The 144,179-nt window shown below is 41.0% G+C and overlaps 3 protein-coding genes across 4 annotated transcripts; all 3 read right to left on the bottom strand.

Moving 5' to 3' along the window:
- Nucleotides 1-287: 287 nt before the first annotated feature.
- On the bottom strand, nucleotides 288-48,311 carry LOC134539649 (histidine decarboxylase). The gene is made up of 15 exons (XM_063381836.1): nucleotides 48,284-48,311; nucleotides 41,913-42,085; nucleotides 33,385-33,498; nucleotides 30,638-30,760; nucleotides 27,465-27,596; nucleotides 24,723-24,866; nucleotides 17,932-17,998; nucleotides 15,466-15,628; nucleotides 13,479-13,549; nucleotides 13,370-13,389; nucleotides 11,001-11,099; nucleotides 7,293-7,617; nucleotides 4,420-4,590; nucleotides 1,500-1,643; nucleotides 288-463 (listed from the first exon to the last, which is right to left on the bottom strand). Exons 1-15 carry the CDS (start codon nucleotides 48,309-48,311, stop codon nucleotides 288-290), a joined length of 1,950 nt encoding a protein of 649 aa, XP_063237906.1.
- Nucleotides 48,312-57,293: 8,982 nt separating this feature from the next.
- Nucleotides 57,294-98,374, bottom strand: LOC134539761 (methionine--tRNA ligase, cytoplasmic). Of its 2 annotated transcripts, XM_063382040.1 has the most exons (20): nucleotides 98,025-98,374; nucleotides 97,124-97,284; nucleotides 95,653-95,772; nucleotides 93,996-94,139; nucleotides 92,706-92,840; nucleotides 87,725-87,757; nucleotides 85,589-85,701; nucleotides 85,290-85,406; nucleotides 81,864-82,067; nucleotides 80,589-80,678; nucleotides 79,086-79,272; nucleotides 78,301-78,465; nucleotides 77,291-77,510; nucleotides 75,245-75,458; nucleotides 73,808-74,044; nucleotides 71,634-71,817; nucleotides 64,864-65,025; nucleotides 63,089-63,289; nucleotides 62,219-62,410; nucleotides 57,294-59,462 (listed from the first exon to the last, which is right to left on the bottom strand). In XM_063382040.1, exons 1-20 carry the CDS (start codon nucleotides 98,257-98,259, stop codon nucleotides 59,325-59,327), a joined length of 3,252 nt encoding a protein of 1,083 aa, XP_063238110.1. In that variant the 5' UTR covers nucleotides 98,260-98,374; the 3' UTR covers nucleotides 57,294-59,324. The 2 variants fall into 2 exon arrangements, with proteins under 2 accessions (XP_063238110.1, XP_063238111.1); XM_063382041.1 differs by lacking the exon at nucleotides 87,725-87,757 and having other exon boundaries at nucleotides 98,025-98,229.
- A 19,049-nt stretch (nucleotides 98,375-117,423) lies between these two features.
- LOC134539650 (uncharacterized) lies at nucleotides 117,424-125,253 on the bottom strand. Its single transcript, XM_063381837.1, has 4 exons — nucleotides 124,956-125,253; nucleotides 121,782-121,999; nucleotides 120,409-120,674; nucleotides 117,424-117,643 (listed from the first exon to the last, which is right to left on the bottom strand). Exons 1-4 carry the CDS (start codon nucleotides 125,251-125,253, stop codon nucleotides 117,424-117,426), a joined length of 1,002 nt encoding a protein of 333 aa, XP_063237907.1.
- Between the last annotated feature and the right edge of the window lie 18,926 nt (nucleotides 125,254-144,179).

The raw sequence follows: 144,179 nt of genomic DNA on the forward strand, positions 1-144,179 counted from the left end.
TTTTTTACAGAAAAAAAAATTCAGTGAAGTAATTTTTACATGCAAGCTTGAAATACTTACTGTTCTTTTACAGGATATAGAATGTTTAATTTTTTTTATTAACGTCGTTTTTTGAGAGTAGTGATAATGATCTGACAGGTGTAGAGAAGGGTTTTAAGTATGGAATGAAAACAGCTCGTCACCGGAAAAGCCCCTACAGTTTATTTCTGACTAAAGGTGTTGTTGGCGGAGGTAGGGTAGGGGAAGGGGAGGTGAGGAGAAGAGAAGTACAGCGCAGGCGCGGCGGCCTAGTCTCGCTCGCAGGCGCAGCCGAGGCGCGGCCGGGCCGCCGCCATCTTGTCGAGCGGCGCCGCCATCTTGTCGAGCGGCGCCGCCGAGTGGTCCACGGACCTGGAGCGGCTGTGGCGGTCCGCGGACGCCCCGCCTGCCCCCGGCTGCTCGCCGCCGGCCTGGGGCGGGTTGTCTGCGAGAACACAACAACACGCCCTGGAGTGCGCGCAAGTTCATAAGTTCCAGCTCCACCGCGTGACGGGTCCAGAAGGACGCTTCGTGAAGGGCTATCGTGCAAAACAAAATGCATGCTCGATATTTAACTTGGAATATTTACAAAATTATAGTCTCAAATACTGAACTTCGATAATTTTATACAACTTTTGATAAAAGAAAAGATTAAACTGTGAATTTAAGTAAACTTTACATACCCTCAAAAATAAAATAAGTATAGGTAATAATATTGGGGTATTCCCCCTCCCCTTTTCAAGATCCGCGCTTGATTAGGCCCCGTATTCTTGGATTTTCGATCTTTTTGCTGTATTTCAAAATTTGAACTATTAAGCCGTATGTATCGGGTTTTTCAAGGTACCTATAAATAATATCTCCCAGGCCTTCTATACCTTGTTGCAACCAGTGGCGGATCCAAGGGGGAGGAGGGGGGGGGGGGCCACCAGGGGCAAGTACCCCCCTCCCCCTCCCGGAAAACCAGTTGTTTGCTACATTAATATTGCCGACAAAAATGATTTTTTTTTTCTGAAACCAATTAAATATTTTAATATAATTATAATGAATTTTCTTGTAGAATCATAAAATCTGGTGGTTGGATGTTATGTGTAGTAATGTGAGTAGATTAAATACAAATTTAGTAAATTTAAGACATTTTTTTCTGCTCTGGTTAGGTACTCTGAAATCCTAGAGTGCACCCCCTCCCTCCGAGGTGAACCTCTGTATTCGCCACTGGTTGCAACCGCGTGTCTACGACGGCGGGGCGCGTGAGACGCAAGCAGTAGCGGATCCAGAGAGGGGGGAGGGGGGGCTAAGGGGCTCAAGCCCCCCCCAAAAGCATCTGGGTCCACTATTGTTTTAGTGTTTGCCTTGATAAAGCCTAGCCTCAGCTGGGTCAAGCCCCTCCCAAACCAAAAGGCGCCTGGATCCGCCACTGGACGCCAGCACTCCCGGGGACCGTGTGACAATGGCCACTCCCGCGAGATGGGCGCCGTGTATACCTTCGTCCTCGGGCGTCTCCTCCAGGTGGCCGCAGCTCGGGCCGGCGGCGGCGCCAGACGCCAGCGACGTCACCAGGTCCATCCTGGAGTCCAGGGAGAGCTGCTTCCCCGACACCAGCATCCCTCGCACGCGCCGCCGGATCGCTTAAAGGAAGAACCCGTGACTGTCGCGTGGCGTCGACCATGGGCGTCGCAACCGGGGGACGGGGGGGGGGGGGGGGGGGGGCGTCTTCAATTTCGTCCCCTCCAATAATGTATTTAGTTTCGTAGTTATATTGAAAATATGATTTCTGTGATATAACCCAATTGTTGCGCACTGTGCATTTAGTCCAATCGTGGTAATGTGAGCACTTTTTAAATTAGATTTTTGCGTAAAATAAAAAAAACAGGTCCGATACCGAATACAGATATGTTAACCGTGTTTTTTTTTACAAATTTTGTTCTCTGAAAATATTTTTTTTATATAAAAAAATAAATTATATATTGCAACCAACTATAATTAGAATATTTAGGAAAGAAAAATGTCTAAAAACCACATTTTTTGCTCCTTCAAACCCCAAATTTTCCCGGGGGAGGACCCCTGGACCCCCCGCTTTTTTCCAGGGGATGGATATTCCTCAACACTAAATATATCTTTGCGACGTCCATGCGTCGACGGTCTTCCAACGACTCACTCGAGACCTTCCCGCGGCGAGAACCATTGCTGGTTTTCACCGTGTGCCACAGAGGACACACACGAGAATGGACTACAAAGATGAACACACAAACACAAAAAAAAAAAAAATCAGCAGATATGTTGAACGCATACATTGCCATTTTTTTTCTGTAAATGAAACTGAAATAATTATTTTTTAAAAATTTGTACATTTAAATGAAAGCAACTGCGGTTAAAAAAAAAAAAAAAAAAAAAAAAACGTTTCGCATTCTTGCCTAAGGTATTTATTTATCCTTATTTGTAAACCGTTCTCTGAATAACTTTCCAGTATTAACTACACACGTTAAGAAGTATAATTATACAAAATTATAAGCGATTGTTGAATATGATTATCCTTTCTATTGTTAAAAAAATTTATGATTGTGTAAAATATATAGAAAATTTAAAATCATGCGCCAATTTTTGTGATTGCGACAATAATAAATATTCCGTACTGTTTCCAAAAAAACGTATTTCATATTTAATGTATGCAAGTATAACGATAGCAATGTATTGTGCGAATTTAAAGTATTGTTCGTGTAGTGTTACAAAGTATTCCCTTATAACTGTTTTCCAAAAGAATATTATGTAAAAATACGTGGTACATGTTTTTCTTCGTAGACAGCAAAGAGAATCGCGTGATCGTTTTTGGTTGGAAGAAGTGTCCAAATAACTCTAAAATATTCGGAGTACTCCGAATGTCATCGAAGAAACCACGAGAGTCTCGTAATCTACAGAACTTCATCGGAGGTTCTCGAATGTCACTGGAGGTCCCTGAAAGTCATCGGAGGTCCAAACTTCTTCCTAAACAGTTTTATTATTTTTTAAAATTTATTTTCTACTTTTTACAACTTGTACAATAATTCCCTAAATTAAACAGGAAATTTAGCACTCACAAAAGCATGCCTGTGTGTGAGTGCATTTCGTCACTTTAACCTACTAACGGTTTTTTTTTTGACATTTAAACTTTTTAATAATTGTAATAATTAACAAATATAAATTGAAAAACTTAAGGAAACTAACATTTTTTTCATAAAATTGAAAGTTAAAAAGAGTAACTAATTTAAGTACAAGATAAAGTATAATATTTTTTTTTTTCAGAAAAAAAGAAACATTACATAAAATGTAAAAAAAAATATATTTAAAGGAAAAGTAAAATTACATAAGTTACAACAATATAGAAAACTTTATTTAAATATACACTTTTATAAAACTGTATCTGTCTGTTTGTTCGAGCATCACGCAAAAAAAACTACTACACCGATGTTTATGAAAGTTTTTTTTGTTTTTAAAAGCCCACAATTAGACTGAAAAAAAAAAGTACACATTTTATCTCTCTAGGAACACGAGATCAGCTTGAAAGAAATTAAAGATTAGGTTGTGTTGAAACAAACATGGCGTCAAAGATATTAAAATTTTTAGGTTCTATAAAGAATTACGAACGAGGCGATATCTTTATAATACACTTTAATTAGCTTCACTTGTAACTAACAATGTAATCAAATCTTGAAAGTCGATTTTAACCTACTTCTAATCGTCGTATCGATTTGAAACTTTGCAAGTATTGCACACACTCCCACGCCTTCACGGACTTATCGCTAAATAAATCCTTTAATCTTAAGTTCCCTTACAATCATGTAATGTTTTTTTTTTTTTTTTGTGAAATAATCTGATCGCTCATCAGACTGCAACGGCGCTAGCAATCGCTTCCTTGCAAATGGCGGCCGTCTGAAAATCAGGACACGTTTGCTTCCGCGCGTAATGTCTAAGATTGGTGTGCTGAAAGGGAGAAATGGGGCCTGAGAATAACCCAACCAACCACGATGACAATACTGAGAGAGAGTGTGGAGGGGTTGTAGGGGCAGAAAACATTTACGTTCGAGCTATATCCTCACTCGTCCTTTCAGTACCGACGCTGTCCGAATGAACTCTGTAAAGAGTCGCCACCCACGCGTCAGACGCTAAATAGGTGCCTACAACTCACATAGTTTCGGTTCCCTGCAAGAATTTCCGGAAGATTTCAGAAGTTTTGCGTTTTGGTATTAACGCCACTTCAGCCGCTAAATCAGAAGTTTCTTCCAATGAAAACAAGCATGTTGTGACTGACCGAACCTAACCTAACCCTTCGATTTTTTTTTTAATTTCAATGTTTTGAGAGAAATCCGAAGTTGCACGAACGTGGTAGGGAACCGAAACTATGTGAGTTGCAGGCTACCGGAGTCCCACCTGGGCTGTCCTGGTCGAAGCGAAGCCGGCCGAAGCTGGACGCCAGCTGGCGCGCCAGGTTGTCGCCGTGGTCGAAGATGGCGGCGAAGCTGCCGTTCACGATCTTGGGCGACATGGGCGAGTTGGCCAGCAGCAGGCTGGAGCCGAAGTTCTCGTTCAGCTCGCGCGTCTCTGCGGGCATGCCGGCGTGACCCGTGTTCACTGACCTCCAGGCTAGCTACCGCCATCTCACTCTAACTCTGGAAACTTGCGAGACGTTTCAAACAGGTGCTTCTTTGGTTGATGGTCTCTCATTGGCCCTGAGTCCTACAGACGAACCGTGAGCCAATAATAAAACCATCTCAAAATTTTAAATATTTACTCATTTTTACACACATGATATCATAAATTTTGGAAATATTTATTGGCAGAACAACAAATGCAACGGTGTTATTGAGTTAAAATTTTAGAAAGAGGCCTTATATTAAATTAATGCCGAAAAAAATCAAAATGGCTTGTGATACCGAACCTTAATTTTTTTTTTTAAATTTTTTGTTCATATATTATCAAAGTATTTCGTATTTATAGTTAAATAGGATTTATAATACAACTTGTCGTAAACAAGAAAACAGTGAGCTTGGGACAACGCAAATCTTTTTTTCGTGCATTTACCCAAACGAATTAAAAACTATTTTCACGTGTAATACTTAGCTTTAGAAATGTTAAACAATGTTGTTATGGAGTTTTTCATCACTAAGGCATCAATGAACGCGATACATTGGAAAAAAATGTGGGCTTGTGGCATTGCCTACGATTGGTGTTTTTAAGAAACACATATTTTTGCATCTTCAACATGAGTTTTATAACTGTAGTAGGTACATGCATACAGTAGTAAACGTAGTAAACAAACGTAAACGTTGGAAACAAAGCAGGTATTGTGGAAAAGGGTATACTTGAGGTGCCAAGGGGGAAAAAACGAAGTCGTTTTTAGGTGTACCCTCCATGATATGGAAAAGAAAATGAAGCTAGAATATGAGCGTTCTTATTCTACAGTGGGAGAGAATGAAGTTTAAGAGGGCTAAAACCAACAATATTAATGTTAATGAGTATGCTGATTGCACAACCACAACGAGGAAAAATCACAAAGTAGGTGGTATATGCGTGTCACCTCTGTGACATGGAGAAAAAAAACGAAGTAGGCATATGGTCCGTGTGTTAATAGCGTGGCTACTTCATGGACCAGTGGAGAGACCAGACTATAGTCTGTTTCACGCTTGGATTGCAGTACAGAGTAAATTGGTTAACACTGTTGCCAGATTTATACTATCCGGGTTGTTGAAATTAAAAGTATTATTTTGAATATCAACTTTATAATAAGTTTTAATATATATTTCTATAAGACCATAAAATAGAGTATTCTGGTAGAAAAGAAAATTAAATGCTAAACACCAATTACTATATCACAGGAACAAATATTGGTAAAAGTCGATCATAATTAATAATATGGCATTCCATTAAAGTATGTGCAAATGCTAGAAAAGAGCAAAACTTCTCAAAATTAAATGATACAAACAAATGTACCAAAAATGGTTGAAACCAAAATGGCGACATTTAATTATACATCCTATGAAACAAACAAGAAAATGGAAATTATAACATGAAATACGTCAGGAAAATGTATTTCCACAATCCTCCCAAATGTTTCCGATTCATTAAAATATTTTCATGACATTAAGTGTTCTGTCTGCAAGTTTTGCGCTCCAAGACGTGTATCTGGCAACAGAGCACACCGCTACAAGTGCAGCTCTAGTAGCATTGGATAGAGAGAGTAAATGCACGTTGCAATCAAGGATAAGACAATAGATAAGGGTAGGATACAGATGGAGCATTAGCCTTCAGACGAGAAGCCGTTTTATTTTTCATTGTTTGTCTAATTTTGACATACTAATATGACGGACGTTAGTTTTATATTTATATAAGCTATTATAGTTTGCTTTTATTAACGACTGTGGTTATGCTGTTCGGAAGAAATAATATAAAAATTGTACTGGTTGATATCTTTATATATATTGTTACGAGCGCGGGAGACAAGGCCACGACGCGCGCCAGTTACCAGAGCGGCCACTGACGTCATGCACGCATACCTTCGGTGATTATAGCGGCCCAGCATCTCCCTCCACCCTTGCCAACGCGCCCTCATTTCTTCGGCGCTGTTATCCATCCCTTAGTGGCCAGGGAATTCCGCGGGCTTACAAATCCCGCCGCGTGGAGTGGCGTGAACGAGCGCATACATTCTGGACGCTTCGAGCGTCGGATCGGCCCCGGGACGACGCGACACGTCACAACCACTCCAGTCGGTTCCAGAAAGACGGCCACGGGTATAAAAGCGGCGACGATGGCCTCCGCGAGGGGGGTCGAGTTCCAACAGGCGAATTGAGTGAATATTGCGAGTTGGGTGAGCGGCGCGACCGAGTGGCTCGAGACAGGTGCGGAGTAAGAAGCGAACCACTGTTGAGCCTAGCTCCAACTGAGGAGTGCGAATTGTGGACTTTTACAGATGCTTAGTGATTTGTGAACAGACGTTAAGTGTAGTGATTCAGTACATGATTTAAATAAATATTGGGAGCAAACAAAACTGTTTAAAAAAATACGAACCCGTTTTTTCTTGCTCGTAACAATATAGTACATTAAAATTTCAAAACGAATCTTCATAACCTAAATGCAATGATATGAGTTGACATTTTCCTCCAATTTAACCTCCAATACAGTTCCAGCTGATGTACATTTGTGAACACGTTGGCACTGAAATTCCCCTCCCTTTCGTCCTATGCTCCATCTGTATATGCACGTGTGTGACGTGTGTGACGTGTGTGTGACGTGTGTGGGAGCGGCACCTGCCAGCGGCACCCGGGCGCGCGCCCCGCGGGCCTGCTCCAGCACCGCCGCCGCCGTGTCCTCGACCTCCTGCCAGTCGCGCGCGATGTCCCGCGCCGTGGTGCGCGCCGACGTCACCACGAAGCGCACCACGTAGCGGCCCTTGAGCGAGGCGGGCACGCAGTGCACCCGGCCGCGCGAGTTGAGCCTCTTGAGCAGGCGCTCCGTCAGCTCGTCGGCGCCGCGCAGCCGGAACACGACCAGCCCCAGGTGGCGCGGCGCCGGCACCTCGAAGCGCGCGTCGGCCCGCACCAGCGCCTCCATGCGCTGCGCCAGTCGCACCCCCTGCCGGACACGCCCGCGACCCGCCCTCTCAGCGCCTTCTCCTCCGTCCCCACCGGGTATCCCGCAGGTCCGCAAGAAGTGGCGTAACTAGGACGCCACTGTTCTGGCAGCTTCGAGACTCCGTAACTAGGACGCCACTGTTCTGACAGCTTCGAGACTTATCCCACGGGTCGATCCCCAGGGGCGTAGGAACCGGGGGGTGCGGGGGTTACAGGGGGGACGTGTCCCCCTGAACATTTTGGGCGGAGGGGACTGTCCCCCCTCCCCAACTTTCTAGACCGTGATATTTTATTTTATTTTATAATATTATTCTGTCCAACTTTATTTGTAATTTATTCACTCTCAATTTTTATCTTAAGGAAACAATAATAATTTTAACATCGATGTATCCAATTGCACTTTTAAAATAAAAAATTTCCGGTGGAGGACCCCCCCCCCCCCTTCGTCTTAGTAAGAGGGGAATGGTTGTACATGACATCAAAATCATTATTTGTCCCCCCCCCCCCAACTTTATGAACACAGCTACGCCAGTGCCGATCCCACCGCGAAGAGGGTGAGCAGTGAGTAGCGACCGAGGATCGCGGTAAGAGAGCCGAGCCGAGCTCCGGTGGGGGGAGTAAATAGTGGATTTGTGAATGGGGATTTGATTTTTGGATATACATTAAAATTATGCAATTTAATTTAATCATTTACACAATAAGGCTTTATTGAATCAAGAAAGTTCCGTTCTTGTACGTAAAATAAAGTAAAATTTTATTTTACAATAGCTAAATATTATTAATATTTTTATTTCAAAATGCGGTGGCTAAATACTTGGTTGGACAATTTTGGGGTGGCAACTACCACCCCTTGCCACCCTCGAATTACGTCTATATATATACATACACACAGTAGAACCTCTGTAAGTCGAACTCGAAAGGAGACGCCAAAAAATTCGAGTTATAGAGTTTTCGACTTAAGCGGATTTTGATTCGACATAAAGAGGTTGAGATTCATTCTTATACATTTTGAGTTAGAGAGGTAAAATAAATAAAAATTTCAGTTGCAGAGGTGACAAACATATTTTTATTTATTATAAATTAACATTATTTCAAACATCCCTAAAAATAAAATAAAAATATGGCATTAAACAGTCAGTATTTTTTTCTTTTATTTTTTTTAGATGATTCGGTTGTTCTCTATCTATAGCATTGTCTAAGGTATAAAGAATAGAAAATTCTTGCTCTTCAGAGTTGCTGGTTTGCTCTATAAAATTCCGTAAAGTATTCAATGCGGTTATTGCCTCTTTGATGGAAACTCATGGAGCGCATGTAGTATTATTCGAGTCTTCTATGTCATCTAAATCATGAGTATCGGTTTTCTGAGCTACCAAATCGATAATTACGTCATCAGATAAAGTCCCAGCAGTCATAACTCCATCATCGCACTTAACAAAGTCCTCAAAGGATATTCCTGAATCCAATTTTTCAGCGAGGCTCAAAGTTTTCAGTTTACGTTTCACAGCACTCATGTTTTAACAATTTTATTTGTAAAATGTTGTATAAATTCATGTGTAGCAGTCGTAACAGTCGACAACAAATGACTTGCTTCGCTAAAATTCAAATGAAATCAAAAATAATAAAATTAAACACTTGACACCAAGCAAGCAAACACGTGAGTCGTGGTAATCCTATTTATTGCATATACTCCTAAATTGATTTCTAAGAAACAATGGTGTACTCACATTGTCGACAAATTCTTAAAGTCGGTAACTTATTTTTCTTCGAACTATAGAGGTAATAATTTTCAAATAATCGAGTAGTAAAGGTTGTAAAATAAAACATTGCTATGTTCGAGATACAGAGGTCCAATTTAATTTTTCGAATACGGAGGGAAAATCTGTACCAAAATGGCTTGTAGGGACTCACTGATTATTTTGACTAATAGAGGGTTGAGATTTCGAGCTACGGAGGTTTTGGGGCTTGAATGGAAGGGAACACAACATTTTTTTTGAGTTTGGGAGGTTTTCGACTTATCGATATTCGACTTAAAGATGTTCTACTGTATATACACACACCACACCTCTTCCATAACCCTTAAAACCCTTTCAGTGCCACAGGGTTAATTTCGAGTTTCATCCCTGTAGTCACCGGTAGTTTTAATTTATTAATAAAAATATGAAAACTTTTGTGTTTGTATTACTCAACAAAAGTAAAAGAAAAGTAAGAAAAAATTATTTCAACAGCAGAATAAAATTGCTGTCTTCCTGAGATTTCGGGGTGGGGGGGGGGGGGGGGGGGGGAGAGAGAGAGAGAGAGAGAGGAACTACCTCCACTCCCCTTAAATGAAGCCTCGTCATTCTGCGGAAAGTCCGGGCTGCGGCGTGCACTTAAGTCAGTAACTAATCAAGTAGATATTCGTTCAGCTGTAAGGCCCCTGGTTTTTTTTTGCCATGTTTGTTTCAATTATGAATCACCTCTGTGAACCCCCTTTGTGTACTTTATTGTTAGGATTTATCGATCAAGTGAACGATTTAATATTTATTTTTATCGTTCTAGTGAATTAATGCAGTGCGATGTTTCACTTCTGACGCACGTGGTGGCCACGCCCCTTCAGGCCCCCCTAAAAAAAAAAAAACACACACAGATCGGTCATAATTAGGGTTAAGCCATTTTTTGTTGTGTACTTACTGTCCGCAACAAAACCCATTAAATCGTTACGTTTATATAGTCTGTAAGTAGCGGATGGAAAAAGAAAAATGACATGAACATACTTAGTTAAATAAAATGTATAAATCCCTACGAAATAGTCCTTTGCCCCCCCTTTTTTTATTCTTCCATGGCAATAGCTTCCATGTTGTTATGGGGAACGCACCACAACGCCGAAATACCACAACGCCGAAATGCCAAATTGACCACAACTCCGACAGCTAGAAAACTTCTGTGTATCACAACGCCGAATTACCACAACGCCGAAATACACTAACGCCAAAAAATGTCATTGCAGGACTGCCACAAAGGTTAGGTTAGGTTAAGTTAGACTAGGTTAGATTAGATTAGGTTAGGTTAGGCTAGGTTAGGTTAGGTTAGGTTAGACTAGGTTATGATAGGCTGGGTTAAGTTAGGTTAGGTTATATTACGCTAGGTTAGGTTAGATAAGGTTAGGTTTGATTGTGGTATTTCGGCGTTAAGGTACATTTAAGAAACACACACACACAAATTCATTCAGTTGTTATTTCGGCGTTGTGGTGCACAGCAGTTTTCTAGCTGTCGGCGTTGTGGTCAATTTTTGACGTTCGGCGTCATGGTATTTCGGCGTTGTGGTGACGACCCTCGTTATGTCGCACTGGCTCTGTGCCTGTTGTTTGTCCCTGCCCAGAGGTCAGAAGGAGGGTGGGACCTCACCTCTCGCACGTGACGCTGCAGTCCCTTGATGCCGTAGCTCCTGATGACGAACCACAGCTTGAGCGCGCGGAACCTCTTGCTCAGCGGGATCTGCCAGTGCTGCAGCAAACACTCACAACTACAACAACCCCGTCATCCAGATGTTCTTCACGTGAACCTGCAACTGACGAGACCGGCCTGTGAGGCCGCAATTACACCTGCTACTTTATTAGGTCGTAATATTACCAATGAAAAAAAAAAGTCTACAATTTAGGTTCAATATGAGTTGGTAGGGGCGGATACACGATTAACTGGGGGGGGGGGGGGGATAAGTCCGGCCACCAGAAGTATGAATAGACCCCCCCCCCTTATATAAATCGGGGGGAACGGGACTTAATATCTGGATCACTAACAACTTAGTCTAGGTATTAGATCCATGGGAAGTTATTAATAGCTATACATCCGTCTTTAATGTGTCTCTAATATAAAAATAGCCTAAAATTTATTTATACAGTTTTTTGGTTAGTTTCATCTTTTACCATTCTTAATTGGGGGGAGTGTTGGTTTCTCATTGCCCCGCTCTGGATCTGCCTTTGTGAGTGGGGGTATCTGAGGTTTTGGCAGAGGTGTCCTAATGTGTAATATTCTATTAATGAATAAGTATATTAATATAACTATAGTAATAAATTCTGCAATGTCTTAAAAAGAAAAGCATATATGAAAAATGGGCTAGTCTGAAGTGAACATTTCTGGGAGCCGTACTCAAGAATATATCCATTCAATTGTGCGTTCCCTTTCTCTGCGTGCGTTGGAATCTCCGGGCGATATTGGTGCAATCGCCGGACGTTGGACTCGCATCCTGGGTCCAACCGCCCTTTTTTTTATTTCCCCAGGCAAGTTCTCAGGTTGGTTCCATTCCAGACACGATGGACGATCACTTTATCAAGTTTATTGATTAATTTAGTGAGTGTACGTGTCTAACTAACTCACTGCCGTTATGACGTAAAGCTAAGTACATTCGGAATGAACGTTAGATATGGCTTTCTTTAAACGATTCTTGCAGAGAGGAAGATTGATTTAAAACGTTTTCTGCACAGAAAATTTTTTTTAATACAAATAGTTTGTAATTTTGTAATTTGTACAAAAAATGGCTATGGTTATTTTTGCATATATGAAATACGTTTTTCGAGATAATACTGAGTATTTTTCTGAAAATTAACGAATCATTTTGTATTTTAGTTGATGTATCATTCAATCATATTTTAAAAAGAAAACAAGTTAAAGGTAATAGAATATTGAACAATTAGACTTTATTTTGTTGTATCTGCTTATAATTTACGCAGTTAATACTGGAAAGCTATTCAGGGAACAGTTTACAAATAACTTAAACTATTGAAGGTATTTGGACAACACAATGCAAAAATACCCGGGTAAGAATCCGAACCTAGTATGACTGCGAACATTATTTTGTAGCGAAACAGTTTTTTTTTTCATGTAAATGTACAAATTTACAAATATTTGTATTTTTACATGAATATTTTTTTTCCATTTACCAAAAAAAATTAAATTAAAATAAAAGCGTAGACATACGCCATTGTTGGTTTGCACTGCATATGTCCCTAAAATGTTTTAAATCATTCCTTTTCATTGCAATAATCATTCAAATAACGTATCGGAATCTGTGTTGCGTGATTGGTCGTGCTCCTTATTGCGGTAAAGTCGGCGCTCGATTTTCTTCTTCACGAAAAATAATTGCCGTTACAGAGTTGTAATAGACCTATTCCTGTTAAAGAGACAGACATTGAAATTTGCTTTTGGGCGTTTAGTGAAACAAACTATATACAATATTTTTGATGTGTAACATCTAAACTCTCGGTGTACGGAATTTGGAAGCAGTAATTTCGTTAATGGAACGGAAGTTATTCCAAACGGAAATGTGTAACCACGGTGCTGCCAACTGTAGCGGATGGTGGTGCAAACTAAAGTTCAGAAATAACGAATGTAAACTTTATAGTATGAAATGTTTAAAGCATTTTAACAAGATGGGCGGTATTATAATAAAATTCCTTTTCGAAAATCAGTTCAAAATCCGGGGTTTAGTAAATTTTTTATATAGTCGACGTAGCTGCTTCGGCAGCGAAATCTAGCGACGGGTGCGGAAACTATGTGTGATTCGCATTCAGAAATTTAGCTGAAAATACAATTTGCGTATATTTATCACGCTCGTCATTATTTTAATTAATTATAAATTAAATTTCGTGTCGTATTTCCGTACTATAAAAATATTTGTAACGTGAGAACACATGAATTTGCTCGTCAGCGAGGTTAGATGGTTACACATCTCTAGCGATTACTGAAATACACATTCATGCTTAATTTAATTTACTTACCATGTAGTCAATAGCAAGGCCTGCAAAATGAAGAATATAATATTTTCACATACTGTGGTGTAGTTACGTGTTGTTTAAGTATCGTTACCGCAAGCGCACTGGACATTACCCGAGTTCTCGTGCTTCAAGTACAGCGGTTCCACGTTGAACGTCCTGTGAAGAGCGCTGCTGTCTTTCACCCTGCAAGAGAATAACATGCCGACAGAGTCTTGTCAGAAACATGCCCCACCTCTGCACAGTTAGGAATTACAGTCATTCAGGGACTTCAAAACAAAAAAGAAAACCTCAAATAAACGAAGAGCTCTCCGCAATCTCTACAGACAGGAAAAATTCGCGGGTTCATTGACCTTCAGGATAGACTCCAATATCCTCTGCACACTCGGGCAAATGCCAACTGTTCATTGGCTGCTGACTTGTGAGTCGTCTCGACTGGGTGGCCTGTGATTCGACACTTCTATGAGTGAGGGTCTCTAATTGGCTCTCAGTCCTCCAGATTTACAGTGAACCAATGGCAGAAGCAGCACTTAGGTAAAATTATTTGAATTTTAGCATAACACGAAATGAATCCGCGAATTGTTCAGGTCTCTGGTAATCTCAGATAGTTGAATCGTCATTACACCAGGTTCCCACTTAAATGTGTGTTTCTTTGTATAAAAAAAAAAAAAAGATAAACCCACGTGAAAAAAAAAACCTTTTTCTTTTGATGTAAACTATAACAAGTTTTTAAAAGTTTCATTAGCATAATGAGATTACTTATTATAGCCACTCGTGTTCAATGTAAGATAGCTCAAAGTAAGCTTAACTGTAGATTTGAGTAGATCCCTGGATAATTTGTAATCAGCGTTCTTCGTAAATTTAAGTTGAAAAAATTTGAACTGTGTAATTTCTAACAGTGTACAGGGTGAATACTCTTAGGCAGGCCCGTTACACAATGACACGGAAACAGGACGGATCTAGCGGAAGTCTTTCTACAGAAGCACGTAGACGGAGACAGACTGGTGCGGTGGTAGCCATGTTCGTTTGTGTTCTAAATGCTTTAAAAATGGTTTCAAGTTAAAAGAATATCTCGCGATCTATCATCACCTACGTTGTGGTTTATTATTTATCATATCTGAAAATTCTGCCCCATGCTATGATCCAGAAGCATAATATATATTAATCGGTTGTATTAATGGGGGGAAAATAAGACCAAATCTCTTATTTACAGTTACAATAAATTAAATAAAATGAAAATTAATTAATTTTGACAAAAACTTAATACAATGATTTGTAATGTACCGAAGAAAAAACGAATAGCACCGATGGTTTCCCGACTCTCGAGCACGCAACGTTGTCATGGAGACGAAGTACTCGCTGTTTCCCGGGCTTAAACACCAATCAACATTGATAATCAGTTTATTATTAATTATAAATTATTAAGACCATTAATCGAAATAAAAACTATCCTATCGCTCAAGTTGGAAAAAAATTACACATAAATGCCCATTTTCATCGAAATCGGTTGACTTGGTGAAGAGTTCACTGGAAACAAACATCAGGACACTGGATTTATATATATATTAAGATTAGATCAATATTTTGTAACCTTGAAAGGCACTCTGATTGGTCGCCGTTTGCCACGTTTCCGCGCAATCGTGGAAGCAGCTGGTGGAATGTCCCGTGAGGATCCGTCCCCGACCCGCAGCCACGCGAGGATCTAGGGAATCGCGGGGATCGCGGGGATCGCGGAGATCTAGGGGCTCGCGGGGATAGCGAAGATCTAGGGGATCGCGGGGATCACGGGGATCTAGGGGCTCGCGGGGATAGCGAAGATCTAGGGGATCGCGGGGATCACGGGGATCTAGGGGCTCGCGGGGACCGCGAGGATCTAGGGGACCACGGGGATCGCGGGGATCTAGGGGCTCGCGGTGATCACGGGGATCGCGGAGATCTAGGGGCTCGCGGGGATAGCGAAGATCTAGGGGATCGCGGGGATCGCGGGGATTGCGGGGTTCGCGGGTAGCGCGGGGATCACGGGGAGTGTGGGGAGCGTGGGGAGTGTGGGGAGCGTGGGGAGTGTGGGGATAGCGGGGTTCGCGGGGATCGCGGGCACGCACCACATGGCCGTGCAGTCGAAGTGCACGAGCATCCACTTGGAGGGGTTGAAGGCGAAGGAGCTGGCGAACTGCACGCCGTTGAGCCAGTGCCGGAACTCGGGGCAGATGAAGGCCGTCCCTGCGTAGGCCGCGTCCACGTGCAGCCACAGCTGGTGCTTCTCGCCTGCGCACAGCCACACCTGGCAGTCGCCTCGCAACCTGCCATCTTCAACCAGGCTTCACACAGCCCGGGGGAGACTTCACAGTTTCAACTGATCCATCAACTCCAAAAATATGAGGCAGCATGTTAATAACTAAAAAAATTGGGGCGTGTACTTAGGTACGCGAGTGAAAAGTTATACTTCATTGGCATCATTAAAAAATAGTTTTTAATTGCATGCAAAAATTCTCCGTGGTAGCGTTATTCTCCATGGTAGCGTTAAACGTTTAACGCAACCTTGTTGGAAGTCGCATTAGAAGTATAACTTCAATAAAACTCCTTGATCCAAAGCCCCGGTTTTACCTCCTTTTTGAAGTTATACTTCTAATGCGACTTCCAACAAGGTTGCGTTAAACTTTTAACGCTACCATGGAGAATAACGCTACCATGAAGAATTATTTGCATGCAATTAAAAACTATTTTTTAATGATGCCAAAGAAGTATAACTTCTCAAGCGCGTACCTAAGTACACGCACCCATTTTTTTTGTAAGTCTTTTTCGAAATTTTTTTTTTTTTTTACTCATTTCATTGTATAGTTTACAATTTCGCTCTGCAAATCTATAGTTGACGTAGCTGCTCCAGCAAAGAATTATAGTGGCGGGTGCGGAAACTGTACGTGATTCGCGTCCGCCCACCAAAGTTCACATAATCAAAGGAAATATGTTATAGTATTGATTGTTTAACGAATTTTTAACAAGATGCACAGTATTTTAATAAAATTCCTTGTCGAAAATTGGGTTGAAAACTTGGGGTTAGTATTTTTTTTTTAAAAAGGTATTTCTTATAATTTAAATCGGCATCTCCCTTGTATTTGCTGCTCATTCACAAAAAATTTTCAACATAGATTCACTCAGTGTGATACCATGGGTGTTGAAAGGTCCCGCAAGTGATGATTTCGAAAATTTGTGCGACTTTTTACAACCATTACATCACGCAAAGTGAGTAGGTATCGGTTGAAATGTATTTGTAGGATAACAACCAATGCAAAGGAGAGCTGAAATCCTAGAAATAGCCCTTAAATAAAAAGTTTGGACGAAAAAAGAAAAACGGAAAAAAAAGGTCAACATGACGTGACGAGACTGATCCTTAAACATCGAGCTCATTAGTTGACGCTGCGGTGCGACGACATGAGACTGTAGTGTTCGTGGGGTGAATGGGCAGAGCTGAAAATCCACTGGTTCAAAGCAGCGTCCATCACATTTCCCACTCGCGGAAGAAAAAAAAAAAAAAAAAAAAAAAAAAACTGTATGTCATGACGGACTCTTACCCAATTTTTCATTATTGATCTCGTCGTGCCTTTTGTAAAATTTTACCATACGAGGGCTGTTAGTAAAGTAAGGTGTCCGTTGGGTCATTTAAATAAAATAATAAAACTCGCTAGAGAAAAAACAAGTTATTTATAGACAGTTTTTAGTTTACTATGTAGGTATCTACTTCACATTTTCACATAATCGCCATTCAGTTTCAAGCACTTTTCGTAACGCTGCACCGGTTCGCATAAAGGTTCTCCCCCCTCCCTCACACACATGCGCGCTACGAAACTCTCCTCGGAGCATAGTAGGCTCGGTGCGCTACACGCCACACCCGAGTTTAACCAGGTCACTTGAAAGTACAGCACACCGACAAGCCTCTATTGCACACCGACACGACACTACATCACGCCAGTTGGCCGGATCTAACTGGTGGGGAGCTTCACTCCCCCCCGCCGAATTAGGTAGGTACACGTAACTTTTATAGCATTACACAACCTATACCAGCGCACACACAGGCCCGTGTGCCAGACCTGTCCCACAAGACACGCACCCCCACCGTCGATTCAAATGATTCTTCACCGGTGTGGGGTGCTCCTGAATTACTATGCACTTGGTGAGTTATAGGAACTTCGGTTTCTGGCCTCGCCCACGCTCAGGGGCGTAGCCAGGAGGTGTTCAACCCCCCCCCCCCCCTCTTAGCACCAAATCTTTAATTAATTTCTTATTCATCACTCAAACAAATTTCATATTAAAATTTATAAAAATTTTACCATTACAATATTTAAATTTAAGTACCGAAAACTGCTAAAATAGCACTATTTTACACCTTAAAATCCAAATTTTCCTGGGGGAGGACCCCCGGACCCCCCGCTTTAATACGGTGGGGGGGGGGGGGGGCCATGCTTCTTAACATCCCCTATACACAAATCCTGGCTACGCCACTGCCCACGCTTACTGCCCCGGCGGCGGCGGCGGCGGCGGCTCGGTGTGTGTCGCTGGACGGGTGTACTCACATATGGGCCCCAGCTCCATCAGGTTGTCGAAGGCGCACGCCCCAGTCGTCCCCAGAGTGGCGCACAGCTGAAACACACGGCCCCGATGTGCTCCGGTGAGAGGCACAGTGACACAACCACCTTTACTTCTTTATTTCCCCTGCTAAAGTACAAATCCACATATAATGGTTTGTATGAAACTTGAAGGCTCAGCATATACTGAAAGCGTTGATCCAACTGGTATACAGTTTTGGATTAACCAGCTTGTATGTAGCGTTCATCTTAAAATTCTTTTTTTTTTTACGTACATCATTTATAAATCAAAGGGAATTAAGTTTTCACAAAACTATTAAAAAAAACGGACTTTTTCAAAGCTTTGGAAAAGCAAATTAATTATTATTAAATAAAGAACTGTGAGACGAAGGATATACAAAAACTGTTTCTCCAAAACTGTACACAACATAAAAATGGCATAAAAATTTACCTTTCAGTTCATGCAAACATTAAATATGGCTTTGATTAGTAGAAAAAAACTTTAAACAATTAAATGTGATTGTATTATTAAATTATTTAATTTTTGCTACAAAAAACACGACACAATACAAAAAATAATAATTTAGGTTACTTCCCACTTAAATGAATGTCCTAGAGAGACTGGCCGGAACAGACGTATGATTGTCGTCAGGAAAATCGAGACAAAGTGTCTGTCTGTGATTTTCGAATCATTACATAGTATTTTTATTTTTTTTACAATTTTTTTTTTTTTTTCAACAGCAAACACTAAATCTCTTCCTTTCACCCTCCTTAATTTTGTATCTTGTATTTGAAATCACTACTCTAATCTGGTAAAAAAAATTGTCAAGTAGATTGCAGGCAGCCGCGATTGCGATCTGATAAACGCTATTGACGTTAGAAGCTGAACCGTGTCGCGTTGGTAGTTCTCGACCCTGAAGATGCCCGTCGCAGTGCAGAGCGAAACGCCGGCGGAGACTATCACCGCGACGCGCCTCAACCTCGGAAGCCAAGAAGATTTAAAATTTAAAAATTTGAGAATTTGGCAGTAATGTGTACACTGTAAGTTTTTTTTTGTATATGGCAGAGGAATATTCATGTAAAATTACAGATATTTGTAAATTGGTATATTTACATGGAAAAACTGTAGGTATATAGTGTTCGCAGTAATACTGGGTTCAGATTCTTACCAGGGCATTTGTGCTTAGTGTTGTCCCAGTAACTCCAATAGTTAATGTTATTTGTAAACTGTCTCCTGAATAGCTTTCCGGCATTAAATGTGGATATGTTATAAGTATAATAAAACCAAATGAAATTTAATTACCTATTAATGTTCGATTATCATTCCCACGGTTTAAAAAATAATTATGCTTGAATAAAACATAAATTAAAATGTAAAATATCATGCGCCAATTTTCATAAGAAATACCTACTCAGTATTATCTCGAGAAAAAAAATCGCACTTCATATATATGCAAAAAATAACCGTAGTCATGTGTTGTGGTATTACAAGCTATTTCTTGGCAACTGGTTTCTGAAGGAATCTTTTGTAAAAAGTACAAAAAATATTTTTGGCGTGACAACGTCTAATAAATCGATGAACGCCGGCTGCACGCACGAAAAAGTGTCCCGTTACGCACATTGTCCCGTTACGCTGTGTCCCGTTACGCTGTGTCCTGTTACGCTCATTGTACGCTTGCGCCGCATCTCTCTCTCTTCCACTCGATTGAAACAACCATCGATTTGACTTTTTCGAGGCACATTAAACTTGAAACACTCCCATTCGTTTCTTACTTTTCCTATCATCGTCCCATCCTTAACAGAACAACACAGATTGGAAGAAGTTAAATAGCAAACACGTATAAAAGTTATAGTTAAAATAATCTCTTCGTTAAAGTAATAAACATATTTTAATTAATGAGTGCAAATAAAAGTAAATTTATCAATTAAATTGTAGATTTAATTTCACTCCTTCTTTGTATCCATACAAAATAGTGATAATTCAATAAAAAATGATTCAATTTTATTCATAAAAGTATGCAAGCATTTCATCAATGTTTTGTTATGACGTTATCATGTTAAACTATCGTCCGTAAACCGACTTTACAGACAACCAATTTTTTTGTCTTTGATATTTCATCCGGAAGTGCGTTACCGACGAGAAGACTGCACGCCAGTTCGGTGCGTGGCGCGTATGTAGGGGCGAAGAGGTGTGCGATGCGCGGGCCAGTGTCGCCCTTAGCGCCCGACTATAGGCGGAGGGAGTGCCTTTTACTGCCCGAAATCCCGGAACGCGCCGGTGGTTTTATCGTCCGCAGGTTTTCAACGCCTCCCGGGAGACGAGATGTCGCGGCGGTTAAGAAGCGCGCCGGGGGGTGGTTCATTTGCGGGCAGCACCTGCGCTTCTCGACGAGGCTCGCTTTTAATTGCCACCCCCTCCAGGGCAGCTAGCAGAGGGGTGGTTTGCCCCTTTCGGCGCGCCAAACAATTCTTCCTGCTTCACCGCTCGCGAGGGGCCTTCCACGCAAACCGTCACCCCGAATCCCCATTCAAGCAGTTTCGCATTTTTGAAGTGAAAACTTCTATGGGAAGGTTTGGATAGGGAGTAAAAATTCATGTAAGTCGTCATCGACATGGTCACGTGACGTGTTTAACGATAACACTATATCTGTTTCTATCAGTATAACTTATTGCGCTTTTAAATCTTAAGTATAAGTACGATTACTGTGCAGTAAAAGGTGAGTATAAATATCATATAAATATATAGTTTGAATAACGATGAAAACGGCGTCTTTGTAGCAACATAACCTAAAAATTAAGAACATCATTATTTAATTTTTTAAATACCTACAATTACTATGCAAGGCGAATTTTATAGTAATTTATGAGTTATTTTACTAACGTGATAAAACAAATTTGTTGTGTGATAATATTGTTTCGTAAAAATCGCGAAAACGTTTTCACTTCTGTCGGCAGTCCTCATGACTGCTTTGAAATTTTTTTTAAATTGAAACTTCTTTACAGCCGGTACACTATCAGAAATTACAGTAAATTTACGGGCTTTTCAGGCCCCTAAGGTAATACATACGAAAAGTTGTTCAAACTTCTAGAAGACGGAATCTTCGTAAAAATAACGGCCGAAGCACGGTTCAGTACATTCTACGCATGCGCCGTATTAACTTGTGTACCGTCGCATGTTTTGCTCTCGCTTGTTACTTCCGAGTTCCGTTTTAATAAGCACGTGCCCGGCACGTGTACAATTCGCATATTCCGCACGGAACTTTATTCGCTTAAAGTTCCTAGAGATTAGGTTAGACTTTTATTGTGGATCTTTAGTGTTTATTATACTTTAAAAAAAAAATTGTGTGCGAGACATTCAGTACTCCCCCACGTAAATTTCGCACCCGCCACTAGAATTTGCTACCAGAGCCGCTACGTCGACTATAGAAGCATTTGATTCCCAGAGTGAAATTTTAACTAGGGCCTATACAATGAAACGGCTCCAATAAAAGCAAAAAAAAAAGTACTAAACCTCGGTTTCAAACCTGATTTTAGACAATAAATTTTAGTTAAAATACTTCCCATATTGTTAAAATTAATTTAACAGTTAATACTATAAAGGTTCCTTTTGTATTTGTAACCTTTGGTTAGCGCCATCCACCACAGATGGCAGCACCGTGATTGCACATTTTCGTTTCATACAACTTCCGTTCCATTCACGAATTTACTCCAACCAAACGCCGTGTACCGAGAGCTAAGATGTTACGCATAAAAAAAACTGGAATATTAAAATAAAAAAAACATTTCCTTAAGAAAACCATGGTGGTGGCATCACTCGCTCTCCCAGACGTATCGTCAAGGAGACGTGTTGTCAGATAAACAACAATTCTGTACGTCTGCTGTGACAGATGAGGGCATTCGTCGTCGTCTTGGTCGTTGCAGACAGCCAGACACCGGGTTGGTTGGGAGGGGGGGGGGGGGGGTAAATAACGAGAAACGCGCATCAGCGGAAAGAGAGGAAGGTTTCATCCCCGGCAGAAGATCCTTAATTGGTCTCCGTGGGACCGGAAGTAAGAGGCTTTCCTTGATATTGCGCCAGAATGCGCGACCGCCAATTAGTGACGTCACGCTTGCCCCACCACTCCGGAGGATTGCCCTTCGAGCCACCAGCCGGCCGAGCTCATGTCGGACAGGACATACCCGTCCCCGATTTCTTGCACGGACAATTTCAAGGAAAAAAAATTAAACGGGAAGAGAAATTCGTTATTGTTAGGGGCATGCATATTTCGCGAAAAGATTCCAAGACTAGCTTAAAGTCAAAACAATGTAGCACTGTCTGTGTTCCGTGGTTGGGTGAGTTTCTTTAAGGTATTACATGTCGATTGTTACAGCACCAATCACATGAAGTCAGTGCGGAATCAAACGCGTCCTGAGTGGCTCGGTAAAACAAGGCGACGACTTCTCTCGCAGACGGCCGCCAATCAGAAGGAAGAAACAGCTGGTGCGGGTATACCTTGTTGCAGTCTAGTAGACGTTCAGGTTTTTTCGGGAAAAATGCCTGCCCCTTGTTATTGTATAGCCGACGAAAACAATCATTTTGTTGGTAGTTAAGATGGACTCGCAATGAGCCGTCTCATCCGTCCGTAAATCACGGGACCAGCAGCCAATCAGATGGCCCGGAAAATTCCACCTGTCCGTCCGTCCGTCAAAACCTTACCAAGCTTTAACTTCCGACAGACGGATTTTACCAAGTTACCTATTGTCGACAACCTTTACTATCCTAAAATGTTTTTTTTTACTTACATAAAAACAATATTTTTACGAATTATATTTGAATAAATATCACAGTGAAATAAAAGTACTTTAATGATATATTAAGTGCTTAACGTTCATGATCGTCAGTCAAATATACCTTAAAAAAAAAAAAAAAAAATCACCATTTAAGTATTTCAGTAAGTTGGCAGCATCAAAATTGAAAAGTATTCGACGGACACCCGTATCATTGTGAATCATTCAGCTTGTCGACTGAGGTCGGATGGTGGACGGACGCAAAGGAATATTGCGAGTCCAAGGATCATTGCGAGTACAATTTCACTGTAACTATAGCTGTTTTGATTAGCGCAGGAACAATTTTCTCTCGTTGACTCTGGTACATGATGGATTGCATCAACACGGTTTTTTTTAATTGGTTAAAATTGTTCTAACCGAATTAAATAACCAAATTATAAGTATCAGAGTTTATTCGTCGATGAACGTGTAGAGAATCCCTGAGGCGCGCACTTCAAACAAGCACGTGTGTACATCTACCGACAGATTGATCAAATCTTACCTTGACGTTACTTTTCATTTCTTCACAGCCGGTGGGGTGAGTCGAGCCGACCAAGTCGTCAAAGCGTAACGAAAAGAAGCTTTACGCACATGAGGGTTACAAAGCGCAACGCGTATTATATGTGTCGTATTTTAGCTATTATATGACTTGCCGGACACACTGAAGGCGGCAGCAGCGTTAGCATTGTAACACACTCGCATACTTGCACTACAGCATACTTGCTCACTCGCATAATTTCTCATACACTCGCATATCCGAACCGTCAGTTTGTGTGCCAGCGTGTCTGTCAGTCAGTTCGTGTGTCAGGGTGTCTTGTCAGTTCGTGTGTCGGGGTGTCTTGTCAGTTTGGCCGAGTGTCAGTTTGTTATAGTGGCCGAGTGTCCGAGTGCCCGAGCGTCAGAGTGCCCGAGTGTCCGAGTGCCCGAGTGCCCGAGTGCCCGAGTGCCCGAGTGTCCGAGTGTCCGAGTGTCCGAGTGCCCGAGTGTCCGAGTGTCCGAGTGTCCGAGTGCCCGAGTGCCCGAGTGTCCGAGTGTCCGAGTGTCCGAGTGCCCGAGTGTCCGAGTGTCCGAGTGTCCGAGTGCCCGAGTGCCCGAGTGTCCGAGTGTCCGAGTGCCCGAGTGCCCGAGTGTCCGAGTGCCCGAGTGCCCGAGTGCCCGAGTGCCCGAGTGTCCGAGTGTCCGAGTGTCCGAGTGCCCGAGTGTCCGAGTGTCCGAGTGTCCGAGTGCCCGAGTGCCCGAGTGTCCGAGTGTCCGAGTGTCCGAGTGTCCGAGTGCCCGAGCGTCAGAGTGCCCGAGCGTCAGAGTGGCCGAGTGTCAGAGTGGCCGAGTGCCCGAGCGTCAGAGTGGCCGAGTGTCAGAGTGGCCGAGTGTCAGAGTGGCCGAGTGTCAGAGTGCCCGAGTGTCAGAGTGCCCGAGTGTCCGAGTGCCCGAGCGTCAGAGTGGCCGAGTGTCAGAGTGCCCGAGTGTCAGAGTGCCCGAGTGTCCGAGTGCCCGAGTGTCCGAGTGCCCGAGTGTCCGAGTGCCCGAGTGTCCGAGTGCCCGAGTGTCAGAGTGCCCGAGCGTCAGAGTGCCCGAGTGGCCGAGTGCCCGAGTGCCCGAGTGTCCGAGTGCCCGAGTGTCCGAGTGGCCGAGTGTCAGAGTGCCCGAGCGTCAGAGTGGCCGAGTGTCAGAGTGCCCGAGTGTCAGAGTGCCCGAGTGTCAGAGTGCCCGAGTGTCAGAGTGCCCGAGCGTCCGAGTGGCCGAGTGTCACAGTGCCTTAGTGTCCGAGTGCCCGAGTGTCCGAGTGCCCGAGTGTCCGAGTGCCCGAGTGTCCGAGTGCCCGAGTGTCCGAGTGCCCGAGTGTCCGAGTGCCCGAGTGTCCGAGTGCCCGAGTGTCCGAGTGCCCGAGTGTCCGAGTGCCCGAGTGTCCGAGTGCCCGAGTGTCCGAGTGCCCGAGTGTCGCGAGTGTCCGAGTGTCGCGAGGTCGCACTCACCCAGAAGGGGATGAGGCCTCTCTCCTGGTCCTTCCTGATGGCCTCCAGCAGCCGGTCGCCCCTCAGACTGAGGTTGTCGTCGCTCTCCAGGTACCGCATCTTCACCAGCCCGATCAGCCCCGACTTCTCCACCGACGAATGCGCCTGCGACACGAACACACGCCACCTTCACACTACAAAGAACACTGGTGACCAATTATCCAGCGATCTTCGTCAATTCACGGGTATCTTACAAAGTAGGGCACGACTTGGGACATTCACTTCGGGACGAGACTCGGTGTATTAGCAGTACAACTTTAGGGTGTCAAACCCTCAATACAATTAAGCGCGCCGATCAGCCAATTCCGAGAAAAAAAGCCTTTTAAAATTTAAGAACCATCTATATGCTTGTTAAGTTTCACTCTGGCCAACGGCGCATTGGCCTGGGTGGTAATGCCCTTGCTTGCCACCCAGACGAGCCGAATGGCTCACATAAACAAAACAAAAGGTTTTTGAAATTTTCCTTTTTATTTAAACTATGTTTTATTTATTGTAAAAAAGAAAAAAATAATGTAAATTGTATGTAAAACGTGGCAAAAGAGCACTTGAGTGTAGGAATGTCTCTGCAATCAAAAACAAAACTTGTAAAGTGTATACACATGTCAATAAAAATCTATTGAAAGGAAAGGAATGCCACCCAGACGATCGGGTTTCGATTCTCACTGGTCACATTAAAAAATTATTAATTTAAATTTAAATTATTATATTTTGAAGTTAATCTTTCGTAGGCACGTTATGAAAAAAATAATGAGAGTAAATTTTAACGAAATATATTTTTACCATGTAAAGAAATTTTTAAGGATAAAAAATAAAGGCTACATACAGAATAAAAAAGCTACATACAAAAACAAATGCTATTAAATCTCATACTTTAGTTATTTATATTGAATACTGGTCCATATAATTAAAAACATTTATTTATTGTGAATATTAGTGATATAAATGGTGTTTATAAACTTTCTCAATTGTAAAATTTAGGTAGCATAATTATTTAATAAATAATTAAAATTGATAAATTATAATTATTCAGCATATTTATTGATTTATGTTATTAATTAAAATACATCTCGATTATTTTACTAAATTAAATGATTAATTTTAAACACTTGTTATTCAATACTGGGTATTTACTTTACCAACCGTATTTATAATATCACAGCCACTCCTTTTATTTTTTTCGTGCCAAAATTAAAGTTAGTTTTTCATCACGCCAAATAACGAGCGTACATTAAAGTACACGCACCCATTTATTTTGTATTTGTGAGAGATGAATCGTACAATGTTGCAGTATATATATTTTTGGCAACTGTGTTGAGAAAGTGAAGTAGCTTGGCTTGTGGGTTGTAACCGCGTCCTTGGCGAATAATTTCACCGAAGGTTTCGGTCGACATTGCAGTCCGCCATCATCAGGGAGCAGTTTACCTACTGACTACAGTTACTACAGTATGTAACTGCTCCCTGATGATGGAATACTGCAATGTCGACCGAAACGTCGGTGAAATTATTCGCCAAGGACGCGGCTACAACCCAGAAGCCGAGCTACTTCAGACAATGGCCGTGAATGCCTTGCGAACATTATTAACTGTGTTGAAAGGACGGGGGGAATGGTTTGTAAAAGCACTGGGACGCAGGTTTTGGAGCTGGAGGGACGGCGAAGACCTGTGCTCGGGGTGAGGTGGTGAAGGGGTGAGGGGGTGAGGGGGTGAGGGGTGGCCAATACCGTATTTACCATAAGGGCACACGGGGCCCATCCAAAGGGGGCCCCGAAGGACCGACAATTTCTCTTGCTCTTACTCTTAAAACATTTTTGTCGAGCACAGTACCTAACAGCGCCACCGTCAAAAAAAAAATTTTTTTTTAGCGTTGCACTAATTAATAATATTTCAGAACGCATCCTAATTTACTAAGTACCTACACCATCTAGCGATCAAACATGTAAACCACTCCAATTCCAAAATCAAGCTGCACAGTCTGAACGAGCGCCTGAAATAGATGTTGACATTGTCTACAGAAGATTTTGCTCAACAGAAATCCCGAAAGAAACCATTATCTTAATCGTAACAAAAAAAACCAGGAGAGTACTAAGTAATATCATTAATACCATATTATATCTTTAATTGATTACCCGTAATAAATATAAATTAATATTAGGAAAAAAATGTTAGTAGGCCTATAGTTCGCTATCTTTACTCGGGTCGTTACCACAACGCCGGAATACCATAACGCCGAATGTCAAAATTGACCACAACGCCGACAGCTATAAAACTGCTGTGTACCACAACGCCGAAATAACAACTGAATGAATTTGTGTGTGTGTGTTTCTTAAAATGTACCTTAACGCCGAAATACCACAATCAAACCTAACCTAACCTAACCTAACCTAACCTAACCTATCCTAGCGTAATATAACCTAACCTAACTTATCCTAGCCTATCCTAACCTAACCTAGCATAACCTAACCTAGTCTAACCTAACCTAGTCTAACCTAACCTAGTCTAAACTAACCTAGTCTAACCTAACCTAACCTAACCTTTGTGGTAGTCCTGCAATGACAATTTTCGGCGTTGTGCTACACAGCAGTTTTCTAGCTGTCGGCGTTGTGGTCAATTTGGCATTTCGGCGTTGCGGTGCGTCCCCTGTTTACTCTCCAAGGGCCCCAGCATAGTTTAAGACGGCCTCGGGGAGCGAGGGTGGCGGCCCCACCTGGTCGGAGCAGTAGGCCACGAGGCGGCCGTGCACCTCGGCGGGCTCCTGGTCCAGCAGCGCCAGCTGGCGGCGGATGGCCTCGCTGCGTCCCGCCAGCAGGCTCACCAGCGTCGCCTCGCAGGCCGTCGTCTGCGCCCACCGAGTACCACACAGTGTCACCCGCGAGCGCTGCTTCGAGGGAAGCCTAACACGTACATCAAGTTCTGTCCCTGCCCGAACACGCCCGAACAATTCACCTTCGGCCAACCTCGGGTTCATTTATATCTATTTATATTTCTCTGCTTATTTTAATGTAGCTATACTAACCTAACTAACCGTCCATAGTGTTTAAAAATGTTTTAATGTAGCTAACCTAACCGACCACTTTTAATATTTGAATTCATTTTTTCCTGCGCAAAAAATAAAAAAACAAATCCCGAGGTTGGCCGAAGGTGAATATTCGGGCGTGTTCGGGCAGGGACGGAAGTTGATGTACATCTTAGGCTTCTCGTTGCTTCAAGGTCACAGTTAAATACTACAGGATGGAGCCCCTCCCCGTAGGAATCTCTTTGCACGATAGTGGTCGAAACGTCGAAGTCCCCGACCGTTATAAGATTGGTCGTAATGGTCGAGACCAACACAGCTCTCCTTCGCTGGCCCTCCACGTTCACCTGACATAACGCCATTCGATTTTTTTTTTAAAAGATCGTGTCTACGTTCCGCCGCTACCTAATGATTTGCCAGAGTTGAGACACGGAATTTAAGAGGCTATTGCTTTCGTTACTCCGGACTTGTTAACCAAAGTGTGGGAAGAATTTGACATTAGGCTGGATGTGCGCCGTATAACTACAGGTGCACGTATTGAACATTTCTAAGAACAAAAACTAGGTATGATTTGTTGCAAATAGTCTAAATTAGACTGTAATAATATACCATTGAAACTGGGACATTATTTTATTAACACACTGTATTTAAAGGTTTACGCAGCAACTTTGAACGGATTTCATAAAGCGCCTGAAATGTTTACCTACAATTTACGAAGAACTCTATTTACAAATTAACCAAGGGATCTTCGTATATTTACAGTTATCTTCATAAGTTTTCGGGTGGTGAGTTCACTCACTTTGAGCATGAATCAACAATATTGATCTTATTGTATTGACAAATCATTCGAACACCTTTTGAGAGTACATCAAAATCATTATTTATATTACGAAGAACTATTAGTTTATTTTAAGTAAGTTCTTCGTTAAAAGTCCGTATAATTTACAGTAATTTATAACCGCGCACCAAGAGAGCTGACAATTTTTTGAAGATATGTTTTTTATTTTTTATCTTATTTTTTAGCCAGTAGAGTATTATCAGAATCTCAGGTTAGCAGAAGATAGCGCGGAGTTTTAAGAAAATGTTTTTAATTGAAACATCTTTTCAGCCGGTTACAGACGGCAGCAGCAATGTGATTTCGTACACTTTCGCAACTCTAAACTCTAAACTCTGATGTTGGATTCGATGTAAGCATTATATAATTGTGAAAATCTGCATAGAAATTTCCTGTATGCATTTATATAATATTTTAGCTATTATAGACATATTAATTCATTCTTAGAGTCCATTGAAGACATGGACAGACACTAGAAAATTAATATATCTTTTCTACACATGATTACGCGTGTTTCAAATCTTTGATTGTACTAAAAATTTCCTATCCCAGTTATCTGTGAAGTTTAACTTCCAACGCACCCATGTCTCAGTTTTAATTAAAACTTTATATAGCCGTAGGGTAAGTCATGGCTATGACATACTCAGAGCGTAACGGAAAGCGTGGTAAGGTGTGGTACTGCAGGCATCACCGCCCAGCTGATAGTCTGTGCCATGTTCGCCCGAGAAGCCTCAAAACATCGGGCGAAGCATAGTGGAAACAGTTTGAAACGATGGTCTTTTGCGGCAGTGACTGTGTTCGGTGACGGGAATTTCAACTCATGAGTATACTTATCAAACCGTCGACTAACTTATTTCCGCAACGTTTTGGGTGCTGCAATATGGCGATGGTGAGGGAGAAACCAACTTCATCTTTGTCATAACATGCCTATCACTTGACAATTTCAAGACACCTGTCACATTGCCAAACTTTCGATTCCAACGCGTATATATTTTGAAGAAATTGTATGTTAAATTTCGTGTCATGGGTTTTGTATTACATACAAGAGTGTATTTGCAACATGAGAACACACGTCGAGGTTAGATATCACGCATTTGTTGTGACTTAAGAAGCCACTCCAGTGTTTCAGGGGCACTACGCAACCCGCGTTAACCTCATAAGATTCAATGCTATTTTCATTTTGCTTATAAATAATTAACTAAAATATATTTCGAAATGATGCTTGCTTGATATGTAAGACCACAATGCTCTTATCAAAGCCCCTTTCTTCGAAAACGTGCATAAATTATGGTTTTAAAATTTTTTTACTAATATGCATAAGTGTATTGTCTAGATTTGAACAATAATTTATGCACGTTTTTTTTAAGAAAGGGGCTTTGGTAAGAGCATCGTTGTCTTACATATCAAGCAAGCATAATTCCGAAATATATATTAGTTAATAAGGTACAAGCAAAATGAAAATAGCATTGAATGTTATGATGTTAACGCGGGTTGCGTAGTGCCCCTGAAACACTGGCCCGCCTACCTGGTCACACACACGGTGTGCAGAGCTTCAGGAAAAACAACGCGATTTCAAAACTACTCAAGATATCCGAGTGGGGTGTGTTTACGAAAAACATTTAAGAGTTTGCTGAGGCCCGAAAAGTACTTTTAATTTTGGATCATGTTTTTAAACTTTATTTCTAGAAGAGTTAAAATGGCTGAAACGCATGTTTTCAGAGTAATTTTTAGGTGTAAAACAAGTGGTACAGATTCTTGAAAGCACTTAAGGGGCTTGCTTTACACCTTTATCTTCATTTCCCCGTAATATAAAAATACGGTCACCGCACAAATTTCACAGTTATCCTGTGACGACGAGAAGACTGCGCGCCAGCTCAGAGGAGACACCGCGCTAGAAGCACCAGTGAGCGTCGCGCTTATCATCCCGCCTCACTAACACACATACACCCCTGACGAGGCGGGCCCCTTAAGGGTCGCTGGTTCCGTATGGTACCGGGGGTGGAGGAGGGGGTAGGAGGGGGGAGAGACTCGCCTGTATGACGCCGCCGCCCCTGCTGTCGCTGCGCGAGTGCAGGAAGTCGTCGGGCAGGCCGATCATCTTGCCGAGCCAGTCCATGACGGCGGTCTCCAGCTCCGTGCAGGCGGGACTCGCCGCCTGCGCCGAGCACAGCAACACTCCCCCAACACACGGCGAGACACGACAACCCACAGGCCAACAGACTTTTAGGTCAAGTGATGTTTAGGAGATATGACTTTTAGGGCAAATGACTTTTAGGTCAAATGACTTTTAGGTCAAATGATTGAAGGTCAAATGAATGAAGGATTATTTTTTAATTTGAGGTCAAGTGACGTTTAGGAGATATGACTTTTAGGTCAAATGACGCGCACCGCGCCTAGATACTCCAGGCGCGTAGCTCTACGGTCACACAGCAGCTTGTATCAAGTCTGCTCAAATCCAAAAACCGATTGTCCTCTGTCATTGTTGCACGAAGAGATGTGGACTGAAATAATAAGCGGATAGCAACATTCGCAAGCAACTATAGGTAGTTCGATTGAAAACGAGTCGCGATAGTAACCAACGTCCACTCACCACCATGTTGATTATCAGACTGTCCCAACGAACTAGAGATATATAGACTGCTAGTAGGAGGCCATCTTTGATTCCAATTGAATTTGACAGAATGGTGGGCAAACAGTGCTTTGTTAGCTGTGAGCCGACCCGAGAGCCGGTTCACATACAAGTTCCCGCTTATCTCCGCTCAGCATCACAACACAATGGTTCTACACAATGGTGCAGCACCACAACGGTGGTCAAACGATGGTCAAACCAACTTATGACGAGATCACACCTGAACTCTAATGGTGCAACTGGCCAATTAAAGAATTACCGTCAGCATAATTTTTTTTTAAAACAATAAAATATTAATTTACCTGTTAATCACTTTTTTTTGTTGCAGTCTGTAAAATATTACAAGAACTTGTGCCAGGAACATTTTCCGTCTTGCGTTTTCCGTAAAAGAATGTTTATACTTTCAACACTCAACAGCCAATCAGAGGATTATAAAGAAGAAATATCATTCTGGACTACTTTGCCGACCTGTTTAAGTTGAACGAGAAATGGCCTCAAACGAAGCATGTTCAGACTGTGTGTAACCGCATGCAAAAGTTGAGCATGCCTACCTGAAGTAGTTCAGAGTCCAGTGTAATCGCGCCCCTACTTCATTGTGGCCACTATTTAAAGGGCCCCTTACTCGCTCGTTTTAGTTTGGTTAGGAAAACTCTTTATTGATCATTGGAGCAATGTTTGATGTGTAAACATCTTAGCTCTCGGCATACAACACTCGGTAGGAGTAATTTCATGACTGCGACGAAAGTCGATGAAAGGAAAAACAAAGATATCGGACTCACGTATAGCAACATCAACCCGTATGCATTCACTTTCCTAAACATTAGGATACTTACCAACTGTATTGGTGTGTCAAATCTAATACTTTCATCGAGAAATTCTTGCATGCATATATTTATACATTGGAAACTCGGAAACGGCTTTAACGATTTGATAACGTATATGCAACGTTACAAATTGACGTTGCTACAATGTGCCTGGCACCTCTTTGTGCTGCATGGGTTTAAAAGTCTCATCGACGTTATTAGTAGGGTAAAAGGGTACAGGGTGGGGTGCAGGTCAATGACCAACCGCCATCTTGGATTTGTAGAAAATAAAATTCACAAAATTCCTCAAAAAATAAAACACTATTTCGAGAGAAAATTTTCGGAAATTTTTGGTCAAAAATCAAACTATTTTCAATTTTAAGTTTCAAGGTCAAGTTCATGCATGACCTCTGATGGAGCTCCTGAAGAAAATATACCAGCCTTTCTAATTTTTTCAAGTATTTTTTGAAGTTACGATTATTTCTTGTTCTGACCGTTAAAGTGTACGGAATGTATATTCCCAGGATAGTTTCGCTATCATGCAGTTTCATTTGGCACACCAAAACACTTGGTACGTCCTCCGGCTCAGACCAGTTGCTAGTGCTGACAGCACAGTCGGCGACCAGTGCGTCGCGGAACTGACACTTGTCATCACTGCCCGGTCCGCCTGCCTGTCTGTGCCTGTCTGTGCCTGTCTGTGCCTGTCTGTGGCATCGATCCAGGGGGCTCGCGGGGTGCCACATTTGTGTTTGCGTGTTCGTTTATGGTCTGTTTTAGGTTAAAATTTTTCTGGTCTCTGTGGTAGAGGGTGGCTATTGTACGTGCCCCGATGATCACAAAAGTGACTACACACGAGTGTGTGAGTAGAGGCAGATAGGTGTCCCTTTCAACGTCCTAAAAAATCTCACCTGAGTAGGCCCTAGTAAGCGAGAAAAAGCTCTTTAAAGATTTTAAAGTAGAGTTTGAAGGATTTTTTTTTCATGAATTGTGAAGTGTGCATTGTGGTGCTGTGTTCAAGTGCAGTGTCTGGTACCATTTTTATTTTCTTCTTTTTTATTCTCGCAATATTGAACTATTAAGGGCTCGGTTCAAGGTCACGGTTGTGATTCTGTCCCGCTGGAGAGCGCTAGTAGTCACGATCAGTTGAACACTCGTTATCACAGACATATATTCTTCCCGGGCGCCGCTGTCATCCGGGTAGAAGCAGGGGGGACACCTGGACGAAATCAAGGAAAAAAGATAGCTCTGCGCATGCGCGGAATTCGGGGCAACAAGGATGATCGGCAAGGGATACGTTCCCCTGGAAACAAGGGACTGGCCGTGGTATGGGTACAGGGCGCTACTCACCCAGGTGAAGCCGAGGCAGTTGATGGCGTCGGCCAGCATGTCGCCCAGCAGCGAGGGGAAGGAGCTGAGTAGCGGGTAGTAGGCGTGCATGTGCGGGCTCTGCCAGTGCGTCACCTGCGCACAGCGCGACGTCATCGACCGCGTCACACAGCATATACTCACGTGCGCGCGTTGCTTGGCGTGGAAAAAAACCCTTTAATTTTACAAGCAAATAATTCATTGAAATAAAATGATAAAGTACAAACGGCAGTAGATGTATTTGGTTCGTATGGGGGCACCGGTGGGTGGTGGGGGATCGGGGATCCGCGGCAGTCACCTTAAGGCTTCGCTTCATCAGCCATGTTGGATTACGTCACTTCCGCCGGCCATACACGCACGAAAAAGTGTCCCGTTACGTTCATCAGGCATGTACGCACGAAAAAATGTCCCGTTACAGTAGTTGGAAATAGGGGGTTCAAGCACAGGCGCAGGAGCCAGGAGCCCGCCATCTTGGATGACGTCATCGGCCGCCATCTTGGATGACGTCATCATGACCTTTGACCTTGACCTTTGACCTTGCTAATCTATGCTAATCTATGCTAATCCATATGCCAATCTATGCCAATCTATGCTAATCCATATGCTAATCTATGCTAATCTGTATGCTAATCCATACTAATCCATATGTTAATCCATGCTAATCCATATGCTAATCCATGCTAATCCATCCGCCATTTTGTATTTCTAGAAATTTCCACCAACTTCGAATCGTGACGTCACCGTTGCACATTTCGTCACGGCCGCCATCTTGGATTCGAATTTTTTTTTTTCGAACTTCAACTTTTCGAAATTCGATGTAATCATCAGCCGCCATCTTGTTTCGTCTGCTGGTGGCCGCCATCTTGTTTTCGTCTGCTGGAGGCAGCCATCTTGCGACGTCATATAGTTCTGTTGGTCGCCACCAGATAGCAGCAGGGATTATTTTATTTTTTTTCTTTAACTAAAATAATTTCAGTGCCGAGGCTGGGATTCGATCCATGGGACGTGAAAACGTCCAGGATGTCGTGGTTACGAGGCAGACACCTTGACCACTAGACCACGAGACCAATTGGGATATGGTGGAATAAATAATCTATATATGCTACGTACGATGGCGCTAAATTCAAAAAATTAGTTGCCAGAGGTGCCGCCATCTTGGTTCTCAAGTTGGTTGGTAGATGGCGCCACCGTCGCCATATTTTAGTTAATATAATCGATACCAGATGACGCCACCGTAGCCATCTTTAGTTCCTAGTGTTGCTACCAGAGTGTGCCAAATAAAGGTTCTATATTTAAAATAATAAGCAGTATGTAGGTATTATCATATTTATTTAAATAACCTCGAACGCTACAAAACAAATTCTGGAATAAAGAAAAATACATACACATCAAACGAATCTATACAACAAAAAATGAAACCATATAGCAAAAATGGAAACTATACAACGAAAATGGAAACTATAAAACAAAAAACGGAAACTATACGACAACAATGGAAACTATTAAACAAAACAAAACAGAAACTATACACCAAAAATGGAAACTATACACCAAAAATGGAAACTATACAACAAAATGAAAACCATAAAACAAAAAATGGAAACTATACGACGAATGGAAACAGAAACCAAACTACCAAACTATTTACAACAAAAACTATTTACAGAAAAAAAAATTACTCGTCACCTCCGATATAGCCGTGGGGGACCGTGCGGATGCCGTCTTCACAGATTAAACGTTTGTCATCCTCCCACGTTATGGCTAGCTTATTGCTGTATTCGCTATACAGCACATGCTTTCTCGACCGTATGGCTCTAACACCTGCCCTCCTTGTGCGGTGGTCTTGCAGGGCATCCAGGTAATCACCGAATGTGATGTGGTTTTTGACCACACAACGCTGGATGCCCTTAGCCTTCTTCTCAACCTTGCCACCGCACATGTATGCATAGAGTTTGGCCCGCAGACTGACAAACTCGCTCATTACTTCTCCCCCACATTCATCTTTGAATTTGCCAACAACTTTCTTGTTGATGGGGGAGAAGCATGGGTGGTCAGGAGGGTAGCAGCTGGTGTCGAATTCAGACATGAACTTAGGGTCGGCTCTTAGATCATGGTAGAAGTCCTGTGTTTGAATCTCATACACAAAGCTGTCTGTATCCATATATAACAGATGAATATTTTCCTGATATTTTGGTTTCATAGTATTATAGTGGAAGTCGTACATGAGTGTTTTTGATAGATCAAGTACTGCGAGTCCGGCATAAATCGGCTTGTCGAAAATTATGGTCTCATGGTTCAGGTGGACAAGAGACAAGTTTGTCTCATACATCGTGCGGTCCTTGAAGGACGGACGACACACCAACTTCTTAAATCTCTTCTCAGAGCACACCAACTCCATTTTGAGCCTACGCCTCTTGTTTTCCATCAGTTTACCAAATGTAGAGTTCACAGCGAGCTTGAAGAACTCCTTCTCGAACTCGTTGGATGCTGCTTTGCGCTTGTTGGTGTTCAGCCGAATATAAGGCTCCAACCATGCCGACTGCTCAAACTGAAGAACTTTATGTAATCTTATGATTTTTAGACCATGCGATACTGCTTGCTGTAGGTTTTTGTAGTGAACGATGTAGTGCTCTTTATTTTCCAGCGTTGTCATCAGCTTTGAGTGCTTTGAGCCGGGCGGACACTGATTCACGGGGAGAAACGGAAGGTCTTTGTGACTTTCGTGGAGTTCGAGAGGGTACTCCACATCACACTCGATAATGTAGCCTGTGGGTGAATTTTCCGGAATAGACATGATATCAATTGATGTGTCTGTCCATTGGAAATGACGAATGGGGAGCGGCAGAGACATCGCCCACCCGTACAAGTTGTTTGCATCAATGTACTCCAGGAATGTGGATGGCTTGGAAGCATCGTGTGTTTCTGGTACGTATGCGTTATTGGCTACGCAATGACGTTTAATGCTTTGAGCTACACCACCACGAATACCAGCCTCCACAAACATATACATGTCGTAATCTGTGAGTAGCTCTAGCTGTACACCTGTGGTTCGAAGCATCGCGTCGAAAGCGAACCCAGGACAAGAAATGTAGTGAGATGGATCTAAACTATATGTTTCCAAGCAAAGACTGCGAAAATTCTCAAATACATCCGCCAAAATCAGAACATCCGTCTTCAGGTACAAGTCAGCGTACTCCCCCAAAGTAGCACACTGAAACTTGTCCCAGACATTTTGTGCGTGAGCGTAATCCGCCTCGGAAATACCAGTATCAGTCAGAATATTAAAGAACTCATCGATGGATGGAAGACTAGTATCGTCTAGTCGAGAAAAAGAATCAACGAAGTCGTATGGGAATACTCCTTTGCGGGTAACCAACTCCAACTCATCAGGAGCGAAAAACTCAGCAGTACTTATAAACTTGTCTGCAGGCAAGAACTCGGCGAGCGAAGCAAGACCCCGACTCATAAAACGGAAAGTATCAACAAACTGGATACTGAACTTATCGCATAACTTTTTGGAAAAAGTTATCAGCTTCTCTTCTGAATTCGGAATTATGAAAATATCTTTAGTATCATACCCCAACTTCCTGATAATGAAGTTCTGGTCGTATGCCAGGTTGTGGAAGAACACAATCAACTTTTTTGGTCTGCGCCTGAGAAGGTTGCAGTCATTACATGCAGACCCAATAAATTCACCGGTGAAGTGATTATGGTCACGAACTTTCTTTACAGTTCCTCCGAACTTTCCCCCACAGTAGCAACAGTAGCTTGCAGAAAAGCAGTGTTCTGTGCATGTGTGAGCGGAGTCATAGGAACAGATGTAGAAAAGATTTTCTGTACGTCATGTCCAATCTCCACAATGCGGGATATGAATTTATCTTCTGCATCACACCCCCTGTATACTTCAGGCTGTGAAGGAAGTGCAGAAGTGAGGTGTGCTGGAATGACTGTATTATCTGCTTTTACATAAATACAGTAGCTGTATGCTTTATGCTTTTGGTATTGCAGCGTGTATGACTCATCAGGATTCGGGTGACAGGTATGGATTTTCTCTAGAATAGCTTCAAAGTCACAATATACCACGATGGGCATCTTATCAGCATGATGGAAGTTTTTGAACTGCAGAACAGGAGGCTGGCCATTTTCATCAAGCTGTGGCATTTCCATCCTAACAGCAGCATGCTGTTTGCAGAGCTCACTGTGTTTTGCCAAACACTGAAGACCAGAGAGCCCACTAACCCTTTCCCGATCATCATAATGCTTGAAGCATCTTTTACATACATGAATAGCGTCGTGATGTGTAGTGATTTGGGACCGAACCAGGGCAGAAAAATTAGTGATGTAGGTGAAATGGGACGAATTGTCATTAACCAAGAGCAGAAGATCGAAATGATGCTCTTTTTCTTCCGGAGAGACTCGTGCAGGTACAATGTTCTGGTTCTCATCGATACTGTAGATGTTGATGGAGACTCCAGGGTTCTGTTTTTCGAACAGTGGTATTTGCTTGATTGGAGTAGGAAACTCGATGTTGTTGAAGTTGAACTTCCCCTCCAAGTCATGGTAGCGCTGGTTGACACGTTCAGGATTCCATCCTTCCACATACTTGACAAGAATTGACCACTTAAAGCACATGTGGTCTTCGAGGTTTTGCGGATTGATCACTGCGAATTTGTCTTTGATGGAAGTAGGTAATTCGATGTAGGAGCTGGCACGGAGTGGATCGAGCTTGTTTATTCGTAGTTGAAGTCGCTTAACGGCCGACAAAGTCCATCCAGACCCCTTCCCCATGTAGTCTTCCTCCTCCTTGCAGATCTTAGAGATGGATTCAGTAACTGCTTCCTCCACCTCATGAACTGCGTAGAGGGGAACATTCATGGTTTTGAAGGCCCTCTTGTCTTCACAGGCATCTACTGGTTTTTCGTAGTCGCACTCAAGAACGACATTAAACTTCAGCGGTCCATTCTCTTCAATCTCCTCCTCAAGTTGGCTTATTATTTTTGCCTTGATGGAGTCCAGGTACGTACAAATGTCCTTGGCAGAACTTGACGTATTTACAGCAACATAAGTCTTCAAGTTGCCCTTGAATCCCACTTCGGCGGTGATGAAGCCATGGGTATTGGCCAAACCCGCGCCGGTCACCACCTTTGTTCGGCTGGTCGATGGTTTAAGCAGTACTGCTGGCTTAACTGCTGCCATCCTCTGCTTCTTTGTTGGAGGCGGAGCAGACCCCTTGCACACCTTAATGTGGTTGCGAAGAGTGTCAGCCCTGACGAACTCTTTAGCACAGTTCGTGCAGGAATGTGCTATGCGGTTAGGGTTAAGACCGCAAGCCGACTTCTCATGTAGTCTGGCGACATCAGCACGGGCGAAGGCCTTATGGCAGAAGCTACACCGGGTGCCTGATGTCGTGGCGACAGCACCAGTACATGTTGAAAGGTGCTGCTGCATCTTGTCGCTGCGTGCGACCATCTTCCCACACAGGCGGCACTGCTGGAAGTTACGAAGCTGATTCTCAGCACACTGACGCTCGTGCCGGTAGCGGTTGTTGCCTGCCGTGAAGGTAGCAGGACAGAAACGGCATTTCTGCATGGTTGATGCCATCACATACAGATTAGCATAGATTAGCATATGGATTAGCATAGATTGGCATATGGATTAGCATAGATTAGCATAGATTAGCAAGGTCAAAGGTCAAGGTCAAAGGTCATGATGACGTCATCCAAGATGGCCGCCGATGACGTCATCCAAGATGGCGGCCGATGACGTCATCCAAGATGGCGGGCTCCTGGCTCCTGCGCCTGTGCTTGAACCCCCTATTTGCAACTACTGTAACGGGACATTTTTTCGTGCGTACATGCCTGATGAACGTAACGGGACACTTTTTCGTGCGTGTATGGCCGGCGGAAGTGACGTAATCCAACATGGCTGATGAAGCGAAGCCTTAAGGTGACTGCCGCGGATCCCCGATCCCCCACCACCCACCGGTGCCCCCATACGAACCAAATACATCTACTAACGGCAGGTAAAGTATAAATTCCACAAAAAAAAAAAACTCATTATTCAATATGGGGGCGCGGAAGACTACCATACTGGTAGAATTCCATAATGACGGTATTCCGCCTGGCCTCTTCGAAAAAGGCGGAAAAAGTACCATAACGGGAAAACTGCCATAATTTAAAAGGACGAGATGGAATTCTGCCATTTTTTTTGTATACACTTTATGGAAAGAGCACAGCGGCATTGCCCTCTAAGTAGTGTATATAATACTCGGTAGGTAGCGCTGTCAACCCTCTAGCTGTTTCTCAGGTTAAATTTAAAGATTACAGATAGCGCTTTTGACGGTGATATTTGCAATAAAAAATCATTTCCAGATCGCGGACAAGAAGAAATAAATGTTTCCAAAAATGTATTAACTGTAGCAGCACTGTATTCTTATTACGACGCTTTAAAAACAAAATACATATGGTAGTTTTCCGTTCTTCGAAGAAGAATTCTGCCAAAATTTCTTATACATTCTACGGAATGAGGAAAACGGCCTTACTCGTAAAATCCTAATGTAACTAGCTTCATAGAGTGAAAAAAATCACACAGCCCTAGTAACAACGAGGGATTTAGCGTAATATTGGCTACAACGGGATTAATAATGTACAATGATTGCTAGGCGAACGCCTCGAAGATAGGCATATCCCTGTTCAGCACACGAAGTTTCACATATTTTATAAATCTATCCTAAGCATACTAAAACATTTTAAAACCTCAGTAATGTAACAGAAATGTTTCTGTGATTCGCCTGTCGTTCGGTTTCCTTGTTATGCTCGGAAGATGAGACAACTAATGTATGTGTGCGCCAGGAATATATGTTACTGGTAATGCTAGAAGAAGAAGTAAACCTAGGTATACCCGGGATAACTTAGCATTGTCCAAGTTTGTTGGGTAAAGTTCGACTAATCACTAAAATAAATGTGAATTCGTCGTTTTCCCGTGTACACCTAGGTCCACCCAACACTGACTGGGTAATGTAATAAAAACCAAACGATTGATAACTTGAATTTGATGAATTTAACGGCAAAAAACATCAAGACCTTAACCAAACATACATATTTAAAGTATTTTGAAGGAGAAGATTCATAATGCAATGTAATCAAAATTATAATTATAACAATAGTTCAAAAATTGGCAGTTTCACAAAATAGTACCCATGTTGTTATTAATAACCAAAAAAAAAAAAATGTTATTTATTTGAGTAAGACAAACTGCCTTGATACTTCGAATTGCAAAATTTTCCTGCAGTATTGAATTTATACTTATTTGTAGCACATTTTGTTTTATAATTACACCTTGTACAGCCTTGACCTCCTGAAAGGGATTGTTCATTTGCAATTTCCGGGCGATACATTTTCCATATAAATCCGTTTATCCGGAAAAACAGAAAAATGGTTCATTGAGAACATTTCCTCGATAGTTCCATGTTCTTTAATGGGCAACTGCAAATACTGTTAGTTGTTAAAGTAAAATGGTATTCGATCGATTCACAGACCATAACTCTTAAACTCACGGAACGCCGTACAAGATCTCTTTCGACCGCCATTTCGCCACTGAGCGTCGTGGGGGTTGTCGGCATCCACGCATTTTGTGTCACGTGCTCCAAAATGACGCAACACCTAACATTACCCAGCGTTGGGTAGACCTAGGTGTACACGGGTAAACGACGAATTAACATTCATTTATTTATTTTAGTGATTATTCAAACTTTTACCCATCAAGCTCGGATAATGCTAAGTTAACCGGGGTATAACCTAGGTTTACTTCTTATCATGGGCAGGGGCGCAACAACAGGGGGGGGGGCAAGGGTATTTTGCCCCCCCCCCCCCTTCTGAAACCTTGAAGTGGGAGCAAACGGGGGCAAATAAAGTGCTGTACAAGTCGGATATGTTATTTACACTAGCTGTGTAATCATTTTTAGATAATAAAACTGCTTAAATAGCACCATTTTCAACCTTGAAATACAAATTTTCCCGGGACCCCCCGCTTCAATAGGGGGGATCGATGATTCTTTATAAAAAGGTATATTGCCCCCCCCCCCCCCTTTTGAAAATTTAGTTGTTGCGCCCCTGCTCATGGGCGTCTCTGGCACGTTAAGTTGGGGGGGGGGGGGGGGAATATAAAATAAATTTAATCATAAAATGTCTTTGTTTTCAAACTATGCTTTTCATGTAAGTTTTATTTGACACCTGATCAATCTACTACTATATTACTATATGTCATCACTGTAAATACGTGTATTTTATAAACATGGAAATAGTTTAAATAAAACTACTGGATGTTCTTGGAAATATCGGGGGGGGGGGGGGGGACGTGTCCCCCACGTCCCCCCCTCCTCACCCTGGCCAGAGACGCCCGTGCGTTCTTCTTCTAGCATCACCCGTAACACTCGCGCTCTGGAGGCCGCCGGGAAATGCGACGCGCAAGGGAAGTGCGGGAGAGAGAGAGGGAGAGGGTTGTGTTGGCACCCCTGGCATGACGACCCGCTCCACGTCGGCCATGATGGCGTCCCAGCTCTCCGGGTCGACGGGCGCGCTGGCCGGCACGAGCGCCCGCAGGTAGCCCGGCTTCACGTCCGGGAACACCCGCCGCTCGCGGATGTTCTCCAGGTAGTCGGCGATGTAGTCCACCATCTCCTTGCCTGCAACACCGGGCCAACCTCGCGGCACCTTTGAATATATATACTGTATAGAAGTCGCCAGCCCAGGTTAACATTTATAATACGGTTTGAGGTAGTTGGTCAATTCACCGCCGTAATCGCCATCATCTCCAGGGCATCGACTTGTGGTGGTCCCTGGCGGACAAGTGTCGAACTCTTCAAACACCCCATCCTCCTCCCGCTGAACGACCTTGAGCTGCAGTGAATGATAGGTGGGGGGTGCGGGGAATGACAGCGGGCGACAGTGCTGCGCTCTAACGTGTAAACAACAACTAAGACGATACAGGGCGTTACGGCAGCGCACTGCAGCGGTGAAGTTCCCAAGCTGCTCATCATACGCTTCTGAAAAACGTAGAGTAAATCCTATCCACTCGCGACTTCTATACAGTATATATATTCAAAGGTGGCACTTTGCGGCCTTTCACGTCCACTGTTAGACATTACCAAGCAAACATTCCATTCCATTCACCAGGCTCCCTTCCGTTCCGGGGCCCTCATAGGCGTGGAAAGGGAATATACGCCGTATACGTAGAGACCTGAAAAATTCGCGGGTTCATTACGTGTTGTGCTAAAATTCAAATAATTATATACCTTTGTGCTGCTTCTGGTCATTGGTTCACTGTTAATCTGGAGGACTGAGGGCCAATCAGAGACCCTCACTCATAGAAGTGTCGAATCACAGGCCGCCCAGTCGAGACGACTCACAAGTCAGCAGCCAGTGAACAGTTGGCATTTGCCAGAGTGTGTAGAGGATATTGGAGTCTATCCTGGAGGTCAATGAACCCGCGAATTTTTCCGGTCTCTACGTATACGCAATCGGGAGAGCCGTTAAGAGCTCCGGCTACGACCAGAGGCTGAGGCTACCCAACCCAGCATAGTCACCACCTCGGCCTAACAGCTCGCTCAGCTAAACCAGACAGTTGCGTGTATATTTATCACACCCGGCACCGTTTGAAAGAAATCTTCGTGAAATTTCGTGTCTTTTGAGTTTCTTTATCACAAGTGTGTCTGCGGCGTGCGAACACGTGTGAATCACTCGTTACCGAGGTTGTATGTCGCACGTCTCTGTGTACCTACTCTCTTTTTTGGCCCGTTCTTCAGGTTTACTCTTGTGACGTACGGTGCGAACCAGCGGAGGCGTGAGGAACTGAGTGGATACTTCGAAACTGCGCTACCAGATGGCTCAACGCTCGCTCGGACAAACGACGCGTTGGGGCGCTTGACGAACGATGACGACGACGGAGGGCGATTCCCCGAGCCGGCGCGCGCGGATATCCTTGTTTACGGCGCGCGGATCCCTCGGGAGAAGCCAAGTGATGCTTATTGACCCTGTACCCCCCCCCCCCTTCCTAAACCGGACCCCTTCGCAAACTGCCCCGCCGATCTGCCCACCCCCCCCCCCCCCCTTACGCGGGAACACGGCAGGGGCTTTGCTCGTGGTCGTTTGTCCCGTTTACCAGACAAGGTCGCAACCGTGTGGAGTTGCGAACCGTCGGGAGACACGGCACGCCGTGACGTAGTTGAAGTCACTTTATAACCTCGCCGTCGCCATATTGTCTCGCACGCCTGACCGTTTGTGTCCACGGGGGGCGCCGAAGACTACCATACTGGAAGACTACCATAATGACCTCTTCGAAAAAGGCGGAAAAGTACCATAACGGAAAACTGCCATAATTTCCAAGGACGAGACGGAATTCTGCCGTACTTTCTTACACACTTTATGGAAAGAGTACAGCGGCTTTGCCCTCGATGTAGTGTATAGAATACACGGTAGGTAGCGCTGTCAACCCTCTAGCTGTATCTCAGGTTAACTTTAAATCTTACAGTTAGCGCTTTTGACGTTGATATTTGCAATAACAAATCATTTCCAGATCGCGGACGAGAAGAAAGAAATGTTTCCAAAAATGTATTATAGGGAGCAGCACTGTATTCTTATTACGACGATTTAAAAAAAATACATATGGTAGTTTTCCATTATGGTACTTTTCCTCCTGTTTTAACGAAGGCGACGGAAAAACACCAAAAAATATTGCCATAACAAAAATGGATGAAAGGGAATTCTGTCAACATTTCTTATACATTCCATGGAACGAGGAAAACGGCCTTACTCATAAAATCTTAATGTAACTAGCTTCATAGAATTAACATTTTTGCACACTGGAATAATTTAAGTAATTGTAGATCATCATTTAATGAGTGCAAATCGAACGCAAACATTCAAGGGCGATATTAAATTATTTAAAGTCCACGAAATGTGTTTTTATGATGCTGAAATGCGAGGGAAATATTTTTGTGTAGTGTAGTTTGTTGGCACAGGTCAAGCAGCACAGGCGCTCTAGGGGAGACATACGGTCGTACATCGAATGTTGATGGGCTTTACACAGGTCTGCAGTCTTTCAAAAATAAACTTTGCTAAAATTTAAGTATTTTTTATATTACGAAATAAAAAATATTACTATGCGTAGCATATTAATCTGATTCTTTAAAACTGTCAGATCAAATTTAAATTCTGTTTTTGGGCCTTACGACACATACATTAAAAAATAGGTACCATATAAGCACAAATAATAGCAACAAAAACACATTAACACAAGACATACAATGATAGATATCAATAACTTTACGACAAAACACGAAACAACACAGCACACAGATAGATAAAGATTGATGAAGTTCATAATAACTAATTGGTTACTTTGGTTTTCATAAAAAATCTTAAACAGAAACTAAAATAGTGTTTACAAAATAAATATGTAGATTATAAAAGTTTTAAATAACTTTTTTACCGATTAATATTTCTAGAGTTATAATTTTTTACAAATTTTATAGTTACTAATGGTTTTAAAAGTGTCACTAATTCTATAATTGCAAGTTGAAATTCTTAATCCAAAAGCATCAAAAATGGTAATAAAACGTATATAATATGTGTATCACTGATTGAACGTCTAGTAAATATAAAATGCAAATTAAATTTATATAGAAATGTAGCATATTTAAAAGAAATTTAAAGTCCTGAAATTTTAAAATATTATTTTAAGAATTTTTTTCTGCATACTTTCAATTCTATTACAATCAAAATTAGTTATTTAATTCCAAATTACGACACAATATTCTACTTCATAGCTTATCAATTTGAAGAACAAAGTATACAATCAGGTATTGATGTAGAGAAAGTTATAAATTTAATACGACCTAAGATATGTAGAAAATCTACATGTTGGTGAAAAATAAAAACTTGGCATCCACTATTACTCGAAGGTATTAAAAGTGGACACCACGTTTAATGTCATTTCTTACTATGTGATAATTCTAATTAATTGAATTTTTTTTTACTAAATGTTATACAATAAATGCTAACGTAATTCAGAGACGTTTGTTAACTTGAAAACCATATCTGAACAGCTGAAATATCTTGCTGAATAGTTTCACACACATATTTCCTTTTTTTTTCATTAGCTTTTTTCTTGATCAATTCTGATTACAGTTGTAATATCATTTATTAAATATTAAAGAGTAGTTGAGATAAAGTACTACTTTGCGGAACACCTAATACCATTAAATAGCATTTGCAAATTTGACTGCAAAGCGTCTATTTGTAAGATAATTAAAACAAATACCACGCATTTCTTGAAGAGGCCAAAATTGATAATTTTTTAATGATAAGATTGGGTTGGAAAGTATCAAAGGCTTTGCTCATGTTGAAATAAGTAGAATATTTTATTTATATCTGGATGTTATACTGGCGCGCACGTGCGGGCACACACACACACACACACACACACACACACACACACACACACACACATTATCATTATCATTCCAACATGTTATAAATAAAGCTCAAACAAAAATTTAAAACAATTTTGCTTTTGTACATAAAATATTTGAATTAAGTGTGTATTAGTCAGTGAGTTGTTGTATACCGATGTTGGATGTTCAACCATTTATTGGTATATATTTTCTTGAAGTATTATTGACATTTAAATTTTAGTCACAAACTATTGATCAATCAATACTTTTGTTATGTAGACGTTTTTGACGAAAAAAGTATTTATAGGCACATGAATTTTATTCCTGAGAATATTATTTCTGAAAAACCACGTAGTTTTCAATCAGGAAGATCGCCTTTAACACACACAGTATTATGTGTACATATATATTATGTACAAAAGCAAAAACTAAAAAAACATTTTTGCAAAACTCCGTTCCCCCGGAGAAACCCCCGGAATGGCCACCGCATGGGGAACCCAAGAAAAGAAACGGGCTCTCCATTTGGAAGCCACCTGGAAGGATTTTTTCTGTTCCACCCATCGTTTCTTTGGTAGTCTGACTTGTTGCAAGGGATTGTATTCCTACCAGAGAAAATGCCAACAATTTTGTCTGGGCAATCCGCCTTGGAGGAGCCTGGGCGCGAACCCGGGTCCTACAAGTCACAAGGCAAGCGCTCTACCCCAGAACCAGAGTGGTATAGCGGATACTTGCAGTCTTCTGAACACTGACATGATGTTATTCCACGAGTTTACTGTAGTTTCGTGTGTCAATAACACGTGCAGTACGTGTAGTAACATCTAACCTCGGAAACGAACAAATTTATGTATTCTTATGTTCTTCGTTCAACATGAACTGTGTAATTTCATAACAGTGAAATATAATTTGTATAACTAGTCTGGAATTTTTTTAGTTGATTTTCTGCAAACAACCTTACAGTTCATCTGTACAATAATTATATGGAACTATTGACTAGTTGGTAAAGTTATTTTGAAATAAATGTTAGATATTAAAAGAGTGTGTTTAGTTAAAATATGTGTGTGCTTACAAACATGAAGTTACTGTAATTTTTTTTTTTTTTTTTTTTTTTTTTTGGTTTTAAAGCCACAGAAAAGTTAACCTTGTTATTTCATTATATTTTTTTTACCGTGCTTAATATGCGCAGCTAATACTGGAAAGCTATTCAAACAACTGTTGGCAAATAGGCTTTTTCAAAATCTGAAATTAAGTACTAAATCAATGATAGTGTGGGAGATGTCAAATTAAAAGATACATTTCATACTGACATCACCGGAATTTTAGGTAATGATAGTACTGACCTTAAATCGTTCAGTTTCTGAAGACTAAGAATTTAGATACACTAGTTTCGTGAGATTTGCTTACTTTTTGAGAAATACTCACATTATTCAAATACAACTATATTTTGTTGGAACTTCCAGTACCCTTGAGTACCGAATTCTTGTTAATAGCTTGAGTTAAAAGGGAGCATAAATTTTTTATTTCATGCAATGAAACCCTCAGAAACTTAATTAAACCATCGGTATTATTAAACATGAACTTATTTGAGTGCACAACCACAGAAAGTTTTTATTTAATATTTGTGCACATCGCAGTGACATCGCTATTTAATTATTTGTAATTTTAATTGTAGCAAAAATTTGATTATGTATGTGTAATATTTCTACGTGTAATAGTATAAAACACGTATTATGTTTTAATTACAACAGTATCAAAAGTTCATTTAATGGTTGTGTATGTATAATTTGGTACAAAAAAAATCTATATTTCTATATGTTCGTTTGGGGGAAAATTTTAAGTTAATTTATAGGATAGTAACTTCCATCATACGTGCACATTTTCAAGTTATACATATGTACATTTATGTTCGATAAAAATGTTTTGCACCACTCAGTGGCGTAGCTAGGATTTGTGTATGGGGGGTGTTAAGAAGCAAAGCCCCCTCCCCCCCGTATTAAAGCGGAGGGTCCGGGGGTCCTCCCCCGGGGAAAATTTGGATTTTAAGGTGTAAAATAGTGCTATTCTAGCAGTTTTCAGTTCTTAAATTTAAATATTGTAATGGTAAAATTTTTATTAATTTTAATATGAAATTTGTTTGAATGATGAATAAGAAATTAATTAAAGATTTGGTGCTAAGGGGGGGGGGGGGTTGAACCCATAACCCCCCCCCCCCTGGCTACGCCCTTGGCACCACTCAGCGTGATATATAAGATTTTTAGGTTCCTGGCTGTTTTGTTGGATTTGTAAAGTAAATTGCGTGTTTTGGTGTGGTAAAAAAATTGCACTGTTCGCAGTAAAAAGTCGGTTGCCTGCTTGTATAGATATCCCGGCGATGTAAAATGCATCTTACACGTAATATTAAAAAAAAGCGAATTGTACGTGTGCAGCACTTACCCCTTCTTCTGTACTCGTCGAAATCCATGGCCACACGCAGTTGATTCTTCGGGGCAGGGCAGGCGGCGGGATCTGGAAGAAACGGCGAAACGTAACGTCCGTCGAGGCGTCGCGTCGTCCACGCTGAAGGCGCGCGCGTTCAGGGCGCGTGCTCGCGGGCTGCACTAGTGGGACTTTGCACCCCCCGTCGTCGCCGCGAACAGCTGAGTGCGACGCTTGCAGGGCTTCCCCGCTGTATCCCTCCCCCCACATCCATACACCCTGGCGCTTGATCGGCCTGACATCGTCTTTCGAGGTCGCCAATGTGATCAGCGCCCGCAGCAGACTTCCAGATCGACAGGAAGTCACTAGGGACCTTCGAGTGTTCGAAAAATATTCGGTATTCGTGAATAACTCGATATTCGTGGACATTTATTTAGATATTAGATTCAACATTTCAAATGTAATATTGTATATAATATAAATGTAATATTTTATATAAAATACAAATAATTTAATATTTTATATAAATACAAATAATTAAATATTATATATAAAATTTAAAAAAATATAAAAAATAAAATATTAATGTAATAATTTACAAATATAAATTATTTGTTACCAATGCATACTATATCGATTCCATGTGGGACTCATTAACAATTTTTTTTTGAAATCATAAATATAACATGTATAAATATGTTCTTTGTATTTGATGGATAAATCAGTTACTATTATTATTTAAAATAATTAATAATATTTTATTTTTACGCATATAATCAGATCAACAAAACCTAAAATTTACTGGTTTAAAAAAATTCATTGCCAGTGTTTTTTAATTATCTTTATTTTACATCTCTTTATTACGGTTCGATGTATATTACTTTCTTTTTTTTAATTTTACTGTATTTTAGATCAATGTTTCTTGGATTCCTGTGAAGTGTGAAAATAAAATAACACTATGTTGAAATAAAATTTTAAAAAATATATTCTTTACTCGTGAATATTATAATATTCGATTCGAATGAAAAAAAGGCAGTATTCAAAGAAGCCTAGAAAGCATTCTGGTTTCAACTGTTCGGCAGGCAACATCCGTAAATTATTTTGCTTCTATAATTTCGCGATGTTTAACCATGATTTAAAAATAAATTCATAACCTTACCATGTTTAACTATTTGTGAATGGTTGTATAAATTCAATGTTGTTTATTTTATAGTTTATTTAGAAACTTTAAGCATATTTATATCTCAACGCAAACATGAATTATGACCAGTAAATCGTGTGGTGTACAGTTTTGAATTAACCATTCGTATTTAGCTTCTGTCGTAAAAATTGAAATATTGGCCTTTTTATGAAAAATAATATAAACCTGAGTTTTTCAAGGTTTTGTAAAGAAAACTTGATGCATGAACGTTATCACTGAAATAACAAGTTTTTCAACAAAGACTACGTACGATCGGTTTATTTAAAATCGTGTACACATCACGTTGCACGATCTCAATTCATGCGAGGATTGAAATGTTAATTAGCTTTAAGATTCTCAGAGCCATAAAAAATAAACACACGGTTTCACCAAATATTGTCAACTAAATCTATATTAGTGGTCAAATACAAAAACAAACGCATTTAGGAAACTAGCCCTTTAAGGCGTCAGCAAGTACCTACCACGAGGCTCTGGTTCAGTCTTAGGGTAACACATTGTAAGTGCTACCTGTATGGCAGACCTATCAGATCATCTCAATGTGCACTTAACATTAATATCAAATATTATACTTGATATAATTCAAATATAATTAATTATGACAGCAAGAATTTTAGTTCTTGAGTTTTGTTAATTTTATAAAACAGCTGTGTTATTTGATTTTCAAGAAAAGCGACTGTGTACCATCATTTTTCTTTGATTTCCTTAAATTATTTATGCTAAACTCTTATTTTGCTACGATGAAAGAATCAATACATGTAAGTTTTGTTTTGAATTATTTCTTGCACGTGAATTATATTCAGAAACTAATTTTAAATATTAAATAATTTTTGTTTCGAATAAAAGTTTTGATAAATAAAATCTTTTTGGGCTGTAAAAAAATATTTTTATTTTCATATATATTTAGTTATTTATTTTTTGAGACACGATTTCCCTAAATCACTCTAGGCAAATTTTGGGATGTATCGTAAAATAGGTCAGGGACAATTTCTTCCCGTTAATTTCCCCCGACTTGTAACACATGTGTTCGTCTACAAGTTTACCGTTGCGAAAGGGACGAACAATCAAATACTCAGCCATGGGGTTTCTCTGCGCGGTCTTGTTTATTTCCTACGTGAAAACGACTTTAATCCTTCAGAGCATTCGCTGACTTTAAAATAAATATAAATATAAAAAATACGGTACGTGGCCGACCAGAATTAGAAGTGAAACTTCACAGATACAGTTATAGAACAGTTAAAGGACACACAAATAATAATAATAATAATAATAATAATAATAATAGTGAGAGAGTGTTTCAGAACTCGCCAGTGATATGTAAATAACATCTAAAATCGGTAAAGAGCAAATTCACGTGTTCTCATGTTGTTCATGTTGCAAATTAATTTATAATACGAAACTCGGACACGGAATTTAAAACAGAATTCTTTAAAATAACGCTGACCGTGATAAATGTACCGATCAATAAAATATAAGTTTTTCAAGTACACACAGACATTTCTAGACGCTAATCACACACGTACTTTTCTGCGCCCGCCGCTAGAATTCGCTGCCTGAATCTAAAACATTGCTTGCCACCATCAACGCAGATAGCAGTCAGTATCACGAAACAACCGGAAATATTAAAATATTGTAAACGTCTTCAATAAAAGCGAAAAATACTTGAAAAAATCCTAAACACCGAATTTGGATCTGATTTTCGACAAAGAATTTTGTTAAAACTCTGTCCATCTGGTTAAAATACACTAAACATTTGATATTATAAATTTTCCACGCACGTTTCTTCAGTGGAATTACTAAAATATTAACATGAAACATTTTGAAAACGAGATTTGAACCACAGCTTTTGAGGTTAATTAGCGCGTGCTCTAACATTGTTCTACTTTTATTTTTTTAGTTCTTTGGTAATTTATTACTGGTACATGCACTTTACAGACTGAGGTAGTGAATATATAAATATATATTTTTTTAGTGTTACATGATCTCAAACCAACACCCCAACATCTCGTTCTACCATTACATTTTTTTAAAACAGGAAAAGTAATGTCCACATCTCCTTCTTAATGTATTATTTTTGACCCCAGCTCATCTGCCATGTCGTAACTGGGAGATGAAATCCCGCAGTAAATATGGCACCGGAGTTGGGAGCACGAAATCAATCAAGTTTCTCATAAGCCACACTACAGCCCTTACAAAATATTAAAGAACGTATTGCGTCTAGAAGAATTTTTCTTCCACGTGTGAGTTAACCTTGTTTAGAAATAAACACAGAACTCTGAAATCCGTACCCGGAATAGTTTCTACGAAGATACGGTTATCTGAGATTACGAAGAACTCTTAGGTTAATTATTATTCGATGAAAGTCCGTAAATTGACTTTAATTTCTAAGAGAATACTACTAAATGGTAGGGTTATTAAAGATGTTATATTTTTACTGTACACCATTTTACGATTCATAAAGCAAGTTGCTACATCTAAATTGTTTTTTGACGTGACAACGTCTAATAAATCGATGAACGCTGGCTGCACGCACGAAAAAGTGTCCCGTTACGCACATTATCCCGTTACGCTGTGTCCCGTTACGCTCATTGTACGCTTGCGCCGCATTTATCTCTCTTCCACTAGATTGGCCTATGAATCTACTATTATATTAAATAGGTTAAGGCGGGCTTTTCAAAAGTAGCTTTTAAATTTAGTACTTTAACTAAACTATCATATCATCAATGTTTTGTTATGATGTTGTCACGTTAAACTATAGTCCGTAAACCGACTTTACAGACAGCCATTTTTGTTATATTTATCATTTTTTTTTCATAACTAAGAACATCACACAACCACCGTTTAAAACAAAAGGTTCACATTAAAAAACAAGTCTCTCAGTTTAGTTAGTGCGCTTGACTTAAAACTAAAACTTCCATGAACACGGCCGGGCTGTGCTTGGCGAACACCCTATAGGAACGATTGTGGAAGATGGCACGCAAACATTCATCGTAGTTCACCCGCTCCTCGAGTTGAAAAGTAATTTTCCCTAAACTGTTTGTATTTAAGCGCGTCATAGATTTTTTTTTTAAATTTTAATTTTTGAACTGAGCACTGGTTTTATAGTATTCCGCCATTTTGATTTAAACAAGTCTTTTGGATTCTGATAATCGCAGATGATTAGCAGGAAGTCGAAGAAATGCACACCACACTGTGTGTTCGTATGTAGGTACGTGCCTAGAGTGTAACGTCTGTATCAGTGCGCGTTGTTCGACTTGGCCAAAGATCTATTTAGTTTTTAACTTGTAACCGAAAACGGACGTAGTTTGAATGGTTTCGAATGAAATGCCCAAACGTTTCAAAAACATTCTGTCGAACTTCGGCCGAGACCTTTGTTGATCGCGAGGCCTACTTACGTGAGCTGAACACTAGAGCGAGAACCGGCGTCGAAGGCAACCTCGGGGCGTCGTCTCGGAGGAACGCCAGGCGTCGGGACGCCTTTTATACCAGGAAGACGCTCCAGCGCCGAGGGGGCGGGGTTTACGACCACGCCCCTCCTTCCCGGTCCCAGCCAATAGCCGTCCGCGAGAGGAAACTTCTGTTACGTTTATTTCATTCTTACACTGATATCAACACTTCACAAACATTTCACTCGCTGATTAAACATATTTTTATTTGGAGCTCAAAAATTCTCTATCTTTCACAAACGTCTTACAAGAGGAGACAAAGCGGTTGTAATATTAACAGACATGGGCGTAGATCCTGGGCAGAAGTAAAAGGGGGGGGGGGGCAGGGTACCCCCCCTGGAATTAAAAAGCCCCTCACAGAGGGAGGCCCTGCCTGCACTTGCAAAAGTGTGACTGCAAAGCAGGTTTGATGTCAAACCTATGTCTCACGGGAAACTTCCTGTATATGTTAAAGTTTTCTGCTTATTGCATGAGTGTAAAACTGGTGGGGAGCTTCTCTCCCCTACCGACGACAGGTACACGTGACTTTCCTTAGCATTACACAAACCTACCAGCGCACACACAGGCCCGTGTGCCAAACATATCCCACAAGACACGCACCCCCGCCCGTTTATCCAAGTGATTCTAACAACAGTGTGGGGTGCGTCTTGATTTACTATGCACTGAGCGAATCATCATAGACACATCGCACACACTACATGCCCCGGATGGCAGTATGATGGATCGGCGGCGGCATGCGTGTACGCCAAAATACGGGCAGTGTGCAACATACAAGCACCGTATCCAGAGGAGACGTCTCGATGAACCCAAGAGCAGGACTACCACCCCCCCCCCTTCCCGGGCCCGCCTTGCGAATCCTGCAGATTGGCACCACTAAGAGAGGTGAAAGAGAGAAAGATTTTTTTTTTTTTGTAAAACGAAAAATTTAGGTTACTGGGTAAGTGTGGTGAGATAGCGTAGCATAATGGGAAATAAACCAAGTCAGTGGAAGGGTTTTAAACCGGCATTATATTGCAGTCACGTTCTGTAATCCGATATAAACGGTTCAGATTATTTTTTTTCCGGGTGTATTCCAGTTGTTGGCTGGGCCGACAGGTCACAATCCTGCTCTGCCGGAGTTTATAGGTACTTCGCTCGGAGTGCATCGGTACCGTACTACTATACCGTCGGTTTTCATTTCTGTACATAAGCTTCCTGTTTTATAGCGGGTTGCAATTCACAACGCACGTTTAGGTCTTCACTTCTGGCATGATTTTTGTAAATATTCCAATGACGATCCTCTGCATTTTTTTTCTTGCCATTGTATACGGTTACAATTTCACACCTTAAATTTACGAAGAACACTGGTTGCAAAATTATCCTGGGAACTTCGCACATTTACGGACTCTTGAGTTCACTTACTTTGGACATGAATCCAAAAGAATATTCTTGGTATACAAACAAAACATTCAAAAACTGGTTAAGTCTACCGAATAATAAGGAAACTCTTTTCCCCCCCGTGTGGGTTTACTTTTCTTTAGAACGAAACATACAGCGCGTGATTCGAAATACAGCATAGATTCTACGAAGATCTAGTTATCTGAACTTACGAATTCTTAGTTTATTTGAGCTGAATTATTCGTCGAAAAGTGCGTAAATTTACGGTAATTTCTAACAGTGTGTTAACTTTTCTTTTGTATTCCCGTTAAAACTCTTGACATTCGATAATCAGGCTATGTTCACTTGCTCTGTACGTGAATACTGCAGTAGCACAAGGAGTCGCATTTTCCTCATGACGAGCGAACAGAAAACATCTCTTCTTTTGGTCCAACTGTTCTTCCATTTTGGGTAAATAAATAAAATAACTACCTTGGTAAGCCATATGAAAAGTTGTCTTATATATTATTATTTTCTGACCGGATAATTAAATAGTTGGACGTGTAACATTAAACTTGAATTTTAATTTCGAGCTTTAGGTATGCGTTTATGGATCTACTAAAAAAAATCTTTAAAAAAAAAATTAATTTGTGCCATATACATACATTGATGTAACTTCTTTTATTGTGAGGGCAAAAAGACTACTATTGTTTCCTTAAAGGAGCTTTTACCTCAAGGATCCTTGAAAAGTGCATTTTAAACGATGTCAGGCATTTATGATAATCTTCCGAATATTTTCAAGGATCCATGCACAATCGCTGATGCAGCCTTTCGTGAAAGGACGAGTTGCATGCGTCCTTCCATGCATGTTTGTGGCTTTTTCTTTTTGTAAAAATATAACTATGGTATGTTGCTTAGCCATCCAACTGTGGTCCACACATTTTTATGTTCATCTTTTAATGATTTACTTGAAGGTGTAAATGTTGAAAATTATACCTAAAAAGAGTGTATGAAAAAATACGTGAGCGCAAACAAATGACTTGTTTTGTGTTAGCATTGAAAGAATTGGGATAGCCTTTTACGGCTAATTTCCTAACTGAACGCAGACTTGAAATTACAGAATCCTTTAGTTTTATGGTGCATCGGTAAATGACACATCAAAATGCGAGCAGAGAAATAAATTGTGGGCCTCTTATAATAAAATATATAACCAAAGCATATAACCAGAGCCGTAGCCAGGATTTTGTGAAAGATTACCATTATCATGTTTATGAGCGTGTTTTCTTTATAGTTGATTCTTAAAATTAAAGTAATTGTCACGCTATATTCTGTTTTGTCGCTGGGTTTGTTTCAAACCCTGGAAGGAAAGTGTCCAGACCAACAGACCTCCTCCCTGGCTACGTCCAGTGGCGTAGCCAGGATTTGTGTATGGGGGGTGTTAAGGAGCATGCCCCCCCCCCCCCCCCCCGTATTACAGCGGGGGGTCCCGGGAAAATTTGGATTTTAAGGTGTAAAATAGTGCTATTTTAGCAGTTTTCGGTACTTAAATTTAAATATTGTAATGGTAAAATTTTTATTAATTTTAATATGAAATTTCTTTGAGTGATGAATAAGAAATTAATTAATGATTTGGTGCTAAGGAGGGGGGGGGGGGGGGTTAGAACCCCTAAAACCCCCCCCCTGGCTACGTCAATGATACAGATTTACTAAACTGTTAGTTAAGTTTTTAACTAAATCTTTTTTTAGCATTCTGTGTACATAAAAATAAAAAAATTTACTAGAAACTAAATAAACTTATGTACACAGTATATAATTGCTTAAAGTTTTGTACATAAATGCCTGAACAGAACACTTATTTAAGCTTTGCATTCAAATAGAAAAAATTACGTAATTCAGGTGAATATAATTGCATTTTGTGTATTGACCTGCATTTCAAGGCTATTTCAGTTTTATTGCTATTCATTGTATAGTCTTACCTGTAATCGTAGCATCACAGGTCTTCACTCCATCATCGCAAGATTCTTCTTGCCAGCTTGTAGTTCTACACGGCCAGCTCTTGGCTGCAAGTTACTACCAATTGTTGTATCAAACGGATGCAAACTGCCTTGGTAAGCAAGAGTGTTTTTTTTTATTTTTTATTTAATTCAAATTTTATGAAGCTAATTTAAGGAATCAGACCTACTCTGTAAGCCACAAGTCTTTCTGTTAAGCATCTCTCTTTGTCCAAACTAATAACTCAAGAGGTTCAAGGCAAACACTTGCTAGCAAAAAATTTGTTGCCAAATTCAGTGGTTCACATGAGCTCAGTGTGTTCTAAGAACTAGAGAGACAGTAAGTGAAGTGGTCCTAAGAGGTTTCTGGACTAAGTCATGTATGGTTGGCTTTTCACTAAAGATTTACTTATGTACCTAGTCATTTTAGTATCAGTATCGGCTGATATTCCCAAATTTCTGATATAATGGTTTCAAACAGATATCCATGAAAATAGTACCATAATTTCATCCATTCATGTTTTTTTTTTTCCATTTACCTGTTTGTATTTCCATACTTGTCTTTTCCTCTAATTTTTCTGTAATTTAAGGCTATACTTGAATATTGTGTTTGTTAATTAGTCAAAGGCATAATGTGTATTATGCTATGCACAAATTTTATACGATATAAAACTTTTTTTGTAATCTAACGAGACCCTTACAATAAATATTTCTATCAAGGTACTGACTTACTGATTAAAAATACTTGAATTTATTGAGATTCGCACTGTGATTATTGAACTGATTTTGTATCGGTTGATGGATGTGTTAAAGAAATGTATCGGTGATTGGATCGGTATTGGTTTTCGTCCAAATCACCCATCACCATTACCCACTGTGGAACAACCAGGAAAATGTCAGCTTGCAATGCTAGACACCATGGCTGCCACACTTAGTGACAGCATCCTCTCCAAGATCAAAATTTTTGTCTTGGACAAGTCAAAGCCATAATACATAATCAAAGTAAATAGGTAACGTACATTAAAGGTGACACCATCACGGGTCCAGATATTTTATTACCATTCATTTTACACTGTCACTTTATAGGATACTCAATAACAATAAATAATATGCCAAAAAAATATTAGTTTTCATTAATTCAGTTCACAGCTTTTAGCAAATTAATAATTGTTTGTTTCATATTTAAACATCTAAATGAACTACCATTTATAATGGAATCATTGCCACCTAAATTTACAAAAACAATAACAATAATAAAAATACTGCCAACCAAATAACAAAATTTAAAGACCACAAAAAATGAAATTACAGAATAAACCACATAGTTATGAGTTAGAATTTAAATAAAAAAAAATTACAATTTTAATAGCAAAAACATTTTACTAAAACCACATTTCTTAAATTATGAGGGATAATCAAAGTTAATTTTGAACATAAAAGATAAAACATAACAATTTTATCATCATACTTAAATATTAAGTTTTCAAAAGAAAAAAAAATAACATTGTACTGTTAAAAATAATGATTTTACAAACAAATTTATTTAGGTAACAGGATGCTAACTTTACAAACATGTGATTAAAGTTCATATGTACTGCAGCATGGATATTTAAGAAGACTCAGCATAAAACTATTTTAAAATCACAAAAAACCTTTTTTGAAAATTTTTCTGTAGGTTTCACAGAAGGAATGATTTACATAAACTGATATATATTTTTTGTTATGCTACCAAGGGAAATGAAGCAATATCACATTGGACCCAGCCATTCCGATTTCTATTTCCAAACAAAAGCTGGAACTACATGCCACTTACCAATTTACATAAATCAAATTATTGTCTCTCTCTCGCTCTCTCTCTTTCTCTGAGCATATTATTGATAAATAGTAAAGCTTTAAATTTAAATGAAATCAGGAAAATGACATGTAATTTGTCACCTTGACAAACACAACTACCTGCAGCATCGATCATTATCTTTGCTGTTGCACATACAAATGAAATTATGTATTAACATTTAGTAATATTACACACAAAGTCTCTCTTTAACTGAATAGACATAAAAAAGCAATTTATACTGAAATAAGGGTTGCAGTGCATGTGTTTGTAACAGCTACATCTTTACCAATGTTGTTTTGGAATCAAAGAATAAAAAACAACCCATAAAAACAATTTAAGAGAGAATTTGGTCAAATATGAACATCCATCCACATTCAGAACATTTTGGTAACTATTAAGTTGGAAAATAGTAAGTTTAGTAGTTTTTAGGCTGAACTCTCGAAGTTTGAATTTGTATATGATCTTACGTAATTGTATTGCTTTGGAGTACTAACACTTATTTTAGTAAATATGTACCTACTAATAAATTATTGCTGAGTATAATTAAAAGTATTAAATAGCAAAGTAATTTAAGACATCTGACACTATACATTTAAAAAATTCAAATAACTTATATGATACACGAATTTAACAAGTTAACCAAATTTTTAATACAATACTCTTGTAGAGCAGGAAATCAACTGTAAAAAAATTTGTGTATAAAAAAATTCTTGACTGTTTACGTTTATCACATCTCTAGCAATCACTAGACAACCATTTGGTAAAGAAATCTATACATAGTAAATTTTTAGCGACAGTAATTACTGTACCAAGTAAATAAACTAGTGAGCCAATATCGACTCTCAAACAAACCCATAGCAGCCAGAAAAATTTGTTGCTAAGGAACCTGCCCTGAGGTCAAAGGTTAGAGAATATGTGTTACATGATTAGAAGACTATTTGCGGTACCAAATGAGCTCCTTTTAGAAAAATTATGACGTACATACTTGCAGTGAGATCCTTAAAGGGAGTTATGACATACCACTCAAACAGAGAGGCATTCACCAGCAAAACATCCCACACCACGCAACAACACACATTCAATGATCACTCCTGTGCCGAAACATCAGCAGCACCAAATACGCTATACACGACATCTCTCCGCTCATGACGGTTCACGTGCAATTGAAACAAGTCTCATTATAAAATGCATAATACTTTCCGGGGTCGAGTAGTGGTTCGAGGGTTTGGCCGTGCTATTTTCTTCTCGCAGGGGCCGCGGCGATGCCTTGCGCCGTCGCCAGCTGCTTCTTCAGGTCGAGCAGGACGGCAACCTCCGGCTGCCACTCGCTCTTCGGCACGCCGCTGCCCTTCATCTTCCGCACTCGCTCCGCCTACAAGCAAGACATTCACTTGAAGAGCCATCCGCACGCTGCATCACAAGGATCTGACAAGGCCTGCAAGTGTTAATAACAGCGCTCTGCTTTTCTAGTTCAACTGTAATAGCTAGAGACAAGATTTCATGTTTTTTTTTTTTTAAGTCCAATATCGTTTTTAAAATACAGGAATTCAGTGTTATTGTTTTTTAATTTTTATAAAAGCTGTTTTGTGATACTTATGCCACCAAAACAGTTGTAAAATTTATATGCGGCATTTTTACAATAAAATAATTTGTGTTAAAATCGGTCTGGAACCATAACAATTAAATTAAATTAGCGACCATTTGTGGTTTGAAAGTAATAGAATAAAAGATGCACAATATAAAAAAAAATTAAATGTATTTTTCTGACCTATGTACTTTGGTACAGATTTTGTCCAGAAATAATGACAGTCCTTGAATTTCAAACATTAATTGATTACTTTTTATATGATTTTAATTAAGTTTTATTTAAATGATACTTAATCCATGATTTAACTTGCATTTCTGTGTTATACGGTGTTATGAAATGTTTTCGGTGATATTTCCATTATATCACAATTCGCCATATGAACTTGTTCTTAATAATAGCACAATCATCTTCTGGTTTCACTTAAACTGAAAAAAAGCCATTTTACCCAATGGTATTTCAGAAAAGAGGGATGGATAGAGGTACCTCAAAACAACATAAACCTAAAAGCAATTTTGTTAATCATGATTTTAGCTTGACCTGAGGCAAATTGACATTAATTAGTCCTGCAGTGGGAAAGCCAAGTGAAGGTCTGCTCGTAGGGTGGTTTTGTACTGAAAATGGTCACCATTGTATGAAAAGGGCACACTGGTGTGTTGTAGTCCACATGGGAACGAGATTCGGACCCTCTTAATTTCGAGTATTACTTGCCAAGAACTGATCCGCTCTCAGCGTCAGGCATGCCATAGTAATGAACGCAGTGGGCTCTTAGGGTGTCCCACACGCTATCGTTCTTTTGGGAGAAAGAAAAAAAACCAAGGACACAATTTAACTCGCATGTCCAGATTCAGAACTTACACATTCCCGTACACGTATTCTCTTAAACAGGTAAAAAGCCCCAAGGTACGAATCAGTTTAAGTTGTGGTGAGGTCCACACACGTGGCCACACAGAGACATTATGTAACCGGTGATCTACGGCGCCCCTTGCGGTAGTCTGTGGTGCGCTACTTAAACACACACACACGTACCGAAGTAGTTGGGAACAGAGGGTGCTGGTGGGAGGAGAAGGTGTCGGAAGTGGCGAGGCACATCCGGCTTAAGGGAGGGTGTAGCCCCGGATGACGTCAATCAAAAAAACATTTTTGTAACAGACATACTTTAATTTACATGCAAAGATAAACAAGTTTTGGAACTCACTATGCGAAATGAAAAAAAAAAATTAACATTAACAATAAAGTTATTATTATGCAGGTTATAATCAAATGAGAATAAAAACAGTTGAAATCTAATGTATTAGGGAAAATGGAAAGGGGAACAGCTGGAGGGATGGACAAGTTTGTGGAGATAGGTAGTGTGTAGGTAGATGGGGAGGGATGAAGGTACAGAAGACGTATGGGTAGAGACAAGACTATATGGTGAATTGCAATAAAACCCATTTCAAAACACCATATAGCACCGAAATGTAAGTTACATCATGGAATTAAGTAGCATTTAACCAAAACTTAATTAAAATCATTAAAAAAGGAATCTTTTAATGTTTGCAATTCAGGAAATGGTGTTATTTCTGGACAAAAAATTGTACCAAAATGCATGGATTAGAAAAATTAATTTAATTTGTTTATTATGTACATTTCATTGACTAAATTTTAAACAATAAATGCTTGTGAATTTACTTTAATTGTTCTGAATAAATCTGCTTTAAACCAATTTATTAAAAAATAAAAATTATTTTACTGTAAAAATTAAGCATATAAATTTTACCCCTGCTTTGGTAGAGTAAGTATTACAAAACAGCTTTTATAAAAATATTACCATAAAATCTTGTCTCTACATAGGTATGGGTGGTTGGGAAAGGTAGGATGGTATTGATGTATAGGGAAGAATGATTGATGCAATGAATGACAGAATAAAGCATAGTATCTTGACATTGGAGGCATTAGCAACAACAATGATGAGTATGAAACATTAAGGTTTAGGAAATGGAAATAAGTTCCTAAACCAAATTTAAATCCTCAAGGAAATGCCCCCCTCCCCCCACCCTTGAATTCCAAATTGCAAATAACTTGCTTTGCCAGCAAGTGCACCCAAATAGCGTTGGTGAGAGGTGAGTGATACGACAATTCAAATATTTGGTGTGGTAGGAGTGAATAATGTGTGATTTTATGGTTTGAATATAATTTCTGCGTTAACTTAATAGGTACACTGAAACCTTTCCCTTTCCTTTTCACACTAAAGAGTATCCACGAAACATTATATCCTGCAAAAACTGCACGATTTTCTTTAGAATACTTTAATACCATATTTACAAAATTTTATTTAAAGTAAAAGGCTTAAACATATGATGAATGACTGAAGAACTATTTTCAGAGTTGGTAACAACGAAAGGGGGAATATTATTTTGCAATAAATATTATTATGCAATGAACATGTGCATTTTACATATAACAATAAAAAAAAAATCCATGGTCACTAAATAGTACCTACAGATATTCCTAGCAGTAAAACTAAAACAACCTAATCTGCTACACTCCAGTTACACTACCTGTTCTGCCACTTTTGCCTCCAGTTTGGCTGCGTCGCTATTGTGGGCTGCGCAGTTGTTCGTGGCAGTTACATCACCGTTAATGTTTTGCGCAGCTGCTAGCTTCTTCTTCAGATCCAGCAAGACGTTCACGTAAGGCTGCCATTCGCTCTTTGGCACTCCGCTACTCTTCATTTTCCTCACCAGATCTGCCTGCGTCCAACAGACACAATTTGTGACATTTTCCTGCTAACTGAGATACTTTAAATTAATCCCTAATTTAAAAGAATTTTACCATGGAGGTAGGAAGTTATAAGAGGGTGTGTACCTTTGTAACATTAATAATCAGAATGAAAATGACTTCCAACTGTTATCAAATGAGTCTGCATGTTGTGTTTCTACTCTTGACTGTTGAACAAATATAAGTTGATATCAAAACTACCAACTTTCAAACCATTGTGTGCTATTTTAGATATGTTTTAAGAATTATCAGAGTACAGAAAGTTCTAATAAATTTTATTATGACTTGACAAGTTATCTTTGTGGAAAAATTACTTAAACCAATAACAAAGGTTTAAGTTATGTTCTCAAACAATAGCGTCAAATCAGACTTTTACTGCATTTAGCTCTTAAAAAAATCTTACATTTAGAATTTTTCTGCAGTGGAAGAAAATCAGTCTTCGATTCGCACACCCCTAAGAAATGGATTAGTGAAAGATGTTTTGACGTCAAGTCAAGTTTCTTACTTTTCACTTGGAAAAGATGTAAGTGAGTCTGGCAATATGCAATTTAAAATTAGTTTACATTACTAAACATCAACAAGGTTTTCACTGGAATTCTACCACTCTAACCCACAATTTAATACAACTCAGCGAGTGATGATGCACATACCTGCTTCGAAACTTCAGCCTCTAGCTCTTCAACACCATTTACTGCTTTGGTGACAACCGCAGGTTTGGCCGCACCTGATTTTGATTTGCTGACAGATTTAGCAGTTTCTAGTTGCTTCTTCAAATCCAGCAAAACATCAACTTGAGGTTGCCACTCGCTCTTAGGGGCAGCACTGGACTTCAGCTTCCGCACAAGATCAGCCTACAACATGCGTCACTTGCGTGGCTTAGTACAGCGAAAGATCTTTAATCCGGCATGAGGGAACTACAACCAAGTAGGATCATCATACACCACTGCATTTAAACCTCAATAATACAAACCAGAAGGGATCATTATTTTGTCACTTTGCCATAATGAGATTCATAATAACCAAACTATTACAAAATTTAATCACAATATTTATATTATTTCTAAATCAAATTCAAATAAAGTTAAAAGTTACACACTATTTTATATCACAGTGAATTTTTAGTGATGGTAAAATTTAATGTTAGGATGGCTACATCTGTGGCTCAAAAAAATGTTTTGTACTGAATTCACTTAAAAGGATCTTAGAATAAAGCAAATATTTAGAAAATACCTACAAAAAGACATACTACCATTATTTTGAAAGAATAAAATTTCTAATTTTTGCCCGAATCTACAATAAATTAAAGCAATAACACCAGTATTTTTTAGTCAAAACTTAACTTTTTTTCCTCATTATTCTGGGATATTTGTACTAACCATTCTTTACTGCATTAATTATTTACCCTAAGAATAAAAAAATTAAAAAAACATTTTTATTTCATAATACCTATCCATCCTTTTGTATGATACAAATTACTTAGCACAATAAATCCTGTGTAATATCTTGGAAATGTGATAACACTTTGTATTAATAAGAGTTTTGTATTAACAATGTTTTTGTTAATGTTGTTATACTGTATAGTAGAATACCAAAAGGGCAGTGCGAAGTTTGGACTAAGTGACTCAATCAAAGCTCTTTTTAACATTCAATTTGACTTTACCAAGAAGTTTTTTCATGTCTCACATGATGACTAGAACAGCACAGTACCACCTACATCCTGCGGAATGGCAATACATATATAGTAATATGTATTAACAGCCATTTTTCATGGGTAAATTTTTATTTATGCAGATCCATAAAATATTGCTTGAGAAAAACTTAAATAATTATCTTTTTACAAAATATTAAATAAATAATAATAAACTGATACAGCAGTAGAAACACACCAAAGCAACTGCAAGTTATGAAGACATATTATACCCCTCAAATTAACAGTGGTCTGATAAAAGAGAATATACACATGATTTGTTGGTCGAGTTAAAGCAATGTATGGCTGGAGTTAATGAACAGTAGAAAATTATAAATTGTGGTTTATTTTTATGTTGAGTTTTGTGTTACATTTTCCACTGTTTTTAGATGAAATGAGCATCCCTGTCTCCTTGAAATAGTATTCACAAAAAAAGTTCCTCCATCGTACATTTTACTGTAACTCTACTAGGTATATTTTCACTACAAAAGGTTACCCTGTAAAGATTTCCAAAGTACCATGATAATATTTACAGTTCTCAGTGTCGGTTCAATTCGCAGAGAACCGGTGGAAGCAAAAACCAGAACAGGCACGTCACCAACTACAACCCAATTACCTCATACATCATAATGGGTATCCACAAACATGTTCAAGTCATGGCAGCTACTGACGTCACAATCTGAAATTCAATCTTACTGAAAATAAACAACAGAAACTTTAGGGTTTGCCTGTAGTCACCTGTTGAGCCACGGCAGCTTCTAGTTTGGCAATGGCCTCAGTGGCTCCCGGTATCGTAGGAGCGCCATTGCCGGCCGCCGGTGAAGATTTTTGCTGCCCAGAGAAACGCTGCTTCAACTGTTCAACTTGCTCCATCTCGATTTTCGTGAAAAGTGGTGATGGCTGGAAATGAAAGAGCTGTCTTTATCACACGTCACTATGCCTACAAAATTTTATAAATGTGCTGAGTCATAATCAGTGAAGAATTAAATTCACATTTTCCTCAAATATGAATCTCCAATTAGATTCCTAAATCCATGAATCCGAATCAAAATCTCAAGAGACATAGTATTATTTTATTCCTATGAGCAAAAACACACAAATTCCTGTTTTGAAGAAACATTCAACCGTTAAATTTATTTATAAAGTGGTAAACAAATACTATGAGAGCACTGTAGAAAGTGACAAACACCAATTCATTTTTATAATTTTTGTAGGGTAATATAATTAATACCTCTTCTTTCCACATATTTATTTTTTGGAATAAACTTTCAAACACTATAAATTTGAAGGGATTTGAAGATTTGATTAATTCGACACTAGTCACAATTAGGGACAAGGTTATAAGTCAATTGTGATAAAATCAAAATAACACCGAAAAGCATGTCATAACACTGAAATAAGTCCTGCGCAAATATTATGATTTTTTAATATCAAAATGAATAAGTTTATTATTCATATTCGATTTAATTTCCAATACTAACACTTTGAAAAAACAAATATTCAGTCTTTTATGTATACGATTGTGCGGGATCTCGAAAGTCTGGAAAAATTTCGGGATCACAGAACATTTTCTCGTCAGGCAGGGACAAAATCTCCACAGGATATTCATAATGTTTTAGAATTATTTATGTGAAATTTTTTGCTACATCTGGGCACGTAAATTTTGAGAAGACTAATATAGTAAAGCCTGGATAATACAGTGAACGCTGACTGTATGCAGGCCCAAACACTCATACTCCTAGCATAGTGACAGCTCAGGCAATTATTTTGTCACACATGGCCCAAAAAAAATTCACAATTTAGAAATTCAAACACTAGCATCATTCATCATAATTTATCCCTAACAGAATATATCAAAGAAATGTTTGTATCTTCCACCAGCTATGATGCTATGGGAATGTTTGTTTCGCAGTTCAGGGAACATTTTTGACACAAAAAAGAAATTGCTTATTTCCTAAATATATTTCAGTTTTATTGTACAAATTTTATGGGTCAAATATTTTTTTCAAAACTTGAAATTTCTGTTTATATATGTTTATATTATCACGTCTCACCTAGCCGGTGCCACCGCCATTTCTGTCACGATCCACTTTCAGAGGGGGGGCGAGCATCGTAGCTCTTTACATAGAAACAACTCGCTTGGCATCAACTAGTCTTAACTTCATAAAATACTTTACTGTACCTAGGATCATAGGTTCGTCATCCCGTACAGGATGTCTGGTGAGAGCTGAACTAAGGAGATTTTGCAAAATAACATAATACTTAATTAAAATTATTTTATTCTTAAAGTCAAATACTCAACATCATTTTAAAGAACATTTAAATAGCGGGATTACAATTTAAAACAATAATCTCTTTACTTCCTTAACGATTGAACGACCTTACAAGAGAGAGAATGAGAGAACTTCACTAAACACTTCCCTAGTCCTTCCGAATACCTCAAATCATAATTAATACTTAAAATTAAAACAAAGATAAGTCCATACTCACATTTTCCGAAAAGCCTTTCTTGATCGATTACTTAAAACTAACGTAGGGGCCTCTCCTGCCCTTAAAATCCGAACGAACATTACATTTTAAAAAATTATAACTAAACGACTAGTGACAAGGGCCATTGCCTCCGCCCGAAAGCTTGAAGATGACTACATTATGACCTAACTTAAATTAAACGACTCGTGGCCTCTGGCGTCGGCCATAGCTTCCGCCCGAAAGCTTGAATTCCTACATCACGAACGAACTAACAACTCGTGACCACAGGTGAGACGCATAGCCTCCGCCTGAGTGAGCCTGAATTCCTACATCACGAACGAACTAACAACTCGTGACCACAGGTGAGACGCATAGCCTCCGCCTGAGTGAGCCCCGAGTCACCACTCACTTGCGCTTAAATTCGCGCGCCCTGCCGCGCCTACCATAACAAAAGCTCGTTATTGAAGTCAAATTTACTAAACAACTAACTAGAACATCTGGGAAGGCTACCCCCCCTCTACCCCAATGTGCAGGCCACACCGCGCGGCTTGTTACGACAGCGCGCCCCAGTAACTGCGGCCCGTGGCTGCGCCAGCGCGCGGCCAAACAAACAAACAAAATTCTGCAAGCCCGCAGCGCGCCGCGCCGGCCCCGTGCCCCAATTACATGGTCACGCCACTTGCGCTGACGAGTGAACAGAGCAGCCAGCCCAGAGTCCCGTCAGTAAAGTCCCTAAATTTGATTTCAACAACCCTGCAAAATTTCAACCCGCGACATAACCCTCCCCTCACAGAGCTCGAGCCCCATCGAGCTACCTCAAAATTACAAATTGTCTTTTTCCATTAAACCATAACTATAAATTCCTCATTTCACAAAAATAATAATTTTCTTAGTTCCTTGCTGTCTGAACATACATCTAGATTCTGCATAAGATTTATTTTAAAACAACAAGTATTCATAAAATTAAATGTAAAACTTTTATCTGGTTTGTTCTCACAGGAACCTTCAGAGGCTCGAGTTCTCAATTCTAAAAAAAATTGTTCTGTTAGTGAAGCTCTCTTTACAAATTAAATTACTGTTCTTAGTTTCTCAGTATTCGTTAAACAATGTGCAAATTCTTGATAATTATTATTATTATTTTTTTTTCGGTTTCCGTTTATTACCATACTTCTTTCGTTCTTCAAAAAAAATTAAGTGTCCTTACAGTGTTTCAATTAATTAAACTCTTATCTCGTGAAGGTTGGTGCAACTCCTCGAAGTCAGTGTTGTCGAGAAGAGTAGCTCCCTGGGCTGGCCATCAGCAAACACCACTCAACTCCAACAGCTACTGGACTGGCTTCCAGGGCAGCTCACAACTTCTCCCCACACAGGCGCCTACCGCATTCCTCTCAATTGGCTATCGGTTTTACGGCATTCTTTTGGGATCCGACCATCAAGTTAGGGCTAATCGAACACTAAACCTCCATACTTCCAAACTAATGTAAATCAATTAAATTTTCTCTGTAATTTCTTAAAATCCAAATAAAAATTATTCAAACATGCCCAAGAAACTTTCAAAAAAAAAAATTCATAATCTTATCTTCAAACCCTTAAAATAAAAATAAATAGATTACTCTGTTTTCTCCTTAATAACTGTAAACTGTCAACAAATATTATGTCGTAAATTTAACTATGCTTACTGACTCTTAATCAAAAAATCTCATTTGTCCTAATTAATAAACAACCGATTTCCTTAAAATCTCACTGTATCTCTCACACTCAAACTTCACTGGCTGAATATCTCAATAAATTCAAAAACAATTATCTAAACTCTTAAAGAAACTCCTCCCCAATTATTCAAATTACTTCACCTTATTTTATTTCATTACTTAAAACACCTTACTCAAAAAAAAATTAATTAATTATCTAGCTATCTTCCATTATTATTTATTTACCGAACAAAACTTTCTCCTAAATTAATTTAGTAAAATTCAATTTCACATTAGGCAAGTACACTAACTCTCTACAGCAATGTTTCTCATTTCCCTCCTTCCTAACTGAATCCAATCTTACTTAACCTCCAGGGAATTTACCTCACAAAATAACCAAAAACTTCACTGTAGTGCCTATCTGCTATAGGCCCACTACACAGGGGGCTCTAACCCCACCAACAAACTTCATTGAAATGGTACCCTATCCCATACAGGATAGCCACTTCGGTACTACCATGGGGAACTCCTGCCCCAAACTACTCACAACTCTCAGGATTCTCCTGACCCTTAATTCCGTAGTCAGCCCATCTCCTATGGTCTGCGCTACAATTCCCTTTCTTCCCAGGGACACAACGCCTCACCTTAGGGTCCCTCGCCCTAATGAAAACATTAATTTTGTCTCTCTGTTCTTTTGGAGTAAATTCCCTCTACACACAAAAACTATCCTTCCCACTTTTCTCAATGCTTATCGATTTTATAGTGTACCTCCTTAATAATGTTTACAAATCCCAAAAAAATATTTTTAAAACCGAGGTAGAATTTAACTAACAAAAACATAAACAACTTACAACGAAACACTTCTAGCCTATACATCATACACTTCTTAAATTAAATTACTTACATACTGAAAGTTCCTCTTCTTCCAAAACACACTTAAATTTAAATTTATTTAACCAATAGTCTATTTTCTTATCGCTAAGTTACCGTACAGCTGATCAAAACAAGGTCACGGCCTGTCCACGTCTCCGTATGAGCCCGTGACGTCACCGAATTCCATCAGGTGCGCCAACCCTCGCTTGCGGTTCCTCCGTTCTCCGCTAGGTCTCAGCACCTCCCCGTCACGTGTTCACTCTGCCACGTCCACTGACGTGTCGTTCTGAAACAACTCTCAACATTTTTCTAATTAAAACAAAACATCACTATAAATTCTATAACTCTCTTTTACATAAACTCTCGTTTTCTCTTTAATTCCTTTCTAACGTTTATCCTTCCCTCGACTGATTTAATTCGTACGTCTCGTCTCCTACGCGCACGAAAACAAAACAAACTTCTCTTGAAAATAATTCCTATTTACGACAAAAAACTTTATTTTAAATTATAATTCTCTTAACCTACTATCTTAAAATGAACTTCAATTAAATTAAACCACTTGCATTATCTCTAATAAGCATTTAACTTATAACGTATTCTCCTCACGTAATAATCCCCGATATAAATCTACAATAAATTCAACGACTTAAAACAACTTATCACTATAAACTTTATCCTTACAAGTATCCTCAAATAAACATCTGTTACGTCAAAAAAAAAACTCAAAGACTTCCTCCACTTAGATTAAATTCCGTAATCCTCTCCTCAAGTAAACTCTTAATAACCTGCTATCAGAAGCTGAAACTAACTTAATAATAAACATAAAAATCTACCTCTCTCTCTCTCCAGAAATAGAACCTATCCGGCGAACTCTACCATTTCTATCACGTCTCACCTAGCCGGTGCCACCGCCATTTCTGTCACGATCCACTTTCAGAGGGGGGGCGAGCATCGTAGCTCTTTACATAGAAACAACTCGCTTGGCATCAACTAGTCTTAACTTCATAAAATACTTTACTGTACCTAGGATCATAGGTTCGTCATCCCGTACAGGATGTCTGGTGAGAGCTGAACTAAGGAGATTTTGCAAAATAACATAATACTTAATTAAAATTATTTTATTCTTAAAGTCAAATACTCAACATCATTTTAAAGAACATTTAAATAGCGGGATTACAATTTAAAACAATAATCTCTTTACTTCCTTAACGATTGAACGACCTTACAAGAGAGAGAATGAGAGAACTTCACTAAACACTTCCCTAGTCCTTCCGAATACCTCAAATCATAATTAATACTTAAAATTAAAACAAAGATAAGTCCATACTCACATTTTCCGAAAAGCCTTTCTTGATCGATTACTTAAAACTAACGTAGGGGCCTCTCCTGCCCTTAAAATCCGAACGAACATTACATTTTAAAAAATTATAACTAAACGACTAGTGACAAGGGCCATTGCCTCCGCCCGAAAGCTTGAAGATGACTACATTATGACCTAACTTAAATTAAACGACTCGTGGCCTCTGGCGTCGGCCATAGCTTCCGCCCGAAAGCTTGAATTCCTACATCACGAACGAACTAACAACTCGTGACCACAGGTGAGACGCATAGCCTCCGCCTGAGTGAGCCTGAATTCCTACATCACGAACGAACTAACAACTCGTGACCACAGGTGAGACGCATAGCCTCCGCCTGAGTGAGCCCCGAGTCACCACTCACTTGCGCTTAAATTCGCGCGCCCTGCCGCGCCTACCATAACAAAAGCTCGTTATTGAAGTCAAATTTACTAAACAACTAACTAGAACATCTGGGAAGGCTACCCCCCCTCTACCCCAATGTGCAGGCCACACCGCGCGGCTTGTTACGACAGCGCGCCCCAGTAACTGCGGCCCGTGGCTGCGCCAGCGCGCGGCCAAACAAACAAACAAAATTCTGCAAGCCCGCAGCGCGCCGCGCCGGCCCCGTGCCCCAATTACATGGTCACGCCACTTGCGCTGACGAGTGAACAGAGCAGCCAGCCCAGAGTCCCGTCAGTAAAGTCCCTAAATTTGATTTCAACAACCCTGCAAAATTTCAACCCGCGACAATATATCTTATATATAGATTCCTATTTGAAGTAATATATTTTAGGAACTGAATTCTAGATTTGGATTTGAATAAAAGGGGATTCAACCCATTTGCAGTTTCATTCCAATTCACCATTAAAAAAAAAACTTGGCCGTATCTGCAAAATATGACAAATAAGACAATTAAATTCCTTGTCCACGTACCAAATGACGAAAGTATATTTCAACCAGTATACTTAGGAATAAGAATGTTCCTGCCCTGAAGAAATCTCAATTATTTAAATATTGTTTGATAGAAATTGACTAAGTCAACTTAAAAACAGTTTTTTGTCAATTTTTTGACTAGATCACTTTTTTTTTTCCCCTCCCCAGTTCACCCATGCATGTCAGTTCAGTGTGTCGAGGAGAATACCTTCCCGATCACGTGTCCGGGCGGGAGCAGCGCGGCGACCTCCGGGCAGATGAGCATGAGGTCCGGAGGGGCTCGCAGCTGCTCCTGAACGAGCCGGGACGTGGCGGGCATGTAGGGCTGCAGGAGCACGCCCAGCAGGCACACCACGTTGCAGCACACGCCTATCACCGTGCCCGCCCGCGCCCTGCGACCACGGCACCACCGCCCCTTGCAGCCACCGGCCACATCCACAACCTTTTACCCTGAACAGGCTCCCGCAAATACCGTTTTATAAACTTCAAACCGCATATCAAACATTTTACAAATATAAAATATGTTTGGAACCAAATTTTACGATATAGCGAAACTACCGTATTGGCCCGAAAATAGGCCGACCTTTTTTGCCAGTTTTGTCAACCTTGAAATCTAGAGTCGGCCTATAATGGGGCACCAGCCAAAATAGTATAATTAAACACATACATTTCAAGGAGAATCACTTATGGCATAAAAATGTTATCAGATATACAATTCATTGTCCTAAAATTACGCCGTACTTACGTGGAATTAGTAATTTTTCCAACTTAGAAATTTAGTGAACACACTTAACCCCAATAACGAATCATATTTTAGGTTAAGTACACAGATGTGTCTGGTTATTTCTTAACTGTATTTAATAAGCTGCGGTAATTTTATTTGCTTGTGAAATGTGGTATTTACAGTAAACAATTAGTAAAAACAGCAATTATTTTGCCGTAAGGTTATTTACCGTATTCTCCGTTCACTGTTACCGGAATTTTGGAATAAACAAAGCATTTTGAAAACAAACATTTTCATTGGCTGCCGGCCACCGCACAAATTATTTGTGCGCAAGAAATAGTCCCTTGGATACGTACCATTTGTAGTATTTTTACAATGCCTTTTTTATAACAATTGTTGTTATATAGCATTATAGCGTTTCACCATTGATATACAATACAGTTTAATGTGTCAGCAAGTATTTACTTACAATTATGTTAGCAGACGCCGTGTGTACAGTGTACAGTTGATGCCCGGCGCAACAGTTGTATTTCGGATTCGTGCGCGCACGGTTTGTTATGGCTGACGCCGGACCGAGTTTTGTAAAACACAGAACGGGAAAGCCTTTGAAAAAAGCACAGAAAACTATTGTGTTGAATGTTTTAAAAAAATTTCAGACAAATATCCGGATTGTCCTGTGAACGATATCGCAAGTTTAACTGCGGAAGTTACGGGTGTTTCGAATCGTAACACTATCATATTGTTGTCTTACGTTACAGTGTTTTTTTATCGATTATTCAGAAAATAAATATTGCTTTTTTTTTCTGCCAATTTCAAAAGTGTAATAAGATATGCAGAAACCACAAATAATGTGGAAGCTGGGCCGAAATATGGTGTTGACGAGAAGAATGTGCGTCGCTGGCGGGCTCAAGCAAATAAATTGAAAAATGCAGTTTTCCCTGATTTTGAGTGTGCTGTAGAAGGGGTCGGCCTATATTTGAGGTCGGCCTATTCTCGGGCCAATAGGGTATGTTGTCCACACTACACAGGACTGCAAGAAAAACTGATGCAAAATACAGTAAAATGAAAAGTGTTAAAAAATAAAATCATAATTAGAGATTCGAAAATATTTACTACTTAAGTATTAAAATTCTTGGGTAAAACTGGACAGTTAATGAGTAAAAAATAAATTTCTCTAATTAGAAAGACATGCTTGCTGAACCTAAGGCAAAGTGAATTAATGTAACATAATAAATTAATTTTAAATAAATAAATTCCACTTATATTTAACTTACAACAAAATACTTTCAGAGAAGCAAATTTAAAAACTTATTTAATAACATCCAGTTTAACATCACCCTACCCAGACCTTTCAGAATATGTACTGGAATTATTATTGTCATCAGGTTATAAAAGCTTGGAAATCTGAGGGGGAGGGGAATGTAGGTCACTGGGGTGGAAATGCTGAGGTTGGCTTAAACAGGTGGGGTATGTATTTATCTGTGGTTATCGCTAAGAAAAAAAAAAAAAATGCATACAAACTAAAATTAATTGTTTCTTTCTTTTAGTTAGCAAATAGCAGGCAAGGTTTATTTAAAATATATATAAATATTTTTTTTGCATTAAAAAAAAAACAATTTAACAGTTGCAAATTTTTGCAGTCCCAAAGAGCACGAGACCTGTCTGCGTCGCTGCCCTTGACGAGCGCCCACGGCTGGCTGGCCTGCATGTACTGGTTCCCGTGCCGCGAGATGCTGAGGATGTGGCGGATGCCGTCCCTCTGCTTGGCGCGCTCCAGCGCGGCCATGTAGCCACGCAGCTCGCGGGTCACCAGTGCCAGCACCGCCAGGTCGCCGGCCCCCACGCTCATCTCCGGCACGCGGCCTCCGAAGAACTTGTCCGCGAACACCAGTGCCCTGCCGACACGCCGAAGCCACGGTGACACGCTGTGCAGTGCAACATTGGAGGCACAAACACTGAACTTCTTGTGCCAAAATAACTGTACGTACCGTATTTACCTGAACATAATGCGATGATTTTTTATCAAAGATGCTGAAACTGAAAGTGAGGGTTTGCAGTGTAGGTAATCGCAAACCTGCATCTTTGCTTCTGGAAGAATGTTTTGAAACGGCGTGGCGTGGCAAAACCACTGTGTCAAGGCCACGGCCGGCGCCAGCGATGCGGCCAAAACGTGAAGCAACAGTGCTGCTAGTCGGCGCTCGGGTCAGTATTAGAAGTGATTCGTCGTTTGTTTGGTCACTTGTGCTTTGTTTTGCATTGTAGGAAAGTGAAAAAAAATTTTTATAGAATGGATACTGTAGAGGTGTGTGGGAGTTCACAATTTAAAATTTAAAAGGACTGAGACGAAGTTACGATGTATGTAGTCGAAAATAAAAACCATCCACATTAATAACTAGGCCTTTGTGAATACCAGTTATCTAATATGAATTGAATTTGAATACAAATATCAAAATATTCTTGAATACCAAATTTAAACAACAAATATATGTGGGAAGTTTTTAAAAACATTTTTATAATATTTCAAAGTCACATTTTAATAACTACTTGTACATGGTTCATGCAATAACAATATACATAAATATTTGAAGTTTATATTTATAAATAATAAAACAAAACTTTAAACAAAATATTTAATACCAATTTTAAAGATATTTCTGAAGTGGTTGAGACTGAAAACTGCTTTCAGTTTGTTTATTTTTCAACTTACCAAACACATTCCAGATTGCATATTGTCCTGTCTAAACTTAAGCCATTAAGCTGTTTACTGTGCAGATTTCGAAATAAAGCACACCAATATATATTAGGCCCATTAATATATATTTTAACGTTGATAGTAACACCAGGTTATATACAACAACTACTGTACATTATAATTATCATCAAATATCCATTATTTATAGTTAAAAGTATTTGAAATACAATTAAATATGATAGGTAAATTATTTGCTTTGATATTTAGAAATATTGAATATTCACAAATTCCTGCAAACAACCCTACAAAAATGCCGAAAAGTTTAGGCAAAAGTTTTTCTGACTAATGAAAAAAAGTTTCCCTAATTCCCGAACTGCGCACGGTGACGGCACGTCGCCCGCACCTGTTGATGAAGTTGCCGAGGTTGTTGAGGAGCTCCGAGTTGTTCTTGGTGGCCAGGTCCACCCAGCTGAAGTTGGTGTCCTGCGACTCGGGCCGCAGGTACAGCAGGTAGAAGCGCCACACGTCCGACGAAATGCCGGTGTCCTGGGCGTCCGTCCCGAACACCCCGGTGCCCCTGCTCTTCGAGAACTTGCCGTCTTCGTAGTTCAGGTACTCTGGGGGAGTAAACCAGGAGTTGAACAAGAGTCTGCAGATTTTAAAAATAATCATGACTTATTCCTAAAATTTTATTTTTTGACGGCGATGACCGGCGTCCTTGCGTTTTTTATAAACTACTGTGAATTTCTAGCGGTTGTCGCGTCCTGCGTTCTTGCGTTTCTGTGTTCTTGCATTTTCTATAAACCCGGCCTTAGTAATGGCACACATAAATATAAATATGAAGAAAAGACAAATGAACAACTTACGAAGAAATATGGATGTACCATAACTACAGTACAAACCCAATAGTTATCTTAAGATAATTACCATACAAAGAACTAAAGATTCTTTGTAGATACCATAACTACTACAGAAGCATGATAGTTACCACATTTGCACTATAGTTGCCGTAATAACCAAGATGTGTATTTACCGTGATGGTAATGTATTTATTTAGGACATATTAAAATTAAAGAACATTGAAAAAAAAAAGGAGGTTAAATCTTGATATGTACGGTTGGCACATGTTGCTAAGAAATAATGCGATCTGAAAGAATGCATTACTACTACGAAAAGTGAAAAGGGTACTCGTGGATTTTTAGGTTATGGCAGTCTCTTTCGTTTTTCAGTAATATCGGCCGAAAATTAACAAGCCTATCGGAAGTCGGCAGAAATGCCGATTCAACTAAATAATGTCAAAATCGACTTCTTCAGTACAGCTCTACATTTGATGACATGAGTAAACATATTTCAGACTACAGGATATTGAAAAAGACTTTAATTTCCATGTAGGTTTATTGTGTGTATGTTTTTTTTTGCAAGTGTAAATTGAATTAAGTAAAATGCTTCTATTTTTATTACTTTCAATTCATAAAACTTTAATGACAAGTTACAGATATTTGACACTAATTTTGAGGTTAAACAATTTTACTGAAGCATTCCAGCCATGCAGGTTGACCGAGAGAGATGCTTCTCTTCTGCTGGAAACACTATCTCCAATCGTAGAGCTAATTTAACTCCTGAACGTGAAGAACAAATTATTTTTCTGCATGATAGATTGAAGAACAGAATTTAATCGACAATCTCTCTCAGAATTGTTGTGCCGAAAAGTGGAAATGTTGAAACAATGTGAATGTACTTTTCAAACAACATGATTTTTGGTGCTGAGTTTGTTGAAGCTCAGTAAGGACTCCAGAAAAATTTACAAGGATGAAATTATTCCAAAGATATGTTACATTTACACAAACATATACTTGTAAACTGTGGTTATGTTAGTTGGATGATATCAATTACTAATGAACCAATGGAAACAGGTTAGATTCAATGGCAAAAATGTTTTTTTCCTAGCAGTGCAAATTATAAATGCACTCTGTAAATAGTTACCCAAAATTAATAAGCCCACTTCATTTTAATACTTTATTCAAACATTATACCTACTAAGTTTAAGGTAAAAATAATTTCCCAGAAGTGTAACTGTACCACAAAAGCTCAAGCTTCGAGAACTTTCAAGTAGGCTCGCTCGAGCTTGGCTCAAAGTAAAATTCTTAGGCTCGCAGACCTCTAGTAGGTTTATCTATTTAGTAGGCTAACAATGATAATGGTTTCTTTTTTTATTTCCATATTTCTCACAAAAGTTCACATTTTATTACTCCATCACAGTAAATTTATGTGCAATAAATTAAAAAAAAAAAAAAAACTCGAACTCGACTCGATACTCGCGAGTATTTTAGCAAACTCACTCGAGCTCGACTCGAAGTGAAAATCCTCTGCTCGCAGACCCCTATAAAACATAAAATAAATATGCAACGGCTGCAAATGCTTAGTACCTCAATGTGACACCACGACTCACCAGTGGCCATCAGGTGAGAGACGGTGGTGTAGCCTTGGTCCGCCCCGAGCAGCGTGGCCGGGAACATCACCGAGTGGAAGGGAACGTTGTCCTTGGCCATGAACTGGTACAGGGACACCTTCGTGCCTTCCTGCGGCTGCCACCAGAGGCGCCACTTGTCCGTGTACTTCATCGCTATGCTCAGATAGCCGATAGGAGCGTCGAACCACACGTAGAACACCTGGCGACATACACAGCAAATCACTTCATCACTAGTTAGTTTTATTAGACTATACTTATAGTTTTAGCTGTACATAAATAATTAATACAGACAATTAATTTAAAGTAACAAATGGAACAGTACTTTCAGGCTGTTGAATTTAGAAAGTCACATGATAAAAATTAAATTTTTAAATCTTCATAACAATTGTGTTAAACCAAAAAAAAAAAAAAAAAAAAAAAGTTTTACCAACCTCAAAAGTTTTCGGAGTATAAGTTAAGATAGATAGATTCATACCAGACGTGAAAATTCGTAATAATGTAAGAACTTAAATATGTATGTATCTAGATTTTTTTTAAATATTTAATCCACACTAAAAAAAGGTTCGAAAAGCAAACGATAATAAACATTTACTGACAAAGACACAAACATCATCCATAAAACAGACAATGGAATAAATACTATACATGCATTACTTCATGACTGGTGTCTATGCCTACGGTTATTTAGTGGATTCATTTCACTCCAAGCTAGACACTTGCCTGTATATAATCGAGCCTTCTTACAACAGGTATTCATTGGTCGATAATGGGTCACATTCTTTGGTGGGTTGTACGTGATTTCTGATTGGGTTTATAACTGACTCAGGATTGTCAAGGGTGTTTGAGAGCACTGCAGTCCAATCACCAATGTGACACAGATGTACATGTGACTCAAATTAATTGTGGCTTTGCTAATATGTATCTTGACTTGCGGCAGTGCCGTAACTAGCAACAATAAAGAAAGACAAAAAAATAAAAGAAAAATTCACCTTGTCTCTGTAGCCATCCAGAGGAACAGGAATTCCCCACTTCAGGTCTCTGGTGATACACCGTGGCTTGAGTCCATCTTTAAGCCAAGAGCGCGCAATCACTCGGGCATTACTGGACCAGCCATTGCACACTCCGGACATCCACTCCGTCAGACGAGGTTCAATCTAACACATAATAAATTACAAGAAAACTTACAAAAATACTAAGTAACTACTAGAAAGGCTTCTTGCAAAAGATTTTTTTTATAATCAAATTTAAAATTGAATTAATATTCACAAATATAGTTGAATATGCAAACAAACAGAAAAAAAAGCCAAAAATCAGCTCATCAGCTAGTTTTCTGTGTTTTAATATTCATAATTTGTTGTCAGTTATTGAGGTTTCTTATTGAATACAGTGAAACCAGCAATTGCACATGTCTAGGGACACCTGTATTTCGCGAATACATTTCGTGTCAAGGTATGTCACATAACACTGTAGCTTTTTCTTAGAGTAATGGCCAATCGTGTGCTCGCAGCAGTGCGGTATCCACATTCCCATTGGCCCCGTCAAGTGCGGGGAAAACACACTCTCGCCGACCACAGCCAATAAGTACCAAGGGAAAAAAACTACGGTGTTTTGCGATGTACCTAGACGCGAAATACAGGTGTCCCTACACATGTCCAAAAACACATTTAAAATCAATCTTCTCCAATGAAAGAACCATTCAAAGAACGGATCGTAGCCACGATAAAATAAATTTAATTAGTTTTTTCGGACCCCCCTGGAGAACGACGGCCCACACCTTCGGCAGCTCGATGAAGAACTGCTCGGAGTTCCTGACGACGGGGGAGCTCTGGCACAGCTTGCAGCGCGGGCTCCTCAGCTCGGTGGCGTTGATGAGGTGGCCGCAGCCGTCGCACTGGTCGCCGCGGGCGTCCTCGTACCCGCACAGGGGGCAGGTGCCCTCCACGAACCTGTCCGCTAGGTACCTGCGCGCCAAGAGCACCCACGACACCACACCAGTGAGACTGTCGAATACTCCAACCCTCAAATTGACTTTAGGTGAATCTTTTTTTTTAAAATTCAAATTAAATATCAAATTCTTCATGAATGCCAAATAATTTTCGAATTAAATTAAAAAAATATAGTCAAAACCTCCCCCCCCCCCTCCCCCCCCCCCCAAACCCAACAATTTTCACAGGCATTTAAAATAAATTAAAGCAAAATACAGTTAAATTAAAAAGAGAGATACATGTATGGAACCATACAAGAGTGGTATAAAATCAAATACAAAAAAGCAAGTAAATATATTACAATGATGTGTATTAAAAAAATACATTTTTAATTTTTATGGAATTTTAATTATCTAATTTTTATTATTCAAATTCAATATCCGTTTTGAGAATCATTTGGTATTCAAATTCGAACTAAAAAACTGATATTCGCACAAGTTTAATGTTTAAACATTATAATTAGGTTTTTTTTTTCCTTTGTACAATTATTTTTGAGACCTACACTCGTATTCAAAGAGTAGATTACCGGTACTCCTTACAATTCAAAACTGGATTTGGATTTAAGAAAATTGGTACCCAACCCATTGTAAATAATAGCGTTTTAAGAATGTTTGGTAGTTGTAACATTACAGAATAATTTAGAACACTCATTTTCAAATTATGATACGTTATTCTGTTCATAAAAATCAATGAAACATATTTCATATTATTGGAATATTTCAGTACCAAGCAAAAATGAATTTAATTATAATAAAAAAAATTTCAAAGAAGTCACGAGGACTGTCGACAGAAGTGAAAAAGTTTCCCCAATTTGTAAGAAAAAATATTATCACACAAAAAATTTATTTTATCACGTTAGTTAAATAACTCCTAAATTACTATAAAATATGCATTGCATAGTAATTGTAGATATTAAAAAAAATAACGATGTTCTTAATTTTTAGGTTATATTGCTACAGACTCCGTTTTCTTCGTTATTCAAACTATATATCTATATGAGAATATTAATATATTTTATAGTCACTTTTTACTGCACAGTAATCGTATAATTAAGATTTAAAAGCGCAATAAGTTATACTAATAGGAACAGATATAGTGTTATCGTTAACACGTCACGTGACCATGTCGATGACGGCTCACATGAATTTACTCCCTATCCAAACCTTTCAATAGAAGTTTTCACTTAAAAAAAAAAAATACAAAAATGAAAAGGTCAACATGGCATGTGGGACCAAGCCGTAGAAGGCTGTCGGCAACTCGTAGGAAGCAGCAACATACGGGAGGCACCAAACCTGTTGCAACTCTCGCACAGCAGCTGCTCCATGGACTCTGTGGAGGTGAAGCCGTTCTCGCGGAGCCGGAGGAACATCTCCTGGCAGATCCTGCGACAAGAGACCAGCGCGGCCCGCCGTGAGACCAACAGCCGGGGGGAGGGGGGGAAGGAACCGTGGACTTACGATGGATACAGAAGGATGGTAACTGTTCCTTATTGCGTTATTGCGCATCCAGCTGTATATTAAAATTAAAAAAAGTCTAACTGGATGTTTTGTGATGCAAAGCTGTATAAAATATAAATATGCCGACTAACTGTCAAATTCACCCGAAATTAACAATGCAAATGCTGCTTGCGTTTGTTTACAAACGGTACTCTTTAACATACTTTATCTGAGTACCTAATTTAACATAGAACAAAATTAAATACACAAATATGCTTTGAATATTTATTTTCAATTTACTGGGACTTGAAGTGTCAATGTCACAGATAGCGAAGTCATTAGGGACTGAAAACCACAACGATACAAACATGGAAAACAGGGAAGGAATGTCACATCAGCATTTTCCTTTAGTGATTTTGGGAAATCATGGAACACTGAAATCACAATGGCCGAATCAGGAACTACTCTGAAGACTTTTAAACTTGGACATAGAAAGTGCTATAATAAGTATTTTGTGATCTCAATGTTAAGGCTACAAATACAATTCTTTAACTGTGTAGCTTGCACCGTCACTAGAGACAAGATTTTATGGTTTTATTTTTAGATCAATTTCATTTTTAAAACAGGATATTTTAGTGTTGTTTTTATTTTTATACATTTTCTTTACTTAAAAAAAGTATTATTATACAACAAATATGAAACTTAAATATTCTTATTACGTACAAATTTCACCAAGATAGTCTCATTTTGACTAACTTATACTACAAAATTAATAGTAATAAAATAAGCATGTCCAGAACATAATTAGTAAATTTTTGTCAGATCGAAAAATATGTCAACATCATTAATATAAGAACAATAAGAGACGCAAGATCCATTTAGTTCATACATTTTTGTACAAAATAAAATTGTTGTAATTTGAGTTAAATTTTGTCAAATTGCTAATTTGATTTATTATTTTTACTTACATTTTGGAGTTAAATGATAAATTACCTATCATTTCTGTGTTATATGGTGTACTGACATGACTAGCATTATTATTTTGGTTTTATCGCAATTCGCCATATAATCTTGTCCCTAGGCATCGCTAGTCTACGGAAGAACCAGCTCGTGAACTGGAGCCGGGCTCACTTGGTCTGCTCCGGCGTGGAGGTGCGGCCAAACAGGTCGAAGCTTATGTCGAACCACTTGTAGATGGCCTCGTGGATCTTGAAGTACTTGTCGCATATCTGCTGAGGGGTCAGCCCCTCCTCCAGGGCCTTCGTCTCCGTCGCTGTCCCGTATTCGTCCGTCCCGCACAGGTACAGCGTGTTGTGGTTGCACAGGCGAGAGAATCTGTGCACACAGGTAGGCTTCTGCAAATCCTGTTTCTTTTTTTTTTATTTTGCACTAAAATTTAATATTTTTTTTACACTTCATATGGGTAGCATGTTTTTACTTCACATTTATTAGCTATGACTTTGAAACCGAGAATGTATAGTATAGTATCGCTATCAAAAAATTCTACCAATTTGAATGAGTTTAGGGTGAAAATAAACAAACATAACTTCAATTTTTTTTGTATGTTAAGAATTATTTTTGATGTCTTCACCTAATTTTCAACATATTTAGTGATTTCGAGCTTTTTAAGTGTTATAGGTCTGTGTTACGAGAAAATCTAATGTTTATAGAGATGTATTTTACTACATGCTCTTGTATTACAGCAATTATTCGGGTAAACCGAAAAGGTCTCTTAGATCGGATTAGCGGAACAATACTGAATACCATTATATTACATGAACTGTGAGGGTTTTTGATAAAATGCTACCAAAAGCTTCGACAAGAAGCAAATTTTATAACTTAATTGATTCAAAATGTTGAGTCAAATATTAAAATAAAATCCAAATTTTATAATACTTGCAGCATCTTACACTGAAGACAGTGGTATACCATAAGTCAACACAAAGGGTTCCTAGGTGGCCACACAACATTCATACAGCAAGGGTTGTGGTTTCAATACCAACAAACCTGTGACAAATTTATAACCACTGAAATAATACCTAAGTGTTCTGAGCCAACTCTAATTTGGAGGTCCTTAAAAGTTAAGCCTCTGTGCATAAAAGCACAACATGAAACCATGTGAAAATTGAGCACAAAGTAGGAACACATTTTTTTCAATGAGTATTGCTTAAGACTAGTGACATACTGATGTAATCGTTTTAGTATAGTTATCGGCCGATAGTCCCAATTTTCTGAAGTTCTATATAATGAGTTCCAACCGATAATTAAAAAACTGATAGCCACAAAAAAAATTACAATAATTTTATCCATTCGTGTGTCATCAATAATTTCTATTTACCTGTTTACAGTTTTGAATTTTTGATGTTATCTTTTACTACGATGTTTCTGTAATTTGAGGCTATACTTTAATGTTAGGTTCATAAATTCGTCAAAAGCATAATTTGTACTGTGATATGCACTAATTTTATGGGGTAAAATATGTTTGTTATCTGTCAAAAATCATTTAAATATAGAATTTTCATCAAGGTACTGACTTATTACTTAAATATATCAATTTCTGGAGACTTGCACTGTGATTATTTACAAAAAGTATTGAATTAATTTTATATCAGTTATCAGATCTGTTGAAGAAATATATTAGTAACTGGATTGGTATTGGTTTATTATTAATGTTGCCCATCACTACTAAACTCTCTCTAAGATTTGACAGTTCTCAAAAGAAGTAGCATTAGTATCCATTTCCCAAACGTCACTCTCAAAGCAACCCATGATGCTTGTCTATAAACATTGACAGCAGCATGAAGTTGTTCACAAACACAGCTGACAGAACAGTGCCAGAAGGAAACGTAGACAATCGGAACTACTTTCAAGAACTTACAATTTTGAAACAAGTGCCATGAGACAGACTATACTGACAGCCATTAGGTATAAAAGACAATAGGTATAAATAGACATTGAACACTCAGACCTTGTGCTGTTGAAAAATACCTTCTTGTACACTCTTGTCTTCATTACAAGATCAATCAGCATGTAAAATCATCTTTAATCATGTAGTACAATTTCCAGTTACTTAACCAAACCAATCTCTGATGAAATAAATCTCATCTCAAGAATTCAAATGACAAAAAGAGATATTGCTGAATATCTGAACGAAACTCGGAAACAAAGATGAAGATACAGAGAGATAGTTAATGCAGGATGTCTACTGAGTTACAAAAATAAAAATTAGTGACTTTTTCTTGACTTTTTCATGACAATTTCTACTGAAGTGTGACCACGAAACTTGTCAAAATGGTATAATTTTTAAATGTTATAAAATTAAGTGTAGCCTATACCTTACATAAAAAAATAAAATGAAAAATTGGACGTTTGCTTTTCTTTATCAAAATGTATAGGCCTAAGTGCTTGAAAAAAAAGACATAAGTTAAGCCTACAAATGACGGTTAGTATGAAACTTAATTCAATAAAATTAATTATATCTGCTTTTCCGCGTGCCAATTTTCGCCACTCTTTAAGGGCTAAAACACTTCAACATTTATTGGCAAACATTTTCAGCACATTATATCATAGAAAATATTACAATTTAATTCCGTAGCACTTTAACCTCTTCGACAATGATTTCAGTTTGAAAATAAAATGTGGCGGCAATTTAGGGATTTTGTGTTTTGTAATTTGTAAACATAGTCGTTAACAAAACTAAAACACGAAAATACATCACACATTTTGTGCACAAATTTTTGGTTTTCTTTTATTCTAGCTAAACATAAATTTATATTTCGTACACACAAGCAGGCAGTAAACAAACGAACTCAACGCTATAAGTTCGATTATGAATGTTCGCCATTTGGGTAACAACTTATCGATATGGACGCGGGTCGCGCGCATTGACGCCTTGACAGCTACAATCGATTATGTGCGATCGTTGTGCGCTCTGTAGAGTAAGAATGAAACTAACTACGCCGTGGCCGCCACAGAACGAATACCATCCTTTTTTTAAGCGTGTAAGGTACAAGAATTGAATAAATTATGTTTTCACAGCATTCTAATGGACTTTTTTTTTAAAAATAAAGAAGAGCAAATCGCTATTATTAAAATTTTCTCTGCATTCTATGTGAAAATTATGACGTTAGACGTAGGAGAATAGAAGCTGTAAGCAACATTTTGAATGGGATTTTAAAGCAAACGTCTTATGGCGAAAATGGCGGGACTGGCCTAGTTAAACACGGGAAATTGTATTGTGTGGGAACATCTTAAGCGATGATTTTCCTGAAAATGCAAGCTGCCAAAAGCACAAAAAATATGGTAGGTATATACAAGATCAATGCACAAGAAATACACATTAGCCTAGTAATTAATTTTTTCGTGACTTTTACCAAAATATACTTAAAATGGTGACTTTTTCGGGACTTTCGTGACCTTTTACAACATACGTGACTTTTTCGTGACTTTCGTTACTTTCGTGACCTAGTAGACACCCTGGTTAATGGCAAAGTTCAGGAGAAAAGAACACTAACAACAATGCAATAAGTCACAATCAATCAGCAAATCCGAACCGACCTGGCAAACACGTCAGCGGAAAGCACGCAGCCGATGATGTTTCCGAGATGCGGGACGTTGTTCACGTACGGGAGAGCAGACGTGACTAACACATTGCGCTCTCCTGCGACCGGCAATCTGCACAACCACACAAATCACACCTATGTTAAAATTAAAATTCTTACAAACATGACATGAATGAATGAACAAAATGTGTTACAGAGATAAATATCTCGTTGAAACAGGCGTCAAAATTGGGGGAAAAAATTTTTGCCGAACGGGAAAAAAATGGAAATGACACGAGAGTAATTTTTACCCACACTGGCTCAACCCTCGGTTTGGGCTTGGGCCTCCGTGCTGCCCCGTTCTCCCAGGCCTCTGCCGCGGACCTCAGTTCTTCCTCCGAGACAGGGACTTCCTTCGCAGCACCCCCCTACGCATGGCAGAACAGTCTAGTCATTTTGTGTCACATGGCGTAAGAGACTACCTCACATCATCCCCCGGAGCGACAGCACAAACCAACACATGTGCATGTAGTTAGTTCCGTGTACACCTGCCAATCAGTTTATGCTGGAACATCCACTACGAGAAACATTAACGTGTGCTGCATGGATGACACAGAACATGCTTATAATTAATGTACAGATGCAAGCAGCTTGTACAGGTGGATAATTTAAAAGAGGCATTCATTATAACATGCCAGTTATGCTGAAACAAAAAAACAAAAAAACTAAACGGTAGTCTGAATGTACGCAAATTTGTTTCTGCAGGTGGAAAACCTAAAATAAAGATCTATTCTTCGAAATACCTAGTAATTTTAATGACGAGAATCATTCGAAAAGTTTGGAATTACCTTAACCATCCAAAGAAGTGAAAAATCAGTTATTTTATTCAAAATACTCTTAATAGCAGTTTAAAAAAAAATTGAACCTATGGGTTGTTTAAGCACGAAAATAATTTCATGAGCAAATAAAGTCCCAGAGTGCTGAATGAAATATCTTATCCTGTATGAAAAAAACACTTTTTAAGATAAAAATGTGAGAATTTTTTGGCAGGTGCGGCAAGAAACATTTAGACGTTGACAGCTGAGTATTCTCTTAAAACAATAGTAATTGACAAACAATTAGCTAGTCTTGTACTGTGTTTGTTCTGTTTATATCACAATAATCAACTGTCAAAGTAAGAATGTTTGCTGAAGCACCTGTCAAAAATTCCCACCAAATCTTGTACAGAGTGTACTCAATATTATTACAAAAACCATTCTTGTAAACTATAAAATGCAGATTCAGGAAGATCCCTAATAAGTTTAACACATGTGAAAATTTATTGCTGCACGTTTTGAAGAATGCCACTGCTAAAGTTTATGCAACAATAAAAAAATAATTTTTTACAAGCTACTTAATAAATAAAAATTCACAAAGTTATAGGAAAAAAATAACATACAAAAGAAATCCAACAACCAAAGAGGATGAAAACACTGACACAAAGTACTTAGATCAGTAGAGCAAAAGCCAATTTAAGAAACATGTTAGTACAAATGTAGAAACTAGATACCAAAATCAGAAATCAAGGACATACGTATTTAGTAAAACTAGAAAGCTACAAAATAAATGAATAAAATATACTCTATGTCAAGAGCCCAACTGAATTATAAATATCAAAGTTGAAATTTAAAAAAAAAAAGTTTTCCTAGATAAAAAACTGAACTCTATCTTGGCCTTTCACTGACACCACAAGTTATGAAGAATAATTCTGGAAATATTACAAAGCCTTTAAATAAGTAAAACCTAAACATGAAGTAACATTTCTTCCGTGTTTCATTCTCAATTCTGTTTTGTTATTGGTGCCAAAAGCTGAAAAAATGTAAGGACAGAGAACCAAAAGTAATAGATTCCTACTTTTGATAACAATTCCAAGCATTCATTACAATGAAGAATTATTTTTTTTCCTGCCCAGGAAATTTGCCAAGCAGTGCACTATAGTTTCCTTACATTTAAATGAACATTTTTATGAGCCCTGCTTGAGAAATTCTTTTAGTAACCTTCCACCACACACTGCTATGATCCTAGTGGCTTGCATTCTTCACCAAGCAAATAACAATAAAAAATGTTCTAAGTAAAAAAACATAATTTTTTTTAATCTAGCTGCATGTGTATTCGACGATGTACACTTTGCAACACAGTTTACACGCTGTAATTTTATACTCCAACCGTTGTTTAGTTGTGCATAAATGTACTAACAACAAACTAGCTACATTATCTCTAAGCATGATAGCCAATCACAGCCAAAGGAAATAACGAATCAGCTACGAAGGAAGTTCTACTCAAGTGCAAACCACAACCCAGTTTCTGCAGGAAAGATGCTGAAAGAAACAAGTGCATAGTGCAGGTACAGCTATCCACCAAGCTCCCAAGAAAATACTTCTACCTTGCACGAGTCTTAAACAGTCTACTTACTTCCTCTGCAATAGAACCATCCTTTACAGAGCCCTGCAGCATAAACAAACACATGTAGTGGCACAGATAACAAAACAAACTAATTTCATTCCTAAACTCTTAGGCACTACCTATGCATAGACAACACATCTCTATATTAGTCTTCGATAGGGATGGGCTGGTCGAATCCTCAAACACCATCGATACTCTTAATGTTTGAATAGTGAATATGAGGTTATCTTTAAAAGATTTGTGCAATGGGAGTGCATGACTTGATGTAAGTTTTTGGACATACGCCATTGCTAAGAACTTTTTCTGTTGAAGAAAAACTAATAAATAAAATAAATAAATAAAAATAAAAATAAAAACGTCGCTTGTTTCTGTTTAGGTAAAACTATTGTATTTGTTTGTTTTTTCGTTTTGTCATGTTTTTTGTCTCGCTTCAACTGTTGTGCTGAATTATTTTGGGTTTCAATATTTTTGTGTTGTCATCATTTGTGGGGATTTTTTCGTTCTCTTAGTACATTTTTCTTTGTTTTTTCTTTGTTTGCTGACCATATTCCTGTTTCGGAATATTTTGTGGTGTTCATATCCTTGTTGACAACAGCAATTGTTTGTCTTTAAAAGATTTGTGCAATGGGAGTGCATGACTTGATGTAAGTTTTTGGACATACGCCATTGCTAAGAACTTTTTCTGTTGAAGAAAAACTAATAAAATAAAATAAATAAATAAAAATAAAAATACTAAAAAAAAAAAAAAAGATACAAAAAACACACAAAATTAAGCAAACAATTGCTGTTGTCAACAAGGATATGAACACCACAAAATATTCCGAAACAGGAATATGGTCAGCAAACAAAGAAAAAACAAAGAAAAATGTACTAAGAAAACGAAAAAATCCCCACAAATGATGACAACACAAAAATATAGAAACCCAAAATAATTCAGCACAACAGTTGAAGCGAGACAAAAAACATGACAAAACGAAAAAACAAACAAATACAATAGTTTTACCTAAACAGAAACAAGCGACGTTTCGGGAACTGCTATCTGCTCCCGTCCTCAGGCAGAGACGCACATGGTACGGAAACACAGGTGCGACTGAGAAGGGGCTGGAAAATGAGGGTATTTATCAGAGAAAGGGCTACATCTTGCTCAGCCAATGACAGACGAGCTGTCTCCCCATTGGCTGTGCACCATGTAGTTTTTTATTTATTTATTTTATTTTATTAGTTTTTCTTCAACAGAAAAAGTTCTTAGCAATGGCGTATGTCCAAAAACTTACATCAAGCAATTGTTTGCTTAATTTTGTGTGTTTTTTGTATCTTTTTTTGAGTATTTTTATTTTTATTTTTATTTATTTATTTTATTTATTAGTTTTTCTTCAACAGAAAAAGTTCTTAGCAATGGCGTATGTCCAAAAACTTACATCAAGTCAGTGAATATGAGATTTGAAGCAAAATATTGGAGGAAATGTAGTAGTTTCAAAATTTACATACTGACTGGTAATTATGATTGTCCTGGAAAACTTTAAAAAATGTATCAATACAAATACTTTAAAATACAAATAAATTACAAACGCATCCACATAATTTTTTTTTTAATTCTGTACAATTATCAAAGATAAATTATAATTTTTTTATCAATATTGTATAAACATTTACTGAAAAAAGTATTAATAAAACCATCACATTATAGGTAACATATGCAAAGGCAAAGTTTCCATTTTTAGAATGTTTTTTTAGGTATTAAAAAAAGGATAATTTTAAGGCTTTCATAAAGAAATAAAAAAGAATGAGCAAAAAGTAATAAAAAACAATTAAAATTCCTTTTTCAAACATGAAATTCTATCATTTTAATAAAAACATGCAGATAAAAAAACAACCAAAAACTCATAAAAACGTCATCATCATGAAAAAAAGTGGTATATACTGAAAAATGAAGAAAGAGTTCAAGTACATAACTTCATACTCTGCAGTTTCTTGTTGCAATGTAAGAAAATCACATGCATCACGCAAGATTCAGCAGAAATACCCAAGGTCAACAAAAGGTTATCACTTTCAACTGCGGGACTATTTCCAAGCCAACATCGGACGTGCAGAACACAAACTTCCTGCTGCATTATCAAATACATTTAGTAGTAGTAGTAGACTTCTGTAGTACAGTTTGTTGAATCAAAAAATTCAGTTTGGAGGGTTCTGGCATGGATGTGTGAAATTTTTCAAGTGTAAATTAGGCTGAGTTAAGCTTGTAAGCCATAGATGGCAACTCAAACGACATGGGCCCGGTATACCGGAAACCACTCAGCCATGGCTTCTAGTAAGAAACCATTCCACCACTTATCTGCATTTATTTCAGGGAAACCACGAAAGATCCAAATAACGATGTCTGGACCAATTTTAACTACGCTAGATTTTCATTTGAATGGAAAATCAAATTATTCACGTATGTCAACTATTATTTTTAATACAAACAAAACATACAGTGAAATTTTTTCTTTTCAAATTTCACAGTAGTCCAAGAAAAATTAATGCAAAAATAAAGTAAAATTAAAAAGAGAGAAACATATATGGAACCATTATAATATGGTATAAAAAAAAAAACCCACACGTGGAAATGAATTTTCTTAAACTAGTAAATTTGAAGTCTGAAAACTGTTTCGTTGATCCAACTGATTATATACATTAAAAAAAATAATAATATTTGAAATAACTTTTAATTAAAATCACAGATTATTTGTTGCATGAAAATGTATATATATATGTACTATTTGCAGACACATGAATTTTCTTAGTTTCATAAATGTTACACTCATTAACATTCAAACAAAGAGTCCGACTTTCTATTAGTAATGTGGCAATGTAATCGTTTTAGTATCATTATCACCTATTATTCCCAATTTTATGGATTTCCAATGTAATCGGAATTTCGAACCGATGCTTAAAAAACAGATACACATGAAAAGAGCACAATTTTATCCATTCTGGTGTTACCAATATTTTCTATTCACCTGTTTATAGTTACAGAGGTTTCTTCTACTCCTATTTTTTTGGCAATTTAAGGCTATACTACTATAATGTTGTGTTTGTTAATTAGTCAACAGTATTATGTGTATTGTTCTATGCACAAATTTTATGGGGTAAAATATTTTTATAATCTACAAAAAAAAATCATTTTAATAAAGAATTTCATCAAAGAACTTACTTAGGTATTTCTTAAAGATATGACTTTCTGGAGACTTACACTGTGATTAGTTACAAAAGTATTGAATCAATTTTGTATAGGTTACCTATTATATGTGTTAAAGAAATGTATCGGTAACTAGGTTGGTATCATTTTTTATCCGTATTGCACGTATCTTCTTGCTTATCTATTGGTAGAGATTTGAAAAAGTAGTTATTTCTTTAAAAATGATGTGTTATTTTTCTCAGAAACAGGTTTTCCTTTTTTTCAGACTTTACATGGCCAAGTGGTTTTCAATTATAATCAAAACAATATTTTATTGTGAGATGTATATAACTTATTATTAGCAGACGCCAGTTTGCATCAATTCTAAAGAGAATGGAAGCAATTCATATATCACATATTAATCTATGCAGTAATGAACACAGATCCCAAGCAAACTTTTTAAATGTTATTTTAATTTTAATTTTCAGGCACGTCCACAATATTTTGTGTTCAATTTAATTTGACTCTATTTATGAACTTAGCATATGATTTGACTAGTATTCTGCTCCTGATGCAATTTTCACGACCACTCTCAGGAGCATTGATGTATTTAACTTTATTATCTATTCTTTTATTTGAAGTGTGAACATGGACATGAATTTTTATTTTTAAAACAGTGTTATTTCAAAACTTTGATTGTATTAATAAATTACTTTGTCTCACATCAAATACTGTTACTTGCACTATACTCCAAAATGATATTCTTATAAAGTTTCCATTATAAATTTTTTTGGAGCATGCCCAACACAACATAGTGACGAACAAACAGTCTTAAAATTGCCTTAATTGCATAATTTAAAAAATAAGTACAAATTTAATCACTGTTCTATAAATATAACAAAACAATTTACTCCAGAAATTGAAAGTTGTATTAACATAATTACATCTAAATTTTTTCAAAGCATAATACTAACTTACTTTTGTAGTTAACTAACTTTAAAAAAAGCAGTACAACCAATGTGTCATGCCATTGAGTTAAGAAAGCTGGCAGAAAAATGATAATATAAAAATAAATGTAGTATCTACAAAAATGCCAGTTATGACAAAAGTTATGTAGCTATATACTATAATGATTAAGATACATTTTTAACAATGGATTAAAATATACAGAAGAACTTCACTAAATTCTATGCAAATGTGTCAAAAGCATGTTAATAACTATGTATTTTCAATCTAAAATGCAAAGGTTAGGCATTTACTTTTGAAGATGAAGTAATTAGTGTTAAGTGTTATAGCATTTCCTCGCTTAAGAAACACCGCGTGAGATTTTCTTTTTTCAAAATTTGTTATTTCTTTTGTTTCTCAATGGAAAAATAAGTATTAAAGGCCTTCTCACAATGATTTTGCCAAAAATCCAACAGAATATGCTTTTACTGTCTTTTTTCTAACACTGGCTATTATTCAGTTCCAACATGGTGCAGGAAGTTATTAAGTTCTCCTGAAAAATTTTCTTTTTTGTCACATAGGTGGGTGGTGGTTCTAGAGTGACGACTTGCTATATTTCGAGGTCTATAGCTATTGGTATAGCAATAATAATAATAATAATAATAATAATAATAATAATAATAAAACATAATAATAATAAATAATAATAATAATAATAATAATAACAACAACAACAACAATAATTCCCTAATCTGAACTGTATCAAATATTAAATTATTCACAAATATCAAATATTTCTCGAATGCTCGCAGACCCCTAACTCGAACCCCGGCTTGCCTCACCACTGCGCCGCATCGCTGCACGCAGCAAAGCTCGACCGCGACTCACCTCAACGCTGCTGGCGGTGGACAGCAGGCGCGAGAACCTCCGCTCCTCGACGAGGCTGGAGGGGAACCAGGCGGCCGACAGCATCTGCTGGTGCGACGCCACCCCCGGCTTCAACTTCAACTCTTCGACTGCGGACTGAAAACACACACGCGGTCAAGCTAGAACCAGTGCATGGATGGGCTCGAGGGGCCAACCTAGGCGTGATGATAAGTGCGACGCTTGCTGGTGCTTCTGGCGTGGTATTGCCTCTAAGCGCAAGGCATAGTCTTATCATGCATAGGGCGAACACGATATCCGAGTGGTAACCGTAATTTTATGATGGAGAAACAAAATAACACAAAAGGTGTAATGCCTTCTGCATTGGGTGTTTCATTACCTAAAAATAAAAATGGTTCAGAAAAAATGTGGTTTTTTCCATATTCACTCTTACGAAAATACAGTTTAAAAACCAAATACAGAACCAGACCTACTTATCCGCCCTCAGCGAATACATTAAATCCTCTTTGTAAACAGACCCCACTCGGATATCTCGGTTTTTAAATTACGCGTAGGTTATTTTTTTTAGCTCTGCACCTCGTATGTGCACCCGGGTAGGCAGGGGCCTTAACTTCTCGACAATAATGAGGTCACTAGAGACATGAGCATGGAACATCGACAGAAGGAATATGTGGGAGAACAGGAGTAATCCAAAAACCTACCCATCCAACAGTTATAACTTGCAAAAAAAATCTATATTTTTTCCTCACTGGGAATCAAACCGAGATATCACCACTCAATCATTAATACCCCATATTCATTTCTAGAAATGCAGCCAGTTACATTCTGAATGGAATAACATGTTCCTCAAATATGTATTCCTTCCAGAAGGCATAGCTTGCTCAGGAAAAATAAGTGTGCACTGGTGTAAACCAGCTACAAAATTAAGTTACATTTTTAATCTAAATGGCCAAGTTGGCCCAACATTACTAACTGCCCATTATAACAAGATTCCTTTCCCCTTGCACAAATGGAAGTACGGGATCAACGGAATTTTTATGATCCCTGCACAATGTTACAATTTTTTGTTCAGGAATTTCATACCTTGAATTTCAAACACTTAAAAGATAACTTATTTTTATAATTTGAATTAAGTTTTGGTAAAAATGCTACTAATTTCCATATTATAACTTACATTTCGGTGTTATGTAGTGCTTTGTCATGCTTTTCGGTGTATTTTGGTTTTCTCGCAATTCACCATATAATCTTGTCCCTGGTGATCATCAAATAATTTACGTGAAACAGCTGACGCACCTGCACATGTGGCTCATCTTGGATGCGCTTGAACCACCCGAGAACTGTACTGCAGCCCGCCAGCCAGTCGTGATGGAGTTTCGCTTCCGTGACGACAGGGTACAAAGTTGACCACAACACAACGTCTGCTACGCTCAGAGTTTTCTACAACACAAAAAAATCAAGATTTATCACGATTTTCAAATTAATCGCATACCAGAAAGTTGTTAATCAATACTGTATGAACTGAAATTTAAGATTTAAGACTCCTTCCTCTTTTGATACTAAAGTTTCTGTTTAAAATAACTGCCTACAAGTTTGGGATTCACATTAGTTTAAAAGTTCCAACAAAGTTGTACCTTAGAATCAAGTAAAATCAAGAACTTGAGGATGCCATCAGTTCCAATTTGAACTGCATTTTCAGTAGAGTAAAAAAACAGACAATAAAGAGCAATTTAATTTTAGTGGAAGCCCATAATTTTTTTTTACACATTTTTAAAATTAATTAAATGTTAAAAATTGGGAAAATTATACACTAAACATACTACAAGAGATCAGGAAGGTGAAAGATCATATAATATGAAAATGATTCAAATGTAAATTATATTCTGTTCTTACAATTAGTGATGAGTCAAATCAAAAATTATTCAAATCCAAATCTCAACTTTTAATCAAAAAAGAGTAATTTAAATCTCCCCCTTAAAAATAAATCTAATAAAAGATATTAACTATGATGTTCAAACAATTACATGTTTAAATGCTTATTTCATGAACTATAAACTTAATTTCTGAAACCAATAGATTTCATGATTTTATTTACATAATTACATACCAATGTACATAGTATGTAATTATTTACATAATTTCATACCAAATGTGATGGGGGGACAGAAATAGGACTTAAAGTGGTAAGAGTTGTATTTTTATTTGCTACATGTATATTTTTTTGAAAAATTGTTCCTCAAATATAAAATATTTTGAGTACTTAATATCTGACGGTATTTGAGGATTTGATTAGTCCATCTCTAGTTTAAACACTTCAATAATCGCAATGCCGGACTTAACGAATCTTTTAGCAAATGAGGTTTGACTAAGGATACCCAGGAAATAATTCAAAGTTCTATGCAAAGGTGACTACAAAAATGTGTTTGGATGCAAGGTCATTATTTTAAAACCCATGGTAACATTCTCTAACTGGTTTTTAATGTACTAAAGTCAAAATTTAGAAGTAGTTATGTTCAATGAAACTGCCCTTTACAAATATGTACTAACATCAAAATGTCTTCAGAAAAAGTGATTTTAGACAGTGACCAATATCAACAGAAAATTATAATTTACCTGGTGATAAAAAAAAATTTATTAACAAATAATTTTGACAGAACTTTTTTTTTTTTTTTTAAATTAAGTTAGCTTGTATTTTTTTTTTAAATTTTGAATTACAGTATTGACTAATCACTTTAGACACAAGGTGTTTGATCTGTAAGTATGAAGAAGTTACTGTATATACATTTTACACAAAGTTTTATACATAAATAAAATATGTAGGACCTCGAACAACTTACTTTGAATGGGAATTGAATGTAGAAATATCGGACTGCAAGTCATATACTACTCTGCATAAAGAAAGCACACAAAATTTAAATATTTAATTAAACCTAAGATTCAAACTTTTACTTACACCTATGAGCCAATCTCCGCTACCCAGGGCGGACTTCAGTTCCGCTAAGCACGCAGACAACGCATTCCTGACTCCAGCCTCCACTTTGGAGCCCAAGCTCAGGGCTGCCAACACAGCTGGCTGAGAGCAAACAAATTATTCTATCGCTCATTTATTAGCTTATATCCTTAAAACTTAAGCACAGGTACACAATTATTTATTAAAAAAAACCCTTGAAAAATAGAACTAGACCATGAGAACATGAACCATAGTACATAGCGTTACAACTATTTTATACACACTCACACACATACACACACAAACTACAGTTTTAATGTAGATGGTATTTGCACAAAACATAGCCTCCTATAAAATTTTTGAAGTTAAATTTGGATTCATTGGTGTAACACATCATTAAACCCTGCAAGTAGAGATACACATGCAAATTTCATATGATTATTTTGAGACAGTCTAAACTACAAGGTTCATAAACTTTTCTAAACCTTTTCATTGACTCACAAATTATTTAAGACTTGCTCTGAAGGACTAGGAGACAGTGGCTAACACCTCACAATAACCTGACAATTACGCATAACCCCTAACTTGGATTTTTAAAAAATGCACCAATCCTTCACTTAGGACGTCTTCAAATTGCGCAAATTCATTTAACGCGATGTTAATTTTAGTGCCCCAGCTTGAATAGCACGTCTCTAACGTTCCGTTGGCACGGAATCGCCACAGGCACGCCATGAAGTCTGCTTCAACTCAGTAAACAACAGATGTGCCATGGCACACAGTTAGCTATAAGAGGGGAGAAGAGATGCGTGCGGAGGTCTGACTACGCTATCCACTGTTGCACAAACATCAGCTATGGCAAGTTAAGTTGCGGCTATGGAGTGTAAATGAACAAATGTTTTTACTACCTAGAAAACAGAACACGGTATCCTGAAACGAAAATCAACAGTAATGATAAACTCAGGGCAAATTACAACCACTGGCAGTGCAATAACGAGATGCAACCAAGGTCAACAGCAGAAACATCTGAACGTGAGTAGCTTATTTTAAGCCAGGTTACAGATCTTGCCGAACCATAGAATGTGGAATAAAGATATTTCTCTGCAGCATTCACATTCAATATAGCTCCTAAGCAAAATAAAAAGATATAAATATCATGCATGGGTGCTCATTTTTTTTAGTTGATCCTAAGCTGAAGTGTTTCCACGGAATGATGATGGGAGGGTCAAGAGAATGAAGTTCCCCACCTCCCTTTCTGAACGAAACTCAGAATAGTTTTTGCTATGTGAAGAATCTTTTAACATGCTGAATTAAAACAGCAGGCGTCATGTACCACGGGATCAATGCATACAGGTTCATGCCATCAGGACCAAGGGATAAACTTGAATATGTGATACAGAACAATTAACAACGTATCACGTTTCTCAACACCAGCTTTTCGACCCGCCACGGGGTTCAAAAAGACACAGTATTTCACCTGTAACTGGGAAGATTCCCACTCCAGCCATTGGTCTGCCTCCACTTCGCAGCTTGAGCCAGGTGGCCAGAGCAGCCTGGCCGCGGCATTGCACGAGAACAGGCGGTCGCCAGAGTCCAGCTCCAGCACGGGCAGTCTGCACGGGGCCTGGAACCTTGCGTCTGGAACCACGAGACAGGGACACACGAGTTAAACCTAAAATACAGTCTGGACCACCGAATACCAAACAAATATGAATATACCAACAGTACGATTTCATTTGAAAACGTTGTAATAACAGCTCCACAGAAATACAGATGAGCATATGTCTTCTTCAAAAAATCATTGTACCCTTGAAATGTGAAATGTAGAGAACAGGAAACACTGCACTGAAATGAAAACTAACAAATATACACACTGAGCAAAACACAAATGCCAACAGGGCAATAATATGACGTGGTAGCTAAGGTCTCGGCCAGAATCCACCCAAAAAAATCTGAATGCGAGCAACTAGACTGGTGCCATATGTGCTGAACCATAGAATGTTGGATTAAGGACATTTCACTATAATAGGCTCAGCATGTGCGTTACAGAAGCGTCACAGTCACAATCTCCAGGGTAGCTGTTGCCTACCAAGGCGTGTTGTTCCCTGGCTTACACGTGTGAATTTTTATATTTTAGGGATTCTTCTCTGTTTGCATGCATGTTATTTGGGTAAATATTTTTTTCTTATATATTAAATGTGACCACAGCAAATGCATTTATAAACGAAACAATTTGTTTAAATAACTTTTACATTTATTAATTAACGGAAAATGAATTAACAAATCCCAACACGACCTAAATATTTATGTTTAATTAGCGCCCCGTCCCAATCTGATTCTAATAAACAATCTGGCACACGTACATAACCTATACTCACCATCTGTGGAAACTAATTCAAGAGAAACAGTACGACCAGAAAAATTCCCTGCAACGAGAATTTTTAAAGCAGCACAATTGCCTTCGTTACTAAATAACTTCATTTTCAATTGTACTTCAAAACCTTGACTAATTTTACATTCACAGTCAATAGCCTGCCTCACACTATCGTCTAAAGCCACATGACCATTTGCATCATTATTATTAGTTATTTTTTCCTCAATGGCCAACAGCATACAAAAAAAAAAGGCCAGAACTCGTAAAAAAGTATCAAAGTTTGTAGGTACATTATTAATGCCCTATCGCAATTTCAAATTATTGTCTCCAATTTTATTCGTAGAAAGTATTGAAAGGCGAATATTGGACAGGAAACGGCTTTCAACAAATATATTTATACAACAATATGGTAAACTCTGGCTAATTAGCATTTGCGAAGCGCGAGACAATTAATAACATTGCTTTGTTGCTATTTTACAATCCACGCCACTAGATGCCACTACTGTATGGTCTCATGCACTGTATACACATATTTTACCACAACGTAGGTACACTCCACACCTCAAGGTTCGCTGACATCACTTGTATCACGTATTTCTTACAAGCTTCCGATAGTGTCACTGTTACAATATTTGCTTTCAATTTTCACGATGGACTATACCTGAATTAAAAAGACCCTGTCGCATCAGAGTCAATTATTGGACTGAGCTAGTGCATACATTTCAATTTTTAACTTTTCTTATCAAAATAACGTATTACATTGCTTGATAGAAAATTTGGACATGTTATGATTCTAATGCATTTCTTTGCTTTTAAAACAATTGTTACGGTAATTTACATGACCTTAATACTTGCTGTGTAGGAAAATTAATGTTCTGAGATATTTTAAAAGGATTTTTACCCATCACATGATTTTCTAGATTTACAAACTATTGTCGTGCACCCTTTGGGGCACCATAGCATAACCATGCAGGCAGATAATAATGTCGAGGGCCCATTCAAACCCGAATTAATAACAAGGAGTGACGTCACGCACAGTAGGCCAACCCAACACTCCTGGCCGGACCCTTAGCCCTGCTTGCCTTGACGCATTGTTGTGTACTGTGATTTATGTGGCAGTTGGCACTTTGCGTATAGTGTTGGTGGTTTCAATTGTACGTTGCAATTACGTAATATTTTAGAATGGTGTACAAGTGCTGTGTTTTGAATTGCAGTGGAAATTATATAAACGGACCAACAATGCACGTTTTTAAATTTCCTCAAAATGAAGACGCTAAGGAAGAAATGGCTTTTAGCTATTTCAAGGGAAAATTTTGAACCAAGTCTACGGTCACGAGTAAGTACCTATTTATCTTTAGTTTCGAAAGTAAGTACTACTTTTATGTAAACTTCAGTTTTTATTTTAAAAGGTAATTGATTGTTCTGTAGATACGTAGTTCTTTTAACTGTTAAGCCAGCGCAACATAAAATATATATCAGAATTCAATTCCCCCCCCCCCCCCCTTTTCATTATTAGCTGTAACAATAAGTATAATGCGGAATTCCAATCAGTTTGTTTCACATACGATGGCTTAGAAAATGTGTTTGCATGATGTTTTCTTTGTGTTATGAATACATGAAAAATAACCATGACATTTGTTGGACGTTTATATAAAATCATCATTGATATCGTTTATCGAATAAACGCACTTGCCATAAAGTTGATTTATTAGTGCATACATTTTGATAGTTAATGGAAGCTATTAAAATCATACTTAGATGTTACAGGGATTTGAACCCAAGATATAATATATTTATTATTTTATTACATTTTAAGGTCTCAAGTAACTTATTTTTGTAAGTCTGCATTCGTTCTTTGAATTATTCTTGCAATGAGGAAGATAGATTAAAAATAATTTTTATGGACATCGCCAAACCAGCAATGGCGTAATCCCATAAACATCCCATTGCATTGTTGTAGCCATTAACTGTATTTTCACACTATTCTACAGCTTTGGCAAAGTATTTTTTTGTTGTTGCTAACAACTAGTTTAGAAGTGTATTAAATTAAATTATTAAATTACTAAATCATCAAAGAACTGTAATTTAATATCTTTTTATTTATAGTGCGAATAAATGTAATTATTTATGTGTTGATACTTAGAATTACGAATATATAGGTACGTAAAAATTCTAACTTGTATTTATGATAAATATATATAAAAATAACAGCAATACTGTTATTTTAATTTCATAAAATTTATTTTCATAACAGAAAACTCTTTTTCTAAATAAAATCTTTATAGAATACCTTGTTTAAATTGTAGTTATCAACAAAAAACGCATTTCAAAAGGAAGTTATATGTGTTTAAAGAAAATAAACTTCGTGTACGGTGTTTCATGTCGTAACTGTTTTTATAGAAACTGTGAGACTTTATAGATAACTAAAAAAAATTGTTAAATTCATACTCTGCAAAAAGCAAACACTTGATACAAAAACCTTCAATTCTTCTGTGCAAGTTTGCCGAGCTTTTGTAACGGTTAGCACTGCCGTCTGAAGGTCGCCTCGGTGTAGGGAAGGATGACCTACTGTTGATTACGTCACAAAGGTACGCGCTGGCCTGAAGTCTAGTCGGTGTTGGCCCATATTCGCAGGGAGTGTGGAGACATGGCGGACGTTTCTCGGCATGGGTACTATTTGATGGTGTTGCCCGGCGCCAGCTCTCTCGAGAAGAGCAGCAGCTCCCTTCAGGGAGGCAGTTTGTGGACCGTCCTGCCCGTGTAGCTTGCCCGCGCTGGAGAACAGTGTGGTGCAGGCTTACCTGAGGTAGTCCGCGTGTTTTGGCCCGTGGACACTTGTACATTACACGGCCACTGGGATGACAAGCAGATTGCGTCGCAAGGACTACTCACAGTTCAGAGACACTACTTTTACACAAGACACTAGGAAGTACCACTACAAAAATACACACTCAATACTCTGGCGAAATTTTTATTTACGTTTAACTTACTTTTGGTCCACGACACAAAGGCAGATATAAACCACTAACAACTCAAGAAGGGAGCAAACAGCGACCGCGTCTGGCTTTGGCAGTGGCTCAGACGGGACTGCGGACCAGGGTGTCCACAAGGAAAAAATATTTTGTACCAACTTAGGCGAGAAAAAATTACTAGATTCGAAGAAAAAAAAAGTACTAAATTATAATTTGTTATGATTTTAACCATTTAGGAAGTTATAATGACATTGCAACGCTCTAACTTAAATATATCACACCAAACACACACACATATTCCATAGTTTTTAAAAATAATTACGCTTAATAATAAAACATATTGGAGTTACTGTAATAATATTATATTAAAGAAAAAAGTACTAGATCTGTACTTGACCACTAAAAATCTTATAAAAGTACTAGATCTAGTAGGAAAGTACTAACTGTGGACACCCTGCTGCAGACCAGAACGCCGGGACTCCACTCCCGCGCGCACGGAGCGGAAGGGACGTCACATACACCGCAGCGGCGCACTGCGGATAGGGTTGGGACCCGGGCTCGAATTGAGTGGCAAGGAGGCACCACTTCTGTAAAAGGCCGGGTCAGGCCCTGTTACAGGTGCGGTGTGGCTCGGCCACGGAGGGACGCCATCAGACATCGCCACATCGAGTTGCGTCTTGACTCGGGGTGAGGGCTAGGGATGCGTTTCGCCAGCGAGGTGTCTGGTACTGTTGTAGTGGGGAACGGGCTTTTATGCCGCCCGCAGGAAGCACACGTCAATACCACAAGCCTTCAGCTCCCCCCCCCCCCCCCCACCAGATTCGCTGTTGTGCATCCTGCGCACCTGGGACATCTTGTGTGTGATGCGGGCTGTAGAGCTTTCTCTTCCGAGTGTCATCAGTTTCGTAGACCACGAGAGTGGTCCACGCCGGTCGACAAGTGGTGAAAAAAAAACAAAAAAAAAACAGGCAATATTTCTTTAAGATTTTACTGTTAGGTACATTACCTATTAATTCATTAAGAGTGCAACACTTCAAAGTGTACAAGTACGAACTCTCATTGGACCACTTCGTCAGTAGAACAAAGAATATTGTAATTACAAAACTAGTTTCACAAAAATATAATTTTTTTCTTAAGGAGTTAATGATTCACACCAATCGATTTATCGTAGTTTTAAAAGAGGGTGCCGACATCTTGAGTGACAAACAACATTAAATTGCATGTTTTACTCGCGAATTTGTCCGTGTTTTAAATAATTTTTTATTAAAATTTTTTTAATAATTTTTTTAAATATTTAAAGTTTTTTACGATAATCTAGCATAAAAAATACGGATTTTCAAGATAGCGGCCATAACGATGATTGCAACAGTTATGTCATGATTCAAAACGGCTGCCATGTCATCCTAATTTTCAAGGTCATGGCCTCGGTGGCTTAGAGCAGCTAGTCGCTAAGGAATTTAAGCCGCTTTTAGGACATTTAAAGTCGTTGGCATTTTTGAGGACTAAAACAGGAAAATTTACCCTCGAAACGGGAATTTTTAAGAATTTTGAGTCATTTTTGAGGAATTTTGAGGAAATTTTACACCAAAAATGGCCGCCGTGACGTCACATTCCAAGATGGCGGTCGGCACCTCAGCCTGAAGCCTGGCGCCGGAGGAACTATTGTATACTACTGTCGCCCGGCCCCCAGAACACATTCACCCCTACAGATAGACTATGGATATTTTAGCCTAAGCTATCATAACTATAATGCCTTATTGTTATCATAGTCGCCTGATGACGGGGAGCGAATAAAGCAATTACGTTTCTCCTCGTCATAAGGGTCGCACCTTACATAGGGCATTTTAACTTTGATGCTACACTCTCTTATAATTTGCAGCTGTTGGCATTACTGACGCCTCTATTTTTTGTTAATTCTTGGAAGCCCTGTGGTCTTGTTACCATGGCATCTGGACACACACCAGTTAACCGATCAACATTCAACAACCACAAAATACCAATGTTTAGGTTTTAATGATATGCAAAAATAAATCAATATAGCATTTCCGGGTTTAAAATAGAGCAGATTCGTAAATACAAATACTGCATACACAATGCTCTTGAAATATTCAAAGTTATGTTATTGTATTTACTGCTTGTGATTGCTATTATTACTTTTATCTATATAATGTAGAGGTTAATAAAATTTATTTAATAATAAAGAATGTATTCCACCGAGTCAGGAATCTTTGGTTTGTTCCTGAAAACGGCAAATTACAAAAAATTACAAAAAAATTAACATATTCAGAAAACATTTTTAAATTATTTATTTAAAAAAAAGCTCTTACGTCATACATTTCAATGTCTATAAGCTTCGATTCCCGGTGTATGCACTTATAAAAAAATTCTCATGATCTTCTTTCGCAATATTTACTAGCAGCTAACCCCCACTACTAATACTAAAAAAAATATATATTACGCCAACCAGTATCACATCACGACAGACATCTTGGTTGTCACCATCTTGTTTTCATCGGTTAGTGTGTGCTGCTGCTACTATATTGGCGCTAGAGTGCACTAATGTCAACTAAACACACAGTCAACTACTTTAGTGGCTGCCATCCTGTCAGCCATCTTAGCCATCATAGCCATCATATTGAAATTTCATATTTATAGTCCAAAAGGTTTAGAAAAAATTCATAAATTAAATTTTAATAAATCAATTAATGCACTGACGACAGTCGTCGTACCCTCCCAGATACAGAGGCCGTACCTGGCCACCGACGCGGGCCTGAGGGGGCCTATTTTCCCCCCCAGTGAACCCCAGTGTGTGCGACGGCCAGGGACGCACCCGCGTGCGCCCTAGCATGCCAACGAGTGTTTTTCTATGTGACTTTATCTTTTATTTCAGTGTGTATATATTTGTAAACAATTAAGGGATTTGAATGTGTGTAATTAACTTATTTTATTTATTATTCATTGTGCAAGTTCGCTGTGTAATTAATGTCTCGTGTATGTCTTTGTAAATAATTCAATAACTTTTTCTGAAGTGTTTCGCCGTAGTATGTAATTGCAGCCTGGCGCGCCGCGGGACGGAGCTCTCTCCCACGCCGGCCGATTTTCCCCTCCCTCCCCGCCACCCGCGGGCGCCGGCCCGCGGGCGAGCGGGGAGAGGCAGTCGCGTCCTGGTCTCGAGCGGAGACAGACGTGTTCGTTGCTCCGCGAGCCGCGCACGTTGCGCTCGGGATTGAACGTTCGCTCAGTCCGCAGTCGGTCACGGCAGCTGAGCTGCCACCGCGAATCAGCTTAGCATTGTTAACTTACGAGTCATCGGGAGACGTGTCTAGCGGGCAGTTTCTACAACGCGAACGTGGTGCTACGAGTCTCTGAACTTTTCGCCGTCCACGGAACATTACGTAACGGGCCGCGTATGTACAGCGTTCCGTCTTCGGGCCCTTTCTCACTGGGTCAGCCTAGCATTAATAAACTTTACGATTCGCGCCGAAACGTATTTGAGAACCGCCCCGTCATCAGGGAGTCCGTGTCGCCGTGGTAGGGCACTTGTTCCGCGACGGTTCCGCCAGGCTGCGGCAGGACTTTATAAGCGTTAATAAAAGACGGCTCGTGAAATTCGTTAATGCCGTGTTCTGCTTGCGACAACCTACCAACATTCCTCGCAATCACTTCACTCTCCCTCCAGGTCCCGCCTTTCCCGGTCCCGGCCACGTTGGCCTGGACCCACACCTCTCCGACGAGGGCAGTACGGGCATAACAGGACATTTATTTCAACGGGAAAACGGGGACCTGAAGCCGAGGGACGTCATTTGGCGCCCAACTAGTGTGGCCGTAAGCATACGCAAGCGCACGCAAGCGCACGCAAGCGCACGCAAGCGCGCAGGTGCAGGACAGAACGGAAGCAGGTGCGGCTGCGCGGCGTGGGAGCGGCTCGAATTCGAGACGTCGCGCCGGCGCGCCGGCGGGAGATAACGCAGCGCGGGAACGGCGCGAACACGAGACGTTTCGGCGAGAGATAGCGCGTCGTGGGGGACAGAAATACAAGACGGCGGTGCAGCGGTATCCCGGACTGAAGATAACGCGCTGGGGAGGATCGTATTGTATTACTGGGGGAGATTGTGTTCACGATCCGCGGATCAGTAGCACAGGAGGACAGGATGGCGTGGAAACAGGCGGGACAAGAAAGATACGATCTAATCAGTTTCGAAACGGACTTGTGTGAGGAGGGAGACTCCGCGAAAATGGACGTAAAGAACGAGGTTTGCGGGTCCGGCGGCGCGGCCGAGGGCGCAAACAGCACGGACAGCACAGTTGAGGACAGTAAACGGGAACAGGGGGACAGGCACGCGGACGCAGATGGGCCGGTAGTGCGGTACGTGAGCACGCAGTTTGAGTTGCCAGAGTTTGCGGGGAGAGACAACGAGGACCCGCGGGAGTTTTTGCGGGAGTGTGAACACCTCCTAAAACTGTACGAAGTGCGACGGGCGGAGTGGACGCCGCGAGTGGCGGGACAGCTCCGCGGCGAGGCAAGGAACTGGTGGTCAATGGCCGGGAGTTTTGATACCGAGTGGGGACATTTTGTGCGCCAAGTCAAAACTAGGTTTGATAACGATCAGGCGCGGGCAATGTGTTTGCGGACATTTTATTGCCGAAACCAGGAGGAGGACGAGAGTGCAGAGCAGTTCATTTACGAGAAGTTACGCATGTTCCGCCGATTGGGGACAAGTGGGGACGTGAGTGCGGCGTTGCCAACCATTGTCGAACAATTGCTGCCAGAGTTTCGCCCCTTCATGAGGACGGCTGCTGGTCGTGACACGGAGGAGTTCGTGGCCCTCGCCCGCGTGATCGAACGTGACATGTCGCAGTGGAGGACGGCACTCAGGGGCGCGAGAGCTCCCCGTGCTCGCTCGGGGCCGCGAGGGGTCACCGTCACAGAGGTCACGGACAGTGACTTGACCGTGGTGAGCTACGCCGGCGGCGCGGGACCGCGCAGGACAACAGACCGCGGTGGCACCAGGGAACGCCCGGAACCAGCTGCGACAGGAGGAGGACGTCACGAGCGGACAGATACGAGAGAGAGGGACGAACGTCCGCCGCGATGCCGTTTTTGCCCGGACGCGTACCATTGGCATCGCCTCTGCCCCACCAGAGCCGCGTGGGAGGAGGCGCGCGAAGGCAACACGTCGCAGGCGGGAAACGCAGGACCGGGGGCGGAGGGACAACTGGGTGCCGCTCCCCGGCCCGCCAGCCACCGGCAGTCCCAGTAACTGACAGAACACGTCGACCACCACCGGCGCCTACCGCACTAACGTCCTGTATGCCGCCGGGAAGCAGGGGACAACGGGACTACTCCTCATCAGCTGTCCCCATGCCGAGGCAACTGCGGGGACAGCTGACTGCCGGCGCCACCACCGCGGCCCTGAGGCCGGGTATACCAGGGCCGGACCAGCCGCCTCGTCGACACGCCGTCGACGGGGTGGACAATCAGAGCATCAGCGCAGGCGTCCCGCCGGCCATCTCCGGGCAGGGACAGCTGACTGCCGGCGCCACCACCGCGGCCCTGAGGCCGGTTATACCAGGGCCGGACCAGCCGCCTCGTCGACACGCCGTCGACGGGGTGGACAATCAGAGCATCAGCGCAGGCGTCCCGCCGGCCATCTCCGGGCAGGGACAGCTGACTGCCGGCGCCACCGCCGCGGCCCTGAGGCCGGTTATACCAGGGCCGGACCAGCCGCCTCGTCGACCTGTCGTCGACGAGGTGGACCACCGGAACGTCAACACGTCGGCGCCGGAGCGAGCCGCGGACCTCGCCGCGAGTTCCCCACGCCCGGACGGCCAGGTGGCCGGGGGCGGTGGGGGACAGACGACTGCACAGCTGGGGCAGGTCGGCCCCGAGGAGCCGGAGCTGCTGCGAATTCCTGTCCGCGCTAACGGGCGGGAGATGCTGGCCCTGGTGGACACCGCCGCCAGCCGAACCTACATCGCGGCCCACCTGGTGGGAGCGGAGGCAGTGACACCGCGGAGGGAGCTGGTGCAGCTGGCCACCAGGGATGCCGTCGTTGCAGCAGGGGGCATCACTCAGGTAACAATGAGCATCGTTGGTCACGTTAGCCACGTCGAGGCCTGGGTGGTCCCCGAGCTCCGCGAGGGGCTGATTCTGGGGGTCCCATGGCTGCACGAGGTCGACGCCACCGTGGAAGTACGAGCTGGCCGGATGCACTTCGGCACCCAGGGGCGCTGGACGGTGTACGGCGTGCACCAGGTTCCCCCCAGTCCCCCTCAGTCAGTCATTCGCCTAGAAGACCTTCAGCACGGTGTTCCAGAGGAGTACGTCGATGTCATCAACCATGTCCTCACCTCTCAGGCACAGGTATTTGCGGCCGCGGACCGGCTACGACGGACAAACGTGACGGAGCACCGGATACCGATGGTACCGCACCGCCCTCCCTTTGAGAAGGTATACGGATTTGGCATCCGGGAACGGGAGGCCATACAGACTCAAATTGACGAGATGTTACGTGACGGGGTAGTGGAACCCAGCACCTCCCCGTATAACTCACGGGTGGTGCTGGCCACCAAGAAAGACGGAAGTCTACGCTTTTGCGTAAACTTCAAGGCGATAAACAAACTGACCATTCCCGCCCCGCCCCCGCAGATCAATATCACAGACGCACTGGCAGGACTGGGGGACGCCACTATTTTCACGACACTAGACTTAAAATCAGGCTACTGGCAGGTGCCGGTATGTCTGGAGGACCGCCCTAAGACGGCATTTACGGCACCAGACGGTCGACGTTACCAGTTCTGCGCCATGCCGTTTGGTCTCATGGACGCCCCTGCCACGTTCCAGGCCCTGATGGTACGTGTTCTGGATGGGTACATTGGTGAGTTCGCCAGTGCCTATCTGGACGACGTTATCATCTGGTCCAGGACGTGGGAGGAACACGCGCACCATCTGGCATTGGTGCTAGAACGTATGGCCAGACACGGACTGACGTGCGCCCCAAAGAAATGCCACATTGGGGCCACGGAAATAGAGTTCCTAGGACACATAGTGACGGCGGAGGGGTGCCGCCCCCGACCTGAGCAGTTGGAGCTAATAGAGGGAAAGGGGGCACCGAAGACCAGGAAGCAGCTCCAGAAGCTGCTGGGGCTGCTCAACTGGCTGCGGTCCTTCGTCCCCGACTTCGCCACGGTGACGGCCCCGATGACGGACCTACTGTCGCCGAAGACTAAGTTCCGGTGGACCCCCGCCGCGGACGAGGCCTTGCGACAGGTGAAGCGCCGGTTCAGGAACTGTCACACGCTCTCACGCCTGGTGCCCAGCCGCCCCATCTTCATCCAGACGGATGCGAGTCAGGAGGGGATGGGGGCGGTGTTGTACCAGATGGATGACCGGGGCGAGAGGCGCGTGATCGAGTACGCCAGCGCCAAGTTTGGGCAGGCTGAGCGGAAGTATCACGTGAATGAGCAAGAGTGCCTTGCGGTGGTCTGGGCCCTACAGAGGTACCGTCACCACGTCGAGGGCCGCTCATTCACGCTGAGAACCGACAGCCAATGCCTCCGCTGGTTGGACTCCGCTCAGGGCCGGAAGTCTAAGTTCACTCGGTGGGCCATGCTGATCCAGGAATTCTCGTTCACGGTCGAGCACATTCCTGGACGTGAAAATCAGTTGGCCGACGAGTTGTCCCGGAATCCGGACCCTGAGAATGAGTTCCACGACGACCAGGGCTGGGAGGAAGTGCTCCTCCCTGAGCGTGAGCGCGGGGTAGAGGACTCGGTGCCGCGACCGTGCGCGTTGTACGCGCTGACAAGCCCCACTGCTCCTGCACCTGACGCGCGACCCGAGACTATGACTGACCTGCTGGCGTGGGTCCACGCGGCGCAACTCCGGGACCCCGACACCCGGACCCGACTGACAGAGTGTGGGGAGGGGGTGATACCGGGCTGCCGGAGCCTGAACGGGGCGCTCCAGACCAGGGGGGCTCACAGGTCGAGCGGGTGGCGGACCCACGTGCCGCCCGAGGCCAGGCGCTGGGTCCTGAGCTACCTGCATGACCACCCCCTGGCGGGACACCCGGGCGCGGAGCAGACGCTGCGTGAGGTCAGACGGACGTTCCGCTGGCCTGGCGACGCGGCAGAAGTAAGACGCTACGTGCGGGCCTGCCTGCGTTGCCAGGAGCGGAAGTCCAGGCGACCCGACGGCAAGGAGCAGCAGGTCCCACGACGGCCCCGGAATCCCTTCCACACTGTGGCGGTGGATATTATGGGGCCGTATCCTCGCACGTCCCGTGGTCGGCGATTCATTGTTGTGGTCACGGATGTCTTCACCCGCTGGGCGGAGGCGTTCGCAGTACCAAACGTGAGGGCCGGCACCGTGATTGCCCTGCTCGAGCGCGAGTTCTTCCCGCGATACGGGTACCCCGCGGTCCTGCTGACGGACAACGGGGTGCAGTTCACGGGGAGAAGCTGGCGAGTGTCCTGCGCGGGTTGGGGGGTGGAGCATCACACGACGCCCACCTACCATCCGCGCGCGAATCCGACCGAAAGGCGGAATCAGGACATTAAAACTCAGCTGCGCATCCGGTTGGACGAGGACCACACCAAGTGGGACCTGCACCTGCCGACGCTGCTGTTTTGCCTGCGCCGTCGGACGAACGCGGTCACGGGCCATTCCCCCGCTGAACTGGTGCAGGGCCGGAACCTCGCCCTGCCCGGGGAAGCGCGCGCAACCCCCGACTTGCACAACATGACCACGGACGATCTGCGCGAAGACGCCCGACGTCGCCAAGCTGACTACCTGACTAGACGTACGCCGCAGACGCACCAGCCCCCAGCACGACTAGAGCCTGGCCAGCAGGTGTTTGTTAAGTGTCATCACCTGTCGGCTGGCGAGCGGGGCTTTTGCGCCAGTCTGGCTCCTAAGTGGGCGGGGCCACAGGAGATCGTAGACAGACTGGGCACCACCTCGTACCTCGTGCGTCGCGCCGACGGACGGACAACTAAGGTGCACAGGGACGACATTCGACTGATAGGCGACCCGCACGACGAGTACGACCACGACGACAGCGGACCAGTGGACGGTGACGAGGCCGAGGATGACGTCACCGAAGGTGTACTGGCCGACCTCGGCGCCCCTGTGGTGGTACCGCCGGAGCCGGACCTGGGACGTCGACGGGGACACGCCCACCCCAGGTCACTGCGGGGGGTTGGCAGGGACGTTGACAGGGACGACGACACACGGGACGGGACCGATGACAACGTCGCAGTAGGAGTCCTGGTCGACCTCGATGACCCCGTGGTGACGCCACCGGAACCGGATCAGGGACGTCGACGGGGACACGCCTACCCCGGGTCACGGCGAGTGGCAGGCGAGAACGCTGACGGGGACGGTGACACACGGGACAGGACCGATGACAACGTCGCAGTAGGAGTCCTGGTCGACCTCGGTGACCCCGTGGTGACGCCACCGGAGCCGGATCAGGGACGTCGACGAGGACACGCCCACCCCAAGTCACTGCGGGGGGTTGGCAGGAACGTTGACAGGGACGACGACACACGGGACGGGACCGATGACAACGTCGCAGTAGGAGTCCTGGTCGACCTCGATGACCCCGTGGTGACGCCACCGGAACCGGATCAGGGACGTCGACGGGGACACGCCTACCCCGGGTCACGGCGAGTGGCAGGCGAGAACGCTGACGGGGACGGTGACACACGGGACAGGACCGATGACAACGTCGCAGTAGGAGTCCTGGTCGACCTCGGTGACCCCGTGGTGACGCCACCGGAGCCGGATCAGGGACGTCGACGAGGACACGCCCACCCCAAGTCACTGCGGGGGGTTGGCAGGAACGTTGACAGGGACGACGACACCTGGGGCACGACACATGGACGGGCCCCCACGACGACACCGACTCAGCCTCCTACGGGGGGACAGCAAAAGGGGAACGGTGGTTGGCAACTGGCAAGAGGGGGCGGGGAACGGACGCCCGTCAGAAGGGGCGGAAGGGGTCCGCGTGGCGCAAGCATGGCAGAGCTGGAGCGCTTTGTGGACCGGGTGCTCCCGCCTGATGACGTCAGCGCCTACGCCAACGACACTGATGGACCGCTCATCGAGGACGTAACACATGACAACACTGCTCAGGGCGACCTGGTCGACCTGAGTGAACCAGTGGTGACGTTGCCGGAGCCTACCCAGAGACGTGGACGGAGGTACGTCCACTCCTGGGAACGGCGGGTGACGGGGACGGACGTGAGCAAGGACGTGACAGACGGGGTAACGGTCCGGCTCCTCAGTGGGGAGGGCGATGTCGACAGGGCCCAGCAGGTGGTCCTGGACTTGCCTTCCGGGGAGCCGAGGATGACCGCTCACGCGGGGAGGGGACCGGCGTTGCGCCGGTCCACGCGTGAGAAGACGGCCCCCCACTACCTCCGGGACTACGAGTGGGGGAGTCAGCGCAAACCCCGCGACGTAAGACAAACGACCGACGGGGGGTTACGCTGCAGCGTGATGCAGCTCCTGCCCCAGTTTGCCCGACCCGGACGGAATGACGTGACGAGCTCCGACGACCAGACAAGTGGCCGGACGCGGACGCAGCTGCCGGTCTAGGTCGGCGTCGGGGGCCAGGACGGCCTCGGGAGAGGGGGGGCATATGACGACAGTCGTCGTACCCTCCCAGATACAGAGGCCGTACCTGGCCACCGACGCGGGCCTGAGGGGGCCTATTTTCCCCCCCAGTGAACCCCAGTGTGTGCGACGGCCAGGGACGCACCCGCGTGCGCCCTAGCATGCCAACGAGTGTTTTTCTATGTGACTTTATCTTTTATTTCAGTGTGTATATATTTGTAAACAATTAAGGGATTTGAATGTGTGTAATTAACTTATTTTATTTATTATTCATTGTGCAAGTTCGCTGTGTAATTAATGTCTCGTGTATGTCTTTGTAAATAATTCAATAACTTTTTCTGAAGTGTTTCGCCGTAGTATGTAATTGCAGCCTGGCGCGCCGCGGGACGGAGCTCTCTCCCACGCCGGCCGATTTTCCCCTCCCTCCCCGCCACCCGCGGGCGCCGGCCCGCGGGCGAGCGGGGAGAGGCAGTCGCGTCCTGGTCTCGAGCGGAGACAGACGTGTTCGTTGCTCCGCGAGCCGCGCACGTTGCGCTCGGGATTGAACGTTCGCTCAGTCCGCAGTCGGTCACGGCAGCTGAGCTGCCACCGCGAATCAGCTTAGCATTGTTAACTTACGAGTCATCGGGAGACGTGTCTAGCGGGCAGTTTCTACAACGCGAACGTGGTGCTACGAGTCTCTGAACTTTTCGCCGTCCACGGAACATTACGTAACGGGCCGCGTATGTACAGCGTTCCGTCTTCGGGCCCTTTCTCACTGGGTCAGCCTAGCATTAATAAACTTTACGATTCGCGCCGAAACGTATTTGAGAACCGCCCCGTCATCAGGGAGTCCGTGTCGCCGTGGTAGGGCACTTGTTCCGCGACGGTTCCGCCAGGCTGCGGCAGGACTTTATAAGCGTTAATAAAAGACGGCTCGTGAAATTCGTTAATGCCGTGTTCTGCTTGCGACAACCTACCAACATTCCTCGCAATCACTTCACTCTCCCTCCAGGTCCCGCCTTTCCCGGTCCCGGCCACGTTGGCCTGGACCCACACCTCTCCGACGAGGGCAGTACGGGCATAACAGGACATTTATTTCAACGGGAAAACGGGGACCTGAAGCCGAGGGACGTCAGCACTAATTGACTCGATGGATTAATGACATTGTTTCGGTTCTTGGTGAATGCAAAAAAATGTATTTTTAACTTAAAAAATACTAATTTAATTAAATATTACCTCAATCAATATTTTACAAGAAATAAAACAACACATTCCAAACAATCATATTTATTACATAAATTCTATTCTACTAAAAAACAAAACAAATATGGTTACATTTGAAAATTTTATAGGTTAAAATAAATTAAGTGTTTAGGTAAACATTGAATCGCGGGGTTCAAATATTACTCGAGGTATATTTCAACTGAGGTGAAATTCCAGTCCCAGAGGCTTGATTGATTGATTTTGGGGAATTTTCAAGCCTCCAAAATTTTTAGGAACTAAAATGGAAAATTTTCTCACAAAACGGGAATTTGTCTCTCGAAATAGGAAATTGTTTTGTGATTTTTGAGAATTCTGTATTTGTTTTTGAGGACATTAATTTGTGGGGATTCTGACAGCCGTAATGTCACAAATCCAAGATTGCGACTCCAGTCATCGACCCACTCCTCGCTCCTCAGCCTGAAGCCTAGGCCAAACTCCACATAGGTATATATATATAGGTTACTTGAATTTACTGAAATGTGTAGCTCTGCAGTGTAGAACTCGCGGAAGCTAGAAGCTGGCGTAGATTTAAAGAAAAAAAATTGCTATGGCACTACGAAGAAACCTTTATTTATTTGAGGTGAATATACTCAGCGACATAACTAGACTAGTTTACACCCGGGACAAGAACTCATATTGGCGCTCCCCCCCTTTTAAAAAAAAAAAAAAACTTGCAAGACTCATGTCGCCACTGCGTATATTAAATCCACTATTCCAAATATTTTTTATCCAGCTTAAATGGTAAATAAATAGTTTTATTTGCAGATATTTAATTTTTAATACAGCACAAGTTGGATAGTATACGAAAAATACAAGTTTTTAAATACTTGTCTATAGGCATTAAAGTATATTTCAATACAAACGATTCAGTTCATCTGCCCTCTAACATTTTTTTTGTGTTCTAACACTATCATATTTAAGTAATTATAGTGAAAATGAATCTGTTAGTTTAGCGCCTCCCCCCCCCTCCCCCACCGCAATTGTGGCACCTGGGACACTAGCCCCGTCTGCCGCCCCCCCCCCCCTTTTCCAGTTTCGTCCCTGAATAAACTGTGATGCCTAACGCTGCAGTGTAGCGGGCGGCACATTTACGTCTTGGATCGCCGTCTAGGGTAACCAAGGAACCGGGGGCAAAAAAAATGTTCTGGTCCCCTCCTCATAACTTAATATACAATTTTTTTTTTTAGATAATACCATTAAAAAACACCTAAAAACCTGTAATCGTTACAATTGCCATATCTTAAAATGTGACCTGTGCGTGCTGTATAACTTGTAATGTTTCCAATGAATTTAACTATCAATTGACTTGTAATTTTGTCTTACTCCCACAGTAAACTCGTGCATTAATAAAATAAATCTTGAAACTCAACTGGGGACCCCCACTTACCATCTTCCCTTTCTCGACGGCCCTAAATAGAACATAGAACTCTAAAGTTAGAAGCTGGCGTTATTTTAAGATTTCTATGGAACTACAAAGAAACCTGCATTCATTTACTGTGATGTATATAACCGATGTCGTAAAACAGAGCGCGCACCTATAATTTTTAAAAAATCGTTTTTCTAACTGTTCACGTTTAAGCAACATCTGCTATTAAATATGAGAGAGCTTAAGTTTATTTTTACTGAAATAAACATCCAATATTTTAAAACAGCGTTTTGTTATTTGTGCTTTGAGTATATATTGTTACTAACGCAGACACGACCGCAACAATTCCAACCCCTCCAGTCGGTTCCAGAAAGTCTGCCAAGAGTATAAAAGCAGCGACGCTGGCCTCCGCGAGAGTTCCGAGCGAAGAGCAGAGCAGCGGAGAGAGTCTCCCGCTCGGGGGAGTGATACTGGCGATACCCGTGCGATCAGCGAGAGGTGATGAGCCGAACCTGAACTATCGGGACGCGATACCTGCGAGTGAAGTCGGGTGCGACGAGTGATAGTCGGGCGCGGCTTGTTTGGGATGTGCGAAGGAAGCGGACAGAGGCGGACAGAAGGGCACTCGTGTGGTTGCGTGCCGCCGAAGAGGAACATCGCAAACAGAAGCAACACGGCCGCAACGAACCCATCGTCGGCGGGCGCCCGGAAAACAGCAATATTGGGGTGGGATCGACAAAATCGTCAGTAGCAGTGGCGGACACTTAGGTCGGTTAGGGTTTATTCTAGCACGAACTAAAAACTGCATAAGGCCCAGAACTATTTGTTTTTGTCACCGTTCTTTGTAAGCCATGGTTTATAAAATCTGAGGGGCGAAATAAGTTATTGTTATTTTGTAAAACGCGTTAGTTCTTTGCAAAATAGGGCTTAACCTCCTGTTCAGTACCTATAAAAAATAATGTTTTGGCGGTTTTGTAAATAACAGCCACGGGGGTTCCACGTCCCCTTCAGGAACCTGTGTCCCGGGCGCCGCGCCCAAACTACCTACTAATGTGCGAAGGAAGCCGCATGGGAGTCGCAAGGATATATTTTTTGGGGGGGACTGCAATTGATTTAGTTGTTGAGGAATATCCATCCACTGTAAAAAAAAAAAAAAAAAGCGGGGGGTCAGGGTTTATCCCCCGGGAAAATTTGGGGTTTGAAGGTGCAAAAAGGTGTTTTTTTTAGGCATTTTTCTTTCCTAAATATTCTAATTCTAGTGGGTTGCAATATACAATTTATTTTTTATAAAAAAATATTTTCAGAGAAAAAATTTGTGAAAACACAGTGCTCACATTACCACGATTGGACTAAATGCACCATGGGTTATATCACAGAAATCATATTTTTAATGTAACTACGAAACTAAATATATTATTGGAGGGGACGTGTCCCCCCCGTCCCCCCCGGTTGCGACGCCCATTGTAGGACGGGCCTTAGCGCTCTTCAGAATGTAGTAAGTCATGCCCGCGCCGGCAGTTTCTTCCATGCGACTGGCTGCCGCAAGCAAGAGAAGCCATTGCCTTATCTAGCCGGGCTAATCAAATTCAGGGGTGTTAGCTTGCGCAGATCCATGTGCTGACAGTGGATCAGGGGTGCAAATCTAAAGGATTCGACCGGGGGAAGGGAAGGGGCGACAGTTTTGCGCGTCGGGTTAAACGACAAATGTCATCTCTGGATAGGGTGTTTTGTTGTATAATGCCCATATTTTGGCGTCCGAGGCGGACAGAGGCGGACAGAGGCGGACAGAGGCGGACAGAAGGTCGAGGGGCTAGCGAATACCTGCGAGTGAAGTCGGGCGCGGCTCGGGTGGGGTGTGCGGAGGAAGCGGACAGAGGCGGACAGAAGGTCGAGGGGCTAGCGAATACCTGCGAGTGAAGTCGGGCGCGGCTCGGGTGGGGGTGTGCGGAGGAAGCGGACAGAGGCGGACAGAAGGTCGAGGGGCTAGCGAATACCTGCGAGTGAAGTCGGGCGCGGCTCGGGTGGGGGTGTGCGGAGGAAGCGGACAGGGGCGGACAGAAGGTCGAGGGGCTAGCGAATACCTGCGAGTGAAGTCGGGCGCGGCTCGGATGGGGGTGTGCGGAGGAAGCGGACAGAGGCGGACAGAAGGTTGAGGGGCTAGCGAATACCTGCGAGTGAAGTCGGGCGCGGCTCGGGTGGGGTGTGCGGAGGAAGCGGACAGAGGCGGACAGAAGGTCGAGGGGCTAGCGGATACCTGCGAGTGAAGTCGGGCGCGGCTCGGGTGGGGGTGTGCGGAGGAAGCGGACAGAGGCGGACAGAAGGTCGAGGGGCTAGCGGATACCTGCGAGTGAAGTCGGGCGCGGCTCGGGTGGGGGTGTGCGGAGGAAGCGGACAGAGGCGGACAGAAGGTCGAGGGGCTAGCGGATACCTGCGAGTGAAGTCGGGCGCGGCTCGGGTGGGGTGTGCGGAGGAAGCGGACAGAGGCGGACAGAAGGTCGAGGGGCTAGCGAATACCTGCGAGTGAAGTCGGGCGCGGCTCGGGTGGGGGTGTGCGGAGGAAGCGGACAGAGGCGGACAGAAGGTCGAGGGGCTAGCGAATACCTGCGAGTGAAGTCGGGCGCGGCTCGGGTGGGAGTGTGCGGAGGAAGCGGACAGAGGCGGACAGAAGGTCGAGGGGCTAGCGGATACCTGCGAGTGAAGTCGGGCGCGGCTCGGGTGGGGTGTGCGGAGGAAGCGGACAGAGGCGGACAGAAGGTCGAGGGGCTAGCGAATACCTGCGAGTGAAGTCGGGCGCGGCTCGGGTGGGGGTGTGCGGAGGAAGCGGACAGAGGCGGACAGAAGGTCGAGGGGCTAGCGGATACCTGCGAGTGAAGTCGGGCGCGGCTCGGGTGGGGTGTGCGGAGGAAGCGGACAGAGGCGGACAGAAGGTCGAGGGGCTAGCGGATACCTGCGAGTGAAGTCGGGCGCGGCTCGGGTGGGGTGTGCGGAGGAAGCGGACAGAGGCGGACAGAAGGTCGAGGGGCTAGCGAATACCTGCGAGTGAAGTCGGGCGCGGCTCGGGTGGGGGTGTGCGGAGGAAGCGGACAGAGGCGGACAGAAGGTCGAGGGGCTAGCGAATACCTGCGAGTGAAGTCGGGCGCGGCTCGGGTGGGGGTGTGCGGAGGAAGCGGACAGAGGTGGGCAGAAGGTCGAGGAGTTAGCGGGCCCGGCAGCGCCCCTGGCGGCGGGCCAGCAGCTCCGCGGCCAGCACCGCCGCGGATAGCGCAGCGCCGTGCGCCAGCACCTCCAGCGCCGGCCGGAACTCCTGCACGCCCACGCTGACGAACACCGCGCCGCTGCTGGCGCACCGCGGCCTCTCGGCCACCCAGCGTAGCCACTCGCGCCGCACCAACCCAACCTCGCGCAGCCACCTCAGCCTGCGGCCCAGCAACAACCCGAGATCCCAACCCGCGAGGTCAGGCTACCAACTGCTTTCAACGGATGTTCCGCAACCATCTTTAAGGCACGTTCAAACCAACGCGGGAGGCAGGAGCGGGAGCGGGAGCGGGAGTGGGAGTGGGAGCGAAACGAATGCGAAAAAGCGAGCACATGTAGTCTGATGAACTGATGCAAACTAGAGCGGGAGGCGGGAAGCGGGACTGCAGCAAACAGCGGTGGGTTCGCGACATGTCGGGTTTTCCCGCGTTCTGCTAGCCAGTCGCCATCACACCCGAGCCCGCAGTTCATTCAAGACAGCCCTTGCATGTGCCAGGAAGGAGACGGAGGTAGTGATCGACGTAGTCAAAGTAGGTACATGGAATCCTTTATGATCGAACGCATCCAGAGTACAAAAACAATAAGAAGAAATACATTTTGTGGAAGGAAATAGGGGATGCTTGCAAGCTAGATGGTAAGTATTATATGACTACTACTATCTTTCAAAACTTGACATTCAAACAAATGTAGTAGTGAAATATGCTTATTTTGTTTCATTTTTAGTCTATTGGCGGCGATTATGTAAATGATTATCAACTATACATTAGCAGCACCATCGCAAGAACAAACACACCCGCCTTTCTCATTCTCTCTCAAGTACTTCGTAAGTTACGATTGTTTCTCGTCATCACCATTGCGACCAGAATAGTTTCGCCATCAAAAAGTGTTTAATCTGGTAAACCAACACGCTTGGTACGTCCGCCGGTGATCACTAAAAATGACTATATACGAGTTGATGGCGCCAGACGCGAGTCAGACATCTGGTCGAAACCGACGAAAAAAGGTTACCTCTGCGCATGCGCGGAATTTGGGCAACAGACCGGCAACGGGTGGGACACCAAAATACTTTCCCTAAAAATTAAGGGACCGAATGTGTTCTATCGCGCGCTAGGAACACGGTTAGGGCACAGGTCTGGCATATTCAACCCTTATTTTTTGTGTCTTGGAATACTGCCCTTAAAATAATATTTATTTTGGTTATAGTATAATTTCGCATCACAAACACATTCAACTATCTACTTTATTTCGATATTTTATGTTAAAATACAAATGGATAATGTTCACGGAACAATTGCTATCGGGAACAATTTTCCTCAAAATTGTATACATATAAATTATACGTCTTTGTACTTATATTGATTTGCATCAAAAAACGTACAATTCCGTTCTTTATTTTAATAAATATGATTCAATACAATTACGCAATAAGAAACAATTACCTGAAAAAATTTGCAAATTACCAGTGAAGACATTATGTTACTGTGTAAGATACCACGTCGTCTACGTATACTACCATATGTCAGTGTTTTATTGTCAATTGAAATGTATTTTTTTAATATACGTGTTAAAAATTTAACTTTTTTTCTATTTTATTTCAAAATTCCCTCCCCCCCCTCCTCTAAAAATCCTGCATCTGCCACTGGTTAAGGGAGTTGCATACTTAATTATTTTGCTTCTAATATCTGATGTTTTGAGCATGATTTTAGATAAATTCATAATATAATTTTGTAATTATATTATAAATATAATTTTTTAAAAATCTGCAAAAGCATTGTTACAATAGACATGAGATATGAGGGAGAAAATAATATTCTCATATGCTGTCTGTTCCCATTACCCTGTTAATGTTTCACACACATTCATTTTCGCGACGCAATTCTACAAATGTAATAATTTCTGCTTGGCACAAAAATTAAGTGTTTAAATATTTTCTCTATTATACAAAGTTTTAGTATTTTCATAATTAACCGGGGGGTGGGGCAGATCTCTTAACCTCAGAGATGCCGGTTTTTTACTTGGCTAATTCGGGGAACTTCCTGAATTGACGGATAGCTTCGTAAATTCTCGTGTCCTGTGCAAAAACTGGTCTCAAGAATTGTCCATGTATGTACTAATGTACACTTCGCAACACTGTCAGAAATTACAGTAAATTTACGAACATCACAATCTCAATTAAACGAAGATTACTTCGTAATTTCAGATGGCTGGATCTTCGAAAGAAACTACGCCATATTTCAACTCTCGGATTCCGTTCTTCGGTAAAACACGGTAAACGCACACGTCGAAGAAATGAGTGAGATTTTTCCCCCATAATATTTAACACGTTTTTAGAGGATTTTATTATATATACCAAGCTTATACGCGAACTTTACACGCGTAAATTTACGAAGTTAACGATAAGTTTATAAAGATCACCAGTGGCGTGCCCAGGATTTTGCTCTGGGGGGGGGGGGGGGGGTCAGGCAGAAGGCTAGGGCCTGTGGGGGGGGGGGCCTGGGGGGTATGGAATACCCCCCCAGCCGGGCGGGGGGGTCCGGGGGTCCTCCCCCGGGAAAATTTGAAAAATACGTGTTCAATATTGCTGATTTAGGCTATCTAAAAATCCTGGCCGTATCTTCATAAAAGTCAGTTTTATGAAGTCATTTTACTCCAACAATTAATTTTAATATCATACTAAATATTTTTTTTTCATTTTATGAATTTAATATTAAAATATTTTTAGCCCTGGAAAAGGGGGGGGGGGGTCCGGTCCCCTCACACCCCCCCCCCCCAGGCACGCCCCTGAAGATCACTGTATAATTTGTAACCAGCGTTCTTCGTAAATTTTTGTGTTGGCATTTTTTTTTTTTTTTTTTTTTTTTTTTTTTTTAACAGTGCACCAGCTCGATTCAGTTACAAGCTCATCGCAGCGAAAGACGCGACTCACTTCCGCTTGATGATCTCCCTGTAGGGGGAGCCCTTCTGCACGGGCATGATGAAGGCGAACTGCGGGTACAGGCGCAGCTCCTTGAGGTTGCACTTCTCGTGCTCCTGCCACGTGTCCGAGATGATCTTGTAGGCGCTGTAGTCCACGTGGAAGGCGACCTGCCCTCGCCGCACCAGCTCCAGCCCCCGCTGCTGCTCCAGGAAGCTGCCTGCCCCGTGGCGCGAATCCCCCTCGAACAGCCTCCGCACCACCGGGACGGCAGACAGCTTGAGGGAGGCGGGGATAACACACTGGTCAGCGAAACCTTTGAATATATATATACTGTATAGAAGTCGCGAGTGGATAGGATTCACTCTACGTTTTTTTTTTTAAAGGAGCGTATGATGAGCAGCTTGGGAACTTCACCGCATGCAGGGCGCTGCCGTAACGCCATGTATCGTCTTAGGTTGTTATTTACACGTTAGAGCGCAGCACTGTCGCCCGCTGTCATTCCTCCCGCACCACCCCCCCACCCATCATTCACTGCAGCTCAAGGTCGTTCAACGGGAGGGGGAAGGGGTGTTTGAAGAGTTCGACACTTGTCCGCTAGGGACCACCACAAGTCGATGCCCTAGAGATGGTGGCGATTGCGGCGGTGAATTAACCAACTACCACCTCAATCCGTATTAGAAATTTTAACCTGGGCTGGCGACTTCTATACAGTATATATATTCAAAGGTAAAACTACCATGCCGCCTTGGTCAGTCTGCCGGTGGTCACCACAGAAGGATTCGTGTAGAAATTATTTTTTGCCCTCGCCGGGTTTCAACAAAGGTCTCAAAAGTACCCAAAGAAAATAAGTTTTCCATTAAAAAAGTAATTTAATATTTTTTTTATAATTGTTTTTCTCGATAATTTTGGGATAATAATCACGGATTTTCAATATGGCGAATGCGACGTTATAATTCAAAATGGCGGAAAGTTCTAGAAAACCCAAAATGGTGGAATTCGAAGTGCGAGAAAAAAGTTTTAGAAATCAAATACGGCATGAAGTTCTAGAGAGAGAGAAATGGTGGACGTGACGTCATAATAAAAAAATGGCGATTAATATCTCCGAATCAAGAAATAAAAATCTCAAGGTGGTCCAAGCCTTTGACAGCTCGCGCAAATGAACGAGAAGATCGTCCTTGCCTTGAAAGGGGGAACAAGATGGATGTTAATGGAATTTTCTCCCGTCTTGCGATCAATATGAAGCACCAAATCTTGATGAAAAAGGCAAATTTCTTACAGACTTTATCAAAGATCCGGCCCTGTATACATGTCTGGGGCACTGGCGTTGTGCCGTCCCTAGAACTCACGCACGGCGGCCAACACAACTGTGCTGGTGTGCTCACGTTGACATAGTTCCCCGAGTTGCGGTTGTAGATGGTGTCGTGGAAGGCCACCTTCAGGGGACCACCGGCGAGGTCGTCCAGGGAGTTGATGGCCGAACTCGGCGACTGCAGGAGGGACACTATGATGGCCGAGTAGGCGGTGAAGAAGAATATAGAGAGGATGCAGAAGAAGAGGAAAATTATTCTAGACGTGATGTTGTCTGGAGTATCCGGCCAGCCTGCAACACGGAAATAAAATAAAAAAATTGGTTGTCTGTAAAGTCGGTTTACGGACGATAGTTTTAACGTGACAACGTCATAACAAAACATTGATGAAATGATTGCATACTTTTATGAATAAAATTGAATCATTTTTATTGAATTATCACTATTTTGTATGGATACAAAGAAGGAGTGAAATTATATCTACAATTTAATTGATAAATTTACTTTTATTTGCACTCGTTAATTCACATATGTTTATTACTTTAACGAAGAGATTATTTTAACTATAACTTTTATACTTTTTTGCTATTTAACTTCTTACAATCTGTGCTATTCTGTTAAGGATAGGACGATGATGGGAAAAGTAGGAATCGAATGGGAGTGTTTCAAGTTTAATTTGCCTCGAAAAAGTCAAATCGAAGGTTGTTCCAATCGAAAGGAAGAGAGATATATTCGGCGCAAGCGTACAATGAGCGTAACGGGACACATCGTAGCGGGACAATGTGCGTTACGGAACACTTTTTCGTGCGTGCAGCCGGCGTTCATCGATTTATTAGACGTTGTCACGTCAAAAAGAACCATAAAAATCTCATTAAGTTAATACTTTGTAAACAAAGAAACTACTGCTCCATTAAGTTTTTTGATGTGTAACATCTTAGCTCTCGGCATACAGCATTTCAGTAATTTCGTGAGTGAAACGGAAGTCGCATGGAACGGAATAGTTCAAAACGGTGCTGCCATTTATGGAGGATGGTGCGAACCAAAGTTAACAATGTCAAGAGAAACTTTACAGTTTTAACTGTTTAATTAACTAACTTATAACAATATTTTTTATAAAATTCCCTGCCGAAAATCAGGTTCAAAGCCGGGGCTTAGTATTTTCCAAGTATTTTTTTTTTTTTTGCTTTTATCGGAGTCTTTTCATTATATAGTTAAAAATTTCGGTCTGCTAATCAAATGATTCAATAGTCGACTTAGCTGCCCCGGCAGCGAATTCTAGCGGCAGGTGCGGAAAATATGTGTGATTCGCGTCAAGATATGTAGTTGAAAACATAAATTGCGTATGATTATCACGCTCAGCATTATTTTAAAGAATTCTACTTAAAGTGTCGTGTCCGAGTTCCGTATTATAAGTGTGTTTGCAACATGAGAACACATGAATTTGCTTGTTACCGAGGTTAGAGGTTACACATCTCTGGCGATTACTGTAAGTCTCGCTCACTTTTTTTTAAAAATGTAACCCTGATTAAAATCATTATGATAAGGGCATGGAATTAAAGGCGTGTCGTCATTTTTAGTTAGTTTTCTCTTTAAGAATCTTAATACGCTTGTTTATATATCCTAAAGTATATAAGTTCTTAAAATTTAAATAACAAGCCTTATTAAATAATAATTTACCTCACAAAGATTGTAGTAACTTATTTAAATTTTAACAATCTGCGGAACTTCAGAATATCTATTTTATAAAGTCAAATAATAATCGTTTCCTTAAGATTACATTGAAATGGTTTTGATCATAGCGTGTTCCAAAATAGACACGGTAAAGCTTAAATTATATGAGCATAACAATATATATATTTTTATTTATTTTTCTTGTTTTCAGTCTTATAAATTCATGAAAAGCTCTAAAATATCTAATTATATATTTTGAAAATTCAAATTTAGCTTTCATTGAAATATAACACTTTTTTTCCCACGTGAACTAATGCAAATCTTGGGTACATTTTTTCCTTGGGATTTATCACTAACATTAATGCATATCACAAAGTTGGTGGTCTCTGACCATAAAGACAGAACATAATAACAGTATTACATTACGATTATCTAATTAGAATCACACATTTTAGAAAACTATTATTAGGAATCTCAAGTTTTTTTGCCTATTCATTTGACTAACTCAAACGTTATATTAATTTATAAATAAGGGAGGAAGGGCTTGTATAGTACTTTCTAGTTTATTATATTATTATGCATAGGAAACACAGTTCTATTTGATTGAGGTTGTAGATGAAAAAATATATATTTATATATATGGAATTATGCGAGCGCTAAATTATGTAATAGCGCAAGTATGCAAATGCGAATGTATGCTAGTGTGCAAGTATGCTGAGTCATTTATACCTCTCCCCTGCCGTCTCCTCTACCACGTACCTAACTATTCCCCTCATGCGTAGGGGAACTGTAGTCCCCCTCAGCAAAGAAGTTTTACTTATCTAATCCAGTTCATCTGCCCTCCAACTATATACCAACGGGAAGCCTACGATGTACATTCTGTATTGCACAGACCCGAATGCTCACGTTGGCAAGCCTTCTTTTCACAAACGAGAGAGCCAAACCCGAAGTTCCCCGAAGTTCATGCTCGCTTTTTTTGTTTACATGATTTCACAGTATATCTTTAATGTAGCTATCCTAACCAAATCAACCGTCCACAATGTTTTAAAGTATTTATAATGTAGCTAACCTAACCTAATTGACCATTAGTTATCATGAATTGTATATTTATTCATTTACAATGAACAAAAAAAAAACAACCCCGAAGATGCACGATCGGACGTTTGGCTCTCTCGTCTGTTGAAAGAAGGCTTGCCAACGTGAGTATTCGGGTCTTTGCAATACAGAATGTACATCGTAGACTTCCCATATTTAGAGACCGGAAAAATTCGCGGATTCATTTCGCGACAGCCTGAAATTCAAATAGTTATACCTCAGTCCTGCTTCTGCTATTGGCTCACAACTCACCTGGATGACTTAGGGCCAGTGAGAAACACTCAACCGAAGCTGTGTCTAATCACAGGCCGCTACGTTGGGACACCTTCACAAGACGGCAGCCAATGAGAGGGTGACATTTGACCGAGAGTGTACGTAGAACTATAAAGTTCATCCTAGAGGTCGTTGAACCCGCGAATTTTTCCGGTTCCTACGCCCCTGCGGCAACACCGCGATGTCTCTCCGCGGACGTGGCGTTCGCACCTTGCTGGCACGCGAGCCCCAGGCAGTTGAGCAAGGTCTCGCTCCAGTCCGCGGCGCGCGCCCCCTGCCCCTGCCGCACCTGCCGCCGCCCCCGCTTACGGAGGCGGGCGTCCAGGCGCGCCGCCGCGTGCAAGATGGCCGCCAGCGCCAGCACCGTGGCCAGGTACGTGCCCCACACGTCCGCGTCGAACGGCAGCGCGTAGATGTTGGACACCGACGACAGGGACGGCTCGCGGAACACGAAGCGCGGGCTGCGGGCGCCGAACCACGCGGTGACAAGACCACTGATGTGTAGCATACATACATACAGATACATCTCTGACGAGGCATGGTCGCGCCGGGGGGCTCCTACCTCCAGGGGACCGTCTCGCCCGTGTACTCGATTATGTCGAGGCGAGGCACGGTCATGACGCAGCCCATGACGGCGAGGTCCCCTTGGCCGCTCTGCAGCCAGCCCGTCATGCCGGTCCAGCTGCCGTCGGCGCGCAGGTAGCCGCACGACTCCAGCAGCGTCACGTTCACCCTGCGGTCCCCACCACAGTCACCGCAGTCGGGGACGCACCACAACGCCGAAATACCACGACGCCGAAATGACAAATTGACCACAACGCCGACAGCTAGAAAACTGCTGTGTATCACAATGCCGAATTACCACAACGCCGAAAAATGTCATTGCAGGACTGCCACAAAGATTAGGTTAGATTTTAATAGGTTAGGTTAGATTAGACTAGTTTAGGTTAGACTAGGTTAGTTTAGACTAGGTTAGGTTAGGCTAGGCTAGGATAGGCTAGGTTAAGTTAGGTTAGGTTATATTACTCTAGGATAGGTTAGTTTAGGTAATGTTAGGTTTGATTGTGGTATTTCGGCGTTGTGGTACATTTAAGAAACACACACAAATTCATTCGGTTGTTATTTCGGCGTTGTGGTACACAGCAGTTTTCTACTGTCGGCGTTGTGATCAATTTTGGCATTCGGCGTTATGGTATTTCGGCTTTGTGGTCAATTTTGACATTCGGCGTTGTGGTAACCGCAGTCACCACAGTCACCACCTCGCAAGCGACACAGAAGTATTCATGCAAAACTACAGATATCACTACATAAAAACAAAAAACCGTGTCACTACAAAAAAAAACAGTGTTCGCTGTAATACTGGACTCGGATTTATACCCGCACAATTCTATAGTTGTATACATGATTCAATTAAACATTACCATGACGTCTAATTATTTTGTAGAGATATCATTAATATAAGATTATTTGTTCATCTCCAACTTCAAATGCGTATACCAGTCTTGGAAAGCACTTTATATGTTTTAATCGTTTGTATATTTCAAATTTTATTTTATTGTGTTCAACCTGCAGATAAATTTGGTCTGTCGAATTCACACTCATCATGAAGAAATCTTCACATAGGCCCCCAACCAACAAATTGTGTTGTCCCAGTACCTACAATAGTTAAACTTTATTCCTAAACCGTTCTCTGAAAAGCTTTCCAGTATTAACTGTGCGAAAAACAAAATAAAGTCCAATTGTTTAGTATTCGATTATCTTTTCCGTGCTTTTAAAAAAAAATATGAATGAAAGAAACATCAATCAAAATATAAAATCATCCGCCAAATTTCATAAGAAAAACAGAGTATTAACTCGAAAAACGTATTTTATATAATATGAAGAAATAACAATAGCCATGTGTTGTACAGTCACGATATATTTCTTGTAGTATTACCTTTGAATATATATACTGTATAGAAGTCGCCAGCCCAGGTTAAAATTTCTAATAAGGTTTTGTGGTAGTTGGTTAATTCACCGCCGCAATCGCCACCATCTCTAGGGCATCGACTTGTGATGGTCCCTAGCGGACAAGTGTCGAACTCTTCAAACCCCCCTTCCCCCTCCCTCTGAACAACCTTGAGCTGCAGTGAACGATAGATGGGGGGTGCGGGGAATGACAGCGGGCGACAGAGCTGCGCTCTAACGTGTAAATAATAACTAAGACGATACAGGGCGTTACGGCAGCGCACTGCAGCGGTGAAGTTCCCAAGCTGCTCATCATACGCTTTTGAAAAACGTAGAGTAAATCCTATCCACTCGCGACTTCTATACAGTATATATATTCAAAGGTATTACGAACTATTTCTTGCAACTGGTTTTCAAAGGAATCTTTTGTAAAAGTATATAATTATTTTATGTGCTGTACTCAAGCGATCCATTCGGTAAAAGAACTCAGATTCAAAATACGAAAGGGCTAGCGGGGCCAAGGGCTAGCGAGTCTGGCTGGTGGGCCAAGGGCTAGCGACTCTGGCTGATGGGCCAAGGGCTAGCGAGTAGGGTAGTGGGCCAAGGGCTAGCGAGTCTGGCTGGTGGGCCAAGGGCTAGCGACTCTGGCTGATGGGCCAAGGGCTAGCGAGTAGGGTAGTGGGCCAAGGGCTAGCGAGTCTGGCTGGTGGGCCAAGGGCTAGCGACTCTGGCTGATGGGCCAAGGGCTAGCGAGTCTGGCTGATGGGCCAAGGGCTAGCAAGTCTGGCTGGTGGACCAAGGGCTAGCGAGTCAGGCTGGTGGGCCAAGGGCTAGCGAGTCTGGCTGATGGCCCAAGGGCTAGCGAGTCTGGCTGGTGGGCCAAGGGCTAGCGAGTCAGGCTGGTGGGCCAAGGGCTAGCGAGTCTGGCTGATGGCCCAAGGGCTAGCGAGTCTGGCTGGTGGGCCAAGGGCTAGCGAGTCAGGCTGGTGGGCCAAGGGCTAGCGAGTCTGGCTGATGGCCCAAGGGCTAGCGAGTCTGGCTGGTGGGCCAAGGGCTAGCGAGTCAGGCTGGTGGGCCAAGGGCTAGCGAGTCAGGCTGGTGGGCCAAGGGCTAGCGAGTCTGGCTGGTGGGCCAAGGGCTAGCGAGTCAGGCTGGTGGGCCAAGGGCTAGCGAGTCAGGCTGGTGGGCCAAGGGCTAGCGAGTCTGGCTGGTGGGCCAAGGGCTAGCGAGTCAGGCTGGTGGGCCAAGGGCTAGCGAGTCTGGCTGATGGCTCAAGGGCTAGCGAGTCAGGCTGGTGGCCAAGGGCTAGCGAGTCAGGCTGGTGGGCCAAGGGCTAGCGAGTCTGGCTGGTGGGCCAAGGGCTAGCGAGTCAGGCTGGTGGGCCAAGGGCTAGCGAGTCTGGCTGATGGCCCAAGGGCTAGCGAGTCTGGCTGGTGGGCCAAGGGCTAGCGAGTCAGGCTGGTGGGCCAAGGGCTAGCGAGTCTGGCTGATGGCCCAAGGGCTAGCGAGTCTGGCTGGTGGGCCAAGGGCTAGCGAGTCAGGCTGGTGGGCCAAGGGCTAGCGAGTCAGGCTGGTGGCCCAAGGGCTAGCGAGTCTGGCTGGTGGGCCAAGGGCTAGCGAGTCAGGCTGGTGGGCCAAGGGCTAGCGAGTCTGGCTGATGGCTCAAGGGCTAGCGAGTCAGGCTGGTGGCCAAGGGCTAGAGAGTCAGGCTGGTGGGCCAAGGGCTAGCGAGTCTGGCTGATGGCTCAATGGCTAGCGAGTCTGGCTGGTAGGCCAAGGGCTAGTGAGTCTGGCTGGTGGGCAAGGGCTAGCGACTCTGGCTGATGGGCCAAGGGCTAGCGAGTCTGGCTGGTGGGCTAATGGGCCCTGGTTTGACTACCGGCCAAGGAGGGGATTTTCCTAATCTTTTCCTTGGATTCTGGTCTGTGTGTTTTTTGTGTTTCTTCGCCTTAAACACGAGGAAGGTAATGGCAAACCTTCGTAGAATCATCATGCCTCTGCAAGCATATGGACGTTACGGCTGTTATTACAGTGGCGTTGCTTCTGCTCACGACACCCTGTTATATTATGAGTAAATCGACTATTCATCATCTACGCAATAGCATCACGTATTACTCGTCACCTTAACCGAATATTCCATTAAATGTGTTTCGTTATTCGCAAAATTACTTTTCAACTTCTTTAAGAATAGCAAGTACTGTATCATGGCAATCACGACTCACTCGTAATTCAGCATATGCGAGACGTGTTCCATTAGAACGTAGTTCAACTTGCTCCACGTGTCGATGTGTCGTTCGCTCATGTCGAACATCTTCTCCCAAGGATGCGGTTCAATGACCTGGACATAGGGAACAAACATTCAGCCATTTATTTTTTACGACCATACATCACAATAGTTTATTTTAGCAGTAGATGGCTAGTAGTATACAATAGTTCCTCCTGCGCCAGGCTTCAGGCTGTGGAGCTTGAGCCGGGGTTCAGGCTGTGGATTGTGACGTTTCGGCAGCAATTTTTGGAGTCAAATTTCCTCAAAATTCCTCAAAATGAATCAAAATGACTCAACATTTCTAAAAAATTTCCCTGTTTTGAGGGGAAATTTCCCTTTTAGTCCTCAAAAATGCCAACGGCTTGAAAAGTCCATAATGAGGCTTAAGAATCCATATCTACAAGCCTCCAAAGCCTACGAGGTCATAGCCTTGACAATTGCAATGGCATGACCGCCATATTGAATTATGACGTAACTGTTACAATTATCGTTACGGCCACCATCTTGAAAATCTGTATTTTTTAATATATAAAATCTGTAAAAAAATTTAAATTTATATAAAATTAATTAAATTTTGATAAAAATATTTATAAAACACCGTTTCTCATAGCGTTACGGTCGCCATATTGGATTATAGAAATGTCACATGTTTCGTTACGCCCATCATCTTGGATGTATATGATGTCATCGTTGCACATTTAGTTACTGATGTCATCTTGGATTATAGAGAATTGCAATTTTCGTTACGTTGCCTTCTTGAAAATCCATTATTTTAATGCCAGGAAATCTGGAAAAATTTTAATATTTATAAAAAATAATAACTTTTAAGATAAAAACACTCCGCCATCTTGGATTATTACGTCACATCCGCCATCTTGAAATATTAAATCTGTAATTTATCAGATTTAATGGGAAAAATTGAAAATTTATAGAAACATTTATTTAATCAAATTTTAATAAAATATTATTTTAAAACGCACTTTCATCATGGATACCCGGGACTCCTGACCAGCAATTTGTGAGCACAGTTTCTAAAATAAAATTAAATGAGGTTAATATACTATATTTCTAGTTAACCATTCTAGCAACGACACTTTTTTATTTACAATTTTTACCATTGGCTAATAAGCCATATCATTAATTAATTTTCAAACCTTTGTAATATCTCGACAGTTACTTGCCAAAATAGGATTGGTAAATATAAACAATTCTCTAGTCTCCCCAAAATGGCTTCCAACTCTACTCTCATTGGTTGTTGCGCCATGCGTCCATCAAAGAAAATATATATATATATTTATATTTTTATATATATATATTTGTTTCCCTTCTATGCATACGACCTGTCTCCCATACACACGACCGTCTTATGCGCTATTGTGAATCAGTAGGTTCGAAAACACGGTGGTCAAATCATATGCGCTCAAACCTATTGTTAGTGTTATTTTTTCAATTGCGCGCCCAGCTTAAGCGACCAATCGAAGCTCTTTTTAATATTCTGTTTATCATCGCCAGGAATTTCGCTATTCGTTTTATTTGTAGCTTCGGTTGTGATGGAATGCTTCGCGTCTAAATCGCAGTCTCGCGTTTGTCGCAAAGCTTTAAAAACATTGGAAGCCTATGATTCGCTCTTGAAAATATTTTTTTTGTGTTGTTTGTTTGTGTTTTGCTTGATACAGTTGTTACCTAAAAAATAAAAATAAAAATTGCACTCCTTTTGCCTTTATGAATTCTCAATATTAAAATAATGCATGGTTATTTTATAATATGTATTGAATGATGCTGTAAAAAGGGCCCAACTTGTTAATCACATCAATCATTTAACACATTACAAGTGTTTTTTTTTAACTTAACATTTTATTTTATAAAATATTACCGTGAACAATATTCCCAAATAGTTCGACTTGGCGAATATTTTAAACATTCGATTAGATATTCGCTTCGAATCAAAAACCTTGTATTCGCACAGGCATAGTCTCTAATAACCTCGATTCCGACGTCATGTTGATGTCATTCGTTCTATGATATTCAATGGCGTAGTTTCAATATATATGAATGTTTTAGTACGTATAGGAATAGAAAAATACTTTTAGTGTTAATTTTTGCACTAGATATATTCTTCACGTTATCTTTGTAAAAAGTCAGGTAATTTTTGCTCAATAATATCTTCAAGGACAAGCAAGAGGGTATATATATATATATATATATATATATATATATATTCCGTACAGTTTAGTAATGCATACACCTATTCTTTATGTCTTATTTTTGAAATATTTATTCATAAGACTCTGGAATAAGCAGAAGGAAATTGGTACGTGGCCAAGAGAAACTTCATAGATACTTCATAGAAACTTCATAGATAAAAAGTAAAGAAAAATTGCAGGGTACCTACCTGCAAAAACATTTTAACCTTTAAACGCGCATGCAAGTATACAAGTGCACTGGTATGGGAGTATGTGAGAATTTTTGCAAGTATCCGGGTTCGGAAGTATGTGAGTGAGCAAGTATGCAAGTGTTCAAGGCTGCAAACATGCCTTCGAACGCTGCTGCTGCTGCTGCGATCTATGTTTTCAACAAGTAATTTAATAGCTAATAGGGTACACGAAGTAGGTTCACAGTGGAAGTTCACAGAACGTCAACAAACATGTACTGTGAATTTGTTTTTGTAAATTGAATTTAAATATTCATGTAAAATTACGAAATTTGTACATTTGTACATTTTCATGAAAACAACTGAATCACTACAAACTAGTGTTCGCAATAATATTGAATTTTGATTTTTATCCAGGCATTTAGGCTTTGAGTTGTCCCAATACCTATAATAGTTAAAGTTATTTGTAAACCATACCATGGATAGCTTTTCAGTATTGACCGCGCGCATTAATAAGACTAATAAAACAAAATAATTTACAACTATTTATAATTCGATTATATTTTTCAATTGCTGAAAAAATTATGCTTGAATTAAACGTCGATTGAAATTTAAAATTTTTCGATAATTTTCGTAAAAAAATCAGTATTGTCTCGAAAAATGTATTTCATATATGCAAAACTAACAACCATGTGCTGTATACAGTTACAATATCTTTCTTGTAGTACAGGATGTCCATAAAAGAATGTTCCAGTTTAATGGTTTATTGCAACAGTTTAATTAAGACTATTTACAACAAATTATTTGCTTACAAATGTTCAATATGTGCACCTTTAGTTATACGGCACACATCCAGCCTAAAGACCAATCTTTCCCACATTTAATAGCCTTTTAAATTCTGTGTCTCAACTCTGGCGAATCATTAGGTAGCGGCGGAACGTAGACACGATCGTTTATAAAGCTACAAAAAAAAAACTCACATGGCGTTATGTCAGTTGAACTTGGAGGTCAGCGAAAAAAAGAAAAAAACTCTTGACTTCGTGACGACAAATCCAACGATCAGGGACTTCGACGATTAAATTTTAAAACGAAACGCAAGTTGAACTGAAATTCCTGCAAAGTCCTGCAATGAAATTTTTCGGCGTTAGTTTATTTCGGCGTTGTGGTACACAGCAGTTTTCTAGCTGTCGGCGTTGTGGTCAATTTGGCATTTCGGCGTTGTGGTGCGTCCCCGGCTAGGGCTACTCATCCCAGCATAGTCACCACCTTGGCCCCTCTGCCTCATTCAGCTAAACCAGACAGTTGGTTGTATCTCTGAATATATATACTGTATAGAAGTCGCGAGTGGATAGGATTTACTCTACGTTTTTCAGGAGCGTATGATGAGCGGCTTGAGAACTTCACCGCATGCAGGGGCGCTGCCGTAACTCCCTGTATCGTCTTAGGTTGTTATTTACACGTTAGAGCGCAGCACTGTTGCCCGCTGTCATTCCCCGCACCCTCCATCCATAATTCACTGCAGCTCAAGGTCGTTCAACGGGAGGGGGAAGGGGTGTCTGAAGAGTTCGACACTTGTCCGCTAGGGACCACCGCAAGTCGATGCCCTAGAGATGGTGGAGATTGCGGCGGTGAATTAACCAACTACCTCCAAAACCGTATTAGAAATGTTAACCTGGGCTGGCGACTTCTATACAGTATATATATTCAAAGGTCGTATTGTTATTGGTAACTGACTATGACGTGGCTGCTTGTTGCCTGCTCACCGCGAACCCTCCCCTGATGACGACGCCGCGCCAGTCCTCCCTGCGGGGTCCGCTAGGGAAGCCTGCGCCAGGGCGCCAGCCCCGCCGAGGGGTCGCGACCCGGGTCTCGCCCACGTGGTACAGGTCCCGCAGGCTGTAGTTCCCCTCGCCGCCGCGCGACGCCAGCGCCACGTTGCCGTCCAGCGGGAAGCGCGCGGCGTTCGCCAGTCCGCCGGCGTCTTCCTCGTCGTCCTCCCCGGAGGAGAGCAGCAGCCAGTTGCGCAGGCCGCCGTACAGTCGCAGCGACGAGGCCTGCGTCCGAGGTGTGCGTGTTAGTGTGGGAGGAACTACTGAGACCTAGTTCTAGCGCCCGTCCGCTAGATGGTGGCTCTCATAACCAGGGGCGCAACAACACGGGGGGGGGGGGGGGGGCAAGGGTATTTTGCCCCCCCCCCCCTTCTGAAACCTTGAAGTGGGGGCAAACAAGGGCAAAGAAAGTGCCGTGTAATCAATTTTTAGATAATAAAACTGCCTAAATAGCACCATTTTCCACCTTGAAATACAAATTTTCCCGGGGGAGGACCCCCGGACCCCCCGCTTCAATAGGGGGGATAGATGATTCTTTATAAAAAGGTATATTCCCCCCCGCCTTTGGAAATTTAGTTGTTGCGCCCCTGCTCATAACATATTGCTAACATAGCTACATTGACCACGAGAAGTCATGCATACGCTATTTATTATTATCAGGCAAACAAACCAGTGGAAATTAATTCACTCCATTTTGGTAACCACATATTTTGTGGTGTGGCAAACCATAAATATTTGCATCCCCTTCTCATTTCTACGTAACATGACCTTTTTTTTATATTACAAAACAGCTTAAAGTGTTATGCGCACAGTTTTACTAAGTAATTGTAGGGACCGGAAAAATCCGCGTGTTCAATGACCTGTAGAATGAACTCCGTTGTTCTACGCACACTCGGTCAAACGCCACCCACTCATTGGCTGCTGTCTTGTGAGACGTCCCAACGTAGCAGCTTGTGATTCGATAAAGCTTTGGTTGGGTGTTTCTCATTGGCTCAGAGTGATCCAGGTGAGTTGTGAGCCAATAGCACAGGCAGCACTGAGGTATAACTATTTGTATTTTAGCCTATCGCGAAATGAATTCGCGAATTTTTCCGGTCTCTAGTAATTTTTCGTCAAGTAGATAAATTAATCTTACTAACATAAAACTTTGTACTAGAATCTCTATCCCGAGTTTTTTTTTTTTTTTTTGCTAGTAGTTATGGGTCCACCTAACAGATAGCGTCACATGTCGCGCGAAACATGGTTTCAGTTTCCAGTGTAAGAGTCGCACTTCTATATCTCCTGCCGCGCTCGCTGTGCTTCTAGCGCAGTGTTGCCTCTAGGCGCAATGCTCTGAACTGTTGAGCGGTTTTCTCGTCGTCCATAGAACATATGTGAATTTCGAGTGGTGACCGTAACATTACATAGCATGGAAATGAGGATAAAGGTAAATCTGTACCAGTTGTTTCTTACGCCTAAATATTACTACTAAAACACACCTTTTAGCCATTTTAACTCTTCTAAAAATACATTTTAAAAACTTAATACGGAATAAAAATTACATTTTGTCCCTCAGCGAATCCTTATATGCTTTTCGTAAAAAGAACCCACTCGGATATCTTGAGTAGTTTCCAAATCGATTTGTTTTTCCTGAAGTTCTGCACACCGCATGTGCATCAAGGTAGGCGGGGCTCTTAAGCCTCGTGTATCACGTCTCATCGGATGTAATGCGCCTCCCGATCAAAACAATGAAAACGATGAAGCTGGTTTTCTATGGATAGTTTCACATTCCACCTAGATGAAAGCCACAATCCCAACCCGAACGGCTTTTTTCCTTCAGCTAATCTTCGTGCCATAATTGGTTGGACACCCGAAGCATTGTGGTTACAGTTTCACTGTTTCACATGTCCTTTTTTATGACTGAGATACTAATTCATTCTTACTAACCATCATTAGACGGTATCAAGAACCATTTCGGCAATGTTTTGGGCGGAACAATATGGCGATGGCGAGGTGTAAAGGTGACTTCAACTAAGTCACAACATACCGTCTCCTGACAATTCCAAATACCGAAGTAAATTGTAAGGTTAGGTTAGGTTTGGTCCGTGTAATAAATATTAGTTCTTTATTTTTTTCACCTAGATGGTTAATTAGCGTTTTTTCTAGATACCAATGACTGTAAAAATATATTAATCCTTGCAAAATAGTGTTCTTTTCAAGAACAATCGGTAAACTTCGAACAACTCCGGAACTGTTCGTGTGTGACTCTCCACCCTGTGAATTGTTGGCTTCCCATTTTCCTACCGAGCGCAACACGTTCCAAGCCAGCGACTAACGCCCAGCGTGAAAGACCGGCTAGTTTTGGAAGTCAAATTTTGCGCCACACTCCGCGTAATTCTTGAATTTCACACGCCATCAACTCTTTAATGATTTAAAAAAAAACAGCAGTACTTTTTTATAAAATTTATAATGAAATACCATGTCCAAAGCAGATGTTTAGTATTATTTTTCAATTTTTTTTTCAATTTTTTCGCTTTCATCAGAGACTTTTCGTTGTATAGTTTAAAATTTCTGTCTGCAAATGGAATGATGCGAAAGTCGACGTAGCTGCTTCGGCAGCGATATCTAGCTGAGGGTTCGAAAACTACGTTGAGTATATTTATCACACTCGGCATTATTTGAAAGAATTTCACTTTGAATTTCGGTATCATAGTTTCGAATTATAAGCGGTTTTTTTTTTTCGCAACACGAGAACATTACCGATGTTAGTGTTACGCATCTTTGGCGAGTACTGAAATAACACGCTCACGTGTTTTTTTGACGTGACCACGTCTAATAAATCGATGAACGCATGCTGCACGCACGAAAAAGGATGACTCATTGTCCCGTTACGATGTGTCCCGTTACGCTCATTGTACGCTTGCGCCGCATCTATCTCTCTTCCACTCGATTGGAACAACCATCAATTTGACTTTTTCGGGGCACATTAAACTTGAAACACTCCCCTTTATTTCCTACTTTTCCTATCATCGTCCTATCCTTAACAGAATAACACAGATTAGAAGAAGTTAAATAGCAAACATTTATAAAAGTTATAGTTAAAATAATCTGTTCGTTAAAGTAATAAACATATTTGAATTAATGAGTGCAAATAAAAGTAAATTTATCAATTAAATTGTGGATTTCATTTCACTCCTTCTTTTGTATCCATACAAAATAGTGATAATTCGATAAAAATGATTCAATTTTATTCACAAAAGTATGCGATCATTTCATCGATGTTTTGTTATGACGTTGTCACGTTAAACTATCGTCCTATAAACCGACTTTACAGACAACCAATTATTTTTTTGTTTTACCTGTGATAAGATTCCTTCGACGCCCGGACAGCCCAGGTCCACCACGACCCCGAGGGTCTGCGTGTACACGTAGAGTAACGTGGACACGTCGCCGACTGCCGCAGGCGCGTAGCACTGGGTCCTGACCCCGGCGGAAGACATGGTCTTCGCGAACGGCACGCCACCTGCCAGTGGCGGATCCAGGATTTTGGTTTGGGAGGGGCTTGACCCAGCTGAGGCTAGGCTTTATCAAGGCAAACACTAAAACAATAGTGGACCCTGATGCTTTTGGAGGGGGCTTGGGCCCCTTAGCCCCCCCTCTGGATCCGCTACTGCCACCTGCCGAACAACACACCACGACAACCGGGGACCTTCGAAAGTTGCGTCGTTCTCTCCAATACAATATATATTTTTAAGTGAAACTTCTAATGACACTTCCAACAAGGTTGCGTTAAACGTTTAACGCTACCATGGGGGCGGTATAACAACACTGTTGCGTTAAACGTTCAACGCTCCTGGGGAGGGGGGATAGAAAGAGACAGAGCGAGAGTGAATGCGTGGCACTCGAACGCATGCGCGTAGTATACCTGTTACAGGCCAGCGCGAGCCGTTAGCAACGAGTAGCGTCCAATATTCCAAGCACATGCGCGTGGTATTCTTGCTATGCAGCGAAGTAAACAGTGTGAGCGTCGTGAAATCAGCTGAAATACGTACTTGTTGTTCTATTTTATTGTTCTATTTTAATTTATAATATTCATTATTTCATTTACTTGTTTTTTTTAGTTTGATTTGATACAAATTGATTTCACTAAAAATCAATTTCTACCCCTTTCATATTTTCATTTCCACATTACGAAGTTTCACTTCTTCCGCGCGGAGGGACTCCAAGCACTATTTTTTTTATAAATGAATCAGAAATATTTATGTAGTATTACAGATACTTGTAAATTTTTACAATCACTACATAATAGTGTTCGTGGTAATACTGAGTTCGGATTCTTACACGGGCATATTTATGCTAATGGGCGTTCGGATTTTCTTTCGCGAAAATTCCTGCCTCTATATTATAGGGTTATTTAAAAATATAATTGGGTTGGGTCAGGTTTCTTTGAATCTGTCGTGTTGAGATATCTGAGCTAAGGAGAATAATTACTGCTCCTGCAAGACGTCAAATATTTTCAGGGATTCATCTTAATAAAGGTTCTGGATAAACATTATTAATCAATGACTTTCGCCAAATACTGTAAAGTACTGGAAAATGTATAAATATTTTGGATTTTTTATGCACGACGTCGATAAACTCCGACACCGTTTGACCGATCACCATGAAAATTGGCAAATCAAATTGTTCTTTCACAGAAAGGGATTTTATACTTTCCATTTTTTTGTAACTTTCCAATAGATAGCGCTGCAATGTACCAACTTCTGAATCGTTCAACCGATCGCCATGAATAAATTATTTTTTATAACAGAAAATCATAGGTCATAGACATACAAACAGTGAGTGTGAGTCACTTCTCTATGTCCACTGCACGGTCATATGTAGTATATTATTTATCAACATTAACATTACAACAATATAATAATGCACTAACTATTATTTATTGTGTGGCGAAATTCTATGCTTGAAAATTACGCTCCCTTAAATGATTGTTTTTGTGTGTAATGTGTAAATGTATATAAATATCACTACGCTCGCGTTTCTACATTTTGGCCGCTTACCTTTTGGTGAACACATAAAATAAACTAAAGATGACATCCCTTTGCTCCGCAAAAAAGACAAAATTAAATCGACCGTCACAGCTTTGCTGCAAGTAAGCGTTATCGTAAAGATGAAAATATGCCTGACAATTTTTGACAAAAACATGCCTTTTTTTTCTCTCCTTGAAGTGCCCAGTTTCTACTTTGCACTTTCCAAAGTCTTATCCTTAGAGAGAGAGCAGCAAAGAGGAATTCGAGGTTTTATAGTTTAAGTTGACCTGTTTGATGTCGTGACAAGAGACATTACAAAGCAGTTACCTGAGTCAAATTAAGATGAAGGGCGTTGAATTTTACATGACCAATCCGAGGTATAAACGAAAAACTGTCACAATGACAAGCAGTAAAATACTTTATGAGATTGGCAATTTAATACTATCATACTTTTAGGCCTGCAATAAGGGATGTCATTTTGCTTTGAAATCACTTTACTCTAAGAAACCAAGTAACTAACTATCGAAAAAAAAAACCGTGGAAACTTCCTTAGCTGGATCATTTTCACTAAACCAAGGTATCAACATATATTTAGTGTGTTCCTTTTGCAAAATAAAAATCAGAGGCATATAGTTTCTTACAACCAAAACTATAATCATGGATTTTGTGTGATACAAATGAATAAGTAAAAATATAAAATCCAGCATTTTATAGTTCGGTTCATTCTGTAGACCGGCACCGATCAAGCTACTAGCGTTCAAAATTTTTTTGGGTGTATTTCATTTGTTGACCTTGGCCGACAGTTCGCATCACTGCGCTTCGGTGTTGACAAAAAGAGTTTAGCGCTGCTGTCGATTTCAATTTTAGTCCAATGTTTCGTGTTTTCTAGCGGGTCACATTTCTCACTTTCACAATTTTTACACTTGGTATTACCGTTAAGTGGCCCCGCCTAGTCAGCAGTGTATCTGCGTTGTGAGGCGGAATTATAAGCGCGATGCTAGCTGGTATCTTGGCACAGAACTCTGAACTGACGCGCAGTCTTCCCGTCTTGCATAAAGTTTGAGCGGTAACCATGGCATTCGATGACGGAGAAATAAGGATTAAAGGTATAATGCTAGGCTCTTGAGTACTTTCAAGAAACTTTACCGGGCGTCTCATATTTAAAAATTGTCTTAAAAAAATTGGTTGTCTGTAAAGTCGGTTTACGGACGATAGTTTAATGTGACAACGTCATAAAAAAAAACATTGATGAAATGATTGCATACTTTTATGAATAAAATTGAATCATTTTTATTTTAATAAAAATTGGTTATCTGTTGGTTTACGGACGATAGTTTAACGTGACAAAGTCATAACAAAACATTGATGAAATGATTGCATACTTTTATGAATAAAATTGAATCATTTTTATTGAATTATCACAATTTTGTATGGATACAAAGAAGGACTATAAAATGCTGGATTTAATATTTTTACTCGATGCCTTCTTTGAAGAAGTTAGCCGCCAGTGAATAGAGATACAGAGCCAGCGCCTGGAACTACCTCTCTCACGACACCGCTATGAGGCGGATAGACGTTTTCTATTTTCTTTAGTGTTCTACGCAAGGAAACTACAGTTTTTTTAGTACAGATATAACCATGTAATGTATTATATAAATACATCTGATACATGACAACATGCATGCTGCTTCGGTTACGGCAAATCACATATTCCATAGATTATGTGAGTTATCGCAGTTGAGTGAAATGTCACATTATTTTAGCTAGTAATCATACGTATAACCCATTGTTTTGTGTTTATAACGCCCACAGGTTTTGCCCTAGGAACATAAACAGCTATACTTAAACGCTTCGTGGGCTTAGCATGGCGGAAATAAAGAAAGGACACACATTATTTTTTAAATTATTATACAGGAATGTACGTATATTTCACTTCTTTGGAGTTGGAATTCCGTGATTATATATGGCTTATTTATTTATTCAAAAAATAATCTACCTCTTTTCAAATTTTATTAAAAAACGTTTAGTGTTAAAGAAGCGATTGAGTAACAAATATTCAATCTCTGGTGTTTAAGTATTAGTAAAATCATGCTCAAAAAATTGGTTTTATATATAATCATAAAACTGTATTTCCACTTTAAAATGTTCCTAAATTATTTAGCGTGATTAATGAGAACTTTAGTCGAGCCAGAAAAACATATTTCTAGTTACAATGCTATGTAACCGTGGATTTTTGAGGGCCCGCTCAGGAATGTGCCACGCGTTGTGGCTCTGCTTCCCAGTTAGTTAACTACGAATCTTTGTTACACAATCTGTTGCTATGTTTAGCAACACTAATCATTGCCCCAATCTCCCCTCACCATACGTACGTCTCAGAACCATCACGGTTTCCCCTTCTGTCATGTTTTAAGATAATGGTTCAAAATGTTTCGTCTAAATAGCTGCAGGCAGTTTACGTGTTGTTAAGTAACACTTTGCAGATGAACTTACATATTTTTTTTATATCCAAAATATAGTTATAAGTTTATTACTTTACGAATTTGCAACAGTTATAAAATAACAGACTAAATTTAATTTGCAACTTAATAAGTATAAGTAATTTTAAATGAAAGTTACTGTGTATTATTTCACACTGTGCCTGACCGTAGACAATAACGGATAGCACAAAATCTTACCTACTATGAATCCATTCTTCCATTATCATGTCACGTGTCGGTCAAAAGAACGCGTCTCACGAAGAGAGAGAGAGAGAGAGAGAGAGAGAGAGAGAGAGAGAGAGAGAGAGAGAGAGAGAGAGAGAGAGAGAGAGAGAGAGTTTTATATTTAAAAGTCCTCGAACAGAAAATAATGGGAGCGTTTCAACCGTAGAACAAAGGAAAAACAAACACCGTTGGCGCGACTAAATGTTTCAAGGAATATTTCGTATGTCGTATCGTCCGAGTGACGGTGACTGTAAAGACTGCGTGAACGCTCCTTTGAAGTAGGTTGCTGTGCCAAAATTACTCCGGAACATATCGGGGTAGTCAGGCGATAGGCGTCCAAACTACCGCCGCGTCGAAACGAACACTTGCTATAGCCTGTCCCACGCTTAGACTGCAGTACACAGCAAATGGCGCAAATTGTTGCCATATTGATACTAGCTGGCTTGTTAACATTGGAATTATCATTTCCTATATTACTGATAATTATAACAAGTGTTAATTTTTTTAATTTTACTATTTGTTGATGTTTTTAAAACCGCTATATAGTTTTTTGACAGTATTGTTACAGTCGTAAAAATATGAAAGAAAACAATGTAAAATTAACCACAAATTACTACTTCACAGGATACTATTTGAAGAAGTAATAACAAGACATTTCAATAATTGTTAAACAGTGCCAAAATTTATAATATTAAATGATACGAAAAAAAAAATTATGGCGAAAACGCGGTTGGAACCAAGATGGCATATTTCAGTTGCGACGTTTTTTAAAAGTAAGAATATGTTATCATCAGATTATGTTATTGAAATACAACAAGAAAATGCGTGTTCATAATTTTTAATCAAAATTTTCCTTTTAAAAATAATTATTTTGTATATCACGTTATACAGCCGTATCTAGAACTCTTGTGATCTTTGGGTACACTCGGCAACAAGGGCAGCGCTTGTAGCAGATATCGTGCAGTGGAATGAGACAGATAGCAAATGCCCATTGAAATGAACACTGACACCTAAGGATGAGACACGTTGCAGCATTGGTCAGTTCCCCTCTCGCCGTTCCTTCGCTGAAACACGTGAGGATAAGCCTCAACGGTGCCCATTGTCGTGTCTGTCAATAAAGGGAGAGAACGCGGTGGTCGGGTGGTTGTAACAATCGCCAACCACCACCACCAAGGCGACCGGGGTTCGATTGTCGGCGGGAAACCCGTGTCTCGGTAGCATTCCCGCACAACCCCCTCTCCACTGTAAATGATCCCATCCATACAGACAGTAGCGTAGCTAGGATTTGTGTATGGGGGGAGGGGCAAAGAAACATGGTCCCCCCCCCTATTAAAGCGGTTGGTGGGGGGCCCTCCCCCGGAAAAATTTGGATTTTAAGGTGTAAAATAGTGCTATTTGAGCAGTTTTTGGTACTTAACTTTAAATATTGTAATGGTAAAAATATTATTAATTTTTTAATAAAAAAATTGTTTGAGTGATGAAGTAAGAAATTAATTAAAGATATTTTTATCAATCCAAGTGCCTTGTTTACATACGCTCAAATTCATAAATCATGCTCGAAGATCGACAATACAAAAAAAGTAATAAAAATGGTTGGGTTTCGGCAGAACTGATCTATTCCTGGAAACAATTAGCTTTAGCTTGATGAGTTACATGACACCATGTCGTTGTCTCAATTCTATACACACACAGCGATCCTTACACTTTTGGAAGCCCAGTCAACACCTTCTTATAATTACCGCGCTGGTTAAATACAGTAGGTGTAAGATATTTGAAAGCTTGGGACCCGTCACGGCGTCACAACCTTATAGCTTCTGCTCGCGACAGGGGTAGGGGAAGGGAAGGAGAATCGGTAGGGCTCGCTTACTCTTCCCCTCGAGTGCAGTGGCCGGTGATAGCAGTAAGACACCCAGGCTTTTAGCTAACCTGCTTTCAGATAAGAAAAAATAATTAGTGCTAAGGGGGGGAGGGTTAGAACCCCTAACCCCCCCCCCCCCTGGCTACGTCCCTGCATGCAGACCCTGCCTCGGGAGGGAAACTGCACGCCAATTTTCAACATTAACCAAGCCACGACGTTTCTAAACATACATAAACGTTATTTTTAAACTGTTAAGAGGCAACGATAGTAATCATGATTCTGTGACTTCACCGCTATTACATAATTTTTAGTAGATATGTGTTCAGAAAATTTTGAGAAGATGCATGATATGCAAGATTTCTATCGTGATAAATTTACAGAAAAAATTTATCTTTGATGAACCTGCCTGCAAAGACTTATTTTAGTTTTCATTTATTTATTAATTGACAGTCAAATTCAGCCGTAGGCGGTTTCACAATTGATAAGTAACTGAATCATTTATTCAATAATACTGAAAACATTTTTATTACATGAAATAAATAATCATACGGTAAAATAAAAGACACGAATTTTAATTGCCTTTAATAAAATTTATTTGGCTTTAATAATAATAATGTATTTTTCTCTGGACGAGATAAGTTAAAAAAAATGTTATTAGCTCTTCTGGTAGGTCATTCCATATCCATTACACGCCATGTAAGACAGATGAGTGCTTTTAGATTGAGGTTTGAAAAGTGGGCATTTGAAAGTTAATTTTTTTCTCATTTTGTGATGAACGAAACAGAAGCTGACAAGCTTATCTGTTATAAAATATACTGTGGAGGTTTTATTAGACAGCGCCGAGAAAGCGCCGATGCCGGGTTTATAAAAGAAACGCAAGATCGCAAGAGACGCAATACGCAAATACATTTTATAATCAAATTATTAACGACTTGAAATTTTTTTATGATCAACATGAATTATCAAAATAATCTCAGAAAATTAATTTGTTTTCTTGGAAATTTTACAATTTCATGATTTTGGGTTAGTGACGTCTTGCGACTTCCGAGCTTTATAAACGACCGTGGTTTCCTGGCTTTGGTTGTGTGTTGCGTCGTTGCGTCACTGCGTGCCTTGCGTATAGTTAATAACCTTGTCCTTAGGGCTACACAACCATGTGTATCGAGTCCGCAGTCGCCTCTAAGCGCAGACAGTGAGTTAGCGTGCATGCCTCTCGTCGCGATACTTGCTCCTGTGAAACTTTAAACGTTGAAATAATAATTATTCCGTCTGTGGTAGTTCTGTAGATACTCTGTTAAGAGGTTTCAGTAAAATGTACACTTTTTCTGTAAATATTCATGTAAAATTACAGATAATTGTAAATGTATACATTTACACGAAAACAACTGTGTCACTACAAAATAGTGTTCGCAGTAATACTGAGTTCGGATTCTTACCCGGGCATTAATGCTT

Source organism: Bacillus rossius, chromosome 15 (genome assembly GCF_032445375.1).
Source record: "Bacillus rossius redtenbacheri isolate Brsri chromosome 15, Brsri_v3, whole genome shotgun sequence".
NCBI lineage: Eukaryota > Metazoa > Arthropoda > Insecta > Phasmatodea > Bacillidae > Bacillus > Bacillus rossius.

What these genes read in the sequence shown, in the direction of transcription:
- LOC134539649 (XM_063381836.1), bottom strand. Translation starts at nt 48,311, where the DNA reads ATGGATTTCGACGAGTACAGAAGAAGGG. An exon ending in AGCGGGTCGTCATGCCAGGG is followed by an intron (nt 33,499 to 41,912) that starts GTGCCAACACAA and finishes CGCTGTGCGCAG; the next exon opens with GTGACGCACTGGCAGAGCCC. An exon ending in CTTCGACCAGGACAGCCCAG is followed by an intron (nt 1,644 to 4,419) that starts GTGGGACTCCGG and finishes TCTTCCTTTAAG; the next exon opens with CGATCCGGCGGCGCGTGCGA.
- LOC134539761 (XM_063382040.1), bottom strand. Translation starts at nt 98,259, where the DNA reads ATGCTGTTGGCCATTGAGGAAAAAATAACTAATAATAATGATGCAAAT. An exon ending in TGGATGGCTACAGAGACAAG is followed by an intron (nt 77,511 to 78,300) that starts GTGAATTTTTCT and finishes GTATGTCGCCAG; the next exon opens with GTGTTCTACGTGTGGTTCGA. An exon ending in AAGCTGCCGTGGCTCAACAG is followed by an intron (nt 63,290 to 64,863) that starts GTGACTACAGGC and finishes CGCATGTTGTAG; the next exon opens with GCTGATCTTGTGCGGAAGCT.
- LOC134539650 (XM_063381837.1), bottom strand. Translation starts at nt 125,253, where the DNA reads ATGCTACACATCAGTGGTCTTGTCACCGCGTGGTTCGGCGCCCGCAGC. An exon ending in GGGGCTCGCGTGCCAGCAAG is followed by an intron (nt 122,000 to 124,955) that starts GTGCGAACGCCA and finishes TCCGTGTTGCAG; the next exon opens with GCTGGCCGGATACTCCAGAC. An exon ending in ACTCGGGGAACTATGTCAAC is followed by an intron (nt 120,675 to 121,781) that starts GTGAGCACACCA and finishes GCCTCCCTCAAG; the next exon opens with CTGTCTGCCGTCCCGGTGGT.